This window comes from Lepidochelys olivacea (assembly GCF_965140295.1).
Source record: "Lepidochelys olivacea isolate rLepOli2 genome assembly, chromosome: 6".
Lineage (NCBI taxonomy): Eukaryota > Metazoa > Chordata > Testudines > Cheloniidae > Lepidochelys > Lepidochelys olivacea.
This window is the reverse complement of record NC_140416.1, coordinates 95,288,054-95,432,232: the sequence shown is the minus strand read 5'-3', so window position 1 is coordinate 95,432,232 and position 144,179 is coordinate 95,288,054. Positions and strand designations below refer to the sequence as shown.

Genomic DNA, 144,179 nt, shown 5'->3' with positions numbered 1-144,179 from the left:
TCATGCTATTAAGCTGAAATCTGTAGAACCACAGGAGCCAAGCTTACTCCCTTAGGACACAATAGTTTAACACAGAACTATAAAGTTGATTTTTCAATAGAGGCTGCCTCTGGGTCACACCCTTGAGTGAGGGAGTTCCTACAAGAATGGAGATTTGATACTAGAGCTGCTGTTATACTAAATTCTGAATCTATCTATCACCAGACATTGTCTCAAGTTCCTCTAGAAGAAACCTTGATTGTTTTTTTTTTTTTGAAGACTCTTATACAGAAGAAAAGTTAGTCCCAAAAGAGGATACTGCCGGTGAAAGTTCAACTAAGATGGGCAATCAGTCATTTTACCCATGTATGTGATTTGAAGGAAAGTGTCCACCATTATTTGGCAGATCTTGGCGTGAGAATCTTGAGGTGAACTCAACCAAGATAAGGAGAACAAAAAACACCTCAAAACCCTCAAGAGAAACTGGACAACACTATGAAGTTTTTGAGAAAGAACTTGAAAGTGAGCTTCACTGACATGTTGCTCATTTGTCTAAGTCTGATTGTCAAAATATTACAAGTTCAGAGTTGTGCCTTAGTCTCTGAAATCTGATGGAACCACTTATAGTTTTTCATACAGTGAGTGAGTGGGCTACACCCATAGTACCATTGATCAAGACGGATGGCTCTGTCTGACATTGTGGAGATTTCGAAGTGACACTGAATCCAGTTTTATGTGCAGAACAGTATCCATTGCCTTGTATTGAACATTTTTCTACTCTTAGTGTTTCAGTAAACCTGGATTTGCTCAGTACACACCTACAAATGGAGGTTGATCTGCCATCTTATAAATCTCAAAATCAACACACACCAAGGCTTATTTTGTCAGAACAGGTTGCCTTTTGGTATCGCAACAACATATGCCTTATTCCAGAAAGCCATGGATTCTGAGGGGACTGAACAAAGTTCAGTGATATTTGGGTGACATCCTTGTTACGGGAAAGGATCAAGAGGATCATCTTCAAAATTTGGATACTGTCTTGCAACATTTGGAAGACCATGGACTGAGAGTAAATTGAGACAAATGTGAGTTCTTCAAACATTCAGCTGAATATCTTAGTCATGTAATTGATGCCATGGCATCAATTAATCACCAGAGAAAGAGAAGGCAGTTCAAGTTCCATCACCAGAAAATGTCAGTTACATTCATTTTTAGCACTGCTTAACTACTATGGTAAATTTCTGCCTAATTTGGCAACAGTATATGGCACTCGTACATGAACTGTCACAAGCTATGTCCTGATGTTGCCTCACGTGTAGCAACATCCCAGGCTATGCAAATTGCTTGACATGAGACTTTTTTTTTTTCCAAGTAGGAGACTTACAGTGGACTCACAACTACAGTTGTGGAGTGAAATGGGTACCTGGAGAACTTGTAAAAGGCACAGGACCTGCTTTTCTGTGGTAAAACCATATTCATTTCCATAAAATACCATCAGATGAGCTGCAGCCCAGACAAGTACTAGAGTCCAGAGATATTCCAGTGGGACTTCTACTTTCATGACTTGGAAGAAACTTTGGTACCACATCCAGATGATTCTTTAACACTGACTGTTCCTGTTGTCCAAGACGTGGCTGCACCACCCTCACCATGTTATCCCAAAACAGTGTGAAAACCAGTTGTGCACCTGCACTTATAAGTAAGTTTTAGTTTGTCGGGGCAGAATAATCCCTTGCAATTTTAAGAGTCTGTGGTAGTCCACCTGCAATTTTAATTTAGGTTATATTATGTTTCATGTTAGCCAGGTAAACTGTGTGGTATGTATGTTATATATATTTCGGAAATGTTTTTTAAGGTAGGGTGGAGGAATGTGATGTCCTGTTCCTTTAAGTGTTTCCCTCCGCTCCCTCTGTGTCTGACTATCTCCTCTTCTGGATCCAAATATAACACTATTGCGGACCAACGGAAAGTCTTCACTTCTGTGTTAATGTCTTTAAGTGATGCACTTTGTGGCAAAGGCCAGAATACACAGTGCGACTCTAGACCTGATCACTCCACTATCAACCAGATCTCTTCCTTGTGACAGCTTTTTGGGGAGAACTTATTAAATTCAGCTGTACACAGCATTTTTATAGACTTCCATCAGGCCTTTGATTCTATGCATCAAGCAAGTTTGTGATCTGATGAGGTGACTCGGCATCCCTTGGAAGATAGTGGTATTGATAGAGCTCTATAATGGAACAGAAAGCTGAGTTTGAGGCAATGGTAGATTCACAGCATGATTTCAGATTGCCATGGGAGATCAACAAAATTGTGTCATGTCACCGTTAGTATTCAGTATCAGCATTGATTGGTTAATGGATGAGCATGAGGAAGCAGATGTGAGTGGCATTGAGCTGCATGCTGTTCTGATTCCAGATCTTGAATATGCTAATGACATTTTCCTGTTGGCCTGTCCGGTTAGGCAAGAAGCTGCATGTGTTGGTCCAGTCATTCATCCAGATAAAACTAAGTATCTGGCCATTACTATCAAGCAGCCTCCAACTCCAAATTAGAACCAGCTTAGTATTAACCTGTTCAGATACTTCGGAAGCATCACAGAGTGCTGGAGGATGCTTAAAAGATGCGGACATTCAGATAGCAGCCACCACCATGTTCCAGGCCCTTCAGCAGCCTTTGTGGAGATGTCATGACATCAAGCTTATTACAAAGCTGTGGGTCTATGGAACAACAATTATACCAACTTTATTATATGCAGTGAAACATGGTTGCTGAAGAGCACCAGATTGAGATTTTTGATTCTCCTCTTCATCAGCTGCTACACATTAAGTGGCAGGAGGAGATCAGAAATGAGCATATTCATAGTTGAACCCAGCAACCATCTCAATCAGTACTGATTCAGTTTTGGTGTCTTTCTGGTATGGACATTGGGATGAAAGATGAATAAATTATAAAGTGTATATACCAAGGAATTCTGTTATGATTGGCATCCACACAGTTGTCAAAAGCTTTGGTGGTGCTATAAGATCGTTAATGACAGACATTGATTGATTGAACATGCAGCCAGACTGATTTAATGATCTAGCTTGAGATTGGTAGCTGGCACGGGTTGTAAAAAGAGGTTACATCCCTTTGGGATTTACCCTGCTGCTGCTGCTATTAGCTAAACAACAAACCCATGTGTTGTGCTATCATGGTTTGGCAGTGAGAGCCCAATCCTGTTAGGCTGCTGAGCACCTGGCAGGAGGTGCACAATACCTCAGTTCCCATTAACTCTAACTTTTCTGAGATTTCAAACTCTTCAGGGTGCTTCCATTATTTAAATTAATAATAGGATCCAAAGGGTGTTCAGCATCTCTCAGGATCTGGCCCACTGCCTTCAATAGGAGTTGTAGATGCTGAGGATCAAGCCCTTAATGAAAAACGGAGTTACAGAATAAGATAAATGTGAAACACTTATAGGCAGCCTATTGTTATATTGTTCATCAGAAGCTCTTAAGGCAGGTGGCAGCTGCTATGAAACTGCATGTTTAAGGTAGGTTCATATATTATATTTATATTTTTTAAAGGCTTGTTATAACTAGGGTTCCAATTTGGTACTTTATTCCTTTCCTCCCAAATCAGGAATCTCTCTTCTCCCATACCACAGAGGATGTCTGTCACTGAGCGGCTTTGACTATTTTAGGAAATATAATTATCTACTTATACACAGAAGCAGAAATTGCCCCACTGACTAAGTTAATCAGAGGAAACCTTGTACTCCTGATAAGTTATTGGATGAAAGGAAAACAATATTTTATGTCTTCAGTCAGCTCGATATGGCACTCTCCTGTTGCTTCACAAGGACTATTGATCATTATGGGCATTAGGGTTGTATCAGAGAAAGAATGAGGCTACTTTTTCTTACCAGATGACAATACAATACATGCCTGGTTTTGAACAAGGCTGAGTGTTTTTGCAAATAAATGAATCTTTGCACAGAAAGCACAGCTAGTGTGCCCAGGGGAATTCATTTTTTTTTTTTTTACAGCCAACAGCTGAATGAATTTATTTTATTGGCACATGCTATTTAAAGGTCACCATATAAGACTCATTTCCAACAGTTACTGCTTCTTATATGAATTCCCAAGTGTTCATCAATAGAAAAATGAAAAGCTGGATGGAAGGAATTGGATCCCTTCATTGTATATTCAGATAAAGATTTTGGAATATCTAATTTTTGTGAGTACATCCTTTTGCCACTTTCACGGTTTAGCCATATTAGAAGTTTAATGTATTTTCATAAATGGCTGACAGCAAGGAGGAAATACAATTTACTCATACAGATCTGAATCTAAGCACAAATGAAAACTAAACCTGATTCAGACATTTCATAGAACACTGTAACCACACAGTTGCAAACGCTGAACTTGTTTTACTGGGAAGTATTCTTATTCCTGGAAGCCATCAGCAAAACACGCTGATAGCCTCAGTGACCTTTTATTGATCGATTCTATTTTTGTCACCACTAAGCCTTTTTTTGTATTGTTTACAATTGCAGGTCAATAATGGAGTCAATACTAATTGATCAAAGTGAGCAGACATCCTCCTCAGGTTTAACAGTAGTATAAATTACTGTTCAATGTATTCAATGGAGAGAGGTAAAAGGCATTTTTCAAGGTTTTCTAGAGAGCTGTAAATGTAAGAACACTAAAATAGTGGGTCAAATCCTGTAATCCTTATTCAGCCCACTGAATTCGATGTGGGCTTGCCCTGAGTGCATGCATTTGGGTCAATATGCATGGGTGTGTTTCATTTAAGGGTGAGAAAGCACATAGCATCAAAAGATTAAAAACCAAAGTCTGCATATTATTGCTAAACAGAATAATGGGATTTAAAAACCATCTGCAAATGACAGGTGCAAACAAGGAAGAGAATTATTAGAGGATTCCAATACAGACATCAGGGCACTGGACTGGCACTCAGATCTGGGTTGTGACCCACTTTTCCTTACACTTACCCCATGGGCTAAGGGAAACTATTTAGGTCTAAATTTTCCATTTTCAAATGAGTCCACAACTCTAGTTGAAGTCAGTGGGAGCTGCAGGCGTTTGGCACCTCTGAAAATGAAGCCTTGGGTGTATCAGGCTGGCACCGCAGCACTGTGGTAAACAGAATTATTGGACACTTCTGAAAACTTCTGTGCCTTAGTTTTCCCATCTATAAACTTTGGAAAGGTGCTTTGAGATACTCTGATGGAAATTACTGTGTGTATTAAGGGACTATAATTGGGCTGAAATTTAGCTAAGGGAAATTTAAACTCTAAAAGGAAAACTTTTCTTACAGAAACATCTGTTAGATTATGGAATAGTCTCCCAAGAGAAGTTGTGGGGATGTTATTGTTTGAGTCAGTTAAGCTGCACCAGACAAAGCAATATGTATTTGGAAACAATGTTGCATCAGCAGGAGAATAGACTAGATGGTCTACACTAAAGATCTCTTCCATCTCTACTGTCTTTGATTCTATGATCCTATGAGTACAAAGCTTCTACTGTGGTGTTAGGACCAAAGCTGCGGTGTGACGGAAGTGCAACAGCGAAGTGGCAATTGCCACTGACGTTGTGCCTGTGGATGAGACAGATAGGCAAAAGGCACCCTCAGAAGTGGCAATTACTAACCCCTTTAAAAGGTTATTATGGACTGCCCCAGGAGTGTGCCTTGACCAGTTAGTGGGTATATAGCAATGTCCAGACTTCAACCCCATTCAGCTAACATCCCTTAGTGTGGAGTGCTTTTTGGCTCCTGTACACCTTCCATTGCACACATCTGCCTGGATTAAAAAAAAAACCTTTCAAAGTTATAGTGATGTACCACATGGCTACCACTTTCCCCTGAATTTATCAATGAACTTGCTACAGAAAAGACAATAAGTTTGTCATGCAGTTTAGATGGTAAAGGGGGCATACAAGAACTTGGAGGATAACAGAAGAGCCAGACTGGGTCAGACCAATGGTCCATCTAGCCCAGTATCCTCTCTTCCAACAGTGTCTGGTGCCAGATGCTTCAGAGGGAATGAACAGAACAGGGCAATTGAGTGAGCCATCCCCGGTCATCCAGTCCCAGCTTCTGGTAGACAGAGGCTTAAGGATACCCAGAGCATGGCATTGCATTCCTGACCATCTTGGCTAATAGCCACTGATGGAACTACCCTCCAAGAACAGGTAAAGGAAGAGTTTAAAAAAAAAACCAACCCTATGAATCCACAAGCTGGAAGATCTACTGATTTATCTTGGTGTTTACTGCTCAACAGAACACAGGCTGATTGCACTCACAAGGCTCTATTTTGTGTAGTACAAAGTAGCTACGTTACTGCATTCTCACAATTTTATCACAGAACCAGACAAGAGATTATACAGACAAACAATGGGGACTACAGTGATAGAACAATACAGAAGTGAGGATTTCACATCCCAGCTATTGATAAGTGAGTTCTTGCCAGACAGGATGCATCAAACTAAGTTTTCTTTTACATCTTCTAGGCACTTCCCTTTCTCTGGAGGCGATAGGAATACAATCCTGTCCTGATAATGCCTGACAGCCCAATAGCACCTTATTTCAATGTGACGAGTTTGGAATGTGAGGATGTGACCTCTTGCTTCCCAGCTTATGGCTGCCTCTGCTGCTTAGCCAAAGATCTTAGCCTAAGCACAGGGACTCAGACTGTCACAGTAAGAAAAGGACCTTACACTGGCAGACAGTGATTTTGATTCTTTCTTTTATACCTCTAACTAGCCAAGTGATAAAAATACACCTAAATTCTTAGAGTATAGGCCTTTACAGACAGGCCTGAATATCTATATCCTAACATGTCTTTTGATATTTGATGTTTTTCTAAAAGCCCCAACTTTAAGAACCTAAAGTCAGTCGATTAGGTGAGATGCCCAGCTTTCCTTGAGAAAAGTAAACTCCTAGCCTTCATTGAGAAGAAAAGTTTGAAAAATGTGACCCAAATGCACCCTTAAAATCTCCCAAAACAGAAAGAAAATAACCCCCAAATTTATAATTTAAAAACCCCTCATGATTTCTAAACCATCTCAGGAATTTTGGGGCTTAACTCATGATTTTTAAAAGTTTTTGGTAAAAGTGTAGTAGTTACTGTAGGAAAGATCAGTTCCCTCTAAAGGCAGGGATAGAAAAATGGTCTCTCATTCACCTTTCTGTTGTGACGCATGAGGTTCCTTTGAACTCCTAAATTTATGTTGCTTAGGTGGCAGGAAGTGGCTGTATTTTGGCTGGTGGTGCTCAGCAAAGAATTCCCTGTATGTAGGGGAACTTTCCAATGGTATAAAGGTGGCAGAGGCGGAGTAACCACTTCCTGTGTCAGTTTGAGTTCTCCCACAACAGATGACATAGGGAGCATGCTGGTGAAGGAAGTGGGCATGTGAGGGCTGGGGTGAGTAGGAGGCATGGCTTATCCTCCACTGGCATAGGTCACTTAATTAGAATGCTCCTAAGATGCTCTAACTTATGCTGGGGCCAGGTGACACAGGATCCGCCTCAACCAGTTCCCTGATGACCCTGCTTTTTCCTGCATTGAATGCCCACAGGGGAAAGTCTATACCCTGATCTGTTGCATGGGAAGCAAGGTGAATAACTCCCATTAACAAATCCAGAATAGAGGCAACCCACCAAGTATCATGAGTAAGGCTCAGTGTTTGTCATGGAGGTCAGAAAGTCACAGATTTCATGACTTTCTGTGACTTCTGCAGTGGCTGGTGCACCTGGCCCAGGAGCCACCTGAGCAGCTCAGGCAGCCCCTGGGCGAGGCGCACCGGCCACTGCTGGGGCAGTGTCAGGCCTCCCACCCCTCAGCAGCAGGAGTCTGGGGCAGGGGTGGGGGGCTTAGGGCTGGGAGTTGTAAGTCTCTGCCCCTGCCCCTGTGCTTACCTGGTGGGGGGGGGGGGCTCCCCAGAAGGGTGAGAGGAACTCCCCTCCCTCAGCTCCAAGCTCCACCTGCAGGCACTGCCCCCACAGCTCCCATTGGCCGTGGTTCCCAGCCAATGGGAGCTGCGAAACTGGGGCTTGGGACAGAGCGGAGGCAGCATGTGGAGCTAGGAGCTGGGGTCCCTGCTTCCCAGGAGCTGGATAGGGAGCCTGCCCTAGCCTCAACAATGCCCCTCCCCCTCACCAGCACCCGTGGCCCTCCTGAGCACTCGCTGTGCCCCCCTTGGCTGTGACTTCCTCCCCAACCCCTCCGGCGCCCCCAGGGCCGCCCTCTCGAGCCCCCTCCCCAAGTTTTAGTCATGGGCAGGTCTCCCCGGGCCGTGAATTTTTGTTTACTGCCCATGACCTGTCCATGATTTTTACTAAAAATACCTGTGACTAAAACATAGCCTTACTCATGAGCACCTCCTTGTAATGCCTCGCTATCCATTAGGACAACAAATATGTTTAATTCTCTTGTTATTACTGTCTCAGTGGTTATCGACATCTGAGCATGGGGAAAAACTTCCGAACAGTGAAATCTGACTCTGGAATAGTCTCCAAAGGGGAAATGGTGGAAGCCTCATCACTTGCGACTTTTAAAAGAAAAGTTGGTAAAGCAAGACAGAAAAAACAGTAGGGAACAATCCTGCACTAGCAGCAGAGGATGGAAACATCATTATTATTATTATTTATTTTTTTATATGGTACCATAAGAATGGCCATACTGGGTCAGACCAAAGGTCCATCCAGCCCCATATCCTGTCTACCGACAGTGGCCAATGCCAGATGCCCCAGAGGGAGTGAACCTAACAGGTAATGATCAAGTGATCTCTCTCCTGCCATCCATCTCCACCTTCTGACAAACGGAGGCTAGGGACACCATTCCTTACCCATCCTGGCTAATAGCCATTAATGGACTTAACCTCCATGAATTTATCCAGTTCTTTTAAACCCAGTTATAGTCCTAGGCTTCACAACCTCCTCACGCAAGGAGTTCCACAGGTTGACTGTGCACTGAGTGAAGAAGAACTTCCTTTTATTTGTTTTAAAGCTGCTGCCCATTAATTTCATTTGGTGGCCCCTAGTTCTTATGGGAACAAGTAAATAACTTTTCCTTATTCACTTTCTCCACACCACTCATGATTTTATATCTCTATCATATCCCCCCTTAGTCTCCTCTTTTCCAAGCTGAAAAGTCCGAGCCTCTTTAATCTCCCCTCATATGGGACCCATTCCAAACCCCTAATCATTTTACAGAGTAGCAGCCTTAGTCTGTATTCACAAAAAGAAAAGGAGTACTTGTGGCACCTTGGAGACTAACAAATTTATTTGAGCATAAGCTACAGCTCACAAAAGCTTATGCTCAAATTTTAGTCTCTAAGGTGCCACAAGTACTCCTTTTCTTTTTTCTAATTTTAGTTGCCCTTTTCTGAACCTTTTCTAATGCTAGTATATCCCTTTTGAGATGAGGGGACCACATCTGTACACAATATTTAAGATGTGGGTGTACCATGGATTTATATAAGGGCAATAAGGTCGGCTTACTTTCACCTCTGATACGCCGTACCGGTAAGAGCCGGTGCACTGTACCAGGTCCGGCTTTCAGAGGGTAATTTTAAAGCCCTGGGGTAGTGGCGGTGGGCTGCAGCAGGGATTTAAAGGGCCCCAGAGCTCCAGCCTCTACCCCCCCCCGGGAGCTCCAGCTGCCGCTACTGCCCTGGGGCCCTTTAAATCCCCGCCAGAGCCCCGCCGCTGCTACCCCAGGGCTCGGGCAGCAGGGCTCAGGGGCGATTTAAAGGGCCCAGGGCTCCAGCTGCCGCTACCGCAGCAGAGCCCCAGGCCCTTTAAAGCTCTGCCAGAGCCCTGGGGTAGCATTGGCAGCCAGGAGCCCCCAGAGCTCCTCAGTGATTTAAAGGGCCCTGCAGCTGCAGCCCTGGGCCCTTTAAATTACCCCCGAGCCCCAGGGCTCCCAGCCACCTCTGCAGCTGGTAGCTTGGGTGTGATTTAAAGGGTCCCAGGCTCCCAGCCACCCCTACTGCAGCTGGAGCCCTGGCCCTTTAAATCAAGATTTAAGGGGCCCGGGGATTTAAGGCCCTGCCTCTTCTGGTTGAGGCTACGCCCCCTGCACAGGACTCCGGCATACTGGTAAATCCTCAAACTTACTTTCACCCCTGAATAAGATATTCTCTATCCCTTTTTTAACTATTCCTAACATCCTGTTTACTGTTTTGACTGCTGCTGCACACTGCATGGACGTCTTCAGAGAACTGTCCATGGTGACTCCAAGAGCTTTCTCCTGATTAGTTGTAGCTAAATTAGCCCCATCATATTGTATGTATAATTGGGGTTATTTTTTCCAGTGTGCATTACTTTACATTTATCCACATTAAATTTTGCCATTTTGTTAAGCAATCACTTAGTTTTGTGAGATCTTTTTGAAGTTCTTCAGTCTGCTTTGGTCTTAACTATCTTGAGCCGTTAGTATCATCTGCAAACTTTGCCACCTTGCTGTTTACCCCTTTCTCCAGATCATTTATGAATAAGTTGAATAGGATTGGTCCTAGGACTGACTGGAGAACATCACTAGTTACCCTTCTCCATTCTGAAAAGTTACTATTTATTCCCACTCTGTTCCCTGTCTTTTAACCAGTTCTCAATCCATGAAAGGATCATCCCGATTATCCCATGACCACTTAATTTATATAAGAGCCTTTGGTGAGGGACCTTGTCAAAGGCTTTCTGGAAATCTAAGTAAACTATGTCCACTGGATTCCCCCTTGTCCACATGTTTGACCCCCTCAAAGAACTCTAATAGATTAGTAAGACATGATCTCACTTTACAGAAACCATGTTGACTTTTGTGCAACAATTTGTTCTTCTATGTGTCTGACAATTTTATTCTTTACCATTGTTTCAACTAATTTGCCCAGTACTGACGTTAGACTTAGCGGTCTGTAATTGCCAGGATCACCTCTAGAGCCCTTCTTAAATATTGGTGTTACATTAGCTATCTTCCCGTCATTGGGTACAGAAGCTGATTTAAAGGCCGGGTTACAAACAATAATTAATAGTTCCACAATTTTACATTTGAGTTCTTTCAGAACTCTTGGGTGAATGCCATCTGGTCCTGGTGACTTGTTACTGTTAAGTTTCTCAATTAATTCTAAAACCTCCTCTAGAGACACTTCAATCTGACAATTCCTCAGATTTGTCACCTACAAAAGACAGCTCAGGTTTGGGAATCTCCCTAACATCCTCAGCCATGAAGACTGAAGCAAAGAATTCATTTAGTTTCTCTGTGATGACTTTATCGTCTTTAAGTGCTCCTTTTGTATCTTGATCGTCCATGGGCCTCACTAGTTGTTTAGCAGGCTTCCTGCTTCTGATGTACTTAAACATTTTATTACCTTTTGAGTTTTTGGCTAGCTGTTCTTCAAACTCCTTTTTGGGTTTTTTATTACATTTAATTTGGTAGTATTTAAGCTCCTTTCTATTTACCACATTAGGATTTGACTTCCACTTTTAAAAAGATGCCTTTTTATCTCTCACTGCTTCTTTTACATGGTTGTTAAGCCACAGTGGCTCTTTTTTAGTTCTTCCACTGTGTTTTTTAATTTGGGGTATACATTTAAGTTGAGCCTCTATTATGGCGTCTTTGAAAAGTGTCCATGCAGCTTGCAGGGATTTCACTCTAGTCACTGTACCTTTTAATTCCTGTTTAACTAACCTCCTCATTTTTGCATAGTTCCCCTTTCTGAAATTAAATGCCACAGTGCTGAGCTGTTGAGCTGTTCTTCCCGCCACAGGAATGTTAAATGTTGTTATGTTATGGTCACTATTTCCAAGCGGCCCTGTTATAGTTACTACTTGGACCAGACCCTGCGCTCCCCTCAGGACTAGATCGAGAGTCGCCGCTCCCCTGGTGGGTTCCTGTACCAGCTGCTCCGAGAAGCAGCCATTGAAAGTATTGAGACATTTTGTCTCTGCGTTTTGTCCTGAGGTGACACGTACCCCGTCAATATGGGGATAACTGAAAGCCCCCACTACTGAGTTCTTTATTTTGGTAGCCTCTCTCATCTCCCTTAGCATTTCATCGTCACTATCACTGTCCTGGTCAGGTGGTGGACAATAGATCCCTACTGTTATATTCTTATTAGAGCCTGGAATTACTATCCATAGAGATTCTATGGAACATGTGGATTCATTTAAGATTTTTATTTCATTTGATTCTACATTTTCTTTCACATATAGTGCCACTCCACCCCCCACATGACCTGTTCTGTCCTTCCAATATATATTGTACCCCGGAATGATTGTATCCCATTGATTGTCCTCACTCCTCCAGGTTTCTGTGATGCCTATTATATCAATATCCTCCTATAACACAAGGCACTCTAGTTCACCCATCTTATTTAGACTTCTAGGATTTGTGTACAAGCACTTGTCACTGTTTGTCTGCCCTTTTCTGATGTGTCAGACTCTTTATGTGAATGTTTCTCATCTGATCTGGCCCATACTTTGTCCTCTTTCATCCTCTCCTCCTGACTAAAACCTAGAGAATCTCTATCAATAGACTCTCCTCTAAGAGAAGTCTCTGTCCGATCCACATGCGCTTCTGCAGCAATCGGGAAAGTCAATTGCTGCAGAGTCAGGCATGCATGTCACCTTACAGATAAGGTCCCTGTCCAGAGGAGCTTACAATTTAGATGACTTAATGGGTCATTTAATTATTATTACTACAATTCAAATATCCCTAAAGGGAGCTAGGAACAGATAAGTTTTGATATGTTGCTAGGTATTTTTGTACTAGGATTCAGATCTGGGTCCCATAAACTATTCATTAAAAACCTATTATCGACATAATAAGCTCTTTATGTTTCTGGTGGATTAATGGTGGTGTTGCCAGTGCACTTAGCTTGTACATAACTTATTGACATTGGCATCACCAAAGCCTGGTTCATCTCTGAAGCATAGTTTCATCAATAACCTGCCACTTATTAAATGTTCTTTCGCCTTAGCTGTCATGATTAATTTCCTGAAAACAGCTTTTTACTCTTTAATAAGAAATCAGATGGATCTGGAGTGTGTGGTAATTTAACTCCAGCTAGTAAATGTCATCAGGGTTACTAATGCAGTGGGTACTCCATTAGTTATAGTAGTTTAAGGGGGTAAGGGGAGAGAAATAAGTAAGGTTGTCTAAACCATCAGCCTTTCTTTAGGAGGAAAATTTTAACATGAGAGTAATTATAGAAATGTAAATGTATCTGGTTAAGATTTTTTTCTCTTTGCCACTTTAAAAAATATTTGCTTTCTTCTTGCCATGGCTGAATTTCTACATCCTGTTCCTACAGTGAAGTGAAAGGCCTGTATTTTTGACACCCAGGAAATTTATCCTGGTGCTACAGATATATCATGACTTCTCTACAGGAAACCTTAGCTGGAGGAGATGGCCTGTAAGGGGAGAGAACCCTTGTTTAAATGCAATATAACCTTAGTAATTACCAGAGATGGACTGATGGCACTAAATTTAGATCTAGATCTGGCTCTGAAACCCCACCATATTATGGGGGGTGTTTGAATCCAGTGTTTTGGTTTGGAACCCATCTTTAGTAATTACAACAAACATCAAACGCAGTTGCAAGAACCCCCAGACACAAGTAATAGATGAATGGACTTATTTGCCATTTCTGACATGCATCATCATAAGTGTTGCAAACTGAGGCAGTTTTGAGGGTGCTTTTGTGATCTCGAGATAAAACACAGCTCAGGAATTTTGCCTGGCCTTCCTGCAGTTTTCCTGTTTGGCCATTAGAGGTTGCTAGGCCACAGGCAACCACAGCAGCTACCTGCAGTACTAGGTAGGGGTGCTCCTGTACACAGCTGACCCCTTTTGAACTTGACAGCATTGGTGTTAGCCCCTCACCACAATGCAGTAAAGGAGAGACTGGAGGTAAGAGCCCCAGGGAAAAACCCCTCCCCTGCAGGCTGGAGAGAAGAGAAGCAAATGCAGGAGCCTGCAAGGAGCTGCAGGATCTGTTTGATGCTGCCTGAGCCAGTGGCAGTGAGATGAAGGCAACAGAAGGGACAGCCAGGGAGCAGGGCTCCGGGCAGTTGGTGCCTGCCTCTTGATGTGCACATTTGGTGGGCACTGAAGGTTGAATTTTCAGCCTGGATTTGTTGCACACAGACTGAGGTTGGTTGAGGGAGTTCAAAAACCAAAAGGCTCATCCAGAAACATGATTGATTGTATTTATTTATTTTTTTAAAAAAATCTTATGGGGTGGGGGAAGGGTTCTGATGCAGGATTTTAAGCTCTGTGGGTTTAGGAATACAATACCCCCAAAACATTAACAGTTTAGCAGAACTCTTACATAATCCGTAACTGGGTTCTGCTGCATTACTGAGGACATTGTTTCAGATGCCACTATATAAATGAAAACAAAATAATTCAAAGTGGGCTCCCTGGTCTAGGTAGCTTTGTAAGCAGGAGGAGGCATTGGCATCCCCTTTGTGTATTGCACCCTTAAATGTGGAGGTGTCTCCTCATGCTGCAAGGATAGCTGCCTTTCTGTGTTTCAGATCAGATGCAGTATGTTACACAGAAAGGCCTTGCCTTTGCTAGGAAAAAAGATGTGTTCTTACCTCACATCAGCTAATGTGGTAAAATACTAGTGAAGACCAGGCACCCTGTGGTATTCACATGTTTTAGCAGGTTGGCTTGCCATATAGTTTACCTTGGCCTACTAATGTGTGAAAATCACAAATGGCCACGTCTTCCATAGGCTTTTACCTTAGGTCAGGTTCCAGGTGCTAGCTAAGACCCCACCTTTGTTCCTAATGTGGACGCACTGTCTGTGCTCTCTCCTTCTTGGCGATTGTCGTTTTGTGCTGTCTTTGTTTACTTTGCTTTTTCGTAATCTTAAAAGTAATTGTGACTTAAAATACATGTTTCTTTCTTTGTTTGAGAAATGATAACAGGCGCAAAGTCCCAAACTAAATCCTTGGATTCAAGAAATCCCGAATGCGTGGGAGGTGTAGCATGTGGTGGCTGAGCTCTTCTTGTAAAAGCTGAGTAAGCATTCAGGAGGCTGATTTTCACAACAGAGGGCATGGCACTGCTTATTTACTGTATGTGCCCCCGAGCTGGTCTGACGATGGTGTCTCTTATGCTTCCAGACCTTGGAGCTGTTTAAAATGGGAACATTTTATTAAACTTGTTTGTCAGAAACCTTCAAACAACCCACTACAGCTTGCACAAGCCCAAGTCTTCCATGCACAGGACCCTAAGAAAATTGTGGATTTTCTTTTTAGAAAATTCATGGCAGCATCATTGGTTAAAGTAGAGAATTTCACAGAATATGCATGGAATAAAGTCAGCTGTCCTGGCCCGAGCCCCGCAAGCCTGCCCCCCCACCCAAACCCCGCTGGCTTTGGGGGAGAGGTGGAGTGAGGGTGGGAAGAAGAGCAGTGTGGGCGGGGCCACAGAGGAAGAGCGGGACATGGGAGCGAGGCCCAGGGGCGGAGTGTGAGCAGGGCCATGGCTCTTTCAGCGGTGGCGCTCCAAAGGTACCTAACTCTTCTGACCACAACCAGGTCACTCGTTCTAACCCTTTAAAGGACAGGAAAATTATAGTCCTGGCATTTCCTGTTCTTCTATCAAAAATAGTTCCCTTTACATTAAAATACTCTAACGTACATATTCTAACTTACCAGTGCTACATATGGAGTCTCTTGCCCCATTTGTATTACTCCTAGAGATCATATCTTTGCCATGTCAGAATCTGATACTGGAATCTAAGTAGTACTAATGACATATCCTTATTAAACTCTAAAGTGGTCTTTGATCAGCCAGGCCCTGCCCCTTCCCACCTTCTTTGGAGAGGCTTGGAACCATTCTTGTGCTCAGTGACCACAGGGATTATGAGTGTGCCTAGCCTTTGTGCAGGGGCATGAAGGCTGTGTATGTGGGGTTGGGTTTCTTGTGCTCTTCCCCCTCCCCTGCCTCCCAGCAGGTTCAGGCATATCTGAGCCCCTGTTAATTTGGGGATTTCCCCTATTCCAAGACCCAAATTCAGCATGTGAGTTTCAAGCTCCTTTGTTGTGACTGCTGTGGGGAACAGGGGGTAGATAATGTGCTCATGTAGAACTGATGCATATTTTTGGAAGGCATTAGAGGAACAGTGGATTGTGCTTTCCTATCAAACAGGAGGAAAGAATGGAATAATTTGCCAGGACCATGTTAGGGACCCTGAGTGAGACATCCTGATTCCTTAGAAGGCTCATGTTACCTCTACAGAGCTCTGTTTGCACAAAGCAGCTCAGTTTCCATAACTTGCAGTGCTGGATCATGAGTAGCAAACATCACAGTAGCTCTATGAGATCATAATGAGCTGGGGTTCTCAGGCAGTGACAGGTTTGACTGCAGGAATGTGTTTCACCATGAAAGGCCAAACAGTCCCTGATTTGCCAAAGGGATACAAAATAGTAGGCCTGAAGTGTTCCTATTGATCATACCTGCTACATGTCTCTGGAAGTCCTGCTTTATGCATTCTTCTGCATTCAAACCAGCCTGCCCACATTTGCTTCTTACTGAAGTATGGCTGTGAAATCCTGAGATAGTAAGCATTCTGCTGGCATTGCTTCTCACAAAGAACATTTTTCTTTTTCTTTCCTTTTTTCGTTGCATCAAACAGGGCATGCTGACAAAGCCAGAAACAAAATATATATTGAGGTGGAACCAGTGTAAACCGTGCTTCCTTCATGCTCTTGGGGGCTATGGGAATTATTACTACTGCTCCTTAGGCTATAGGTGAGGGAGTGTTATTGCCTGTAATAATTCAGTGCAGCACAAAACCAGAAACCTGCAACTCAGTGACATAACTGAGCTGGACTCCATTGTTCAAGTGTTTATGCAGAAAATAAAAACATACATACTGCATTGTGATGCCTCCTTTTTTTGCACCTGCTCTGACCATAAGATATTAAATAATGCTTAGGCTTGGAAGGACTGGAGTTTTGCTGGTAAATGTTGATTTCACTGTAGACCACAAAGTGACAAAAATATTTCCATAGTTAATATAAATTTACAGATATGCAAAAATGCTGCTTGAGAACTTAGAGTCAAAATTCAGTGATTTAGACTTTCAACTTAGGCTTGTTACAAACGGACTAGTGAGTGAAGAGAAAAAACAAGTATAATTTGTTGATTGAAGGATACATATATTTTTGATATGTGTTGACAATGTGGGTTTTAATAGTTTGACTTTTTGGATCTCAGTGTCTACTGTCATTAAATAATTGTCTGAGCCCTCCATAATTTCCCACAACTATGAACATTTGAATAGATAAAAAAGCTTAAATGTCGATATTACCCATTGACATTATACAATTAAAAACTGAATTCTGCCCAGACTTAATGCTGCAGTGAACAGGATGTACATGTGGAAAGCAGCCACATATCTTTGAGAGGATGTTGCTGTAAAGGGGAGGGTGGGGTGGGGAAAGGAGAACATGTTAAAAACCTTGTTACCTCTGTAGGTGTCATGATCTGTTTGCCCCGTATCAAGCAGTCTAAGGGAATGTCTACACTACAAAATTAGGTTGAATTTATAGAAATCGGTATTTTAGAAATTGTTTTTATATATTCAAGTGTGTGTGTCCCCACAGAAAATGCTCTAAGTGCATTAACTCGGTGGCGTGCTTCCACAGTACTGAGGCAAGCGTCAACTTCTGGAGAGTTGCACTGTGGGTAGCTATCCCACAGTTCCCACAGTCTCCGCTGCCCATTGGAATTCTGGGTTGAGATCCCAATGCCTGATGGGGCTAAAACATTGTCGCGGGTGGTTCTGGGTACATATCGTCAGGCCCCCGTTCCCTCCCTCTGTGAAAGAAAGGGCAGACAATCATTTTGCACCTTTTTTCTTGAGTTACCTGTGCAGATGCCATATCACAGCAAGCATGGAGCCCGCTCAGGTAACCGTCACCATATGTCTCCTGGGTGCTGGCAGATGTGGTACTGCATTGCTACGCAGCAGCAGCAACCCCTTGCCTTATGGCAGCAGACGGTACAGTAGGACTGGTAGCTGTCATCGTCCTGTCCGAGGTGCTCCTGGTCGTCTCTGTGAGGTCGATCAGGAGTGCCTGGGCAGACATGGGCGCAGGGACTAAATTTGGAGTGACTTGATCAGGTCATTCTCTTTAGTCCTGCAGTCAGTCCTATTGAACCATCTTATGGTGAGCAGGCAGGCGATGAGGCCTGCTAGCAATCCTTTTGTACCATCTTCTGCCGGGCAGGCAAGAGATGAGGATGGCTAGCAGTCCTTCTGCACAGTCTACCAGTCAAAGATGTAAAAGATAAATGGAGTGGATCAAAACAAGAAATAGACCAGATTTGTTTTGTACTCATTTGCAAACCCCCATCCCCTGCCCCCCATCTAGGGGACTCATTCCTCTAGATCACACTGCAGTCACTCACAGAGAAGGTGCAGCGAGGTAAATCTAGCCATGTATCAATCGGAGGCCAGACCAACCTGCTTGTTCCAATAAGAACAATAACTTAAGTGCACCATTTCTTATTGGAACCCTCGGTGAAGTCCTGCCTGAAATAATCCTTGATGTAAAGCCACCCCCTTTGTTGATTTTAACTCCCTGTAAGCCAACCCTGTAAGCCATGTCGTCAGTCGCCCCTCCCCTGCATCAGAGCAACGGCAGACAATCGTGCGTCTTTGAGTGCTGTCCAGAGCAGTCACAATGGAACACTCTGGGATAGCTCCCGGAGGCCAATACTGTCGAATTGTGTCCACCGTACCCCAGATTCGACCCAGCAAGGCCGATTTAAGCGCTAATCCACTTGTCAGGGTGGAGTAAGGAAATCTATTTTAAGAGCCCTTTAATTCGAAATAAAGGGCTTCATCGTGTGGACAGGTGCAGGTTTACATCTACTTAACACTGCTAAATTCAACCTAAAGTCCTAGTGTAGACCAGGGCTAATAATACTATTAGATATTCAACATCTACATATTGTTTTGTGCTTTCAAAGTGCTGTTCCAACTTTGACTAATCTTCACACCACTCATGTGAATTATCATCACCACTGTGTGATAATTAAGTAAATATCTCCGTTTTACTAATGGGGAAACCAAGGCTGTGAATCTAATTTTACCCTCATTTACTCCCAAGCAACCCCCTTGACCTCAGTAGCGATGCACATCTGAAAGCCAGGCCAGAACTTGGCAAAGCCAAATTTAAATGGGGTTCTATTCTGAAAGGGGACTAAAAGTGGAATTTTCTTACTTTGATAGGGTTATTGTATCTATTCATGTTCATATTTGCTGACATCAGTGGGGATTTTTTTTTTTACTCCTGCAAAACTACTACGGCTATTGGTGAAAGAGCTGGAGTTTATTCTGGTTCATGCATCATCAAGACTTGATTACAAACGGAGGAGAATGGGTTTGCACTGGTATAAATGAGCGTAACAAATGCCTCTCAGAATTCTTTTTACTTGTGATGATGCATGAGTCAGACAAAATACATGTTGGCTGCAGATCATAAATTGAAGTATCAGCTATAAGGTCATACAAATAAATGGTGTGGTTAGTAAAAGGCAGTGTAGTCAACAATACTCAAAAGTGCTAGATAATGTGTGTTGAAGAGAATACTCATAGATTCCAAGGCCAGAAGGGATTATTGTGGATCATGTAATGCGACCTCCTACATAACAGAGCATAGACCATCCCCAACATAATTCTTAGATATGTCCTTTTTAAAAAAACACCCAATCTTGATTTTAAAAATTGTAAGTGATGGAGAAGCCACCATGACTGTTGGTGATATTGGACAAAACTTACAGAATGAAAGTTAAATCTTTGAGGCCAAGGAGGAAGGGAAAGGAGTTAGGAAGGAAGGGCAAGGTGCTGTACAGATGCATAATAAACAGTCCCAGTTCTGAAGAGCTCACTACCTAGTATATGATAGGACACAACAGGTGGATGGAGATAGACAAGCTGGTAAGATGAGGTAATAGTAAAGCAAATAGTCTGTCCTGTACCAAGTAGCTCAATACCTTACTTATGGTTAGCTGGTAGTGCTTCATAGGTATTGTGTCCATGGTAAGTTTAAAGGAAGAATGTGAAGGAGCATGAGGTAGTGTTTGCAGATCTGCCCATTAGATCTATGGGGCTGTTCTGTACTTCCCTAGATTCTGTTGCCCTCTTCTGTTTCTCCTTTGCTTACAATACGGATTTTCAGTTAAATCAATTACCCTCTCTGTGGGCCTCAGATACCATGGCAGTGAGCGTGATATAATTTGCCTAGATAGAACATTGTGTGGGTTCAAAGCCTCATACCATAAGTAATGCAGTTTGTAGAGACCCAGACAGGAAATGGGTGTTTGCTGCTTTGTTTTAACAGAGCATTTTGTGCAGAATGCAAATGTCATCTAATGTGCTGCATTAGAACAGTCAGCCTTCAGACAGGGTGAAACATCTCTGCCAGGTGATCATGATTCACTTTGCAATGCACAGATTCCATATGAATCAATCCATGTGATTGAACAACAGGAGGGACAAAAACTCTGAACACAAAGTAGTTCCACCAATCTCCCTAAGTTGTGCAAAACAAAGCCAGTCTTTTTAACAGCTAGTTTTTACCAACAAAAAACCATCTTATTCTCCCTGCCAATTTTCCTTTTTCTCTCCCTTTGCATAGGCTGTTATTCCTGCCTGACACAGCACACCTGCAGTTATTCGTACTGTGTTTTTTTTCCCCCATATAATTAACATGATGTAATGACTCAGCTGGATTCCTCTCATTATCTTCTTTGAATGAAAGCCAAATGAACTGGCAGAGAGTTCCCAGAGAGCCGAAGTGGTGTGCGAGAGACCACAGAGGTGCCACAAGGTTATGGTTCTGTTCTGCTGAACCTCTGAGTAAATATGTGACAGACATGTTCCAGCAAGTTTGCGTCGAGCTGAGTGCTAGGTGACAACTAGCATTTAGAAATGTAAAGCTTTATTGAAATAAAAGTGTGACCATGGGTAGTGAGCTGGTGGAATGGGTAGTAGCAGCACAAAGGGGATTAGTATCCAAAGGCCAGATCCACAGCTGTCAATTTCCATAGGGCCTGTGTCTTCAATAGATCTATGCCACATTGCACGGTTGAGGATGTGGCCCTGAAGCTTTTTTCTCCTGATTCTGAGCTTACTCAACATAAGTTACAAAATGAGCCCTCTCTGTTCCACACCACCATTCATTCAAGTTAAATTTCAACTTTCTAGCCCCTGAATATTGACCTCCGCCTTTTCCAAAGGCCTCTTTCCTGTAGATGCTTCTACATTGTTTCCTCGGTCTCCTCTCAGTGCCTGTCTGGACCTCCAATCCCCATCTCTCCTTTCTCACATATGTTTAGAGCAGAGTAATACTTATGCCAGGAAACCAAGTAGGGCCTGTGTAACCTTTCAGACGTGTGAGAATAGATAGGGTTTCAAATAAATGAAACAGGATGGGGAGCTCTCACCATATCTGCCGAGGAGGAGGGGGAGTGAAGAGAAGAAAAGCAGCTTCCATGGATGGGGAGGGCCATGATTATCTATATGGAGAAACTGACCTACAGCTATTTCAGAATAGCTCCCCTTGGGGACATGCTGTTACTTTTATTCTGTAACTTTATTCTAGAATAATCACTCTGCTCACACAACAGAGTAGCCATTCTGGAATAAACTCACTTTTATTCCATAATGGTGTATCCACATGGGGGAATTATTGCAGAATAGCTAAATTATACCAGAATCACTGTAGCAGAAAAGTTATTCTAGAATAGCTGTGCTGGTCAGTTTCCCCTGTGTAAACAAGGACTTAGCATATATCTTGAATGGACCATCATATAGTCTCTTGTAGATATTTTTTAACATAATGTTATCCTACAGCAGGTAGATCAATGCAAATCTGTGAAAGAGCCTCCTGCCCGTGTTTGCCAATTACTTTGTGGACTAATTAGGCTATAATACAAACACTTGAAATTACACCTCTACCTGGATATAACACAGTCCTCAGGGAGCCAAAAAATCTTACCACATTATAGGTGAAACCATGTTATAGCGGGGTAGAGGGATTAGAGTGGTCTCAGGCCAAGGTGCAGGAGGGAGGTAGGAGCCGAGTGAAGCGGCGGCGGTGGCAGCAAAACCGCCCAGCCCGGCGGAGTGCACAGCACCCCCTGGCCAGGGTGTGGGAGGCGCGGGGCCAGGGCTGCACCACAGACCCATTCCCTCTGGCCACAGGCACGTGGACTGGGGCATGAACTTCCAGCCATGAGCCACCCCCTGGGTCGCTGCAGCCCCGCTGCACTGCCCCTGCACATCTGAATCAACCCCCTCTTCCCCTTCCCCCCAGGGCCCCATTATCCAGCCCCTCGGCCCTGGCCCGGCATCCTTAACGTACCGCTCAGAGCAGCATGTGGGAGCCAGTCACGCTGATGCGCTGATCCGCCGGAGTGTGCAGCCCCGCCCCCCAGAGCGCCGCTTTACCGCGTTCTATCCAAATTCATGTTCTATTTGACCGCGTTATATTGGGGTAGAGGTGTAATACCTTTCGTGGTATTACACAAGTTGCTCCATAGTAAATAAAAGTTTATGTGAATATATTCACTATGATATTAATTGTAATTGTAATCCTATTGCATGGGGAGTGGATCAACACTATTATTTTCTTCCTGGAAGATGTGGCACTGAATATTAAACGGGAGATTGCACTTGTGTCTTGTTGCTTATGTAAATAGACTTTCTTCTGAAACACATGCTTATCCAATCATCTGAGTAACCACAGCCAGAGACCTCTTTAAAATGCAATTTAAAAAAAACCCAACAACCTTCTAGTCTTTTATAGAAAATTATGGATAAGAAAAATCGGGTCATGAAACAGTTTAAAGTTCTGCAGCTAAACAATGACATTAACATGAGAAGGGGAAATGGATGTTTGTAATATGGTCTGAGGGGAAAAAATGATTTTGAGTAGATAAGGAGGAACAAAGGAAAAGAAACTCAGCAAGTTTTGACAAAAGCTATATGAAACTCTTACAGCACAACCAAACCTATACTGGAGAACATGTGGATTCAAAGGGGCAGATCCTCAGCTGGCGTATGCTGGCATTGCTTGATTTGGGGGCTTCCAGAAGTCCCTTGTTAAGATTGAATTGCCAAACTAGAAGGTGGACTGGGATGGTTTCCATGTGGCAGCTTACTTTTGCTAAAACCACCTTTTCTACATTATTCATTGGTTTCTTCAAATCAATCTGCTGGGTGAGAGAGAAAAATAAAACACTGATGCCAGGACACACGAGAAGCATGTTACTAACAGATCAACCCAGCCCAAGTTACAGTGTTGCAGCCTGATCTGATCTGGCACAGTATCAGACCTTGGAGGTGGTTGTTACCCACACAAAATTCTCTTACTCACACACTCTCAGGGCACTCACCTTTACCCAGTTCCTAGGGCTCAAGGCATAACCCGGTTGATTTAGGCACCCACACCCTTTCCCCGTTCCTAGGGCTCAGGGTGTAGTCCTCTGCGGGTTTACGGGGTCTTTTACCCGTGAAAGAGCCTTACACAGTAATATCCTACTTTAATCTCTATTTATTAACAATCACCAGAACAAAATGCGCACACACTACACATACAATGCTCACCACTCCCAATAACACAGAGAAACTTTTCTTGATGGCCAGTCAGGATCAGGTCCACCTGGGGGACTCCAGCTTCTGCATGGTGTCATTGGCAGAGTGAAGGAGTACTTGTGGCACCTTAGAGACTAACCAATTTATTTGAGCATAAGCTTTTGTGAGCTACAGCTCACTTCATTGGATGTTGCATCATTGCATCCGATGAAGTGAGCTGTAGCTCATGAAAGCTTATGCTCAAATAAATTGGTTAGTCTCTAAGGTGCCACAAGTACTCCTTTTTCTTTTTGCGAATACAGACTAACACGGCTGTTACTCTGAAACCTGTCATTGGCAGAGTGGTGAGTTCTGGCAGCTCTGATGAGTCCTGGAGTTGGTTCCCAAAGAACTTCCTTTTGGACCCCAGTTTATATAGTGAAACTTGAGTCCTACTTAGCTATACTTTTTACCAATTATTTTACTAAATTTTGCTATAAATCCTAACATAGTGTAACAAAATTCTCTAACCAATCATACACCACCACCTTAATTTAAACCTAGCAAAATTAATTATGTAACAGACAGAAACAATCAAAGAACCAGACAGAGATCATACAGACAATAGGGAAGTGGGGACCATAAAGATGAAACAATAAAGAAACGAGGATTTCACAACCACAACTATTAAGTGATTTCTTGAACGACAGAATGCTATCAAACTAGGTTTTCTTTAACCGTCTTAAGATCTGTTTCTTTATCTGGTGATAGTGGATGCTATTAGGACAGGGTCTCCTTTTTAACAGCCTGATATTACATTGTTTTAATGTAATTTAGATGGAATGTGAGGATGTGACTTCCCGCTTCTTAGCTCATGGCTGCTGCTCTCTTAATAGGGCTGCAGACAAAGGCCTTATCCTTATAGTTGGGCCTGAGGTTTTGGCCAAGTTAATTTTCGAGCAAAGCCATCTTGAATCTTACCCCTTAATGCCAGCTGTGTAGATGTGTCTAGTCTGACCTTGTGAAGATACTGCTGTAGAGCTGGCCAAGGCATTTATTTACTAAACATGCAGAGTGTGATTCTCCACTGCATTTTCCTCTTCTGCAATCACTTAGATCTGTACTAAGGGGGTGTAATAACACCAGTGTGCCTGGAGAACATTTTACATCTACCTAGCCCAGTTCATTGGACTGAAAGAATGACAGAGGGCAACTGAGAGGGAATTTGAGGAAGAGAGAAGGGGAAAAGGAGGGAGTGAATGCCAAGGAGGAGCAAAAAAGAGGAATAAGAAAACAACCAGTAAGTGAGACTGATGGTTTTCAAAGTGATCTCTTTGATCAGCTTTACTTCTGAAACATTTACAAACATAACAATTCATCTGTGTCATTTTGCTTTCTCTTTTGTGTGAGGTCTATATTGCTATCATGAACATCACTTCATGAACCTAGTCAGTAACTCCAACTGTTGACATTAGAATGGTCACATTCTGGTCTCTTGGCATCATTTCTAGCATACCTGTAGTAAAGACAGCACATGGTGCCTTTTCTGTATTTTACCATCTAGTGGCTGGTCCATGGCAAAGATATGGGGCTGGCTACTGCTACTAGCTAGAGGAGTTTCATATATTCATACATTACAAGGCTAGAAGGGAACACTGTGCTCATGTTATCTGACCTCCTACATAACTCTGGTAGCAGAACTTTCCTGAATTAATGCCTTCGCTTAAGGTGCCGAGGTCTGTGGTGTTGACGCTAGAGGACCAGGGTTCCAGTTCCAGTTTGCAGTATATGTGTGAGGTTCTATAGTAACTCTGTCTGTGCAGCTAGGGTATCTTGTTACAATAAAGTCTGGGGGGAAAACTTTTTGGCAAAGATGAGTGCAGCCAGGCGGGCACCTTGCAGACTGTCCTTTTGTAAGGAGTGGCATGGAAGTTACCCCTGGCTCTGCAGGCAAAATAAAAAAATTCTTTCTACTCCCTGACCCTTCAGGCCACCCTGCACCAGCTCAGGATGGAGCGTCAGGCATCACGATTGAATGATGCTACACATTCCCTCCTTAATATGAGACAAGGTGCACTGCACCCATAGTGTTTCCAAGCTCTCCTGTGGTGCAAGAGACAGGAGTCTGGAATTGCCTTTTCCCTGGTTAAGTTAAAAGTTTTTCTGCTGTTATAGTCACGCCATAGTCTTCAAATGTGTGCTAGATGGAGCAAAATTGCCCCCTACTGATCACAGCGTCTCAGTTCACTCATTTTAATTCCTGGTGTTACTGTAGTGTGTTTGAAAATACAGACGAGTACAGTGTGTGTGTGTGTGTGTGTGTGTGTGTGTGTATATATATATATATACATATATATATTCTGTGACCTCTTTCATAGTCAAAGTATTACATGCATTGCAATAATGAGTTAGGCATGAAATTTATTAAAAGGATAGAAATGCAGGTGTTGTCTCTATTAAACAGAAAATGTGTTATCTCAGACAAGGTGGGTGAGGTCATATCTTATTGGACCAACTTCCATTGGTAAGTGAGACAAGCTTTCAAGCCACATGTAGTTTTTCTTCAGGATCTCGTAGATCTATGCCAGTGTCTTCACCTTCATTCACAATTTTTAAGGGTCTGCAAATGAAAAAAAGGTTGAAAACCACTGATCTATGACAGGTTTCAGAGTAGCAGCCGTGTTAGTCTGTATTCGCAAAAAGAAAAGGAGGACTTGTGGCACCTTAGCGACTAACCCATTTATTTGAGCATGAGCTTTCGTGAGCTACAGCTCACTGCATCGGATGCAGCTATGGTATCTGATATCTCAAGCAGAGCATGAAGCTACACCATCCCATCCCCTTGCAAAATTTTTGGTTCATATTTTTAAAAGGTTAGATGCCTACTTGCATGCGCAAAAATGTTGCACCCGCCCTACAGTGTTGCAAATCCAATCACCAGCAATAATATCGGGCTAGTCCATGAAAATTAGGGAGTGAAAGTGGTAAGCAGTCCAGGAGCTCATTTCACATTGATGGGCGGGGCATAAAACTTTGAAACTGTTACCACCAAGTGGTTGGTGACCTTGGAGGGATCCAAAAGAAACTTCAGACCCAAAGCCTCCACCTCCAAAATGAATAGTTTTAAGCTGCTGCTGTTTTCTAAACTACTGCCCAAATTTACTTGTAACTTTCCACAAAATTTAAGCCTTTCTGCTCAGAGTATGAGTTGTTAGTTTGGTTATGAAATACATCACCAAATTTATTGTTTATACCTAGAGCCCTGTGTGGATACAAGAATTTGGATCTGCATCTGATTCGCATTTACGATAATTAAATTGTATCCAACCCATGATCTGCGCCTTTTTGATATGGATCCGCATCTGCACTAGCACCCTTTAGAGCAGCGGTTCTCAACTGGGCATCTGTGGTCCCCTCGGGGGTGGCGAGCCAGTTTCAAGGGGTCTGTGGCCCCGCAGGACAGAAGCCCCGAGCCTCAGTGCCCCCTGTGGGGCTAAAGCCCTGAGCTCCAGCACTCCTACCCATGGGGCTTTGGGCTTTAGTCCCATGGTGGGCACCAGGGCTTGAGGTTCCAGGCTTCAGCCCTGCGAGGGACGCTGGGTTTTTGTTCGGTGGGGGGAGGATGGGGCTCAGGGCTTCAGCCCTGGGGGGACCACCAGAGGGGGCACCGGGCTCGGGACTCCAGGCTTTATCCCTTTGGCGGACCTCCTGAAACCATGGCCCTCCAGGGGGGTGTGGACCTCTAATTGAGATCCACTGCTTTAGAGCTCTGCGCAGATTAAAAAAAAAAATGTGGATCCACATCCAATTGGTGATCCATAAAGATGGTAAACAAAGAAATGCATTTGCAGATGCAGATATTTCTGGATATAAAGCAGATATCCTTGGATTGGCACAGCTCTATTTATACATGACAAATTCCTCCAGTAGCTGCAGATTTCAATGCAACCTAAACTATGGAGTTAACCAGGAATCCTCCATATATTGCAATATGTTGTTCCCATAGCAACATATGTACTGGATTGAAATAATACTGCTGTGCTCTAAAGATCTGTGAAGATTGGGAGGGAAGATTACAGGAGCATGTCAACATAAATGCTCAGGAAATTGCATATTACATATCTGATGTTTCTGGTGCTACTTCTATAACAAAACTTGTTTGTCTTTGCAAACAGAATGTGTGAAGAAAAATAAAACTGGGAGACAAATACAGGGGTTGCACTCTTGGCTGAAATGCACCTGGTCTAAGGCTTTCCACATCACAGAAGCCACATGTAGGGTCTGCATGCAAGTCTACTGGCTGAGTCGCCATGCAGGGATGGCTTTTCCCCTGTCTGCCAGGGAAAAAGTCTCTATCCCTGGCCATGTGGGGCTGCTGCAGAAGTATCAGTATGGGTCTATGGCTTGGCTTCCCAGGCATTTCCCTGTCTACAGCATGAAGTCCTCCTGGGCTAGATGTAAGGTGACCAGACAGCAAATGTGAAAAATCGGGACGGGGGCAGGTAATAGGAACCTATATAAGAAAAAGACCCCAAAATTGGGACAGTACCTATAAAATCAGGACATCTGGTCACCCTAGCTAGATGGTTCTACATTTCCCCTGGACTCTGCCACCTGGGCTAGCAATAAAGAATCCCTTTGGAGACCTGTTACAGAGGTAGCAGCAGCTGGAGGGGGCTGGGGCTGAAGGTTGCTTATTGCACTCTCTGGCATTGGCAGTGTCCGTGTTGTTTCCAGTGCCATGGCCCGAGGGGGAGGAAGCTGAGGGGGAAGAAGTGGCTGAGCTCCACAGTCGAGAGCATGGCTCCTGGTGTGGGCTCCAGGGAATTTTCCATCTGGCATGTCGCCCTTCTGGCATCATCTCCCTAATGGAGATTAGGCCGGGAGGAGCCACTAGCCCTTGGATTTGGCTCTGTCAACCCTTCCTGCCTCCTTCGTACCATGGTTGGGGGGTGGCTGCCCAGATGATGTCTGCATCTTATCCAGTAGACACCCTCACCAATTGTGACTGGCAACTTCCCTGCCTAGGCGATAGGGGACAAGGGTTATGTCTACACAATTTTAAAACCCGGGGCAGCTAGTCTCAGAGCCTGGTTCTATAGACTCAGGCTCTCAGGGCTTGTGCTACTGTACTAAATACAGCTGCATAGATGTTCAGGCTCGGGCTGGAGCTCTGGCTCTGAAGCCTACCCCCTTCTCCAGGCTTCAGAGCCGGAGCTCCAGCCTGAGCCGCAATGTCTGCGCAGCTGTTTTTAGTGCCATAGGGCAAGCCTGAGGCTGTAGACGCAGGCTCTGAGACTCACTGCCGTGGGTTTTAAAACACAGTGTAGGCATACCCAAGGAGACGTACCCAGATTGGGTTTAGAGAGGGAACTGCACTTTGCCCCCACAGCCAGCTGCGCTCTCCAACAAGGCACTTAATGGTGGGGTAGGGGGTGCGGGTGCAGGAGACACAGACCATTTCCTTGGGGGGCTCTGTCTTTTGCTGGCCTACCTCTCTCTCCCTGTAGCCTCCAAGGGCACCAGCTGCTTGCTGCAAACACCTCAGAAGGGGAAGCAGAGCTGAAGGGGACAATCTCCCCGTTACACAAATGCAGCTTTGGGGTACGGCTGGGAATTGGACAGACAAATTATTGAGCTGAGCTGAAATATTTGAAATCAAAGGTTGAAATTTTCCTCAGAAGGCTCTGCAGCAAGGAGGAGGTCAGCTTAACCAGCTGCCTACTGCCAGCAAAGCAGCAAGAGCAGGCAGGAGCTTTAGGGAGTGGGGCACTCCCTGCTGACAGTGACTGACTGGTCTGGCTCTGGGACCGTACGTGGCCTCTCTGGCCACAGTGATAGCAGCTCAGGTCACATTGGTCCCCTCGAGAGGGTCGGAGGGGCCCGACGCCAGGCGTTCCTCTTTGGAGGGGGTTCTCCCTATTTCCCCGCTGGGAGGTCCCATGGTGACTCTCTCTCTGCATCGGGGGGGTGGGGGGGCTGTTCTTTTGGGACTCCTCCCGGCTACCCCCTGACCGACTGTTCACAAACTCGTCGGCCAGCTGCCCTGCGTGCTGGGGGTTCTCTAGCTTTTTGTCCACCAACCACAGCCTCAGGTTGGAAGGGCACTGTTCATACAGTTGCTCCAGTACGATTAGGTCAAGCAGGTCCTCTTTAGCTTGGGCCCCAGCTGTCCACTTGCGGGCATATCCCTGCATCTGGTTGACCAGTTGTAGGTAGGTGACCTCAGGCGTTTTACGCTGACTCCAGAACCTTCTCCGGTACATCTCGGGGTTCAGCCCAAACTCACGGAGCAGGGCCTGTTTGAACAGTTCATAGTCCCCTGCCTCCGGCCCTGTCATCCGGCTGAACACCTCCACGGCTTTGGGGTCCAGTAAGGGAGGGAGGAACTGGAGCCTGTCTGCAGGGTCAACCCTGTGCATCTCGCAGGCATTCTCAAAGGCCGTCAGGAAGCTATCTATGTCCTCCCCCTCCTTCCGCTGGGCCAGGAAGCACTTATCAAAGTTCCTTGCAGTCTTGGGTCCCCCCGCACTCACCGCAGCCGGGGCCCCACTGCTCCTCAGCCTGGCCAGCTCCAGTTCATGCTGTCTTTGTTTCTCCTTCTCCTGACGTTCCCTCTCCTTCTCCTCCTGCTCATGCTGACGTTGTTTCTCCTTCTCCTCCTGCTCATGTTGTTTCTCCTCATGTTGACGTTGGTTTTTCATGATCCTCCAGCTCCCTCATTTTCATCTTCCTCTCCCATTCCAGCCGCCTCCGCTCCAGGGATGGGGAGCTCCGCTGGGAGGATCCCCTGCTGGCTGCTGGGGTCAGGGTGCCCTCGGTATTCGCTGGGCTTCCCCCAACCCCTCCCCCAGGCATAGGTAGGAAGGGTCTTGGGATGTCCTCGGCAGCAGTCTGACCCCTCCGAGTCCGGTCAGGCCCCAGGGCCCATGCTGCGTCTGCCGGGCGGCTTCCCTCAGGGACAGGGATCGGGTCATCCAAGCGATCCCTCTCCTCCAACTGGGCAATCAGCTGTTCCTTGGTGGACCTCCCAATGCGCAGCCCCCTCTGCCTGCATAGCTCCACCAGGTCGCTCTTCAGGCGTTTAGCGTACATCTCCCTGCTGGCCACTCGCAGGCCGGGCAGCTTTCCACAGTTTCCAGGAAAAGCCCTTAGTGTGCCAGTCCTTCTTGAGGTCACCACCTCTTTGCCAGGGTCGAGCTGCAGACTCCTCCACCCCTGGGACCACTCGCTGCAGTCCCCCGGGGGACCCTGTTACTGCAAAAGTCTTTCTAGAATCATAGAATATCAGGGTTGGAAGGGACCCCAGAAGGTCATCTAGTCCAAACCCCTGCTCAAAGCAGGACCAATTCCCAGTTAAATCATCCCAGCCAGGGCTTTGTCAAGCCTGACCTTAAAAACCTCTAAGGAAGGAGATTCTACCACCTCCCTAGGTAACGCATTCCAGTGTTTCACCACCCTCTTAGTGAAAAAGTTTTTCCTAATATCCAATCTAAACCTCCCCCACTGCAACTTGAGACCATTACTCCTCGTTCTGTCATCTGCTACCATTGAGAACAGTCTAGAGCCATCCTCTTTGGAACCCCCTTTCAAGTAGTTGAAAGCAGCTATCAAATCCCCCCTCATTCTTCTCTTCTGCAGGCTAAACAATCCCAGCTCCCTCAGCCTCTCCTCATAACTCATATGTTCCAGTCCCCTAATCATTTTTGTTGCCCTTCGCTGGACTCTCTCCAATTTATCCACATCCTTCTTGAAGTGTGGGGCCCAAAACTGGACACAGTACTCCAGATGAGGCCTCACCAATGTCGAATAGAGGGGAACGATCACGTCCCTCGATCTGCTCGCTATGCCCCTACTTATACATCCCAAAATGCCATTGGCCTTCTTGGCAACAAGGGCACACTGCTGACTCATATCCAGCTTCTCGTCCACTGTCACCCCTAGGTCCTTTTCCGCAGAACTGCTGCCTAGCCATTCGGTCCCTAGTTTGTAGCTGTGCATTGGGTTCTTCCGTCCTAAGTGCAGGACCCTGCACTTATCCTTATTGAACCTCATCAGATTTCTTTTGGCCCAATCCTCCAATTTGTCTAGGTCTTTCTGTATCCTATCCCTCCCCTCCAGCGTATCTACCACTCCTCCCAGTTTAGTATCATCAGCAAATTTGCTGAGAGTGCAATCCACACCATCCTCCAGATCATTTATGAAGATATTGAACAAAACCGGCCCCAGGACCGACCCTTGGGGTACTCCACTTGATACCGGCTGCCAACTAGAGCCAACGTTGAGCCCGACAATCTAGCCAGCTTTCTACCCACCTTATAGTGCATTCATCCAGCCCATACTTCCTTAACTTGCTGACAAGAATACTGTGGGAGACCGTGTCAAAAGCTTTGCTAAAGTCAAGAAACAATACATCCACTGCTTTCCCTTCATCCACAGAACCAGTAATCTCATCATAAAAGGCGATTAGATTAGTCAGGCATGACCTTCCCTTGGTGAATCCATGCTGGGATCCATGCTTCTCTCTGGTTACACACTCCCAGGGGTTAACCGCCCCCTGAAACCATCTCTCTCTGAATCTTCAGCATGCCTGGTCCCCATCAATTCCCCTTTGTTTTACTGTTCCCCAGTCACTTACTGCAGGAAGCACTGTTCACGGGGTGCAGTAAATCCCACTTCTGCCACCAGTTGTCACGGAGTGTGTGGGAGTCCAGGCCCTGCACCCCTCTTCCTGGGATTCAATGAGACTCTCAGCCAGCCAGTAAAACAGAAGGTTTATTGGACAACAGGAACACAGTCCAAAACAGAGCTTGTGGGTACACCCAGGACCCCTCAGTCAAGTCCTTCTGGGGGAGCAGGGAGCTTAGACCCCAGCCCTGGGGTTCCCTGTGTTCCTCCACCCAGCCCCAAACTGAAACTAAACCCACCAGCAGTTTCCCTGCTGCAGTCTCCGTCCACATTCCTGGCAGAGGTGTCACCTCCCCCCCCCCCCACTCCCCTGGCTCAGGTGACAGGCTCTCAGGTCTCCCATCCCCAGGGCACATTCCCAGGTCAACACTTCCCCCTCCCTGCTGAGTCACATCGTCACAGTGGGTCAGTGGACCTTAACATGATGAAGAATAGCAACATCACAGCGGGTGCTAACTGGCACACTCACTGGCAGTCTCTGTTGTAAGGCTAAGGGGCATGGATGTCGCCCTTTCAACTCTGAGGTGGCAGCACAGGAGAGAGACTCATTTGCAAGGCAGCGTGTCAAAGCTTGTGCTCCCGCTACCTTTTCTGGTGCTAAACTGAGCACTCCTGTTTCGAGTGCTGTTAATTCAGCCCAGTTCAAAATTAATTTAAACATTTAAAGAAAGGAGGAGTGGGGAGTGAATGAGCTTAGCAGTCACTCTAAGCAGTCACTCTACAAACCAAAAGGTGAGGCAATCAACCATCAAGCAGCCACATATTCTTGAGTGGGGGAGAGATGATGTGCCACTTCCTGTCACTAACCATATTTAGGTGGGCTGCAGGAGAGTCATGAAGTCCTGCCTCTTGTTTAAAAAGAAGCTGTTTTCAGCCATTAAAGGATGTGTTGTCATGAGCCTGTCATTGTGTAAAGTGTATTTCTCTGAGAGCTGAAGATGTGCAACTCCTGGTCCCAGACTTCAACTAGCTAAGGGGAGAGAGTGTGCTAGAAGGGGAAAGAGGTTCCTGTGGATGCAAATTGGATTCCAAAAGGCTGAAAGATCTAGCTCCAGCAGGCTGAATGCAATCCCCACCCTCACTCCTGCAACTTTATTTGTATTTGTTCTCCAAGTTTGGGCCCATCTTTTGTTAAGAGGGTTAATGAAATATTTCTTCAGTTTAAATTGCAAGGATGTAGAATGTAGTTGCTCAAAATAGCTTAGCTCCAGTTTCCTTCTCAAATTCTATCTGCTCTTAAAAAGCACTATGGAGTCATTATTCATCACAAATTAACTTGGTTTTATATCTTATCTGTGAATGTCATATATCTATCATACCTATAGGGCACCAATCCTCATCACCAGGCATGCTATATAATCCCCCCACCAACCTCTCTTGGAGTACAAAGCTGCTCAGGTTGCCTTTTCTCTGTGTACTTTAGTTTCCACGTGCAATGAGTGTAGGGCTGAGTGAAGTGCTTATACCCATATTAATATGTGATTAGACACTAAGAAATTGCATGTGCTAATTTTCTGTCATCTCAACTTCCTATTCCAGAAACAGTTCAGACCCTTTAATAAAAAAAAAAAAAAAAAAAAAAGAGGTTTTTGTCATTGGCATTGGATTTTCCAGCAAGTGGTTGCTATAGCAATAATTTCTCTGGAAATGCTGTATTTAAAATGCCAGTTCCTGTGAGCCACCTCACTCCTTGTGATGCACTGATCACCAGCTTCCTTCTGCACCTCACTTACCCCACCTGAGGAATATGGAGGGTCACATCTCCTTTCACTGGCCCGACTCCCATAGCCTCCTCTTAACAAAATAAAATAAAATGGTTTTCCTTTTGAGACTTGTCTTTTTATTGTTACTAAGTGCTTCACACCTCTTACCCTATATGCTTCCCTTTTATTATTAATTACTCTAATTTGGTTATAATAGTGTACGGGAGCATGAGGTTGAGGCTGAGCAGTAGTTCATGGGCCAGGGTTTTAGCCCCCCACGGTATGTGTGTTGGATTTATCTAGGAATTGTGGGTTAGATCCTCAGGTGATAATTTCCATTGAGCTATTTTGATTTACAATGGGAGAAGGTCCAATCTTGTTGTCTCTAGTGCACTGATTTGTTACACTGGCCTAACTGTGCTGTGCTTCTTGTGTAAAATCTGAGATGGGTTATTTGATGGGTCTTTTCTTTGGTTCTTCCAAAGTCTTAGTCAGGAAGAACAGAGATGGAATCTTTCCCGGACATTATAAGGCTCTGCTTGTAAAATAGCATTGTTTTTATTACATTGGTGTTGTGGGTGTGAGCTAGTGCATTTGAGCTGATAAGGTATATTGAAAAGGTCTGGCATCGTATACTCCTACCTTCCCTTCCTCTTCAAGGTCTGCTTGAGAAGGAAGCAGCTGGGTGAGTTGCTGATATCATCTCAGGAGAGGAAACACTAGTCAGAAGAAAATCTATGTAAGCAGGGTCTGAATGAGTTTTCCTCTGCCCTCCGAGGAATTGGGAGGGAAAGACACCAAGAGCAGACTGTATCTGCATAGACACACCTTCAGAGGTGCTAAAACAATTTGTGTAGCAGGGGTGCTGAGAGCCATTGAACGAAACTGTAAATCCTGTTTTTGATGGAAACCACTTCAAGCCAGAGGGTGCAGCAGCACCCCCAGCACTCCTAGTTCTACCCCCTATGAGGACATTTATACGTGAATCCAAGACTGAAGTAAATTTTAACCCAAAACAGACAATTGATCACTTTGGCAAAGCAGGTCTGTCTGCTGATCACCTGGCTGCCTGCCAGCGATGGGGGAGGAGAGAAGGCCTCAGCATTGGCTGCTCCGGGCTGTATGCCCATCCGCTTCAGGATCCCGGGGGCATGCCCTGCCTCTCCCTGCTGCTCTGCAGAAGCAGCGGGCTGGGGAAGTCGGCGGCTCTTCCCCCTGCCCCGCAAGGAAATGCCTCCTCTCCACCGTGGGCACCACCAGTGCCCGGCGGGTAGGGCTGGTGGGACCCTGGGGGATGGGGCCACTGCCACTCTGTGCTCCTGAGCTTCAGCTGTCCTGTCCCCTAGCACTGTGCTGGGGGGTGGGGTGGGGGGGATCCCTGCTTTGTGCTGGGTCAGCAGAGCCAGTAAGTGTGGCTGGGGGGAAGGGCTTGGGGCAGTGGGTATGTGGGGGGTGCTGGGCTGTGAGGGGGCAGGGGGCAGTGGGGGAGGCTTGTGTGTTTTGGGGTGCTAGGCAGTGAGGGGATCTGTTGCGGGGACAGTGGGGGAGGTCTGGGTGTATTAGGGTGCTGGTCAGTGAGGGGGTCAGTGTGGGGTGCTGTGTAGTTGTGGTGATAGGGCTGTGGGGAAGAGTGCTGGGGGAGATCTGTGTGTGTTGGGGTGCTAGTGGGGGACTAGGATGCTGAGTAGTTGAGGGGTACTTGGGAGTTGTGGTGGGGCTATGGGTGGGGGTGTACAGAGCGCTGGGGATCTGTGGCAGGGAGCTGGGCATAGTAGGTCTGGGGGGCACTGGGCTTAGGGAATCGGGAGGTGTTAGGGCTGGGGGCTGTGTGGCACGGTGCAGGCCCACCCCTGAGGGGAAGGGGCACGCTGGCAGCAGAGGGCCTGGTGGGTTTGTTAACAGTGCCCTCGCGCTGGGCTGGGCGGGGTGGGGCCATCCCTGCCATGCCATGCCCTGCCCTGCCCTGCCCCATTGCCCCTGGCCTGCCCCTTGCTCCAGGGACCGAACTTCCCATGCCATGCTTCATTGCCCCCATAGGGGCCCACAAATATGTTTGGCACAAGGGCCCATAAAAGGTTAATCCGGCCCTGTTTCAGAAGTGACAGGTGAACCCACGTGAATGCACCCCTGAATTCTAGGACTTTTCTGACTGCAAACAACCAACTGTGAATAGTGTGCAGCAGAGGGAAAGGAGAGTGGTGTGTTAAAAGTACATTCACCCATTGGACTTCACACCATAGAGTCGGAAACTGAGGCAAAGGACTACTGCCCAACGTACTGTGGGGTAGACGTTTACTTATTGTTTGCATACTTTTCAGTCATTTTTGTGATGTTTTCTCAAACTAATTCTGAGTTCCCTTTCACTTTTAATACATGTCCTTGTGCAGTGGTTCCCAAAGTAGGGGCGCTGCTTGTTCAGGGAAAGTCCCTGGTGGGCTGGGCCGGTTTGTTTACCTGCCCCATCCACAGGTTCGGCCGATCGCAGCTCCCACTGGCCGCGGGTCGCCGTTCTCAGCCAATGGGGGCCGCAGGAAGCGGCATGGGCCGAGGGATGTGCTGGCCGCCCTTCCCGCGGCCCCCATTCGCCTGGAGCGGCGAACCATGGCCAGTGGGAGCCGCGATCGGCCGAACCTGTGGACGCAGCAGGTAAACAAACCAGCCTGGCCTGCCAGGGACTTTCCCTGAACAAGTGGCGCCCCTACTTTGGGAACCACTGTCCTTGTGAGTGGAGAAGTATTGTCTCTTGGAGGCAACCAGGGATGGTGGTTACTATTTCCCAGATTCTGGGGGGGTAAGGACTCTATCTGGTACTAGTTTGTAATATTAAGAGGAACCCCTAGATATTGGACTTAGCCCTTGTTGCTGCTGACCCCTCCTGGCAGAAGATGTAATTCTATATGTGACTGACAGTGCCTTGATTACAATGGTAAAGGAGTATGGTAAATGGCAAACACCTATACTGTTTACTTATAATCACAACCACTTCTTTTTTTTTTTCATTTTCTTAACACTAACAAATCACAACCAACATATTTATAAGGGTTTTATTCTTGAAGCTGTCATGAAATTACTAGTTTTGCTTCTTCAGTGGAATAAGGAAATAGAATATTCTAACCTTCATACTCAAACCACATTTCCTGTTTCTCAAAAGTTAGATGTGTTTCATGGTGGCTGGGAGTTAAAGGAATGCTAATTTTGGAAATGAAAGCTATTGGCCTGATTGATCTCTCATGCACATTAACATAAATCTAGAGTAACTCAACTGAAGTCAGTGGCGTTACACTGCTGTGAAAGTGACACTAGAGGAGAATCAGGCCTTGTTTTCTGGAGAGTGAGCCAGGTCACTTCTAAAATATTGTAAAGAATGTTCACAAAATATATTAGTAAAATCTGAAATGTAACTGAGTCAGCCTCAAGGTGACCTAATTCCCCGAAAAACTCATTACTTGCATAGAACTTGAGTTATACCTTTAGCTGGGCTTACGGGACAATGATCCTGTCCTCAGTTAATTACTGATGTACAAAAATAACTCTGCTGTTGTGCAAACAGTGCGACTGCTACTTACACTGAGCTTGAAGGTGCTGTGCAAATATTTCTTAATTATTTCTCAGCAGTCACACACCCTGTGAGTATTACCCTTTAACATTCTTATTCTGTAGCTTGGGAAACTGAGATGAAGAAAAGTTCAGTTCGGTGACTTATCTGAGACAATGCATTATCAAGGTCACATGTGCTAAGGCCATATCCAAGTCTCAAAGCCGAGATTAGAACTCATACATTTCTTGTTCCTTGTCCTGTATTCAGCCCACTTCACAGTACTGCCTTATAATTTTATAGGCCTTTTGCCTGTTAGGAGGAATTTCCTTGCTTAGGGCAAAATTCTCCACTTGGATTTGCACTTGTTCTATGAATGCACTGTCCTCAGGAGTCCAATGCAGAATATGCAATAGCAATCTGTAATATGGATAAGTATGGTTAAGATGAATGCTTGGAGTTACAAGCATGGACCATGAATGAATTCAGGGAAGTATGAAGGTGGTAGCAATTACAGAGAGGCTGAGGGAATCCAGGCTTAGATGGTTTGGTCATGTGAAAAGAAGATCTGAAGAATATATAGGAAACAAGTTTTGAACTTAGAAATGAAGGGTAAGAGAGAGGTTGGAAAACCCAAAACTCGAATCTTGGATGGATGCCGTACAACAGGATTTGATAAGCTGCAGAGTTTCTGAGGAACTGCTTTGAGACAGACTGGAAAAGGGAAGGACTTGAAGAGTGGACCCCATATGGATAGTTAGAAGAAGAATCTGTGGTATGGGTAAGAAATCTGCGGGGTGTGTGTATGTCCTGGGAAAGGATTTTCTCTTAGTTGTTTCTCAGTGGTGATCTGGAGCCAGTTCGCTAGAAGCGGTTGTTATATTTAGAAGCCCTTTTAGAACCGGTTGTCCCTCATGGGACAACCGGTTCTAAAAGGGCTTCTAAATTTAACAACCGGCCAAAAGTGGCACCTTAGGAGGTGAGCTGGGGCAGGGAGGGTGCAAGGAGGGCCACCCGCACCGCAACAGGTAACCCCGGAGGGGGGGGAAGCGTGCAGGGGAACCGCTCCCCGCCCCCGCTCACCTCCGCCTCCCTGGGCCTGAGCGTGAAGCCACCGCCTGCGTCTCAGCCCTCCCAGGCTTCCTGTGCAAACAGCTGATTCGCGGGAAGCCGGGGGAGGGGGCGGAGAAGCAGAGTGGGGTGGCGCATTCAGGGGTGGAGGCGGAGTGGAGGTGAGCTGTGGCTGGGCGCGGGGCAGGGGAGGGGGGTGGATGGGGCAGGGGTCGGGGGGCATCAAGAAACGTGGGGGATTGGATGCGGGAGGAGTCCCTGGGAGGTGGGGGTGGGCCACAATCCCCTCGTGGGGTGTGGAGGGAACTGGTTGTTAAGATTTTGGCAGCTCATCACTGTTGTTTCTATATTGCTGTCACTGCAATAACTCCATGTAAATATAAACAAAACACAGGCATTGCCCACTACCTTGCCATGTGAAAGTGCTCCAGGCAAACTTGCCACATCTGAGGTGAACAAACCTGGAGACATTCAATAAAGTAGAAAAAATGTATTTTCTCTCCCCCTACATTTTTTAGCTTTGTAATATTTATTCGACAAATACATCAATGATGTTAAACTTAACACGTTGCATTCCCCACACTCCCAAAGCTCCCTTGAAGCTGGAATTTAGTCTTGGGCAGAGACACTGGGACTATCAAAGCAGCCAAAGGGAATTAGGCACCCAAATCCTATTGAAATTCAATGGCAGTTGGACTCCTAAGTCCTGTGGGCTCCTTTGAAAATTCCAGTCTCTATGCCTATTGTAAGCAAAGCTACATTATTTCTTTATCTCCAAATAGCTCCAAAACCATTTGGGAAATTTAGTCAATTTCAGAGGTGATTCTGCAAAAACATATACGTGTGACTATGCAAGCAGTCCCGGATCAGGCCCTTAGGTAGTACTGTGGGGAAATTAAAGGCCTGTAAAAGCTCAGGGCCAAATTCAGGCCTGTTGTAAGTTGTTTGGCTGCAACTCCAATGAATTCAGTAGAGATGTACCTGCTTACCGTAGATCTAAATTTGGCTAAGTCTAGGCTGATTTGGTTGCATTGGTTTGATTTTTCCCACCCTCTTTTTAATATAACACAAGAATTACATTTATAGCAACAGACATGTTATAATGTACTGTCCATCTTAGCATTGCAAAGTGCTATGGAAAGGGGTGGGACAAGCACTTCCCACACTTTATAGATGAGAAAATAGACATGGAGATCTTACACTGAGATCTGCAGGGGCAGGCACCTGGGCAGCACCACGCTGAAGTCAGTGGGACTCCATGCGGATGCAGAGGTCCACCTGTGCAGAATCAGGACCTTAGTGACTTGCCAAGTGAGAGACTAGAAGGCCAGGAACAGAACCTAAGTCTTCTGAATCCCTCTGCAATACTCTTTCCATGCTGCAACAGAGAGGGCACTGCCTTGCCACCAAGTGAGTATTACAGCTGTGTTTTGGTTTTTTTTTCTTTCCAGTATGTGCTGAAAGATGTTTACATACTAAGGTATTGTAGCAAGGCTGAGGGCAGCTCACAATGTTGGCCAGTTATCAAAGAACAGTACTTTTTAATAGTTATGCTTTCCTGTAGCTAATCTTTTCAGGCGTCAACAGGCTCTGGTATGTGTTCAAAACAATGCTCATCAATGCAAATACAGTGGAGGTGCTTCCTTTTTTCAATTCTTCCAGGGTGATGAAATTTCTTGTTCACTTATGAAATGCATCATGTTCTCAGGCCAGCATTGGAACACTTTGATGAAACAACTAGCTTGCTGTGCTGTGCTGTCCTTTCCCTGTCAACAGTAAAATTCAACCCATAACTTAAAAGGTTAAAAGAAAGTAATTGTGGAACAATCACAGTGAAACGCAAAAAGAATTTGTGGAACAGATACTGTACTCACATGAAGACCCACTCACTCCCTGATGCCGCTTTCAGGGGCCCAAGTCCTTTTGATATACAAATATACAGAGCAAGACTTTTTTTTTTTTTTTAATGGAAAATTGGGATTTTGGCTAAATGAAAAATTTTGCAGCAGAATACTTTCCGTGCACATTTTCTCTCTGTTGTTGTTGTTTGTTGGAAAACCGGATAAATTAACATTTTCGGCTGAAAAGTGAAGTTTTAGGGTGAAACTTTCAATGGAACTCTTCCTGTTTTCTAAGAAGCTCTAAAAATCAGCACCTTCAAGTAGAAGTCACAGGAGACTCTCAGCACCACACAGAACCAAAGCCATAGTTAGTATCTGTTCCACAGATTATTGCTAGATTCAGGTTTTTTAATAGTTTTTTTTTTTTAACCAGATTGACAGCCCTGAAGACTGGAGTGTGGACCAATATCAATTCTCGGTGAACGGGTGTAAATCCAGTTACTCTGGCTTTAGACCATTATAACCAAGAGCAGAATCTGGCCCTGTATTACTTTTTAGCCCCAGGAGAAGAACAGCATGAGGATTAGTAGTTAAAAGTTTTCCTCCTGCTGTGCCTCTTTGTGTCCTGGAGACTCGGGACCACATTTCCACCAGTGTAAACAAGGAATAATTCCAACCAAGTAGTGTGAGGCCTTGTGTGTTTCAACAATAATTAACTTTTAACCATCTGAATCTGGATCTTCCTATTATAATGAAACTATCTCAAAAAGGGAAAGCATATCTATTAACAAAGACAAAAGCAGAGACTTTTTTGGCAAGCCTGTATAAATGTACACAGGTTTAAAACGTTGCTGAAGATATTGGGGGCTCCTAGAAACCTGCTTGTGAAAATTGCACCACCACATTAGAAGGTAGATTAGGATGAGTGCCCCACATAGTCACTCTGTCTGGCTACTGCAGTATAATTCCAGTCACACTTGTAACAGTTATCCCTGGAATTCTTAGTCCCCTTTGCCTTTGGAATATGGTTTGTATCAAAAGACCAGGTATTTTCAAAAAAAACCTTCATATGTATATTAAAATTGGAAAGCAAATAGATTCATAACCTTTCTGCCCTCTTCTTCATGAGCGTGTGCATGCCTGGTTCAAGGTGTATAGAATAAGATAAGGGGGACAGTTTTGTGGGTGCCACTTGTTAAATTATTGGCAGCACAGCAGAAGGTGATTCCTGTTTGATTTCCAGATTTGTTTTTCACTGGTTACAACAATGACACTGGGCCTGCCTCTCCACTCCAGTTATGTACTGGTGCAACTTCACTTGCTTCAGTGACTTGCCCTGGTCACATAATGAATCCCTATTAGATCCTCCAATAATAGAACCCATGAGTCCTGACTCACATTCACCTCCATTAGATCACTAGACCATATACTTGCCCTTGCATGGTATACGTAAAGCAAGAAAATATAATGGCTGAATTTCCCCCTCGGTTACACCCATGCCACTCCACTGATTTCACATTATTTTGAATACAATGCAGCTTCAGTGGTGTTTCTTGGGTGTAAATAAGGAAAGAATTTGGCCTGTCTCATCAATGATATAGTTCTTTGGCAGTTCACTGTATTGGGCATTTTGGACAAAAGTTCATTTTCACTTAAAGGTCTGTAGATGACTTAGGTGTCACTGCTGTAGAATTCTTTTTAATAGTACTAGTCATAGTAACATCTGTTGGCTGCTGTAACTCAGATTTCTGCACACAAAAGCAGCGCTTGAGCATGTTCAGGATATCTGTTCTCCCAGTTTCACTCACAAAGCAGTACAGAATTGGGTCAGCAATACAGTTGAAACTTGTTAAGGCCTGTGTAATTCTATAAGGCTTAAACATATGGACAAAGTTGACATTGTTCGGCTCATTGATGCTGCGAATCAGCAACACAGCATGGTAGGGAGTGAAGCAAAAGAAGAAAGTAATGATGATGCTCAATAGCAGCTTCTTGATTTTCTTTTTTTCTCTGTCTTCTGTGGCTTGATTATGCCTCACAGCCTGGTAGATTTTTTGGTAGCAAAACAGCATGATTGCCAAAGGGATCATGTATCCTGAGCATATCCGGAAGATGTTTAGTATGCCTTGCCATTTTTCCAAAGGATATTTATCATAACATAAGACATGGCTAGTGGAATTGCAAACTTGATTGAATGTTTCATCCTTTACCAGAATCATACAGTTCAGGCTGGTTTCCAAAACCCAAATAAAGATGCTAACAAGCAAGGCAAATCTACTTGTGCGCAGGTGTTGGAACCTGAGAGGGTGAACTAATGCCAGGTATCTATCAACGGAGATGCAGGTGAGGAAGGCAGCACTGGTGTAAAAATTCATGTACATAAGGAAGGCAGAAATCTGGCAAAGCAAAGCAGAGAATCGCCAGCTATCTTGATGCCAAGTGTAATCAATCCACAGAGGCAAGGTCAGAGTGTATAGGAGATCAGCTAGGGATAAACTGAAGAGGTATATTGCTAACTCATTTTTTTTCCTCACTTGTATACAAGATACACAGAGGAATGTGCCATTGGCAGGAATACTGACCACAATCACAATGATGTAAACAAATGGAAACAAGTTCTTATCCAGATTGTAATCTTCAATGCACTCAAGAGTGCTATTCATTGTCCCCTCCTTAGAACAATCATTGAGTTAATTCCAGCTTGGATACAGAAGAGCAAGCTCTGTAGTCTTACTTTCTTCTGCTAATTTCCCAGGGCACAACGACAAGGATCCCATCCACTGCACTGAAATTTCTTTCTGTTGCAAGAAAAAAAAATCATTTGGTTGATCATTCAGTTAACCTGGTGCACAAAAATGCAGTGGTCCTTTGAAAGCTCTAAGCCAATGCAGGAGTAAAGGAACTAGACTCACAGGACTTGATTCTTATAGGGGCCAGTTGCTGCTCCCTGATTCAAAGCTGTCTAGCTTTGGCACAAATAGGGTTGTACGGGGTCTGCCCCCAAATTATGCCAGTGGAGGAACAGGCATAGTGGAGTGGTTCTGTGCTGTGCCCCACCCTTCTAATGTCCCTGACACATCTCTTCCTTCCCTTTACACAGAGGATCAAGAAGGTGGCTGACACAGATAGCAGCAGAGTCTCCTGCACTAGCTTCAAACCAGTGGAGAGTTCTTGTGTGCAGGTGACATTCTTCACTGGCCTTTTCTGGATACTTTAAAGCCACTCTGCGCTGTCTACACAACGACATTAAGAAATAACTAACAGACTTGCCATCAGGTCAGTTTCATGACTCAGTATAATACCTGTAGCTTCAAATAATTAATTCCAAGATCAGAATCTATGCTGTCCTAATGCACGGGACAATCTCCCAGTTCCTATTCATGAAGTCAGCACCTTCTGCTCTTTCAGATCCCTTCAAAGACCTCCCTTCTGTCATGTTGCCTAAATGAAGTAAGTTTATTTTCTTGTTTAAAAAAGAAACGATTCCCATTTACTTCAATGGGCTTTGGATCAGGCCCATAGCGAATGTAACATCAAATCAACATCAAATCAAGCTTGAATAGGTGACATAATTTCAAAGACACATGAGGGGCAGGGGCAGGGCCACATGGAAGGGGTGGAGTTGGGGCGGGTCTGGGAGTCGAGCACTCAGGGGAAAGTGGGGAAGTCGGTGCCTTTGGTGGACACTACCTTTGTCGACCTTAATTGTCCTCCTGCAGTTATCCCACAATGCCTGACACTGATTGCTGTGGACATGCCACTGCCCGGGGTCACAGAGACCATAAGCCCCCCACATTTAAAATCTCTGAGAATTTTTGAAATGCCTTTTCCTGGTTGTCCATCTTGGTGAGCACACCTCTGTCTGCTCTCCAATGTTATGTGCAACTGACCAGCTGACTAAGCTGGCTACATGCTACTACATGCTGAAGTAGACAGGAGATACTGGATCTCTTGGACTGGTGAGGAGGGATAGCTCAGTGGTTTGAGCATTGGCCTGCTAAACTCAGGGTTGTGAGTTCAATCCTTGAGGAGGCCATTTGGGATCTGGGCCAAAAATTGGGGATTGGTCCTGCTTTGAGCAGGGGGTTGGACTAGATGACCTCCTGAGGTCCCTTCCAACCCTGATAGTCTATTATTCTAACAGGCTGTGCAGAGACAGCTCTGAACCAGGTGTAGCAATGTCAGTATCTACGGCATATTGCTTGGAGGATGCAGGAGAAGGGGTACAACTGGGACCAGCAGCAGAGCCACGTGAAAGCCAAGGAGTTGTGGCAGGCATACTAGAAGGCCAGGGAGGCCAACACTGAGCCACAGAGCTGCTGATCTTACAAAGAGCTGTATGCCATACTTGATGGCTACCCCACACACCACGGTAACTACCTCCAAGGAGCTTGAATCACAGGCCTCTGCCATGAACAACAAGGAGAAGGAGGTGGACAAGGAAGAGGTGTATGGGGGACTGACGAGTGGGGGTCTAGCTGTGCTGAAACCAGGCACTGTTCTTGACTCCACTGCAGTCCAGCCAGTCTCTGCAGTCGAACCTTGGGTAAATAAATTTCCCATTACAGTTATGGCTCCCACAACTTAGCAGGACCCAGTGATTGACTTTTCATTCATTTACTTGCACTAGAAGAGGTGGCAGTACAAAACAGAGAGGTAGAGTTGCTGTTTGCTTTTCATTCCCTTCTAGAGTTGGGCTGGGGGTGTGTGTGTGGACCGTGCAAAGTACCATATATGCTCGTTCATAAGCCAAATTTTTTTAGTAAAAAAGGGAAGCATCAGAGAAGGGGGTCGGCCTATGAATGGGTAGAGAGAGGAAGAGGTGGGACACAGCCCCTCCCTCCCCAACAGAGGGGGCAAAGAAAGCCGCACAGCCAGCAGAGCTAGAAGGGAAGAGGCGGGGCCGGAGTCTCTCCCCTTCTGGCCATGCTGCTCTCCCCGCAGCCTCCGAAGCAGCTGCAGCCGTGCCACTTGGCCCCGGCCACCAGAACAGGCTGTGGCCGCAGCCCCCGGCCCAGCCCGCTGGAGCATGCTGCAGCCACGCCGCCCGGTCTGGCCCGCCGGAGCACGCTGCGGCTGCGCTGCCCAGCCTGCCAGAGCAGCTCCAGCCAGGCCAGAGACCTCCTCCCCGGCCCGCCCCAGCTAAGATGGGAAGGGATGGGATGGGGGGAGTGTGGGGGTCCCAGGCTACAGGTGGGGTCAGATGGGAGGTGGTCACAGGGGTTACTCCCCTAACCCCCAGCTTCTCCCACCTCCCAAAATTTCCCAACTAGTTGCTGTCCCGGCCCATGAGGGTAAGCAGCTGGCAGGCCGGGACACTTTGTTTACTTAGGTTTACCTCTGTGCCTGCGGACGCTTGAGGTAAACAAACCATCTTGGCCCGCCAGTGGCTTATCCTGATGGCCCGGGAGCCAAAGTTTGCTGACCCCTGAATTATAGTGTCGGCTTATGAATGGATCATAAAAATTTTCCATTTTTACTTATCCATCTTGAGGGGCTTGGCTTATAAATGAACCAGGTTATGACTGAGTATATACGGTAGTTTGTTTATGTACACAAGGATGTCCCTTTAATTCTCCTGACAGATCTCAATGAAACTTCCATGGGGGTACACTGCAATCCTCTCCCAGAGGTTTCTAGGGATGGTGGCTTTATTTTTGCCTTTGAGGTAGAATACATTCCCATTCCAGTCAGCAATAACTTTGGCAGGCCCTATTGCCTTAAAGAGGCAGCATACGGACTCAGGCAACTTCGGGTACCAGAAGTAGCTGTGCTCTTTTTGCCTTTGTTACTCTCAGGAGTGAGAGATCAGCTAAAATCAACACTACCTGTGGAAAACGGTGCTCGTATTCAGTGCGATTGCCCTATACTCATAGTTTCATGCCACTGAGCAATTCCCTACTTGGTTCTCTCACCCCTGGCGGGTCATACTCCCCATTGCTTGAACTGAGAGTGGCACTGGGCACGAGCACTCCAAAGTAGAAGTGTCAATAAGCATGTCTTGTTTAACACTTTAGGGGAGCAAGGGAAGGAGGGAGTTCTGAATCTTGAGTTTTGCTTTCCATTCCTACTATACTGACAATGGTACCACTGTGTTTTATCAGTAGTTGCAGCTGCTGTGGCTTTGAGAGGGACCCTCCACACCAGTGGAAGGACTGACTCAAATAAGGAAGAGAAAAGAGTACACAGGAGGACATTTTCTGTGAGATCCTGCAACCAAATGCTGCATCAGACCATGAGCTGAAGGTCTGGAGGGTCAATATTGCTAACTGTGTGGAGAAGAAAAAAGTGGACAGCTGAAAGGCCCAGGAGTCCCAGCAGGAAAAGGAGAGGGAGATGCAGCAGGGCATAATGAAGCTTCTCTGGCAGCAAACACAGACGCTGCAGACTCCCATTGTAACAATCCTGGGCTCGACTTCCAATGCAGTTTGTGGAGAATTGCAACATAGCGCTTTCCTACACCCCCGTCAGCATTCCACATGGCCTCAGGACCCACATGCCTACCCCTACCACTCCACCCCGGGGGAAAGCATGGACAGCCACAGCTGCATGTATACATCAACTGTGGCTCTCACAGGTCAGTGTATGTTGCTACAATGGACATCAGTGTTCCTTCCTCTTGTTTGTTTATTAAGGTTCCTCAATTTGTTTAAGTTAAAATGGATTTACTTGTAAATTCTTCAGATTTTTTTTTTTGGAGCTGTCTTTGTAAGTAAATAAAAATCCTTTGTTTTGAAAGCAATTAATCTTTAATAGTTTACAACACCTGATGTGTAAAGCCTGCCGCCAGTGAAAGTAGTGGTCTTGTATTCTCGCAGCCCATAGGATCAGTGCCAAACAGGGTAGTCATCATAAATGTGCACCAAGTACTCCATCATTAATAGATGTACTGTCGGTGATACAGGTGTGCCGAAAGCACCGCACAATTCCTGCAGCCCCAGGTTGAGCACAGTACGCCACAGAATGTTACTGTGGCTCACTGTGCTCTTTCAAAGCTTCCCTAAGCCATGAACTCATTTGATAGCCCTTGTGTCCAGCTGTTCAAACTCAGCAGAAAAGCTGCTCCATGCCAGGGAACAAGTTTTCCCCTTTTGCTTCACAAAATTATGCAGGACCCAATAAGCAGCTATTGCCATTGGGGTATTTTTGAACTGAGAATGACAGTTGAATGTGCTTTTGGTAGATTGAAAGAGCAACTGTCATTCAACTGGTTTCAGAGTAACAGCCGTGTTAGTCTGTAGTCGCAAAAAGAAAAGGAGTACTTGTGGCACCTTAGAGACTAACCAATTTATTTGAGCATAAGCTTTCGTGAGCTACAGCTCACTTCTTAGCTCATGAAAGCTTATGCTCAAATAAATTGGTTAGTCATTCAACTGTCATTCTGTACCTGCTGAATCTTTCCTTGGTGCTGAAGAGATGGGTAGAGTTGTGAAGGGAGATGAACAGAGGACATTTTCTATGGCTGAACTTTAGAAAATGAAGCACTGCACAGTGATTTTCTCCTCCCCCCCCGGCCAACATCTGAGGCTCCCACCTGAGGCACGAAAAGCTCTGGGAGAGTTTTGTTCTAATGTGAAACTTTCCAAAGTTATGACAGGTTTCAGAGTAGCAGCCGTGTTAGTCTGTATTCGCAAAAAGAAAAGGAGTACTTGGTTAGTCTAAGGTGCCACAAGTACTCCTTTTCTTTTTCCAAAGTTATATGCTTCTGCCTGGATCATAGAAATCAACAATGGGAAAGACCTGCTAGATCATATTGGCTCATTCCCAACAAATATGTGAAGGGAAGGTTTTGTGGCTAAATCCCAGAACTAGGTGGTAAAACACTGAGGCTGTATTTTTCCTTCTCAGTTGCAGATTTTCTATGTGACTTTGGGCAGACAAGAATCATAAGACTGGAAGGAACCTTGAGAAGTCATCTCATCTAGTTCCCTGCACTCATAGCAGGACTAAGTATTATCTAGACCACTCCTGTTTGTCTAACCTGCTCTTAAAAATCTCCAGTGATGGAGATTCCACAACCTCCCTAGGCAATTTATTCCAGTGCTTAATCACCCTGATGGTTAGGAAGTTTTTTCTAATGTCCAGCCTAAACCTCCCTTGCTGCAATTTAAGCCCATTGCGTCTTGTCCTATCCACAGACGTTAAGAAGAACTAATTTCCCCCCTCCTCCTTGTAACAACCTTTTATGTACTTGAAAAGTTATGGCCCCTCTGACATCTCTTTTCCAGACTAAACAAACCCAATTGTTTCAGTCTTCCTGCATAGGTCATGTTTTCTAGATCTTTAATAATTTTTGTTGCTCTTTTCTGGACTTTCTCCAATTTGTCCACATCTTTCCTGAAATGTGGCACCCAGAACTGGACACAATACTCCAGTTGCGGCCTAATCAGCGTGGAGTAGAGGGGAAGAATTACTATTTGTCTTACTTACAACGCTCTGGCTAATACATTCCAGAATGATGTTTGCTTTTCTTTTTTTTGGAACAGTTACACTGTTGACTCATATTTAGCTTATGGTCCACTCTGACCCCCAGATCTCTTTCCGCAGTACTCCTTTGTAGGCAGTCATTTCCCATTTTGTAAATGTGCAATTTATTGTTCCTTCCTAAATGGCGTACTTTGCATTTGTTCTTATTGAATTTCATCCTATTTACTTCAGACCATTTCTCCAGTTTGTCCAGATCATTTTGAATTTTAATCCTATCCTCCAAAGCACTTGCAGCCTCTCCCAGCTTGGTATCATCTGCAAACTTTATAAGAGTACTCTCTATACTATTATCTAAATCACTGATGAAGTTATTGAACAGAACCGGACCCAGAACTGATCCCTGCAAGATGCCACTCTTTATGCCCTTACAGCATGACTGAACCACTGATAACTACTCTCTGGGAACTGTTTTCCAACCAGTTTTGCACCCACCTTATAGTAGCTCCATCTAGGTTGCATTTCCCTAGTTTGTTTATAAGAAGGTCATGCAAGACAGTATCAGAAGCTTTATTAAAGTCAAGATATACCACGTCTACTGCTTCCCCCTATCCACAAGGCTTGTTACCCTGTCAGAGAAAGCTATCTTTTTGAGTTTTAGATCTTTGAAGATCTCCTGGGTAAGAAGGCTCCATCTACATTACAAATAACTGCTGTGTTACCCCTCTTGTAGTCAAAGAATAGTTCCATTTTGTAGCGTAAAACGAACCTTTCAACTTCTTGTGCTTCATGTTCACCATTTGTGAAATATTGTGAATGATACCTACCACCTGATAGGGGTGAGTGGTGAGGCTCAGTTAGTAGTTATACTGGGAATGGGCTGCCTCTTATCACCTTTGCCATCCTTTTGGTAAATAATGTAAGTAGGGAACATAAGGCTATAGTTTTAGGGTTAACTCGTAAAAGTATCTAATATCTACTTCTTCCCACCAGCTGGTTGTGAATCCAAATATCTAAATTGTTGCTTAGAATGATGCTATTGGGTTATAGTTTTGGGAGTTATATCTATTTATTGGCTGGACTGTTTAATTTTCTCCAGTATAGAATACATATAAACCTAATTTTGAATTTGCCCTTCAAAAATATCTTTATTATGGGACCAAATTTACTCTTAGTTACGTTAGAGTAAATCCAGATTTTGGAGTTCTTCCAGCCTCATCTTTGTGTAACTGTGAGAGTAGAATTTGGCCCATCATATCTATATTCTGGTTTCCAAATTAGATATATCCCCAACATAAAACTACGTGGGATTAGCTTTCCATTCATTTTCAACTGTCCCCACTGCAACCAATAGTCCTGGTTATTTATCAGTCCATTTCCTTGATCACCATTTTGCTACTCTCTCCACCACTCTAGTATAGGAAACCAGCTGTAGGAGTAGACTGGGAAAGTTAAATATGGAGTAATAGACTGGAAGAATGGACTGGGAAATCATAACCTTTTGGGGAAGTATGTAAAGAAGCTAATAAGGACCCTTTCTAATCATTCCAGGAGGAAAGTCTATCTCATCTATGGTATCTCTACAACTCCCTTCACCATGGCATGTGTGTTCTGAACACTGCAATTTAGCTCCACAGAGTATTCTCCAGAGAGGACTTGAAAGATTCTCTTTGCACATTGCCATTTGAAAGCAATACAGTCTGCACAAAAAATATCCTTTGATTTGATCACGAACATGAAATGAAGATTCTAGTAACCTTCTACAGTCTATTTTCAGAAGAGACCTCCTACTTCAATTCAATGGAAGAAAGTCTTTTTTCTTTTTTTTTTTTTTTCCCAGACTGGAGAATACCTTAGTCTTGGAAATTAGAAAAGCCCAAGCAGAGTCTGACTAATGGTTTTGTGTTATGAACAGTAAGGCATATGCGCTCATTTCAACAAATACTACTTCAGCCACTAACCACCAGCTTAATCTCCTTTGACGCATCTGCAACAAGCACATTTCACCATGATTCCTACATTTCTAATTCAAAAGATCCAACTAATTACTATGAGCAATTTTCAGTATCTGTGCTACGCTGCTGTAAATAAATGGCTCTGCGCAGTGATGAGCTGCCAAAATCTTAACAACCAGTTCCATATAAAAAGTTCTGGTTTAAGGGATGTGCCACAGTATGTATTTTTTGGACTATAGGGTTACCATACGGCTGATTTAAGAACCAAAAAGCCTGACCTGTCCGGGAAAATACAGGTGTGTGTTAACCCTGTCTAAAGTTCTTTTTTTAAAAAGATGGGCCTGAACTAGAAATGAGCTCCATTTCACATGTGTGGGTCCCCGCCACGCCCTGGGGGTGTGCTAGGGTGACCAGATGTCCCGATTTTATAGGGATAGTCCCAATTTTGAGGTCTTTTTCTTATATAGGTTCCTATTACCCCCCACCCCCTGTCCTGATTTTTCACACTTGCTGTCTGGTCACCCTAGGGTGTGCACATGTGTGGGTCCCAGCTGCTCCTTGCCCCCCTCATTGAAGCAGGTGTGCAGGGTTACTGCCCTGGGAACTGCAGGGCACCAGTGGACATGGGGCCAGCTGCAGACAGGGGCGTGGGCCAGGGCTAGCTGGAGGCAGGGGGTGCAGGGCTGGCTGCGGGCAGGGCAGGAGGGTGCGGAGCTGGCTGGAGACAGGAGGGTGCGGGATTGGCTGGCGACAAGAGGGTGTGGGGCTGGCTGGCGGTCGGGGCTGGCTGGAGACAGGGGGTGTGGGGCTGGCTGGCTGGCTTCGGGCAGAGCTGCAGGGGGGTGTGGCAGGGGCTGGCTGGAGTCAGGGGACGGGGTGTGTGCGGCAGGAGTTGACTGGAGACAGGGCTGGGGGTGTGTGCGGCAGGGGTTGGCTGGAGACAGGGCAGGGGATGCGGGGCTGGCTGGAGGCGGGGGCTGGCTGCGGGCAGCAGGTGCATGTGGCAGGGGCTGGCTGGAGGCGGGGGCTGGCCGTGGGCAAGGGGTGCGGGGCAGGGCAGGCCGGAGGCGGGGGCTGGCTGTGGGCGGAGGGTCTGGGGTGGGGCAGGGCGGGCCGGAGGCGGGGGCTGGCTGTGGGCGGAGGGTCTGGGGTGGGGCAGGGCGGGCTGGAGGTGGGGGCTGGCCGCAGGCAAGGGGTGCGGGGCAGGCCGCAGGTGGGGGCTGGCCGCGGGCAAGGGTGCGGGGCGGGGCGGGCCGGAGGCTGTCTGCGGGGCGGGCCGGAGGCGGGGGCTGGCCGCGGGCGGGCCGGAGGCGGGAGCTGGCCGCGGGGCTGGCAGGGTGTGCGAGGCTGGCTGAGGGCAGGGGTGCAGGGCTGGCTGGAGGCAGGGGCTGGCTGCGGGCAGGGGGTGCAGGGCTGGCTGGAGGCGGGGGCTGGCTGCGGGTAGGGGGTGCGGGTGTGGCTGGAGGCAGGGGGTCCGGGGCTGGCAGGGGGTGTGGCTGGAGGCGGGGGCTGGCCGCGGGCAGAGGGTGCGGGGCTGGCTGGAGGCGGGGGGCTGGCTGCGGGGGTGGCAGGGAGTGCGTGCAGGGGGACGGCTGCGGGGGTGGCAGGGAGTGCGTGCAGGGGGACGGCTGGAGGCGGGGGAGGCAGGGGAGGTGGGGGCTGGCTGGAGGCGGGGGAGGCAGGGGAGGTGGGGGCTGGCTGGAGGCGGGGGAGGCAGGGGAGGCGGGGGCTGGCTGGAGGCGGGGGAGGCAGGGGAGGCGGGGGCTGGCTGGAGGCGGGGGTGGCAGGGGGCGCGGGCTGGCTGGAGGCGGGGGTGGCAGGGGGCGCAGGCAGGGGGATGGCTGCGGGGGTGTGGGGCTGGCTTGAGGCGGGGGCTGGCTGCGGGAGTGCGGGGCTGCCTGGAGGCAGGGGTGGCAGGGGGTGCGTGCAGGGGGACGGCTGCGAGGATGGCAGGGGGTGCGGGGCTGGCTGGAGGCGGGGGTGTGGGGCTGGCTGGGTGCAGGGCTGGCTGGAGGCGGGGGGCTGGCTGCGGGGGCGGCAGGGAGTGCGTGCAGGGGGACGGCTGCGGGGGCGGCAGGGGGTGCGGGGCTGGCTGGAGGCGGGGGCGGCAGGGGGTGCGGGGGCTGGCTGGAGGCGGGGGCGGCAGGGAGTGCGTGCAGGGGGACGGCTGCGGGGGCGGCAGGGGGTGCGGGGCTGGCTGGAGGCGGGGGCGGCGGGGGCGGCAGGGGGTGCGGAGCTGGCTGGAGGCGGGGGCTGGCTGGAGGCGTGTGCAGGGGGACGGCTGCAGGGGTGCGGGGCTGGCTTGAGGCGGGGGTTGGCTGTGGGGGTGGCAGGGGGTGCGGGGTTGGCTGTGGGGGTGGCAGGGGGTGCGGGGCTGGCTGGAGGCGGGGGTTGGCTGCGGGGGTGGCAGGGGGTGCGGGGCTGGCTGGAGGCGGGGGCTGGCTGCGGGGGTGGCAGGGGGTGCGGGGCTGGCTGGAGGCGGGGGTTGGCTGCGGGGGTGGCAGGGGGTGCGGGGCTGGCTGGAGGCGGGGGTTGGCTGCGGGGGTGGCAGGGGGTGCGGGGCTGGCTGGAGGCGGGGGTTGGCTGCGGGGGTGGCAGGGGGTGTGGGGCTGGCTGGAGGTGGGGGCTGGCTGCGGGGGTGGCAGGGGGTGCGGGGCTGGCTGGAGGCGGGGGCTGGCTGCGGGGGTGGTAGGGGGTGCGGGGCTGGCTGGAGGCGGGGGGTGCTGGAGGTAGGCCAGGGCAGGGGGTGCGGCAGGGGCTGGCTGCAGGCAGGTGGTGCGGGGGCGGCTGGAGGCAGGGTCTGTCTGCGGGCAGGGGGTACGGGGGTGGCTGGAGGTAGGGCAGGGCAGGGGGTGCGGCAGGGTCTGTCTGCAGGCAGGGGGTCCGGGGGCGGCTGGAGAGAGGAGCTGGCTGCGGGCAGGGTGGTGGGTGCTCACGGGGAGAGCGACTTGGAGCAGCCCGAGCATCAGGATGCAGCCCAGGCCCAGCAGAGCAGCCGGGGACCCTCCAGGCAGCAGCGGGAGCCCCAGGGCCAGGGGTTGGGGGAGCAGCAGCAGCAACAGGGCTCGTGCCCAGGGCCAGGAGACAGCCCACATGGCTCCCGCAGCGCCCCCGGCAGCCAGAGGAGGAATTACATCATTTCCTGGCCAGAGCCCATCAAAGCCTCCTGCAGGGAAGCGGGTTAACAACCGGTTCTAAAACTGCTTCCAAATTTAACAATGCGAACTGGTGCAAACTGGCTCCAGCTCACCACTGGCCCTGCGGGTAAAATAAGCAATTAGAGGACTGTGTTGCAAAAGCTGCAAGATCTATAAGGGCTGTTGCTACATTGGTTCTTTGCAAAATAGTAGTAAAGGAGCCAGAAGTTGTAGGTGCTGCTAGTTGACCTGAAATGCCTGTTTCCTATCAGACCCATGTTGAAAATTATATTGTTTCAGGTGTTTAAAATGAGAGAGAGATTCAAACTGAAACCCTCTCACAATAATACCTCCCAAATCTAGATTTCGATCTGAATTTTGCAAATGGTCCCTATCTTTAGAATGAGCAGATTCAAAAACTCAAGTCTGAACCTTGACAAAATTTTGGATGTTTGAAAACTGGATTTTTATGGGACTTTTTATGCTTGAGCCCATATTTACTGTTTACTTAAAATGCATCCTATACTAGTATGGTATCTCTCATGCCCCATGCTTAAAAAAGCACCTTCTTTCATGAATTGTTAAATTATACTCACAACTGTTACAAATGTAGTCTATCTTTATTAGGGAGCCAGGGACATCTCCAAAGAATTAACTTCCATTAACTCTGAGATATGCTTACAAGACTATTTCATAAAGCAATAAAAAAGATCCCAAATATTATTGTTAAAATAAACTGGCTAATGCATAAGTAACACAGAGGTCATTGGTTTGGTAGGATGTAGTTCACACATTTGTCTATTACTATGATTTCGCAATACCTTATATGAAGCAATTTTTTGATATTGCACATTTAGAGAGAGAAACTATGTGAAATACAATATATATGGTACTAGAAACATTAATAAACCACTTTCCAGAGCACCTTGTCTTCAGTCTCTCTTGTTTAGTTTGTAAACTCTTTGGGGCAGAGACTGTTTGAATTTTTTTGTATGGTAAACGGCTGTGAATATTGTTGGTGCTAAACAAATAATAAAGAATAATAACCAGATGAGCTGCTTTAACTCCTTAGCCATGATGATGCTGGGGAAACATAGTGATGGAAACTCTATACAGTAGAACCTCAGAGTTATGAACTGACCATACATCTCATTTGGAACTGGAAGTACACAATCAGGCAGCAGCAGAGACACAAACACATGAAAAAAAGGAAATACAGCACAGTAATGTGTTAAACGTAAACTATTTAAAAAGGGAAAGCAGCATTTTTATTCTACATAGTAAAGTTTCCAAGCTGTATTAAGTCAATGTTCAGCTGTAAACTTTTGAAAGAACAACCAAACATTTTGTTCAGAGTCATGAACATTTCATAGCTGCGAACAACTGCATTCCTGAGGTGTTCGTAACTCTGAGGTTTTACTGTAGTTTGTAATCTAAAAACCCATCTGAAAATATTTTCATTATTTCCCCTGCTCCTCTACAAACAATAGAGGCTTTTAACTCTGCCAGTTCTTTAAGAGCAATAAACCATGTCCACCAGATTGGAGTAGTGTCTTAAATCACCCTGTCTTTGGAAAGATCCACTCACCTTTCTGCCTTGTGCCTCATGCACGTTGGTACTATAGCATCAGACAATCTCTCTCCACGCCCTTGTATGTCTCAGTGTTTAGCAGTTCTGTCTGATGTTGTCAGCATCACATTCAAGGAGAACCAGCTGGAGAACTCTACTAGAGGATAATATTGCTGATAAAAGTTATGCCCTGCTGGTTTCTTAGATGTTCTGGACTTACCTGGCAAGCCATGTATTCCAGTGTTGCAGTTTTTACTGTGATGCCATAACTACTGTGAACAGGAGCTGGTTTTGAAAGAGGAAACTACCGCAAAGCATGCCCCTAAAGAAACAGGAAACGGCTATGCACATCTTTAATAGAGAATATACCAATGAGAAAGCAGCTCAATAGATAGGATGAATGTATTCAGATTTGAAAAAAAAATTCACCTTACTTTTCAGGCACAAATTTTTGCCTTCCACTTTGTCCTGTTAATCTTGGTTTGGCAGCAAGAACGTGGGCAAAATGATTGAATAAGCCAGGGTGTCCAAACTTTGCCCATCTGAGGTTGCCTTGGCAACTTTACAGGAGCCCAAGGTCAGCACCTGATTTCATAAAGTGGAGTATATTGCGGCCACCCTTATCTATGCTACTGATGTGGAGTCTGCAGAGATGACAGCTCCACAGATACAGTGCTCCATCTTTTTAATTTTAATATGCCAAAAATCAGAGGTTCTTACTTCAACAAGCAGGATTATGTCCTCAGTATCAGACATGCATTTTTTATTCCAGCCTTTCTGTGGCAACTTCCCATTGAATTAGAGCAAAGCCTGAGTATAAACTGGAAAGGATCTAAGGGTTCGGCCCAACAAGAATCGACTCATTTCAAAAGCTGTAAATACGGATTTAAAAATTGTATTTATATTCACCCAGTTACAGGGTCAAGTCATTCAATGGGAGTTTTGCTTCAGTAAGGACTACAAGATTTGACCCACAGCATGAAAGTATAATATATGTAATATACACTAAGTGTAAATTTATATAGAATTATAATTTCCTATCAATTTAAACTAGGACCTGCTCCCACTGAAATTAAAAGCAGGAAGTTCAGGCCCTTTGAATCTTTTAACAAATAATCCTGGCTTAATGTGACTATTGCACAGTTGGCTAACTTGTACAGATCCTCTTTTTTTCCCTCTGTGGGTAAGACAATTTGGTTTTGTATACATTAATTCTCATAACATCTGAGTCTGGGTGGGAGTGATTCACTTCTGCATTTGGGAAACTGGTACAACTTCACACCAGATTTCTACACACTGGGTAACACAAACAGATGGCCTGTTTGCTGAGTCAGATGAAATGTTAGGAGAAATGAAATACAGGTCTTGGTGGCATATTTTAAAACCCTGAACTAGGATAAACAGCAAGTACAGGCTCTGAATCAGAAGACAATGCCAGAGAGCTCTTTTCTGTTTGCTTCAAAGATTTGGATCCTATTTTCCAGCCAGAACGAGACACAACATTTTCATAAAAACAACAAGGAGTCTGGTGGCACCTTAAAGATTAACAGATTTATTTGGGCATAAGGTTTTGTGGGTAAAAAACCACTTCTTCAGATGCATGGAGTGAAAATTACAGATGCAAGCATTATGTAATGACACATGAAGAAAAGGGAGTTGCCTCACAAGTGGAGAACCAGTGTTGACAGGGCCAATTCGATCAGGGTGGATGTAGTCCTTTCCCAATAATAGATGGGAGGTGTCAATTCTAGGAGAGGCAAAGCTGCTTTTGTAATGAGCCAGCCACTCCCAGTCCGTATTCAAGCCCAAATTAATGGTGTTAAATTTGCAAATGAATTTTAGTTCTGCTGTTTCTCTTTGAGGTCTGTTTCTGAAGTTTTTTTGTTCAAGTATAGCTACTTTTAAATCTGTTATAGAATGTCCAGGAAGATTGAAGTGTTCTCCTACTGGCTTTTTGTATGTTACCATTCCTGATGTCTGATTTGTGTCTATTTATTCTTTTACATAGGGACTGTCTGGTTTGGCCAATCTACATGGCAGAGGGGCATTGCTGGCACATGATGGCATATATAACATTAGTAGACGTGCAGGTGAATGAGCCTTTGATGGTGTGGCTGATGTGGTTGAGTCGTCTGATGGTGTCGCTAGAGTAGATATGCGGACAGAGTAGACAATGAGCTTTGCTCCAGGGACTGGTTCCTAGGTTAGTGTTTCTGTGGTGTGGTGTGTAGTTGCTTGTGAGTATTTGCTTCAGTTGGGGGGCTGTCTGTAAGCGAGGACTAGCCTGCCTCCCAAGGTCTGTGAGAGTGAGGGATCATTTTCCAGGATAGGTTGTAGATCGTTGATGAAGTGCTGGAGAGGTTTTAGCTGGGGGCTGTACGTGATGGTCAATAGTGTTCTGTTATTTTCCTTGTTGGGCTTGTCCTGTAGTAGGGGATTTTTGGGTACCCATCTTGCTCTGTCAATCTGTTTCCTCACTTCCCCAGGTGGGTATTGTAGTTTTAAGAATGCTTGATAAAGATCTTGTAGGTGTTTGTCTCTTTCTGAAGGATTGGAGCAAATTCGGTTGTATTTTAGGACTTGGCTGTAGACAGTGGATCATGTGATGTGTCCTGGATGGAAGCTGGAGGCATGTAAGTAAGTATAGCAGTCAGTAGGTTTCCAGTATAGGGAAACACATATATGGTATAACATTTCCATACATGGTGTTTGCAGTGATGGGTTGGATATATTAAACATAAAATCACTGATCAGTTTCAGACTGAAGGATGCCAACAAAATGGGGTACAGACACTGGCCCCCAATATGGCAATTGGGTGGTTTTCTGCAAGCTGGGATGGTGGGCAGATCAGGACATTATTCTGAAGGAAATCTCAGTCAATCTTGCATTCTGCTCACTGACAGAAACATTCTCTAGCTTCAAGAGATTGACTCACCTTTCGCCTGCCCATTGTGGACTCAGGATGAAATTGGTGGTAGCTCAGTTTTTCTGTTAAAGGTTCTTATTGTGCAGTGAGAGAGAAGCAATTTGTTTTTATCGTTGTAAAATGTTCAGATTGCTGTCTGGTTTTTTTTTTCTTGTATGATGTTGTATACTAGCTACTATTATCAGAAAAGGAAGCCGAAAAGGAGATGATGCATCATACGCTGTAAAAGAACACACACTTCTCATTAGTGCCTGCTTGTATCAGGACTGAATTTGTCCAGTGTCTGTGTCCCAAATTACCAACTACCATTCAAAGAGATGCTGTCACTGTTGGATTGGGCATTTGTCATTGAAAAAGAGAAACGGAAAAGAAAAAAACCCTGATTTACTGTCTGTAAAATCCTTTACAAAGGAAATAAATGGCAAGTGTTTTGTTTAAAGTGTAAGCAGAGTCAGGATGAGCTCCACCCTGACTTCTGGTGGTGAGGTGTGGCAAGTTGTGGAAAAGAACTTCAGGGGCCGATCTCATTTGTATAGGCACACCCACGCCGTCTAGAATGAGGCCATAGCTGCCCAAATGGTCACTTTGACTGCTGTGGGATCCCCAGTGTCTCTGTTATTGGGGCAGGAAGAATAAATTGTTATTACCCTGATTATGGGAATCAAGGACAGTGGAACTGCACTTGGCCTTTTGTTATGATGGAGGGACTCGCCATCAACTAAGTAGCACTCGCTAGGCAAGGGACATGGGTTCCAAAACTCTGTGAATAGTGAGAGGCTGGGGATAGGTATTAATGCTTGGTGGTATGGGCCCCCTGGTGAGGGCCTTACATGCTAATTGCACTTCCTCCTCTCTTCACTGTGGAATATCAGAGCTAATTTTGATTTCATTAGGAGTCTAGTTACAGGCTGCTGAGCTGAATTCACTTTGGGCTAATGGTGCACCAGTACTGAGGCTCCCCTACTACAAGCTGAAATCACAAAAGAGCTAAACTTACTAAGAGCTGAAATCACTGAGTGTTGTGTTAAGTAGTGGGGGAGCCTGAAGATATATGGTGGAGCAGTTGGCGGGATGGTGAGCAGAGCGGCTTGTGGAGCAGAGCAGTTGGCGGGACGGCGAGCAGAGCAAAGCGGTTTGTCGGATGCCTAGAGCAGCTCATGGGACAGCCGGCAGAGCGGAGCCCTGTGGAGAGGTGGGGCCATCAGCTTTGGACCACGTAAGGTGCCCCTTAACCCCCCCAATCTCCACCCAGGTTGGGAGGTAAAACTCTGCAGATAAACTTTCGAACTCTGGGGCTGCCCCTGACCAGGGACAGAGACTTTTGGGTCATTGGACTTCTAGGACTTTGGGTGATTTTGGGTTGCTGGACTCAAGAACCAAAGGGAAAGGACACGCCCCAGTGTGCTTGGGGTGGGTTTTTTTGCTCATGGGTTGTGTTAGGAATCCTGTTGGTGGTGTTTCCCCAACATAGCGTCACATTGTTTCTCTCTGTTATTAAAAGGATTTTTGCTACACTCAGACTCTGCGCTTGCGAGAGGGGAAATATTGCCTCTTGGAGGCGCCCAGCGGGGGTGGTATACATTTGTCCCAGGTCACTGAGTGGGGGCTCGAGCCGGTTTTGCATTGTGTTATTGGAATGGAACCCTGAGATACTGAACCCAGCCCTTGTTGCTGCCAACTCTGACAGGCAGAAGGGTTACAAAAGCCTTAATATTTTTATTTAGTTTTGGATTAATAAGTGCCTCCCTCATACATCCCTGGAGTGCATGTACAAAAGCTAAAAGCAAAAAATGTAATTTATTGGCAGCACAGGCGCTGACTTCTGTTTTTCCTGGCGGGTGCTCCACCCCCACTCGGTGGCTCCACTCCCGATCGGTCTCTTCCTCCGAAGCCTCACCTGCCTCTTCCCACCTCCTTCTTCCCCTTCCCCCGAGGCCCCTGCTACCTGCCGCTTGCTCCTCTCTGCCCCCTCCCAGTGCCTCCCACCAGCCGCTCACTGCTCCACTGGCCATCCTGGGGCCCGTTGAACAGCTGCTCTGTGGCCAGCTCCAGGACCATGGAACCACTGTTGCTGCTGGGTGCTGAGCACCCCCTATTTTTTTTCTGTGGGTGCTTGAGCCCCGGAGTACCCATGGAGTTGGTGCCTATGATTGGCAGAAGACAAGACCAAGATTCTCAACCCAGATTAAGGTTCTTCAAATGCTGTCTATAATTGCCTGTCCAGGAAGAAGTGTTTGATGTTCTGATTCTGCAAGTTGCTTGGCACCCTCAACTACTAAGAGGTGAGGGGACTCGGTACCTTGCAGGATTGAGACCTGAGTCGTGTCCTGAAAATCAGTAGATTTGGCCTCTGATTGGCAAATGAGATGTTCATTCCAGAGTTGAGGGTCTTCTACTGAAAATAATATGCTTCCACAGATGTATTCATTTAGGTGCTCAGCAAAAATTACCCAACTGACTTCATCTGTCTCATCATGATGGCAAAATAATATTACTAAGCAGCTCATATAAAAGCATCAGGATGTGACAAGATATATAGTCTAGTGGATTGAATATGGACTAGAGGCCAGGAATTCTAATCCTGGTTCTGCCACTGATTCACTTTGTAGCCTTAAACAGTCCTGATTGTCCTTCTCCCCCTGGTAAAACAGAGCTAATAATACTGGTTTACATATCTCACTGGGGTGTGGGAAGATTCACTAATTAATGTTTGTAATACTTTGAAAAATAAAAAATTGTATGCATGTGTTCAATGTTGTTGTTAAGGATTAGCAAACAAACAGGAAACAGTCATCATTTAGGTTTCAGAGTAACAGCTGTGTTAGTCTGTATTCGCAAAAAGAAAAGGAGTACTTGTGGCACCTTAGAGACTAACCAATTTATTTGAGCATAAGCTTTCGTGAGCTACAGCTCACTTCATCGGATGCATCATTTAGACATCATTTAGTCATCATTTAGACACTACAGTTCTTCAGCTCCATAAGAAGCAGAAGCAGTAGCTAGAGTAAGACCAGCAACATCCCTTATCGGATAAATAGATAAGACTTGGGTTTCTATATCTAGATCTGACACTGACTAGCTATGTGATCATGGGCAAGTCCTTTAACCTCTCTGTGCCTCATTTTTTTCCATCTGCAAAAAGAGTAACTATTCTTGTAAAGTGCTTTGAGATCAATAGATGAAAAGTCCTATTTACAGATAAGTGTTATTATTTCAGTGCATTAACAATTTGATGACCTTCCCTTTATACAGAATGTTTTATTGGAGTAGGATCTGTGTGGAAAACCTGGCTTGCCTTTATGGAATATTGTTTACTATTTCAGTTATTCATATTTTGTAGGTGCATGGCAGTACAATAATTAAATATCCTCCAACGTAGATAATAAAAACAGACCCCATGAAGTGAGAACCTTCTCATCCTGCTAGGTACCCCTATACCATACACCACCTAACCCACCTTGGAAAAGCCTTGGAAAAAAAGTTTGTCGTGTACTCTGAAAAAGACAAAATCCAGGTTCTGGCCAGGGTGGATTTGATTTAAATCACTAGTCAGGAAGACTCTATTTAATCATGGTTTTCTACATAAAATTGGATTCTTGTTGGTTGTTATAACTTTAATACATATTCTACACAACTCAGAGATAGATGTATGTTTCATTTTTAGACGGTACACACTATACATTTTTAAACAGTGATTTATTTTGAAAACTTTTCAGATTAGTTTTACAGCTATATCAGAAAATGAATGATGGTTTGGTTATTTCATTTACCAAAGGTAACTGAAGCAGATATTTATGAAGTCATTGAGAGGTGAACTATCTCCAATTCACCAGGTTAATCATTAATATTTGGAGGATGTTCTTGCCATGCTGTATTAGGAGGAGAACATCACCAGACAGACATTTAAATTGTTTTATTTAACTAAAACAATAACACTAAGTATTCTGGATTTTTTTCTTCAAGAGCAAACATAATATTTTAACAGAACAAGCATATGTCCCTCGCTTCTCATATTTATCTCCAGACTTCTTCTACTTGTCTAGATCTATTCCGCCCCCAACAATCTTCTATTCATTGAACTTTTTGAAACTTTGCACTTTTAGAGGGAGTTAAGGGATTGACTCTTGTGTACATAAATTTGCAGACGGACAATAGGGTTGAGGTCTGTTATTTCTCACCTTTATTTATTTATTTATTTTATTTATATGCTTGTTAACAGCAAAAATGTTTTTATCTCTGGAGACACAAATGCACAGTTTGAGAAGGGCAAAACTAAGTATCTCTGATGCTATCTTCTAGACTGAGCACTGAGTCCCGTTGGGTAGATAGAAAGATTAACCTAAATAATCTATACAGAAGCCCCTGAAACTGCATAAGATTTGGTCCCTAATCCATGAACTATTGGACCTAATTTACAAAACATTTCTTAAACATTACATGAATATATTGTCTCATACTATAGAATTAAAATTCATAATCCCTATTCCATGATGAGATACCTTTGAGCTATATTGTATCTTTAATTAAAACTATCTTTAGGTAGGTTTTTTTCTTCAAAAACCATTTTATAAAAAAAATCAGATTTAAATAAAAATAATCTGATTTTTTTTTAAATTAAATCATTGATTTTTATCCACCTTGGTTCTGGCACAGCAAAATGAGAAGTGTATTCCAGAGCCAAGTATCCCTCACCAATAAAACTCTTCTACCAGCTCACTTCTACTTGCCAGAGGGCTATAATCTTGTAGCCTTAGATCAGGAGTGGGCAAACTATGGCCTGCGGGCCGGATCTGGCCCGTCAGGGCTTTGGATTGTCAGCCCAGTGGCTCAGCAGGGCTACGGCAGGCTCCTTGGCTGCCCTGGCCCTGCGCTGCTCCCTGAAGCAGCTGGCACCACATCCCTGCAGCCCGTGGGGGAGGGGCAGAGGGCTTCATGCGCTGCCCTCGCCTGCAGGCACCACCTCCGGCAGCTCCCATTGGCCGGGAATGGGAACAAGGGCAGCTTCTGGGAGCAGCGTGGGGCCAGGGCAGGCAGGGAGCCTGCCTTAGCCCCGCTGCGCGCTGCTGCCACCCTGGAGCTGCGGGAGGTAAGCCCCTCCTCCTCTACCCCTCCTGCACGCCAACCCCTTGCCCTGAGCCCCTTCCTGCACACTGCACCCCCTCCCACACCCTCCACTGCCTCCTGCACCCCAAACCCTTGCCCCAGCCCTACATTCATGGTCCTGCATGCAATTTCCCCACCCAGATGTGGCCCTCGGACCAAAAAATTTGCCCACCCCTGCCTTAGATGATCACAACATCTATGGCAACAAAGGTAATCTCAAGTAGAAATGACCTAGGGCTTACAGGTCAAAATAATTGCTGGGGATCAATTAGTCATCAGTACAGATTATGCAGCATGGATATAGTAAATGGGCAGCCTCATTCTGCACTGATGCAATTTCCTAATGGTTACAGGGAGTAGTAGATCTGACTCAGTGTTTGAAGGGTGTGTGTGTGTGTGTGTGGACTTTAAACACTGTCTTAACAAAGCTGTTGCCCCCAGATTCCGATAGACCATCCCCCCCTTTTTCAGACTACTTTAAGCACTGAGCCTTGTGTAGCATGGCAATCATCCTGCCTCAATGTAACAAAGGCTTTGCTAACTTTCATGAGCTTCTCATCCACAAGGAGAGAATGTAACATTTCTGAAGCACAATGGAAAATCCTTCTCCATAAAGGGGAGATATTTTTAAAACAGGCTTTAAATTACTGTGGGTTTCCAAGTCCATTTGGCCGAATGAGAAATAGCAGGTCTGAAACTGTAAGAACATAAGAACGGCCATACTGGGTCAGACCAAAAGTCCATCTAGACCAGTATCCTGTCTTCTGACAGTGGCCAATGCCAGGTGCCCTAGAGGGAATGAACAGGTAATCATCAAGTGATCCACTCCCTGTTGCTCATTCCCAGCTTCTGGCAAATAGAGGCTAGGGACACCATCCCTGCCCATCCTGGCTAATATTCATTGATGTACCTATCCTCCATGAATTTATCTAGTTCTTTTTTTTAAGGCCAATGTCTGCACTACAAACTTTGGTCAATGCAAGTTACATGAGAATGGCGATACGGGGTCAGACCAATGGTCCATCTAGCCTAGTATGCTGTCTTCTGACAATGGCCAATGCCAGAAGCTTCTGAGAGAATGAACAGAACAGGGCAATTATTGAGTGATCCATCCCCTGTCATCCAGTCACAGCATCTGGTAGTCAAGAGACTTAGGGAGACCCAGAGCATGGGGTTGCATCTCTGACCAGCGTGGCTAATAACCATCGAGGGACCTATATTCCATTAATTTATCTCACTGTTTACACCTTTTTCCTGATTATTTATGAATATGTTGAACAGTACTAGTCCCAGTACAGATCCCCAGGGGACCTTACTATTTACCTCTCTCCACTGTGAAAACTGACCATTTATTCCTATCCTTTGTTTCCTGTCTTTTAACCAATTACTGATCCATAAGAAGGTATTCCCTCTTATCCCATAACTGCTTACTTTGCTTAAGAGCCTTTGGTGAGAGACCTTGTCAAAGGTTTTACAAAAGCTGTGTTGACTCCTCCCCAACAAATCATGTTCATCTATGGGTCTCATAATCTCTTCTTTACTATTTGCCTGGTACTGAGGTTAGGCTTACTTATCCTGTAATTGCCAGAATCACCTCTGGAGCTTTTTTAAAAAATTGGTGTTACATTAGCTATCTTCTAATCATCTAGTACAGAGACTGATTTAAGGGCTTGTCTACACTGGCAAGTTTCTGCACAGTAAAGCAACTCTTTGCGCTCAAACTGCAGATGTGTACACCCGGCCAAGCCACTTTGTGCGCAGAAACTCCTCAGTTGCAGTGCTGGAAAAAAACCACCTCGACGAGAGTCATAAGACTATTTGCGCAGAGGCTCCAGCGCTCTATTGCCAGCGTAGACACTTGATTGCTTTCTGCGCTGTAATTGGCCTCTGGAGCAGTCCCATAATGCCTCAAGTGACTGCTCTGCTCATTGTTTTGAACTCGGCTGCCCTGGAGACATGCGCCCCTCCCTTTTCAGAGCACCGTTTGTGACAGCCATTGCGTGCTGTGCTGATTTGGAATGCTCGTGCTGTTGAACACGGTGGCAGGTGTGTGTGTGTGTGAGAGAGAGAGTGCTGTGTAGAGAGCCCAGGGAAGGAGGCATGGGTTGATGTTGCAGTTTCCCCCTCCCCCGCCTCAGGACTGGTTTCATCCTGCTGCTGTCTGAACTTATAAGACAGCATGCTGACACACTCTCTGTCCCCTAAAACACACTGTCTCTCCCCCCCTCCATACACACACACACACATTCCCTGTCACACATTCTCCCTCCCCCTCCCCACTTCAGTTGACATGCAGCTGGCAATGTAGTAGGATGCCCATGGAACAATGGTATTGGGAAACCTGCATCATGTGACGCTGTGCCTGCCCCATGAGGCATTGCAAACCCTTCCCAAAGCACCCTGCGGCCAGTTGCACAGGGGCATAGCTACCACAATGCACTGCTGTCTTTGCTGTTGCAAGAGCTGCTAATGTGGATGCACTCCAGCGCCACAAGGAACACAATGTGGACGCACAACAGTGATTTAAATTCCAGTGTTTTAATAAAAATGGTATAACTTGTGGTGCAGAAACTTGACAGTGTAGACATACCCTAAGTGATAAGTTACATACCAGTTAGTAATTCTGCAGTTTCACATTTGAGTTCCTTCAGCACTCTTGGGTGAATACTGGCTGGTCCTGGCAGTTTGACTGTTTAATTTATCAATTTATTCCAAAACCTCTTCTATCAACACCTCAGTTTGGGACAGATTTGTCACCTATAGAGAATGGCTCAGGTGTGGGACTCTCCCTCACATCCTCTGCAGTGAAGACTAATATAAAGAATTCATTTAGCTTCTCAGCAAAGGCATGGTCTTCATGAGTGTTCCGTTAGCACAGTGATCGCTCAGGGGCCCCACTGGTTGTTTAGCAGGCTCTCTGTTCCTGAGAAACTTAAAAATTTTCTTGCTGTTAGTTTTTTTTGTCTTTTGCTATTCAAATTCTTTTTTTGGCCTGCCTTATTAGTAGGGCAGGTCTACACTGTAAATGCCACTGTTGTACTTTGAACAGAAGATACTGTAAAATGATGGGCGAGAGCTCTCCTGGCAGCTTAGTTACTTCACCTCTGCAAGAAGGGACGGCTATTGTGACGTTGCACTCTATATGATTTTATGAAAGTATGCTGATGAGTGTGAATATAATGTAACTAAAATATGCTTCATGCAAAAGGTCTCTTGTAAGGTATCATTACAAAGCTTATAATCTACTGAGTGTGGTCATCCTATTTGTATAAATGTATCACTCTTGTATCTGAAACTAGAAATATGAAATATAACTCTGAGGGCCTATTGTAATTAGGCAAAGTATGGGTCATTTAATGCTGGTTTGGAATCTTGATGGCTTCCATCAACCAGGACAATTGACTATGGATGGCTCTGTTTGCAGGCAGGCCTTCCTGTGAGTCAGGCTGGGAGGAATGAAGGCTTGGGGTCTTACAGTGACATGTGATCATGTCACCTGAACTGGAATCCATCTTTAACCTGGTGTTTTTCCATTGAGAAGGAGGGGTGGGAACCCAGAGGGACAAAGGATTCCTGCCTTATGCAAAGATATATAAGTGGGTGGAACAGAACAAAAGGGGCAGCCATCATGAGAAATCCCCTAGCTACCACCTGAGCTGGAAGAAGGCCTGTACCAGGGGAAAGGCTTGTGCCCAGATTAGGAAGCTGTCCAACTTGTGAAAGAAATTTACTGAAACATCTCTGAGGGTGAGATTTTATCTGTATTCAGTTTTATTACTGTACTAGGCTTAGACTTGCATGTTTTATTTTATGTTGCTTGGTAATTCACTTTGTTCCGTCTGTCACTACTTGGAACCACTTAAATCCTACTTTCCTTATTTAATAAAATCATGTTTTACTTATTAATCCAGAATATGTATTAATACTTGGGGGTGGGGGCAGGGGAGGCGCAAACAGTTGTGCACATTATCTCTCTATCAGTGTTATAGAGGGCGAACAATTTATGAGTTTACCCTGTATAAGGTTTATACAGGGTAAAACAGATTTATTTGGGGTTTGGACCCCATTAGGAGTTGGGCATCTGAAAAGATGGGAACACTTCTTAAATTGCTTTCAGTTAAGTCTGCAGCTTTGGGGCATGTAGTTCAGACCCTAGGTCTGTGTTGGAGCAGACTGGCATGTTTGGCTCAGCAAGCCAGGGTGCTGGAGTCTCAAGCTGGCACGGAAAGCAGGGAGAAGTAGTCGTGGCACATCAGTTGGGAGCCCCAAGGGGGTTTCTGTGATTCAACCGGTCACAGCTATGTCAGCAGCCACAGCTCTCCCGCCATCATAGCATTGTCTACACGGGGGGGTTAAGGTCGGTATAACTACGTTCCTCAGGATGCGGATTTTTCATACCCCTGAGCAATGTAATTATACTGAAGTAAGTGTGTAATGTCACTTGATTGCCAGAGCTTATGCTTCTTTCTATTTTCATGAGTAGAATTTGACTTCCAATTTTTAAAGAATGCCTTTTTGCCTTTAGCTGATGCTTTTACTGTGCTGCTTAGCCATCATGACATTTTTTTAATCTTCTATTTTTTTTATTTGGATTACACATTTCATTTGAGCCTCTACTATGATTTTTTAAAAAAGTTTCCATGCAGCTTATAGGCATTTCACTCTTGTGACTGTTCCTTTTAATTTCTGTTTAACCAGCCTCCTCATTTTTATGTAGTTGCCCTTTTTGAAGTTAACTGCTATTGGGCTGACTTCTCTAGTACTCCCCTACTCCCAGGGATGTTCAATTTAATGACATCATGGTCACTACTACCAAGTAGTTTGGTTATGTTCACCTCTTGGACCAGATCCTAGGCACCACTTAGGACTAAATCAAAAAGCACCGCCATGGGTTTCAGGACTATCTACTCCAAGAAGCAATCATTATGTTACATTGGGGCACAGCTGTTGAAGATAGTCTATTGCTCCGGTGCGTGCATACTTGGCTGCTTGAACCAGTGCTGTCTAGTGTATTGACAATTACATTTTGTGGCAGCACATGGTTTACACCATAGTGTTTTGGGGCTGATATTTCCCCTCCAGTCCCATCCAGCTCTGTGGTGCCATGGTTCACCTCAGACTGCTTCAGCAGGGCTCTGGAGACAGAGTCCTTCGGTATCAGGTGATGCAAATACACACAAAATATCAAAACCCCTACCGAGGTGCCCAAGCCAGCTAGAGTTGCCAGGTGTCCAGTTTTGGACTGGAACACCCAGTTGAAAAGGGACCCTGGCGGCTCGGTCAGCACTGCTGACTGGGCCATTAAAAGTCCAGTTGGCAGTGCAGCAGGACTGGCAAGCACCCTGCCCGTCTCCTGGGAAGCAGTGACATGTCCCTCCAGCTCCTAGGGGGAGGGGCAGCCACGGGGTCTCCATGCACTGCCCCCGCCCCGAGTACCAGATTCACAGCTCCCATGGGCTGGGAACCCCTTGACCCCAACCCGGAGCCCCTTCCTGCACTCCAAACCCTTCATTCCCAGCCCCACCCCAGAGCCCTCACCCTGTCCAACACCCTAACTCCCTGCCTCAGCCTGGCACCCCCCTCGCACCCTGAACCCCTCATTTCTGGCCCCACCCCAGAATCTGCATCCCGAGCCAAGTTGCTACCCCTTCCCACAGCCGTTGCAAGCCCTGCCCCAGCCAGAGCCCCCTCCCACATTCCAAACCCCTCATCCCCTCTTGTACCCCAACCCCATGCCCCAGCCCAGAGCCCCCTCTCGCACCCTGAACCCCTCATTTCTGGCCCAACCCCCTGCCCCAGCCCAGAGCCCCCTCTCGCACCCTGAACCCCTCATTTCTGGCCCAACCCCCTGCCTCAGCCCAGAGCTCCAAACCCTCGACCCCACCCAGCCCAGACCCCTCTCCTGCTAGAGGCCTCCCCCTCCCTTTGCTGCACCCCAACCCCCAGGCCAGAGCCCCCTCCCACACTCTGAACCCTCAATCCCACCGCCCAACCCCCCTCCTGCACGCCACCCCCAGCCTGGTGAAAGTGAGGGAGGGTGGGGTGGAGTGAGTGGGGGGAAGGCCATGGGGCAGGGGGCGGGGCAAGGGTGTTTGGTTTGGGGCAGGTCCCTAAAGCCAGGCCCCTGGCCCGCTCTGTCTCACTGCGCCAGGCTCTGAACCTGCAACGCAATTTAATTCCTGGCACCACCTGTGGCCTGGGTTGCGCCTGAGGCTTGACTCCAAGCACCGCCCCCTCTTCGCACGTGTGCGGGATCCGCCCTTCGCAGCCTCACTCCCGTATCTCCCCCTCGATACAGCCCTGGCGGCGACCCTCAGCGCAAAGCTCCGCCCAAAGACCCCACTTTCAACATGGCGTCGCAGCGGCTCCCCTCCGAAGCCAGCTCCCCGCAGAGTCACATACCCTAGTTAGCACGTTCGTGCCCGTACACAACATGGCAGCCGCTAGCTTCAGCTCACGTTATCACGTGACCGCCGGAGGCCCGCCCTCCCTCCCCTTTGGGAAGATGGGGGCGGTTCGCCGAAAGGCCCGGCCCCTGTCAGGTGACCGCCGGCTGGCGTGGTCTCGTGACAACGGCGGGCGGGTGGCTGGAGTTAGAGTTGATGTAGGAACGGGACGGCTGCTATGGACGCTGCTGGAGGGAGGCGTGGCGGGTGCCCGGGCTCCCCTCGCTGGGCTGGGGCTCTGCTGTGGGGCTGGGCCCTGCTGGGCTGCGCCTGGTGCCCTCGCCCCCCGGGGGCCGCTGCCGCCCCTTTCCCAGCCGGCTACGCGCTGGACGATTCGGTCGGGCTGGGCCGTGAGTTCGACGGCATCGGGGCCGTGAGCGGCGGAGGGGTGAGCGGGCGTGGGCAGCGGTGTGGGTGGGGTGGGGGGAGCGGGAATAGGGGGTCAGGGGTGGGCTGGAGGGGCGAGAGGGATGGGGTAGAGGTGGGTGTAGGGGCTGGCGGGAGGGAACGGGGGCTGGAGAGAGATCAGACCCTTCGGCAAGTTTCTGGGTGGCCACCCCCGCATTGGGTTGTGCTTTTTGTGTGGGCTGAAGAGGACTGCCCTGAAGTGACCGTCTCTTGTGCTGTCTGTGCATGTGGCCTGCCCCTCGGATTTGTAATGCAGAGTGAAGGGCTTCACCTTAAGGAAAACAAGAGAAATAATGGTGCAGGGAAATTCAGAAGAGTGAGAGTGTGTCCATGTGTGATGATGCATTGAGGGGAATGGGGTGGAGGTATTGTTGCCTGTCAAATTCAGGTGCTAAAAAGCATGGCACTAAGTTAGTGTTGGAGGGAGACAGGATGTTCCCTAAATGTAAGTTGGAGGTCCTGGCTGTGAGTAGAATTTGAGGTTGAGGAACGGTGTGGGAGAATGCTGCTTTGTTCTCCTTTCGCCTCCCGCAAAAAAGATGTGCGGTGTGTGTGTGTGTTGTGGTCTTTTTCCAGTTAGGGTGATAGGAGATTCTAAAGGACAAATGAATCTGGTATAACTCCATTGAAATCCTGCGATTAATTTTACCCTTGACCTACATTTTAAAGACTTCTCTCTATTGTTTTTCAAATATTTAAACCACCAAATGACCAGTAAGTTTCCAGGGACCTCTTCCAGTCCAATGATAAGTGTCATGAGCTCCATTCAAGCTCTACTGTGATAAGTAATTAGCACCTCTCTCGAAAGCTCATGCTCAAATAAATTGGTTAGTCTCTAAGGTGCCACAAGTACTCCTTTTCTTTTTTCACCTCTCTGGAGTTAGCTTGGAAATTAAGGGTATGTCTACACTTACCATTTAAAGCACAAAAAGTCCCTTTTTTGCCCTAAAACCGAGGGAGTGTCTACACTTGTTAATGACTTTTTGTGGTGAAACTCAGAAGTTTCGCTGCAAAAAGAAAACCACCTTCATGAGAGGCATACAGCTCTTACTGCTGTTCTTTTTGCACTGCTGTGAAAGTGAAGACTCCTTCTAGCAGTGTAAACACCCTTTGGCCTCTGGAGGATATCCCACAGTTCCAAAAGCGACCACTTCTGGCCAGCATCTCTGCTGTTCTGACACATGGATGTCCACCCCTCCCCTTGTAAGCCCCAGAAAGTTTGAAGCTCCCATTCCCTTAAGCAGCCAGACAGCAGGAGCTTTTTAAAAAAATGCCTGGAAGAAACCAGGAAGTAATGGGGCTCCTGAGACCTGAAGCAGGGCAGCACGGGGCACTGAGCAGGGACCCAGAATGCCTTCTGCTCACTCCCCCACCCTTCCCACAAGACCTATCCAGAGAGCTGCCCTGTGGGGATAGCTGCCCTGCTCTCCTCCTTGATGGAAGTGCTGCTAGTGTAAACACTCTCTGATGCCTGAGGAATTGAGTGAGTACACAGACCAGCACTTTAAGTCTCACTGGTGATAGGGAACCGGTAAAAGTACAGTGCAAAAACTCTGTAAATGTAGACATATCCGTAGTCTGACTTGGGTTTAGGAGGAAGAAAAGCAGGGAAAACTTTTAGTTTTCATTTGTTAATGTCTTTCTCCTATAAGACACTAAATTTTGTGTCTTAAAGGGGTGTTGAATTTTTGTGGGTATCTGGTTGGCTGAGTTCTTGCTGACATGATTCCTTAGTTCTTGGTGGGATTTGACTATGCTATTAATTATATTAGGTTGGCTAGAGCCTTAGATAGGAGGCTCTTAACTATTTAAAATCCAGATAAATAATACAAAATAACTCTGTATATGCTCTTTTCCCTTTGTTCTTTTCTTTTTCAGGCCACCTCTCGACTTCTGGTGAATTACCCAGAGCCTTATCGCTCTCAGATTTTAGATTATCTTTTTATGGTAATATCTGTCTTACTGATACAGAACTATCTCTAACCTCCTGTAGAGTTTTAATGTGTACTCTTATTTTTAATGGCAGTTCTCTAAAATGCATTAGATACTGGTTAAAAAAATACAAAAAATCCTTATTTTCTGAAGTATTATAGCAGGGATCAGCAATGTTTGGCACGTGGTCTTCCAGGGTAAGCCCCCTGGCGGGCCAGGCCTGTTTATTTACCTGCCGCATCCGCAGGTTTGGCTGATCGCAGCTCCCACTGGCTGCGGTTCACTGCTCCAGGCCAGTGGGGGCTGCGGGAAGTGGTACAGGCCGAGGACACGGCAGGTAAACAAACCAGCCCAGCCCGCCAGGGGGCTTACCCTGATGGGCCGCGTGCCAAATGTTGCCGATCCCTGTGTTAGTGGGAGAGCTTAAATAAAGTCATGCTGTTAATAATTATGGTGATACTTAGGGCCAGATTTTTAAAGATACTTACATACCTAGATGCTTTTGAAAATCCTACTGGGCACCTAAATGCCTCTAAAAATCTGGCCTGTAAGCATTATACAAAGATTAACTAGTGCTAATTTATTAATTGACCTATAACTGTGATTGCAAACAATATTTTGTTGTCTTCTAGCTGATAAGTAGGGCTTCTGATGTTTGTTTTTTAATTGATAAACATTCCCGATGTAAAAATATGAAATAAGTGTTCATCCAATCAACTCCAGAAATGGTTATTTGTATCTAAGCACTTGTCTACACAGAGAAATAATGCAGACTGTGGGCCTGTGATTTCTAAAGCATGCTAATGTGCTGCATGTTAATTGGTACATATAGAATCTGCTGGTGTGTACTAAAGGCTTCCTATTTAACTTTACCATAGTGCTGTTTGAAACAGTCTGATGTGAAAGTGCACTTGGGAACATTACAAAAAATTACTCATTACAGTATATACAAAGAGAGAGTCCCTTCTATCCCCCACCCCCGGGATTTTTGGACATCTATGTAGACTGCAAAAATTGCTAAAAGTAACCACCCCTCAAAAATAAAATTAATAAACAGAATTCTTACTGATGATTGATATAGGGAAATCTGTATTCTAATTCTGGCTCTGTCATTGACTGACTTGATTTAACTTTGGGCAAGTCACTTAGGTCCTGACCCAGCAAACATGTGTGCGCTTGTTTCTATGCACGTAAATAGTCTTGTTGACTGCAAAGGAACTACTTGTGTGTAAAGTTAAGCATGTTCATTAGTGTTTGCAGGATTGGGATCTTAACTTCAATTAGACCAACTGTCTCTATGTGTAAAACAGTGAATACTGGCCCAGTTCTGCAGCATGCTTTGCAATCCTGTCTAAATACAAGATATTATGGTTAAGGCTAATATTTTGTCATAGTAAAAGTCAGACAGGTCACGGCTTCTGTGAATTTTTGTTTATCGCCCGTGACCTGTCTGTGACTTTTGTTGCTGCAGCTCCATGGTTCCCCTACCAATGTGGTGGCTGGGAGCTGTGGGGTTCCCCTTTTGCCTACGGCACCTGGGAGCTGCAGGGTGACCATATTTCCCAAAGAGAAAATGGGACACCCCAGCCCGCTCATCCAAGGCATCCCCTTTGTCCCCCCACCCCATGTGAGGCTGTCACCTGTCACTGGAACCCTGAGGAGGTCCCCCCCTGGAGTCTGTCACCTGTGGCTGGAACTTTGCCCAGGCCCCATGTCCCTGCTAGAACCTTGCCAGGGCCTCCCTAGCTGTCAGCTCCAGACTCCTGCAGTCCCTGGGGTTGAAACAGAGAATGTCAAGGAGGTCTCAGGAAGTCACGGATTCCGTGACTTCCATGACCTCTGTGACATAAATGAAGCCTTAATTATGGTTAGTAATACAGTAACTTGAAGGTATGTCCTGTTTGTGTGGTGATAACTGTTTCTGGAACCTAAATTCTGAGGCTGAACAATCAAGTCTTGTTACTCCAAGGTGTAGTAGCTGCCAAGAGTAAACACCCTTGTTAAGTTAAGAGGAAACAACTAATTATACTGAAATGACTAAACAATTTGAGGGTACTTCCTCTTGGTAATAACCCTAATATAGGTTAATCAACATCTTGTTGTTTCTGTTGGGAGTTTATTTAATTTTGGAAATAGCGATTACTGAGATTTCCCCCTTATTGCTATTCTGAAATAGCTAATGATTAAATATTTTGGGATATTGAGCTAGAATTAGAAGGTTTTTTTTTCTAGTTTAAAGGTGGATAAAGTGAAGGGTTGAGGTGATCATATCTATTGTGGGTAGTAAATCCTGAAGGCAATATTGAATCAGAGTGCAAAATACTTCATGACTTCTGAAAATTACTATACATTTTAGTTGGCAATTGCAGAGTATCCTTGCTCTCTAGCTTGCTAAAATTGTTCCATTTTAATAGAGTTAATATCCTAAGGTTTGCCTAGGATTCAAGTCTACTTAGGTAAGGTTCTGAATTCTTTAGATCAACCAGTAAAACACTTTTATACCTCTAAAGTTATCCATTTAGAGACCTGTACCACTTAAACTATATCAATGTCTGCACTGATATAGTTACAGCAGTACCAAAGCTGTACAGACAGGCCCTAAATGCCGTGTAGGAGTAGTTGTTGCTCAATAATAACTTGAGCTGTGTCCTGAGAGGGCAACATACCACTTTCAAATAGCTGTTCCCTTGGCTTCAGCCCTGTAGAGCATAGTTTCTGTGTTAGAGAGAGAGAAGTAGCCATGGAGGTTTTTGATGGGAAGTGGGGAAGAGACATGATGTAGCTGCCTTTGCCTTCTGTGCACTCAGTCATCTGGAAGATGGTCTTTTTGGCCCTTTTTACACTGGTTATGGGAATGTAGCATACGACCTCTTATATGTAGAAGTTACTTTACCCTCTACAGAAGTTAATCAGTTATGGTTCTGAATTGTTGAGATAAGAGCACCTTTATACTCCTAAAACTGTCCATTTAGAAGGCTGTACTGCTTTAACTATATCAGTGTCTAAATCGATGTAATTACATCCGTACCAACCCTCAAACTTGTAAACCTTTTTAGTTTTTAGAAGGAATATGGTCATTTTGAAATCTAGTCAACTTAAAATAGTATTGTCCTACATCAGCCTCTGGACTGCCGTACAAATTTTTTGGCTTTACCTTGACCTCTTCCTATTTTGTTAACTTTGTTGTGCTAAAGATTCATGCAAACAGGGAAACGTACTAATAGCTACAGGAGAGACAGTGAAACTGATGAGAAACCAAGTACTCTTAATTGCACAAAATAAATAAACTGGAAAAAGCGGAATAGCTTTTCCCTCTAATCTTTCAGTTGCATTAACCGTAGGTGATTGTAATAATAATGGGTAAAATATTCAGATAGAAATGTGATGAAGTTGATGGTGATGCACTTTTTATTTGGACATTCTTCTGCTTATATTGTGTATTCATTGATATTTTTTCTCCTTTTTTTAAAGCCAAATTTTGGTGCCTCTTTGCATATTCTCAAAGTAGAGATTGGTGGTGATGGACAGTCAACAGGTATAAATTCTTGGGGGACTGGGCTTACTGTTTTTATGCAGATCATTCTTCACTTCAAATGGTGTGGCGATGCAATAGATGAAATACTACCAGTTTAGCGATAAACATTGTGATGAACATTTCACCTCATTTGAAATAGCAAAACTCTCTGTGATACACTTGGAACTGCACTACCATGTCTAAAAATGTTTTCTGCTAGCAGGGTTCTAGCACCATTTCTCGAATTGGTGTGGGAAGGGTCTTCTTTTACATGAGAACTGTGGTTCAGACTGTTACTTAGTGTGGTGTATTCTAGAAGAAAATAATACCTGTTCCCAATGGACAGGGAAATTGTGCCAGTGAGATGTATCGTAGGGTTCCAGCCATAATATTGAATAGCTTTAGTGTTTCTCAAGTGTCAGCTCTGCTGTGTGAACTAGATATAAACCTTACTTAGAACAAGATAGTTCTTTGTTCTGCTTCCTTATTTGAAGTCACGCTTGCCTATATCGCAGAAAATGATTTTCTTAAAGATGAGCTGTGTGTTAATTGGGTTTGATTGTTATGAGTGTTATCTGTCTTAATGCTCCATTTTCAGACTTTTTGATAGCTCTGGTGAGGTGTGCAAGTGCGACTATTACTGACTAGATTTTGAGCATTAAACATTAATACTCTGGCCCCTACAGTCCTGGAAGTCTAGAAGTCCACTTTTTTGACAGGAAGAATATTATTTTAAATACAGGAATTCATTGGTGTTCAACAGAGATTTAGTCAGTATGTTGCTGGCAGAAAAAGTGGACTCATGGGGTGTCCACAGACATATATAGCTCTTCATCTTGAAAATACTGTACTAATATTATTTAGTCATAATAAGTAGGTAAGTAGTGTCTTGGTTTTCAGATGAGGAAACTGAGGTACAGAGATGAAGGGACCCTTGGCCTTGGTCTGTGTCAGAGCCAGGATTGGAACTCGGGAGTTCTTGGCTCACAGTCCTGTATGTGCTTGCATACTCAGTCTATGTCTAATACACACATCACTGTAGTTTCTGGGCATCCTCTAAAAAATATTTGCCATTATCCCTCTAATGGGGAGAACTATCCTCCCCATCACAGCCACAATTTTAAAGTGTTCAAATCCTAATGGTTTGCTGATTATCTGACTTGCATGTGCAGTGGTGTTCAATGTGTAACTGCACAAAACTTGTGTTTATCTTTTGCTAAAACAATTGAATATTATGTGGTGAATCCCAAAACTACTTCCAGCAGTAGAGAAACCCCACAGTAATACTAGTCCAAATCTTATACGAAAGGGAGCTTTTCATTATTTTATCATCGTGTCGTTTTAACTGAACTCTTGGTTTCATAACAAGTTTCCTCGTTTTCCCTCCCTTTGTGTTTCTCTTGCCGTCAAGAATTAAACATGCAGTAGTCTGTGCCATGCTGTCTGTTTATCAGTTCAGAGTCCTTGCATGATGGTGGAAATATTTCTTTCCCCTCCTGATACTGCTGTGGTGATGTTCATGCAGTGATTCCTTGGCCCAAAATAATATTGAAGGTAGACTTAGCATCACAGTAATTGGGGATGTAAAAGATCTACTAGATAATTAGATCAATCCTTTGGCAAGGATAAGGTATAGTCCCTTTGACAGAAAACATATTTTCATATTAATGTTAAACGGATACTGTACTTGATCATGGTCAAGAGACATAGGCTGTCTACACTTATGGTGGCAAGTAGAATACAGACACTGCACATCCAGCTAGCATGGATATAAATAGCAGTGTAGACAGTGAACTGCAGCTTTGTAGAGTATTGCTTTACACAACTGAACCCACAGGGTATACAGTCTACACGCTCAAGCTCTGCTTCCCAAATCAACACTACTGTTTTCAGCAGTGTAGTGTCTTGCTGCCTCCACGGTGGCTGAGCCTTTCCCTGTCACAGTTAGTCTCTGACAGGGGAAAATTGTGGGGAAAGGATATGGGAGCTCCCCCGTGCTGGAGCATTTTCTCACTTCAGTGAAAGGTTTTGGCAGCAGTTAGCTCCCAGAGTCTTTCCCTGCTGCTGGAGCATTTTGCTGCCATGTGTAGCTACACGCCACAGTGACAAGTGTGGACATAGCCTGCCTTTCACTGTGGCGTGTAGCTACGTGTGTAGTGCTTATATTCTACATGCAACTCTAAGTATAGACAGCCTAACGTCTGCACTGTAATCAGAGGAGTAATTGCAACATGTACAGACGTACTTGATTAGCTTTAACTTAGCTAGCATAAGTACCAATAGCAGTGCAACTGCAGCAGCGTAGGCTGTAGAAGCCAACCCAGGACTCTTGGTACTTACTTAGGCAGCTAGCCCATGCTGCCTGTGGCTTCACTGCTGTCAGTACTTGCACTAAATAGATTAAAGCTAGCGCGGGTATGTCTACATGTGCTGCAATCACACCTCCACTTGCAGAGGTGATGTACTCTTAGAGGGAGGGATGGCTAGTCTTTCATGTTGGCTTCCATTGCTCACTTGGCTTTCAAATTTACTTCAAAGAATGCATGAACTGTGCTTGCGGTATGTGCCTAGATATTATGGTGATGAGCAATATAAAAAAACCCTCTAAGATACATAGGAATTTGTCATGACACAGAAAACAATTTGTGAGATATCTTTGTTATTTCCTCTGTAGATGGTACTGAACCCTCCCACATGCACTATGAAAATGATGAGAATTATTTCCGGGGCTATGAGTGGTGGCTAATGAAAGAAGCTAAAAAGAGAAACCCCAACATTAAATTGATTGGTAAGGACTTGTTCTGTCTTCCTGTTTTCAAACACTATTTCATACCTGACTCATTCTTAATTGGCTCCTTAGCTTTAATGAAGCAAAGTATTCTTTGTCACATTAGCCAGTGTACAGTCAGAGTTTAGCCAATTTGCCTTACCTCTCCTTGTAAAGAATATTATTGTGTAAATTTTTTAAGGTTTTATTGTGACAATGCCTTGTGTTTGGTGGGTTTCCCCCCCACAGTGCTGGGTGATATTTATGTTTGGCCTAAATAACTAAACTAAAACAGTCAGTATAAGAGTGTCATAGTGTGAGATCCAAAGGCTAGAGACAATAAATTCAAGACTAAGAATCTCCTACATTATGCATGCTCATTCTTCCTTTTTCCCAGATACCCTTTTTAGGAGGAGTCTTTTCTAATCCTACACACAATAAACTAACTTTTCATATCTTCCAGGACTCTATTTATTCCCTTCAGACTTCTATCAAATGCTTTCAAAAAGTAGCTCCAGCAAATGTGCTTTGACTTCTGATTTTCACCTCAAATGGGTAGACAAGTTCTGTGAGGCCTTCACTGTTCTGTTCAGTTCAAGTCAGAGCCCTGTATCTACAGCTGTGGAATCTACCTGTTGCCACTGAAATGTGTTCCAAAATAGAAGTTGTCATTTAAACTTTGTATTCTTCTATGGTTTGCAAAGAAAATGTTCCAAACCTGAACTGAACGTTAACCAATGCAGTGATTTGGAGTGGGTGTCTGAGTTACCAAGCTCATGTGCTAATTCCATAATTTCAAACCCACCTCCCATGTGCCAAATGACCCCAGAATTTCTTACCTCATTGTCAAAACCTCCGGCTTCCCCTCTGACACATCTTTAATCCAGTTATAAAATGTTAATTTTTAGTTAGTCTATGGCAACTTGAAAATTAGAGTCTTAGAGGCAGAGTAAATTACATTGAATTTAATATAAAAATAATGAAAAAACCCTATTTGTATATGAAAATTAATAGTATAATTCAGTAAAAAACTTAATTGTCAAATTTACTGGAGGTTGCTGTGGACTTTCTAATCTACTTCATCAAAGCGCCTTAACTACAGAATCTTGCTGGAGAGCTGTTAGGTCCACCTTTCCACTGCGCCACTATTATGCTCACACCAAAGTTGCCCTAAAAAGTACAGGAACAGCTGGAGGAGGAGCCGTTTCCCCGTCACCAAGGCCCCGGGGCTGGAGGAATGCTGTCAGTTCCAGCTGTGGCCCCAGGGTCGGCAAAGCTGTCCCCCATCCCTCGTTGTAACGAATCCCTAGCTATACCAAACAAATGGCTTGGATCCCCAGAGGTTCATTATAGCGAGGGTGTACTGTAATTTATGTCTGCACTATTTATTTATTCAGTTTATACAGTTTGCCTGTTTGATAAACTCAGTATGAACATTCATATTGCAAAATAAGTGTTGCCAAAATAAGATTTCATATCCATACACATAGGAAAATCTCCAAGCACAGGTTTACAGCAAGTCTATAGTCTTTAAGTGTTAACATATTTGCTATTTTAATCTTCTTAATGGCTGAAACATTTGAGTTCTTGCAGACCAGTTTCTGTGCTGTCTCCCTCCTGTTCGATCACTGATTTACTTTCACTCCTGTTTTGTGTAACTGCACAAAACTTGAGTTTATCTTTTGCTAAAACAATTGAATATTATGCAGTGAATCCCAAAACTTCTTCCAGCAGTAGAGAAACCCCTTGCTTCTCTAAATTACCACACTGTCTTCTCTGCATAAATTACCACACTGTCTTCTCTGCCCCCGAACCATCTGCACTGTCTCAGTTCTGACTGGAAAAGTTGCCTACATCATGAATTATGCTGTTTTGTAGTTTAGTGTTGTTTAATAGTTTATAGTCAGGAATATTTGGAGAGAACCATCTTTGTATATTAAGAATGAGTGAATGATGGAGGCCTTCCTCCCATAGGGAAATTTAATGGTGCATCACTGCAAGGGGCATGAACTAGATTACTGTGGGAGGGTCTAGAGGCTCCAAACGAGGATCAGAAATCCATTGTGTTGTATAAACATAGAGTAAAAGACAGTCCCTGTCCTGAAGAGCCCACAGAACCTTTGGAAGCAGATTTTTTTTTTTTTAAATAATCGTTAAAAAGGAAACAGACCAATTATAGTACAAGAATTAAAATAGGACCAAATCCTGCTTGCCTTACTTGAGAGATTAGTCCCATTCACTACAGTGGGCTAAAAGCCCATGGTGAGCAGGATCAGACTCTTGTGTTTAGATATAACAGAATGTATTGCTTGATCCTGCAGTTCGGGGGGGTGGGGACTGGGACACACTATCCTTGATGTAATCCATCATTTGAGCCAGTCAAGGGTGAGATGTTGGGTAGATGATTGTCATTGCCTAAAGATAGTCTTAGGTGGAGAGATTTCACTAAGGATGTACAGCTTATGCTCGATTCTCAGCTAGTGTAAATAAAGCATAATTTCATTGAAGTCAATGGAACTACACTGATTTGCAGTAAGGATCTTTCCTTACATCTTTCAGTTAATATCGGCGGTGGGTTGCTCTTGTTTCTTACTGATGTACGCAGTGCGCCTAATTAACTGTCCTTCTCTTTTGATTTTTCTCTCTTGTAGGGTTACCTTGGGCATTTCCTGGATGGGTAGGGAGGGGTCAGAACTGGCCCTATAATCATCTGGATGTCACTGTTCACTATATTGTTTCCTGGATTCTAGGCGCCAAGCAGTATCACAATTTGGACATTGATTATATTGGGGTCAGTAAAGTACACATCTCAAATTTCTGTTTGTTTGTCTGTCTGTCTGTTTCATAATTGTTCTTTGTTAGCCCCTGATTTTGATTTCCCCCTCCATCTCCCAATCGCTCTGTGGCAGCCAGTTAACAAATCATTCCATATCCAGAGCCTTATGTTTGCCTCTGGTTTCTGGTGGAACAGGCAGAAGTCACATGGGCTGGCACTGTTTTGCAATTATTAATGGGTGCAATGCTGATTTTCAACATTTGCGGGTTCCATACTCTAAACTGTATAAAATGAATGTCTGACTTTGTCTTGTTCAGCTTGACGTACATAGATAGTAACTCAAAATGTATTAAGTGAGGTTTGAAAACTTTCCAAACCTAGGTTATATGACCTTTTTAATACAGTGATGTGCTGACAATATTTTGCAAAGGAGCAACAACATACAAGTTCACCCTTAGCTTGTGATAAACTACATGATCCTGAGGTGCATGTGTCTGTAGGAGAGTAGAGGGACTGTGCTGTTTATTTCTCATTTAAACAGAAACTTTTATAGCTAGAATGAAGGAAAGTGACAATCACCTGAGATCTAGGGACTTTGCCTCCGATTTCAATGGAATTTCACGTTACAGGACTTGGTTTCATTCACTATATTCACTAGAACTACTTCTAAGTGGAAGCTTCATTTCTGTAGACCATATGCTCTTGGTGTTACTGTGATATTTTGTGTGGTAGAACCCTTTGGTTATGGCATCTTAAAAATGGGGAAATAGCGAAGGCTGTTTTGAGCAAGAGAAACTCATTGTCAGTAAGCCGTTTTAATGATTTCATAGCCATCTCTTCTTCCCTTTAGTCTTGCTGCATATGTGGTGCAGGTTAGGTACCATCAATTGTTTTCTTAATATATGATGCATTTCAGAAGCCTTTTCAATGCATGTGTTTTGATGGATCTTCTAAAATGAGTCGTTATGTTAGAACATTCAAGTTCAAACCTGCAGTCATAGGCTTGTGTAAATGTAGAAATCTACTAATAGGCAAGTTATTCCTTTTCAGAAGGAAGTTAGGTAGTTATGTCTAGGGGCCTTTGAACTTTATTTAAAACTGCCTCCTTTAAAGCCAATAACAAAAACAAGTGGAGTTGCTCTCTCCTTACACAAGAATCTGAAGCCACAGAATTCAGTTATAATAGTGGCTGTATAATTTTACAGATTAAAACTTTCCTTTTTTGTATTGATGTGATTCATTTTACTCTTCAGACTAATACATTTATTTTTGAAATTGCTGTTTATGTTCTGTTCCATAGGTATGGAATGAAAGGTCATTTAGTAGCAAATATATCAAGGTATGTAATGATTTTCTCTTTCCCATATTAATTTTATGTACAGTGCTACTTTATGTTATCAGTATGTGTAAATGACTTTTGAAACTTAAAAATAGTGTTTTGGCATTTGTATGTAGGATGATCAACTTTTCTGAAATTGACTGAGTTAGGGTCCAATTCTGCAAGTAGAACCCTGCGCGGGACTATTTTTTAATCCCGCTCCTGCCCTGCCCTGCAATACTCACTCCCATCCTGCTCCTGCATTGTTTCTTGTTTATCCTGTTCCCACTCCCAAAAACCTTAGATCCCACAAATCCTGCAAGAGACAGATTTCCCCATGCTACTAAAAACTACAACCCCCCACCCCGAAAAAAAACAAACCCCAAACCACAGTTGGTTTTATATATAAATGGAATTCAGACACAATTGTTACCACTAAAAGAATAAAACAAATTTTTCTTAAACCATGTAAAAAATACTTTAACTCCTGGTAGAAAGAGATTTGATGTTTATTATATCTCCTGCTTAAATTTAAGTATTAAAATCTTTATTTAAAAAAAATTGCTTTACATTGCTGAAATTATATTTTTGACAAACTGACAGGAGATTTAGTGTTTTTTCCAAAAATTACTGCAGTCTGTTTCTCCTCCCCAGGCCCCCAACCCACCCGCAATAAAGTACATTTTACCTGCTCCCACTATTATGGTAGTGGGTCCTGCAGGACCTGTGGGATCCCAGTCCCACTGCAGGGCTCTGCCTGCAAATACACGGCCCACTGAACTTCTGTTGTCACCCATAGTGGTTCTAGGTGTGAAGTGCTTTCAGGGTCAGATCCCTCTCTTTGAATTTAATTGGCTGAATAAAATTGCTTTGAAGTCAGGACAGTATCACCTTAAATTGTGGATGGTAATGCTCTCATGTGAGGAAGTTTCATATGGATAGGCTGACCAGACAGCAAGTATGAAAAATCGGGACAGAGGGTGGGGGGTAATAGGCGCCTATGTAAGACTCAGCCCCAAATTTCAGGACTATCCCTATAAAATCGGGACATCTGGTCACCCTACATATGGAACTCTCATCCCTAATGGAAACTCCAGTAGACACCATTAGGATCCTTCAGCCTCATCACTATTGATTTCTACTGGCTGCTACTGAAGGGCCTGTAGCCCCGTAGACATGTTGCATTGTTCCAAAACCTAGTTGCCAACTGGAACCAGTTGAAAATCTACAGAACTTCCCCTAGGCATGATAACATCATCCTTTATCTTACTACCACAGAACTCATATAAGGTTCTCATTATGGTACCAATTATAAGTTCTTAATGAAATGCAGAGTATGTTTAATTCTATTTGTCATAGTTGAACTGGAAGTTTTCTCACAAATACCCATGATACCTAATCACGGGAACTACATTACCACTTTCAAAGGTAAATTCTGCAGGAGGCCAAGCTTCTTCAACACCCATTTAAAATAAAGGCAAGTTGAAGTAGCTCAGCACTTCACATGACAAGGCCTTGATGGTGACTCAAAACCAAAAACACTTACTGTTGACAGAAGATGTGCAGTAGGGCATGTAACGTTAAAGTGGAATTTTATTAAGGCAAAGAAACTGTTTCTACCTTAAATTCAGTTCTTTTGTTGCATCTTAATATTTCGGAAATAAGCAAAAAATTAATTTTAAATTTAATACCGAATTGTATTATCTGTGGAGTGACATTGAATTTCCCAGAGAAGTGAACAAGGATTGGATCCCAGATTAGATTACTCTATTAATTATAGAACTGCTCTAGAGCTTTGTTTGCCATAGAGTTTTTGCAGTTTTTTCTACACATGATTATATTAGAACTGAGTCAAGCCAATAGTTCTAATGTATTTATTGGTAAATCTTAATATTGTTGGGTTTCATTCACTATATTGAGCCTAAACAATTGGATAGATAATTTATTATAGAAACTGTGTGGGATTTTTTTAATGTTGTTTTCTGACTTCCATATGTCTTAAGAAATTTGTCTGTGTTCAGAAAGTTAACACTTATTTCTGTGTTCTTCATGTTCACTCTCTTCTGTTATACAGAAAACATTCCATTTTTCAGATTCCACCTTTGCTTGCCATACAATTTTAAATCTTAGCAAAGCTAACCTGGTACTTCAGCAATAAGGGCAGTACAGAATTCAAAAATTCAGCAGTACAGACTTGCAGTCTTTGAGGCAGTTTTCTGGAAAAGCTTTGTGGCTGATTGAATTGTTTGACTTGTAACTTGGCCCAACTATATGAGAGTTCTTCTGAGCTAGATTTGATTATCCAATACTCCTATTATTAGAAAAATGTCAGTTTACTCTGAAACCACAGAGTATTTTGGTTAACTAAGTCTAAACCTGGCCCCACTGATAGGGTAGATCACGTTAGTCTACATCACTCTCCTTAAGGAGAAAACTATCTGCTCTTTGTTCAGGAGTGGGGGTTGGCTTATTTAGAGCACTGCTTGCTCTTGGAAAACAAAGGGCATGATCCTGCAAGGTGCTGAGTGCCATCCATTGCCGTTTAATTTAATAGGAGTTGAGGATACTCAACATCTGTTGGGATTAAGTCTTTAGGTACAGTGTCATCCATTGAGGAGGATTTTTACTGTACCATATACTAGCCTTACATTTGCAGCTCCTCATTGGTTAGTGGATAGGCTCTGATTGGGTAAAGCATTCCTTAAACAAATGTCTTGTCCCTATATGCTGGATTTTGCCTGATCTGCCAGGAGAAGAGAGGATTTTGTCTCTACTTCCAAGTGGGTATTTAATTCTTATGAATAGGCCGTAATCCTACCATGTGCCAGAATAAACTAATGCAGCTGTAGTTTAGTTCTGTCCCTGTTTTAGTAGCTTGGCTTCCTAGACCCTCCAAATTTTGGACCAGATTCTGCCAGCCTTGCTCACCTTGAATGGTACCTTACTCAAAATAGTCCTATTAAAGTCCTAAAAGTAAATAAGTTTGGCAGAATCTGTCCCCATGATATGCATTTGGTATTATCCCTTAAACCAGTGGTCCTCAAACTGTTTATCATTGTGGGCCTCAGGCTGAGAGCCACAGCATCCGCCACCCTAAAACTGCCCACAGTCCCCTATGCCCAGACTGGGGCCAGAAGTGGAGCCCTGAGCGTGGGCTGAACAACCGGACTCTGCTGCTGTGACATGGGGCCAGGACCCGTGGCTGGCCAGCAGCTGGGACCCCCAGCAACAGGCCCAGGAGCGGAGCGCCCGGGGGCCAGCAGCCAAGACCCAAGAAGGAGGGCCAGGAATGGAACCCCACCTAAAACCCAGGGCAAACCCCTACTTCCCAGAGCTGCCACCCAGGGCCGCCCAGAGGATTTAGGGGCCTGGGGTCTTTGGCAGCGGGGGTCCTTCCACTCCGGGTCTTCGGGGCACTTCGCCGAAGACATGGAGCAGAAGGAGCCCCCGCTGCTGAATTGCTGCCGAAGACCCGGAGCAGAAGAGGCAGCGGCGGGTCTTTCACTCCGGCTGTGTTCGGCGGCACTGAAGAACCCGCCGCAGAAGTGCTGCCGAAAACTTTCGTGGGGGCCCCTGAAAATTCTTGTGGGGGGCCCCACAGGGGCCCAGGCTAAATTGCTCCATTTGCCCCCCCATCTATCTACAGACCCACTCTCCCACTCCCTGCCCCACTGCGGCACTTACTAGCCCCCTGATGGCAGGAGTGCTGGTGCAGGCTGCAAGACCCTATCTCCCCCTTAGCCAGCCCTGCCAGACTAGAGCGGCAAATTTCAAATTTTTTTAGTGCAGCATTCCTTCCTTCTAGCTTTGGAAAAAAAAAAAAAGGTGTTGAATTGGGAGTAGATTTTTTTTTTGAGTGATAAGGAAAAAATTAGCTCTAGAAGTTCAGATGCTTATTCAAGAAATCTACTCTCTCTGTTCTGTGTGGTGTTGCACCTGTCTTACAATGGTTCTTTTTGCTTGTCAGCCATTTAAAAAATATTTCATTGTCATCACCGATATATGCCAGCCATAACAGGGAATTTGGAAGTATGTTAGTATAAACTTAAATTCTCTATGATCCTGTAAAGTGTGTTTTGAAGGCAGTCATGTTATTCATCTTCCCTCCTTAGTTCGTTACTGTTTCTTATATCATTAAGTAGAAAACAAAAGTAAAGAGGCAGGACAATGTAACTCATATATTAAAAAAAATAAAAAATCAGAGGTTTAACAATCTCTGGGATAAGTAGTTACAAATAACAGGATTATTAACATCTTTTCTGTAAGGAATATATGATACTCACATGGTGATATCATTATATTTGCCATGCTACTCATTTTGCCCACCATTCTGTGTCCCTGGTACTTATTCTGATGTTTCAAATCAGCATCTTCAACCTTTAAATTCGCACCTGCAGCAGCTACATGGAGAAGTTACTGCATAGGTTGGTGTGCACTGCTGTTCGCACCCTCCTTAGTCCAAACTTCTGGGCATTGTAGACATGTCCTTAAATCAGCTATCATATTTAAAAGTCCAGTTGTCACAGAAATAGTGTTCTTCTGGCTTCACTCCCCTCCTCTTGCTGAAAAAAAATTACACTGCTAAATTGATAATATTCCATCTTTGCTGAGGTAGAGATTTGTGATCTGGTATCTTGCAACAACACTTCAGGGCTTGAAATGGAAGTGCTGTACCAATTATTAGAGAAGATTCCTAGTGCTTACTCTAGCCCATGAAAGACCTGAGATCTGACTTTTAAATGTGCCATGTTGTATGTGTCATTTTCTGTTTCAAATGTGCAGAGCTCAGAAGGAATGCAGTTACTAATGAAGTCTGGCTTTACATTTGGAAGGATTAAAAACATTCAAAATATTTTTTTCTATAACGTGTAGCACATTCAGGGTAGGTGATGGTGTGATATACTGTTAAAGATTTTTATCGACATGAACGTGAAATGACCTCCCTTATGGCTTTTGCTTTTGTGAGTAATGCAGCCTCACCTGATTCATGCAGATAAAACTTCTGTATCACACTATACTCCACATGCTGTATTAGCCAGGAAAAACTGTTATTTTTTTTCTTATCTAAAACTGAGTACACCTTATCAACAACTTCTGTAAGCTGAGGAATGAATAATTCTAATTAGGAGTGTAAGCTTTAGAATCAGGTTTCTGGCATGAAAATTCCTGATTACAAGTTCAAAATATGCTTTTGGGAAATGTTTTCTACCCTTGAAGAAAAGTCCTATTTTCCATTAAATTCTGTAACTTTTCTTGTTTTTTAACCATCTCAGACAATGTTATAAGACTTGCATCCCTGCTAAAGAACTGTATAGTATGGTTTAAACAACCTAGAAAAAGGAATTTATTCTTTGTTAAATTCTAGAAGCTACTCTAAAAACCTATATAGAACCCTATTGGCTTCACCCCTGTTAAATTGCATAGGGCTTTTCCATAGGGGTAATATTAATTGAAAACTCTTTCAAGGCCTGATCCTGCAACCGTTAAAATCAGTAGGAGTTTTGACATTGACTTCAATGAGTGCAGAATTGAGACCGTAGTGAGTATCACAGCAATGTTCAAGAATGATGGACTGGCAAGTTTGAGAATGGTTTTTGGTTTGTCACCTTAGAAATGCCAAACAGACACTGATAGACATAGGTGCTGGAACTAGGGATGTGGGGGGTGCTGCTGCACCCCCTGGCTTGAAGTGGTTTCCATTATATACAGGGTTCAGAGTTTGGTTCAATGGCTCTCAGCACTCCCAGTATAAAAATTGTTCTGGCACCCCTGCTGATAGAAGTTCTTTGGCATCTGGCAGAGCACCCACCTTGCATTCCTGATCACTTGGAAAATACATGACGTGTATGGACTCTCTGTTGTGCACTTGCCTGTTGAAACACTTACTGGATACGTATTATTGCTTTTTGGTCTAATATCATCCTGTGTGTTTGAAACCTTGAGTTAGATACAGTGCAGATCAGTTTGCTTAGAATTGCTTAATGTTTCATTATGCTCCGTTTTTAGCATGTGAAGTTAGATTAGTTACTCTGACTGAATTACTTCCCTATGTTCAGAAAAGGAAAACTCCCCAGAATTTTAGGAAGATTTACTTTGGAATCGCTGGCAGAAAGTTATTCTACAGTTGTGTGAATCTGTTTTATTGAAGGTCACCTGTTCTGTAAACACTGGTCATCCATAATACTGTTCCAAGCTATTGAATGAGTCACGATCTTTCTCACTGATGGTCTAGTTACTGATAAAAAGAAAAGGAGGACTTGTGGCACCTTAGAGACTAACCAATTTATTAGAGCATAAGCTTTCGTGAGCTACAGCTCACTTCCTGTAGCTCACGAAAGCTTATGCTCTAATAAATTGGTTAGTCTCTAAGGTGCCACAAGTCCTCCTTTTCTTTTTGCGAATACAGACTAACACGGCTGCTACTCTGAAACTAGTTACTGATAGTTTTTATATTTTAGGACTGGCTGCTTATCAGCTATTTGTATTTCTAGGCTGGACTTCTGTTGCTGTGTAATCCCAGGAATATTGCAGCTTCTTCTGGGGAAGAAATATTCCCACATACTACTGTTTTTTAGTCCAGTTACTCTCCACTTTATCTGTCCATAAGATTTTGCAAGAAATTCTTTAAAGAGCTTATATAAACTAATCTTCAAGTGAGTGGAAGGAGTCTCCCTTGAACCGTTATATGTGCTCTTTCTATAGTGCAGCGCCATGCTACCTGAGAATGGAGACTTTATAACGAAAGTAGCTTTCCGACATGTTGAGCTTCTGAATGTTAACTATCTGGGATATGGTGCTTTAAAAATGTAATCCTGAGAATATTCAACATAGGAAACTTTTGTCCTTATAACTTGTATAGTGTAAGTAAAACTTCAAAATCTGCAAGTCACAGTGCTTTAAAGGATATTTTTTACTTTTAGATGTGACTTTGTTTATGAAACTTTCTGGATTAATACATTTGAAAACTGAAGTCCTCTGTATATCCACAAGATAAGCAGAGACAACACAAGTTTTAGACTATGACCTACCAATAGGCCTAACTGATTGAGGATAATGGAGGGTAGTTCAGTTTTAGGCTTATTAAATCTTTGGCCTCTGTCTGACACTGTCAACAAGAGTGCCAGTAGCGGTGAGTTTAATGTCCTATAGTCCTCTTAGTGTCTTGTCTTTCAGCTAATCTCTACATCTCTCCCCATGTCCAGTCTCGAGCCAAATTTGCTTCATTCTCTGCATTTCTATATTCTGTCCTTTCCTTTTCTGTCCCCAAAAATTCTTCTTATTCCTTAGCCATCTTTCACCTTGTGTAATCTCCTCTGACCAGTCCTGTTACACAGCCACCTTAGATGTTCTTGTTAGCACTGACCCCCCCCCCCCACTTGGTAAGGCAACTCCCATCTTTTCATGTGCTGTGTATTTATACCTGCCTACTGTATTTTCCACTCCATGCATCTGATGAAGTGGGTTATAGCCCACGAAAGCTTATGCCCAAATAAATTTTAGTTTCTAAGATGCCACAAGGACTCCTTATTTTTACAAAAATCAAATGTACTTACTATTTTTTCAGCAGTCTCCCACAATGTGTGTGTCATGTTTCAGGCTCACATTTTTTGCCATGTTTCCAAAGGGCAAACTCACTCAACAGGGAGCTCCTGCTTCATATGCTAATAAAGCAAATATAAAATGTTGAAGGCATTCTAGGATGTCTCTTCTGATCCTTATTCTATAAGTACATACAGTGAGTATAAGAAACTTAGATAAACTTAATTGTGTATTTTTGTAACTAGGAGTTAATTTTAAATGTTGCCCTTTGGATAGCATGAATATATATCAGGAAGTGAGAGCTATTTCTTGTCATTGAAAAGGTTTTCTTGTCTCCAATCTGATTTTTAAAAAGCATTGGCTCAAATATGATGAGATAACTGGCTCTGTGAATGAGGGGAAAAGCAGTGGACGTGTTATTCCTTGAATTTAGAAAAGCTTTAGATATGGGCTTCTATAGTATTCTTGCCAGCAAGTTAAAGAACTATAGGCTGGATAAATAGACTATAAGGTGGATAGAAAGCTGGCTAGATTGTCGGGCTTAACAGGTATCAATGGCTCCATGTCTAGTTGGCAGCTAGTATCAAGTGGAGTGCCCCAAGGGTCGGTCCTGGGGCCGGTTTTGTTCAATATCTGCATTAATGATCTGGAGGATGGTGTGGATTGCACCCTCAGCAAGTTTGCAGATGGCTCTAAACTGGGAGGAGTGGTAGATACTGGAGGGTAGGGATAGGATACAGAGGGCCCTAGACAAATTAGAAGATTGGGCCAAAAGAAATCTGAGGTTCAACAAGGACAAGTGCAGAGTCCTGAACTTAGGATGGAAGAATCCCATGCACTGCTACAGCCTAGGGACTGAGTGGCTAGGCAGCAGTTCTGCAGAAAAGGACCGAGGGGTTACAGTGGACAAGAAGCTGGATATGAGTCAACAGTGTGCCCTTGTTGCCAAGAAGGCTAACGGCATTTTGGGCTGTTTAAAGTAGGAGCATTGCCAGCGGATCGAGGGACCTGATCATTTCTCTCTATTCGACATTGGTGAAGCCTCATCTGGAGTACTGTGTCCAGTACTGTGTCCAGCCCCACACTACAAGAAGGATGTGGAAAAATTGGAAAGAGTCCAGTGGAGGGCAACAAAAATGATGAGGGGGCTGGAGCACATGGCTTATGAGGAGAGGCTGAGGGAACTGGGATTATTTAGTCTGCAGAAGAGAAGAATGAGGGGGGATTTGATAGCTGCTTTCAACTACCTGAAAGGGAATGGATCTAGGCTGTTCTCAGTGGTACCAGATGACAGAATAAGGAGTAATGGTCTCAAGTTGCAGTGGGGGAGGTCTAGGTTGGTTATTAGGAAAAACTTTTTCACTAGGAGGGGAGGGTGGTGAAGCACTGGAATGGGTTACCTAGAGATGGGGTAGAATTTCCTTCCTTAGAGGTTTTTAAGGTCAGGCTTGACAGAGCCCTGGCTAGGGTGGTTTAGTTCGGGATTGGCCCTGCTTTGAGCAGGGGTTGGACTAGATGACCTACTGAGGTCTAGACTAGACTGGACTAGATGACCAACCCTGATATTTTATGATTCTAAATTATGGTCTGTGATGATCATGCTCTTTAGAAATCCATGCACAATTAAGCCTGTCCCTTAGAAGTCAATGGCAATGCCTCATGACCCTTGGTGTCCTGTAGGGTAGATAATGATGCTTCAGGTTCTGGTCTTCTCTCAGAGGACACAAGTCACCCAATAATCATAGTATGATTTGTCATCAGTGAGAAAAAAGTTGCTGTTGAGGAGGGATTTTAGCTATGATCATAGTAACTTGGTTTGTTGATGACAATAGTCTTTCATTAGATATAGTTTGCAATTTAGTGGGAACCAAGAGTCTTTGAGAATGACCCATAATTGAATGGCCCTCCTGGAAACAAGGGATTTGTTTGGTATCCTGACTGACTCCTGCTTGAATGAGGTGATAGTATATCCAAGATAATAGCTTCTTAATAGTGATCTCAAAGGCCATGTCTAGTCTGAAGATAATGTCTAGCTAATTCCCGCCTTGCTTCCTGTGAGGTAGGCAGCTATTACTATCCCTGCTACAGTTGGAGAAACTCAGACTGAAGTGAAGTGACTTGCCCAAGATCACATGCTGGATCAGTGGCAGAGCTAGGGTAGAACTTTGGAAATTCCTGCTAATGAACTCTTGTTTTCCTTTCTGGACCATGCAACCTTTCCTGTAAATCAGAATTTTCGTGTTTGCATAGCTCAAAAAGAACAGAGGCTAGACAGTTCAATCTGGGTTTATTTACATTTTATGTTGAGACCTAAAATACTCTAAGTTTGAAGGAAGCCAATTCAAGAGATTCTAGTGTTCAACATTCTACTTTGCTAGTTTTGTGATGTGCATGAGAAGCAATATCACATTAAGGCTGAGAAAATAAGAACTGAAAAGTCAGGAAATCTTAATCTGATATTCTCTGCTGTTAGCTCTGTCCTGTGGTATACTGGTTCAGATTCTGATCATTACAAAGATGTAACTAAGCTGTCTTTGGCCCTCTGCATGTAGCATTTTCTGTACCTGTTTTTCTTGTCAAACTTTAGTCCTGTCATGATGATTAATATGTACCACAAAATAAATGCTATGTGAAGTGGATGAATTAGTGTTGCAGGAGAAACATCTGCTCTCAGATTTTCCGTATTTGGACTTTTTGTATTCTGTGATATGATGTTAATGGTACAGTAGTTTTGAAGGCAGCAAGTTATGTGTGCGCATCATGTAAACAGCAGAATGTCCTGGAAAGTGCTTACTCCTTAGTCATCTAAATGACTTTAACAAGTACAGTATTATCTGATAGCAGCTTGCTTTGTTTCTGAAACAAAAACTTCCATAAGAGTAATTCCTTGCATACCCCCAATGTGGACTGTAAACCTTATCTGTGTTCTGTAGCTTCAGTTTTTAAACTGAAAGAGTCCGCTGGTGATGCAGTTGTTCTTCATTGTGTTTTATTATGAAATATTTGCTTTATGTTCAGAAATGTTGTATACCTTTTGGATCAGACTTGTCCATGTTTTTCTGTCTATATTCTTTGTAACTGCACACTCAAACTACTGACATTTTGTAAGTTACTGATCTGCAAATAGATTCTCTGTCATGAAATGTAGTTGCCTTTGCCTTGTCGAACTTTATCTACACTCTGCATGTATGTAAGAAAATGAGAATCAAATGTTTTTCATTTTCCGTACCTCCCTTATGTACTGTGCAATCTTGGACTAACTGAACTTTGGGGCTTGACATGATAGAAGAACATGTTGTCTCTTTTGATCACCAGCTTATGGTTGACATTCTTTTTGCTAAGTATACTCTTGACATAACTGTTCTGTATGGAGGTGTAAAAGGAAGATTTTTTTAAAAAAAATTGTAAAAAGTTCATTTGGTAACCAAGCAAAGCCGCTTTCTGTTGCAAACCTGGATTTGTGCCAGTATGACACAACTTTTTTTTTTCTTTCTCTTTTCTCTTAAAAAAGCTCTTAAGGTACACCTTGGATAAACGAAGTCTGCAGCGGGTGAGGATCATAGCCAGTGATAACCTGTGGGAGCCAATTTCCTTTTTCATGATGATCGACTCTGAGCTCCATCAAGTGGTCGATATCATAGGGTAGGTCACTTTTTTTCTTTTTTATGAAGCTGCTTTCTTGGTAGCCTGCTCTGATCATGTATTTCCACTGGTTTCTCTTATGTAACTTCAGAGAAGTAGAGTTTGCTGGGAGCTTTGGCTTTGCTAAGCTCTCACCAAAGGTTTGATACCTTAACCTTTCCTGCTAAATAATTTACTCTGTCGAGTATAGAGAGGTGATCATTACAGCTGCATGTGCTAGCCTGGCTCCTTTCAAATTCCATCGGAGTTTTCCACCTGAGTGGACTTAGCCTTAAAATCTGCTGACAGTTATATGCCCAGTCGGTTCAGTCATAGAGCCAGGCCCCTTCTCTGGCTAGCCCTGCCTATTTTGGGGGCTGCTTGGAACTCCTACAGTTGGTGCACGGAACATGCTTTGATGCCACCCTCTTGCAAATATTCTGCTATGGCTGGTTTCTTCTAGGGTCTACGCTGGCAAAAACTGTCATAGACCTTAGTGTGAATTGAGCCTTATGACTTCAGCTGTGATTCAACTAGCAAAGTTTGATTCAATTAATCTGCTGAGTCTCATTACTGGTTTAGTTTAGGTAGGCAGGGTTTGTTCATGTGGAGGCTGATGTGACCATCAGATGGGTGGACATGTTTTTCTAGTTGAATTTCATTGGATACCAGTGTGTTGTCTCAGAAGCAGAAAATTAAAATTAACTACATACCTGTATTAATTCTCCAACACTGGCAATTTTAAAATCAAGATTAGATCTTTTTCTGAAAGATATGCTTTAGGATATTTGGGGAACGGGGAAGTTCTATGGCCTAGGCTGTACAGGCTGTTAGACTAGGTTATCACAATGGTCCCTTCTGGCCTTAGTATCTATGAATCATCTAGCAAGTGAAGATGTAAAACTACTGTAAAAAGGGTTAAAATTATCAGCATGTGTTCATCTTACTAGGAACCTCTGGAAGTGCCTTTTCTCTTTAAGCTTGATAGTACTGTTGACTTACCCAAGCTGCCATTGACTGAAGACGCATAATAACTCTGTTTTTCTTCTTCGAGTGATTGCTCATGTGTATTCCACAATATGTGTGCATGCTCACCACGTCCACTGGTGCCAGAAGTTTTCCCCCCAGTAGTACTGATTGCGGGGGAGCGCCCCCTGAAGTGGCGCCTGCCTGGCGCAGTATAAGGGGAGCTGCGCGCTTCCCCCACCCTCAGTTTCTTCTTGCCACCAGTGAGGGTGCGTTGGAACTACTCTGCTCCAGCTTTGCTGTAGCTTGTCCCAAGAATTGTTCATTCGTTCAGTGTTGGTACCTGTAGTTTAGTTAGTCAGTGGGCTGGGGCATGCCCCGCGCCCTGGGGTTTAAGTCTTGCGGCTCTTGTAGGCGTTCTATGCCAAGAAGTGACCCGCATGCAAACTGTTTGCGCTGTTTGGGAGAAACCTATATCAGCGAAAGGTGCAAGATTTGCAAGTCGTTTAAGCCTCAGACCAAAAGAGAAAGGGACATTAGGCTGCGGGCCATCCTGATGGAGTCGGTGCTGACCCCGATCCAGCACGCCGCTCCGAACCGGTACCTGGCACCGTGGCGTTGGCACATGGCAACCCACTGGTGCCATCGACGAGTCGGCACTGATCCCTGTCCACGGGGCACGCCAAGAGGGCCAGAAAGACTCCCTCTTCGCAGCGGCACCATGGGAAGTCTGGGACAGAGGCTAGGCCCATGTCAGGCAGTCCTCGATCCCCACCAGGCCCCAGGCCCCCAACTCACGTTGAGCAGAGTAGCCCGGCCCCTTCGGAACAGGCCTTTCCGGATGTCCAGATGCCGTCCACGCCTGAAGCCCTCCAGGCGGCCTGGGACGTTATGTCCATGCCGGTGCCCGGAGCACCGCTGATGTCAGCCCCATGTTCCAGAGGCAAGTTGCCGCTGGGATCTCCGCAGTCGCCTAAGGCCCGGTATTGGCCTCGGTCGAGGGAACGTTCCTGACACCATTCACCGCCCAGTGACCATTCGGGGCAGAATCCATGTGGATCACCCTTGACGCCAACCAGACTGTCTGGCTGGGTTCCATCTGGCCGGGACTCTCGGCACCGCTCGTCCTCAAGGAGCGAATATCGACGGGACTGCGGCAGGCGTTGCCAGCGGTTCTCGTCTTGGAGGGGGTACTGCAGTCGGTCACGGCACGGTCGTCGATGCCATTCCTGCTCGGACTCCCGCTCCAAGTCTCTGCCAAGACATCGCAGCCCTGGGCATTGATAACCGGCATCTCACCATCGCGGGTCCACCCGTTGAGGCCGTTCGTGGAGCAGCTGTTACCGTTGGTACCGGTCCTCCACGTCGAGATTGCAGTCCCGTGGCTGACATAGATCCTGGCACCGCCGTTCCTCCCGGTCCAGAGACATCAGCAGATCTTACACCAGCCTGGTCTCCATTCGTAGCCGTCCTTCGATGGGCCAGGCCAGCCAACCCGAACAGCCGGCCCCGCTGGTGCCACAGCAGGTGCAGTGGCACCAAGCGTCATGGCCAGCCCAATGGTACCAGTGGGCCCAATGGCCTCCAGCGCAGCCCCCGGTGGGAGCTCGCTCGGTGGCTGGAGCTTCGGAAGCATCATTGGCCTCCCTCTCCAGACACCTGAGAGAGGAGTCAGTGGGATGAATGTCCTCGGCACCGTGCCCGGAGTCCGACCAGGTGGTGGACCCTCCAGTGCCAGCTGATACCCAGAGCACTGCACCGGCCTCCTCGCCCCGCCTGGAGGAGGCGTTTGCGGCCCTGCCCCCCTCGGCCCCTCAGGAGGACTTAAAGAGGGTGGCAGCAAGCCTCCACCTCCAGGCAGAGGAGATGGAGGAGCCCTCAGACTCCCTGTTTAACGTGCTGTCCTCGTAGGCATCAGGAAGGGTGGCTTTGCCCCTCCAGGAAGGGGTGGCTAAGATTTCAAATGCCCTGTGGCAAACACCGGCCTCATTGGTCCCCATCTCTAAGAAGGCGGAATGCAAGTACTTTATACCCACTAAGGGGCATGAGTACTTGTATACCCACCTGGGCCCAACTCCCTGGTGGTCGAGTTTGTCAGCCACAGGGAACGGCAGGGTCAGCCAGCCCCGACCCCAAAGAACAAAGACTCTTGGAGACTGGACTCTTTCGGAAGGAAAATGTATTTGTCTTTGAGCTTCCAGTTACGAGTGGCAAACCATCAGGCTCTCCTGGGCCGGCACAAATTCAATCCGTGGGGCTCCCTGCCCAAGTTTGAGGACTCCCTCCAGGAGCGCGATAGGAAGGAGTTCAAGGCACTAGTGGAGGAAGGGGCAGCGGCTGCTAGGGCGTCCCTGCAGGCAGCCTCGGATGCTGCGGACACGGCTGCACGATCCATGGCTCCTGCTCTCTGGGCTGTCTGGCGAGGCGCAGTCTTCCATGCAGGATCTCTCGTTTGACGGGAAAGCTCTGTTGGCAGCAGAAACAGATACAAGGCTGTATGGCATGAAGGGCTTCCACACGACCCTACAGACTCTGGGCCTCTATATTCCAGCTCTGGCAAAACCTAAGTTCAAGCTGCAGGATGAGATTATGATGAGATTATTGGTTCTGTGGATGAAGGGAAAGCAGTGGATGTATTGTATCTTGACTTTAGCAAAGCTTTTGACACGGTCTCCCACAGTATTCTTGTCAGCAAGTTAAGGAAGTATGGGCTGGATGAATGCACTATAAGGTGGGTAGAAAGCTGGCTAGATTGTCGGGCTCAACGGGTAGTGATCAATGGCTCCGTGTCTAGTTGGCAGCCAGTGTCAAGTGGAGTGCCCCAAGGGTTGGTCCTGGGGCCGGTTTTGTTCAATATCTTCATAAATGATCTGGAGGATGGAGTGGATTGCACTCTCAGCAAATTTGCGGATGATACTAAACTGGGAGGAGTGGTAGATACGCTGGAGGGGAGGGATAGGATACAGAAGGACCTAGACAAATTGGAGGATTGGGCCAAAAGAAATCTGAGGTTCAATAAGGATAAGTGCAGAGTCCTGTAAAATAAGTCCTTAAATCTTACCTATTCTGTTGAAGCATCCCAGCTATATACGGATCATTCCTAACTTTAGCCTGTAAGGCTCAAATTCTCTGCTGCCACCCCGAGATGGGGAGAAGCAGAGAAGGGGGAGAGATATCAGGGAGCCAGTTATGACATTCTAACACTTTAACCTAGTGGTCCCCAAACTGTGAGGTGTGGCACCCCGGGCGGGAGCGGGGACACAGCAGGGCCTGGGCCAGCCTACCCAAGGGTCAGGGAGGAAGCACCACTCAGCTCTGCTCCGCCCCTAGCTCTGCTCTGGCCCCGCTTCCGGCCCCGACCATGGCCTGGCCACGGCTTCCACTCCTGGCCCCTAGAATTGGCCCCCAGCTCCACCCCCGGCTTCACTTCTGGCCCTGGCTATGGCCCCAGCCTCGGCCCCCTTACCCGTCTGCTCCTCCCCTCTCCCCCCACAGGAGTTGTGGCCCCCCTTCTGGCCCTGGCTCGGGGTGTGTGTGCGCGGACACGGGTCAGGGGAGGTGTGACTGTGAAAAGTTTGGAGACCACTGCTTTAACTAGTTTTATACACTCCACAGCACCTAACCCCCCCCACACCCCGGTCCACTAGCTAGGGGTAGCTGCAGAGTAGTATGTTGTGGCCGTGCCGCCTGTGCTGGAGCATGCTCGGGGTGTTTGGAGATGGGAAGAGATGAGGGGTGGCATAGGAACTAGCTGTTCTGGCTCTAAGGCTGTTGGGGAATCTGCAGAATAGATGGGAACAGCTTGCTCTGATGAGGAAGTTGGAAGATGTGAAGAATCTGACCTTTTTTCTCTCTGTGAAAGGAACTTGTTCTTTGGCACAGTGCACCTCTTGCTGTGTGCCATGTACCTTATTTGTCAGGTCAGTGTAGCTGAGGTGCTCGGGTGGAAAGGATAACTTAAAAGAAGATTGTAACCCAGTCTAGTGACCTCATACATTTTAAAGTAGTTATGGATTCAGTAGACTGAAGGCATATTGAAGGGCTATAAGTTCTTCTTTAAAAACTGGTGCTTGGCAGTGTGAGGGAATCCGCTAAAAACTGTAGCTATAAAAAGTCAGACCATGGGGTAATGAGGCTTGAGCTGTGGCCTACTCTATGTGGAGTCTGTTAGATCTTAATAAAAGAAACCAAAGCACCTAGGGTACAGGCAGTGTCTGAGGAGCAGAGTTCGTGATCATTGCTCATTCACTGGCATCTGAGGGGGGAAAAAATGACTCACTTCTCACTCTCGGTGAGACTGTTCTGCTTAAGCACACACTAATGGAACAAACTGGGATGTTGTGTCTAACAGGATGTGGGCTGCAAGTGGAGCAAAGCTGCTCATAAATACGTTCTGAAAATGGTCTTTCTGTCCTTTTTGAATGACCCAGTTTCAGTTTTCTTTTTTAACCTTAACCCTTTGGTCATCCCATCTTCTTGTCCATTTTCTTCCCTTACCTTTAGTGCTCTCCTCTTATTCCCATTATTTGGTTATTCCACCTCTTATGTATATACAGGGACCTTGTTCTTTGTAGTTAAAATACAAGTCTGGGTATTGGTTTTATTACTGTGTACCTGCGTGATCTTGTCATTCACTTTGCATCTTTTCTCTCTTCTGTGAAATGGGGATAGTATCTGCCAGGGGAGTTGAGTAATAATGTTTGTGAAGTGTTTTGAGAGCCTTCAGGGGAGAGGGGCATAGAAGTGCACATTTACTAACTCTGCTTTACATCTGTTTCCGCAAACTACATTTTTCATCTAATCCCTGAAGCATCAAAGTTAATATTTTAGTCACTTACATTTTTGCTTCCAAACCAAAAAGAGTTGAACGTGTATACAATAAGCCTAACAGCATAGGGATGAATATTCAACATATTTATGAGCACTGTATTATGCCTTTTATTAGATTAGTAAAGCTATACGTGAATGAGTACCATATTGGGAGATTGTCCATACTCCTCTTAAAGGAAACAGATCACTTAGTTGAATTCTTTCTTCTTTGTTTTAGAAATATTATTCCCTTCCCTTGCCCACAAATTAGCAAGGTTCCTCCTGCCTCTATATCAGACTAATATTAAGGACCCTTCTCAGACCTCTATCTATAGAGTTTATGGTTTTGTTTTCAGTGTGTAGTTGACGTCCTTCTTAGTTTCCCATCAGATAAGAGTAACCAAAAATGCCCCTTATTGATAGAAGGAAAGCCTTTGAAACTGTTAAGACGAAATTGCGTTAGTGAATCGGTGGTAACCAAACCAGTGTGAGCACAAAAGGTCGTCTTGGATGAGAACAAATATCTCCATTTGGAGTAGGAAAGATCTGTCAAAGAGAAATAAGCAGAGCTCCTGTCATATTCTGTACATAACCTCAGTTTATTGCAGCTGCTCCAAACTTTCAGTGCTTTTTCTCTTGGCTTTAACAACATACTTGCTGAAAGTTCAAAGATTTTATTTCTGAGGAAAGAGTATAAGAGTAGGCATAAATAGCATGGTTAAGTGATGGCTAAGGGGAGATCTCACTGTATGTATAGGGCTTTGAAGATACCCAGTGATGAGAATTATTATTAATCCATAAGTATGTGAAAGTCATAAAAACCCAGAAGAGGATTTATTTAGGGTGGTACAAGGTGGTATAATTAGCAGCAATGAGATAAAAGCGTGGGGGCACTAATGCCGACTATCAGGAAAAAATGTGCACACCAGGATAGGGAATAAAAAGCCGGATTTGCATTTGATATTTAAAACTAGACTTGCTAAAGCATCAGACTATATTATAAGGAAAAATCCTGCATTGGCACAGATGGGGCTAAATTATTAAATATTGTAGCTCTCTTCTGGATTTAACTAGTATGATTCTCTGGTGTGAAATCCACATAGTGATTTATTTTTATTTTTTTGGCACCAGGCATTTTGTTTTTGCTTTGAGCTAATAACTGAATGTGTCCTTGAGTTCTGCTTTTCTTGTGTTAATTGCTGTCCTTTTTTGAAATACTATCCAGGGCTCATTACCCTGGAACAAAAACAGTGGATAATGCCTTAGCAACTCAGAAGAAACTATGGGCTTCAGAAGATTATAGCACTTTCAATGATGAAGTGGGTGCAGGCTGCTGGGCTCGGATCCTGAACCAGAACTATGTGAATGGAAATATGACCTCGTAAGTCTTATATGCAGTCAGTTATTTTCATAACTTCAGCATAGTGTCATAGTTACAAGGCTAGCTGTACTTCTCTGGTCTCTTTGAGTGAACCCCTCAGGTGTCAGGCTTTTTGCCTTTACTACTGTAGGCTGGAATTCCACAGTTTAACCACTTTTAGACCAGGCTGTGTGCCACAGTGTCCTGTGTTTCAACCATGATTACCCAGCAGGTCCAGCTGAGTTTGGACAGCTGTGGTTCTTTTCTTTGGGGGTCTGACAGTGGTATTCTAGTGACAAAACAGCCTCCTTAAGAGAAAAGTGTATGTTTTGGAGTAGGAAAACACATGAGAGAGAGAGAGGAAGATTTTATAGCAACAATCAACACACATCTGTCTGATCTAAAGGCTTACCATCCCCTGACTTGAGACACCCCAGTGTGTACCTGCATCTTCATCTGGTTCTGCTGGACAACTCCCCTTATATCCCTCCCTAACTCCTTTGAGACATTTTTCTGTTTTAAATCTGCCACAGTTCTTTTCTTTTGATTTTCTGGTTCCCAGGCCTTTTCCTGTCCTGGCTAGAGGTGGGTGTGAACTGTTTTTTGTGGGAATGTCTGTTCTGAAAAAGAACACCAAAAATGTTGAAAATTTCCCACAAAATAAACATTTTCCACAAAATGGGGTTTGGGGGGGAGGGGGGAGGAAGGGAGAAGAGGTTAGATTGATCAAAAGGTTTTGTTCAGATTTCAACATTTTAAATTAAAAAATGTTTTCAATATTTATTTTATATTATAATGAGAAGGAAACTCAAAATGAAAAATCTGTTTGGTTCCAAAAATTTCAAAACATTCCATTTTGATGTCAAAATGCTTCATGGTTATTTTTCAAACGGAAATTGGTCAATCTACCTTATCCTTTGAAATGATTCGCTGTTGATGAATTGGCGTGTTCAGACAAGTAAAACAATCCACTGGAAGGTTCCCAACCGACTCTAATCATGGCATTGTCTCTAAAAAGCTCTCAAGTGTTTGTTAAGAAGTCTTACCTTGAGTCATTCTTCTTCCCTTTCTGCTTTTTTCCTTACAGTCCTCTATTAAACTAAATCAACATATTCATACAGTAAACATCCCAATAACCACATCAACACACAGTATTCATCAGGTATTACAAGCTGCTCCATATCTGGCATACCTTGAATAATGAAAATCATGTTGGCCTTTCTACGGAAAACAGGCTAGTATCTAATTATCTGCATGACATGGGGCTGAAATTTGCTGTAGTTCCTGTCAGCCAAGTTGGAGCTCTCGAAAATTTAAATAGAACAAGTTGGCTAGTGTACAAAGGAAAAACTTTTTCTAAGCATCTTTTTTGTCAACTTTTTAGGACCCCCCTTTTAAAAATTCAGGTGCACAGTGGCACACACAGTTATAATGACCACTTATGTGAATTAGGTACTGGCCCATACCAGGGGGTACTAAAAGAATAACTAGTGTTTGCGTGCAGCAGCGACTAGCTATGTATGCCATCACAGTATTTTCATGCACAAATGGTGGCCGTAATTTGATACATGCAAATATGCCAATAGGAGGATAAGACCTAGGATCTTTTTTATTAACAAGCTCTCTTGATTTTGGGTTTCTTCAATTTTTAAAAAAATTTTTTTTTGGTGTACTGAGAACGTTTCCTTGAGTGACTGAGGTTCCTTGAGAGGACAGTGTGGGGTAAAAATTGCACTGCTGCGGTCTGTATTCGCAAAAAGAAAAGGAGGACTTGTGGCACCTTAGAGACTAACCAATTTATTTGAGCAGAAGCTTTCGTGAGCTACAGCTCACTTCATCGGATGCAGAATCTCTTTTGTGTGGGTAAAAAGAGTTCAGTCCACAAGTTACTTCATTTAGCTCTTTTCACTAGCGCTTAAAACCATATTCTTCGTGTATAAACCCCAAGAGCTTGACTTTTCCTTTTTCTAATTTCCCAAAGACCTGGTGTGATGAATTGAGCAAATATCCTAAATTGATAAACGGATGATTTAATTAAGGGCTCCACTGCAGCTGAGGTTAGAATATGCAAATTCCAGATGCTAAGGATCTTGCAATACTTTGCTAGTCAAGTTAGTCTTGCTGGCCTTTCTAAATTTTCTTTAGGTGCATTAGTATAGAAACGCAGATACCTACAGAACATGGTAGCTCTGCAGGTAATTCCCAGCACTGCAAATGTATAATATATCTGCCAAAGGAAGTAGCTCCATTGGAGTGTTTAGTTTATGCAGACACATATGGGCGTTCAGTCTCAGCATGATCAGAAATATTTTGTTCAATTCTCTGCACTCAAAACTACTGTGACTTTAAAAACAAAACTATTTTCCAGTACTATTGCTTGGAATTTGGTGGCTAGTTATTATGAAGATTTGCCCTTTGGTCGGAATGGATTAATGACAGCGCAAGAGCCGTGGAGTGGCTATTATGCAGTGGAAGCTCCTATCTGGATCACAGGTAAATAAAAAGTTCAAACAGACCTACAAAAGTATAGACAATACAATACTCTGGGTTTTTTATGCTAGATTAAAGAGCACAACGTCCTCTATTTTTGGTGTTTAATAATTTTCTTTTATGTTCACTTTTTATTGGATACAGTTTTTTTTATTGAACATATTTACTTTCTTAGCAATACGAAGACTTTCCCTCATTCATTTTAACTAGAATGAGGGCAGGAAGAAATCCTGACAGGAAATGAGATCTGGTTCTCTGATTTGACTTGTGCCACACACATCAATGTAGTTCATGGCTCCCATTATTAAAGATCTCTCCGTTTTCATTGCAAACAACTCTTTTGGGGTTTTTTAGAAACAACTCTGTTTCTAAAAAAAATTAAAAAGGGCTTTGAGCTAAAACCTCTGTAAAGGCTAGGACTCGGTCCCTGATTTTTATTTTCTATTTTATCTCCAAAATATCTCGGTCCAAGAGCTTTCTGAGTTCTGAGAGGGAGGAAGAGAAAACAGAATTGGAGTACTCCGATGTTCTGTTTGAGATGGCTGAGATTGTAAACCATCACTTTACTCTGTGTGTATATAGCATATAAAAAATTTTATGTATTCACAATTTAAATATGTATATATGGATCCAGTGGCCACCCTCTGGTCCACCCATAACCTTTTCTTGTCCCTGCAGAGCTGGTCACCAGATCAGGTGACCTGCCCCTTCCCCTATGTGGCAGGATGGTGTGAAGTTCCCCTGTATTGGATCTTCTGCTATTCATCTGCAGACAGAAAAATGTATCCTGTAGCAAGGGGTTCAGACATAAGAATCTGCTATCCCCACCTTCTTGATTCTTTGGTCTCTTTTCAATTAACTAGCCAGAATTCGTGCCTTGTAATTTCTATGGAGATTTCTCTCAAAGTAAAGCGTATGGTTGTAAAACCAGTGGTATGGAAGCTACAAAATGGTAGCAGGATGAACTTCCTGGAATGAATGCTGACCTTTCTTTTTGGTTTCTTTTCACTATTGCACAGCACACACAACCCAGTTTACCTACCCTGGCTGGCACTACCTGCAGGTGGATGGACATTTAGAAGGCGGTGGCAGCTATGTAGCTCTGACTGACGGCCTAGGCAACCTTACTATCATCGTTGAAACTATGGTAATGTTCTCCAGTACCCAACAAAGCAGTAGAGATTTAGAAGGATTTTTCTGAAAAAATTGTCTTGCAGAAACTCATTATGTACGTGTCACTTGCACCTTTGCCAGTGAGAGCAAATAGAGCTCTTTCTCTTGTCTTCCTGTGCTTGGATGGTACAGCTATTTAGATCTTGGAAATCATGGTGTGTCAGTCTTGTATCACAGGCTTAACTTGTGACACAGTGCAGTAGAAAACTGTTAGATGAATAAAGTATTTACTACAGTTTTAACCTTTAGAGGCACTTTATTCTTTTACTTCTTAAATCACATTAAGAAGTTGATGTGGTAAAAGCTGAAGTACTCAATGCTTTTTTTGCCTCGGTCTTCACAGACAAGGTCAGCTCCCAGACTGCTGCACTGGGCAACACAGTATGGGGGAGGAGGTGAGCAGCCCTCAGTGGTGAAAGAACAGGTTAAGGACTATTTAGAAAAGCTGGATGTGCACAAGTCCATGGGTCCAGATCTAATGCATCCGAGGGTGCTGAGGGGTTTGGCTGATGTGATTACAGAGCCATTAGCCATTATCTTTCAAAATTCATGGCAATCAGGGAAGGTCCCGGACGATTGGAAAAAGGCAAATATAGTGCCCATATTTAAAAAGAAGAAAGAGAACCCGAGGAACTACAGACCAGTCAGCCTCACTTCAGTCCCCAGCAAAATCATGGAGCAGGTCCTCAAGGAATCAATTCTGAAGCACTTAAAAGAGAGGAAAGTGATCAGGAACAGTCAGCAGGGATTCACCAAGGGCAAGTCATGCCTGACTAATCTAATTGCCTTCCATGATGTGATAACTGGCTCTGTGGATGAGGGGAAAGCAGTGGACATGGTGTTCCTTGACTTTAGCAAAGTTTTTGATACGGTCTCCCACAGTATTCTTGCCAGTAAGTTAAAGAAGTATGGGCTGGATGAATGGACTATAAGGTGGATAGAAAGTTGGCTAAATTGTCGGACTCAATGGGTAGTGATCAATGGCTCCATGTCTAGTTGGCAGCCGGTATCAAGTGGAGTGCCCCAAGGGTCGGTCCTGGGGCCGGTTTTGTTCAATATCTTCATAAATGATCTGGAGGATGGTGTGGATTGCACCCTCAGCAAGTTTGCAGATGACACTAAACAGGGAGGAGAGGTAGATATGCTGGAGGGTAGGGATAGGATAGAGAGGGACCTAGACAAATTGGAGGATTGGGCCAAAAGAAATCTGATGAGGTTCAACAAGGACAAGTGCAGAGTCCTCCACTTCGGAGGGAAGAATCCTATGCACCGCTACAGACTAGGGACCGAATGGCTCGGCAGCAGTTCGGCAGAAAAGAACCTAGGGGTTACAGTGGACGAGAAGCGGGATATGATGTGTCAACAGTGTGCCCTCGTTGTCAAGAAGGCCAACGGCATATTGGGCTGTATTAGTTGGAGCATTGCCAGCAGATCGAGGGAAGTGATTATTCCCCTCTATTTGGCACTGGTGAGGCCACACCTGGAGTATTGCATCCAGTTTTGGTCCCCCCACAACAGAAGGGATGTGGACAAATTGGAGAGTCCAGCAGAGGGCAACGAAAATTATTAGGGAGCTGGAGCACATGACTTACGAGGAGAGGCTGAGGAACTTGGCTTATTTAGTCTGCAGAAGAGAAGAGGTGAGGGGGGGATTTGATACCAGCCTACAACTACCTGAAGGGAGGTTCCGAAGAGGATGGAGCTAGGCTGTTCTCAGTGGTGACAAATGACAGAACAAGAAGCAATGGTCTCAAGTTGCAGTGGGGGAGGTCTAGGTTGGATATTAGGAAAAACTTTTTCACTAGGAGGGTGGTGAAGCACTGGAATGGGTTACCTAGGGAGGTGGTGGAATCTCCATCCTCAGAGGGTTTTTAAGGCCTGGCTTGACAAAGCCTTGGCTGTGATGATTTAGTTGGTGTTGGTCCTGCTCTGAGCAGGGGATTGGACTAGATGACCTCCCAAGGTCTCTTCGAACCTTTATATTCTAAGCTCAGTATGTAACAAGAGCTTTCCAGCCTCTTTGCTGTATAGATACAGTAGCATCTTTGAGCTTTGAAATATTTGTTTCTAATATTTACTCTCTATGTTCTATCATATTTTATAATGTGTGTGGGTTTTTTTTAAACAAGTGCTGATGTCCACCAGCCTCTTTCGTGGTGGTTTTGAGGGTCAGCACAGTCTCTGGTGATGGGGTTTTGGAAAAGAGTCTTTATTCTTTCCTGCCCTTTGAAATTTGAGCTGTTGATTAGTTGTGGTTGGTCATGTGGAAGGCCCTTCATTTTCAGTTTACTGCCTTTTTTATACTGAAAAATTCCCAGGTTATTCAAAAGGTATTCTTTGTCTTTTAGTGATTTTTTTCCCCCCCACCCCACCTGAATTTTGGATCATGAAGTACATGAAAATGCTGATTGTTTATCTAATACAATATATTGTATTTTCTTGAGTACCTTATTAACATAAACACATCTATCTACGTTAATGTAGAAGATATATATATATATACATGTGCGTGCATGTGCATGCATATATGTATGTAATGTACAGTTCATTAAATAAACCACATCATTAAACTACTTTTACTTTACTTTGTTGCTTTTCTGTCCTCCTGTCCCCCAATATTCACCCAGCAAACTGTGTGTAAAGTTAATTTTTGCACGAATTTTTCCCCTGTTTTTTTTTAATTTTGTAATAAACACTGATAAATTCCCAGGAAGATTTACATAAATTAAAAACTGAGAATGAAGGGCCTTGGTCATGTGGTATTGTGAGTTCCTTGATTGAGTAGGCATAATATTTTAAAATCAGGCGAAGGGCTTTGAATACCCCAGGAAAAGGTAGAAAGTTTATAGTGAGAGGGAGCAACAGATGAAGCAGGACTAGGGGATTAGAATTTTTTTAAGCTTTTATTTTTTTCTTTCTGGGCCACGTGCAGGTCTTGCAAGAGGTATCTGAGCCAAGATTTTTTTAAATGTGATTTGGGATTTTTGGGTCCAGTTTGAGATACCTTAAAGGGGCCTGATTTCAGAGAGTTTTGAGCAAGCCCTCACCCCTGAAAATCACGCTTGTTTAAGGCATCTCAAATTAGATACTCAAAAAGCATCACTTTAGAAAATCTTGGCCATCATTCCTGCAGAAATCAAACTACAGTAAGATTTATCATCTGGATGCAGAGTTCATTTAACTTGTTCTCATCTTCACACAAATCAATTTTGTGTGCGTTTTAGTCCTAGTGGTGAACGGTGTGATCAGTTCTTTCTCCAGCTCCTTGATTGTCTTAGTTCCAGTAGTCTGGCAAGGAGTCCTGGGAATCCTGTCACATTGCTAATTTAAGTAGCATCCCAAATAAAAATATGAACTGTTGTTCTCTGACTCTAACTTCCATTATCCACAAAATAGCAGTGAACTTGAAACTAAACCAATTTATCTGATCTCTTTTGTTACTGTTTTGTTAATGTTTATGGCTTTTGGCTCATACTTGGGGATTGTGACACCTATCAAAATTGGCCAAAGACCGATTTCAGTGATGTATGTTTCCCATCTGTTCCATTCATTTTCTTTTCAGACTTATTTGCACTCTCAGTGTATCAGGCCTCCACTGTTTCCCTTCATTGTGTCCCCTCAGAAAGCAACTTTCTACCTCAAAGGATCCTTTGTAAGTAAATATTTTTGTGTATGTATCATATCAATGTATTCAGGGACATCAGGCTGCTGCATGTTGTTTAATACGTGTACGAAATAAGATGTCACTGCGTAATGAACTAGCTTTGTGCATGTGAATGATGTTGGCTTCTAAAATTGTAGCCATGTAGTAAGTCCCGTATCCGTTACTGCTGTAAGCTGAAAGTGCTCCTTTAACTTATGTGGTGGAGGCCTATACTTTGGGGGCTAAAAGATGAGCACTGTCGTTCTCATTCTGTAGGGTATATAAGAGACTTACATAGTTATTGTATTCACAGAAGAACAATTTGTCACACTACGATCATCTTCACCAACCAACAACTGATTCCCCCAACGTCAAAAAGAGTTCAGTTACTGGATTTTCCTTAACGTTTTCCTAAAAATACTTTTGGTGGTGTGGAGAGGAACACGTTTTTCCTTATTTGACCTGGAAGTCCACTACTTTCTCCCTCCCTTGTGGGCATGTTTAACACTCACTCAATGTGGACAAATCCTCTTCTTGTGAAACACTGTTTGTTACCACCTCCTGTTGCTATTCTGCTGAAAAGGAGAGGCCTATGTTTCAGTTTAAACATGTCTGCTCCATGAAAAGATATTCTGGATATCTCTTGGTGGGTGGGTAGGAAGACGAGTGTGGCTCAGCTGGGAAAAACATGAGCTGTGCTCCAATAGCCACAGTAACTCGTCTGTGTTAAATGGCAGATTTGGGGAGTTACTTACCAGAAGGTGAAAGTGTTTGAACACACTTAGGTTTTAATTTCGAGTAAGATTGGTTCCTCTCCCTTCACAGCCATACCGGCTGCTGTGTTACTGGGGCAAGTAGTGCCTCATTCACCACTGAAATAATGCAATAAAAGACTTACGAGCAGCCCTAAATCATTACGCTTGGAACACTGCCTCCCCTAGTGCCCCAAGTGGTACTGCTCTTATGCCATATGGCTTGCCATGCAAATTGTATAAGATATCCTGTAAGAATAGTGTTGCACACCACATCTCAAACTCTAGATTTTTCTCTTGCTAACTTCACTGGGACTAAATTCAAACTCTAGAATTGTGTTGAATGATTGTGTTTTTCAGTAACAGAACTATAGTTGCCCTCACATTCTTGTAGCGCTAGGATGCATCAGCGGCGTTATTCAGCAGTCCTAATTAGGCCCAGGCACTAGTGACCAAAACTTGTGATTGGTAAGTTAGCTCTATGAAATGAATGAGGTAATCTAAGCCCAGCTACTGGAGGTGGATGTCTGTATCAGAACCTTCATTACAGTTGGCACTAATTCGCCATCTTGTTGGCATTCTTGACAGAAGCCAAGAATTCAGTGGGCTCTTAACAGTGAATTCCCCTCTTCATAAAAGCTGTTCCTGTGTACTGGGGCAGAGACCCACAGATGTGAGGGAATTGTGAGCTGCCACTGCCCATGCTATACCTGTTCTGTGGATAAGCAAAGAATGGTTGTCTCTTGGGCTGTCCGCCCAACATGTTTCACTAAAACAGCCTTAAATGTTGTTAAATCCTCAATATTTCCAAAGAAGAATCTTATGAAAGTTTTTGTATGTTTCTTCCTAGCATGAAGTGAAAACCTTGAAAATGTGGTATACTAAGCTTGGCTTCAAATCTGCAAATTCCACCTTATTCCATCCTCTTCCTCCTGTAAAGGTGGGTGTGTTACTTACTGATCACTGTTAATTTCCCCTCAAACCCTTGCCATTTTGTTATTCTGGGTGATTGACTGGGAGTGGAAGGAAAACCTGGCTTACAGATAAAAATGGTTTTGATACCTCTGGTTTGTTCAGTCTTCTGGCCCTTCTGTATTTTATGTACGAGGGATTTAATCCTATCCAGCTCAGTTGTGGAACGTTACATGTATAGGTGCAAGGTAAAAAAGTGGAATTACTTCAGCTTTACCCCAGTGTGAGAAGAGAATTTGGCTCTTTGGGTTTGACACCACATGATGGAGGTGTACAGTATTCCTTGAGTAATCATAAAGTGCTGAGCAGGATGGGGAGTACAAGGGACATTGATATTCTTGTTAGTGAGAGCCCTGCTGCATGGCTGCCACATCACTCTTTCATGGTAGCTGGAGTGAATCTTGAGAGAGAAGAATGTAGCTAAGTGATTCATTAGCATAATGATATACTCAAAATAAACTCTGTTCTTTCCCTTGGTCTTGCCCCTTTCTTACCTTGTACAATTGAGCACTGGAGTAGATGCACAGTAGACCTGACCCTTTACTGCTCAGTGCAGCACTTAAACTTGCTTACACACACCTACGTTTCCTTGACACTTGCATTTGTGCTAGACTGCACCAATCTTGCATTCTGTTGCACAGGGATTTGCAGGGTCAAGGCCTTATATTTCTCTGGCCGGGACCCCCCACATCCCATCTTCACAGCCTCAACCCAAAAATGTCCTCTTTGGGATCTGCTGCTTCTCTGTGATGTTGTTCTCTCCACACATTTAGAAGTAATGTGTGGGAAGAGGGACCCCTGTTGCCAGTGAATCTGTTATATCCCAAGTAATGGGAACATGGGAATACAGAGAAGCTTCTGCAGATTGGGTGCTGATTGCCTCGATAAATACTACTTCTTAAAAAAGCGGTTCTTAATATTACGTGACCTTGCTTAAATTCTGTTGTAAATGAGTGTTTCCAGATGGATCCCTGTACTGCCAACTGCTGCCTCCCCTCTTCACAGTAGCTCCCTGGTGTCTTTCATGCTCAGAATGGACATTTAGTGCTGTGCCTCATTAGCTCGTTTATAGACAGTTTGCAGTGTTACAATTAACTGGAGGATGGAGTGAAGTACAGAGTTTAGGGGTAAGATCAGCATACCTATAGAGAAATTAGACCAACTGATGCAAGATCATTGAATCATAGAATATCAGGGTTGGAAGGGACCTCAGGAGGTCATCTAGTCCAACCCCCTGCTCAAAGCAGGACCACTCCCCAATTTTTGCCCCAGATCCCTAAATGGCCCTCAAGGATTGAACTCACAACCCTGGGCTTAGCAGGCCAATATTCAAACCACTGAGCTATCCCTCCCCCCCATGATGGTTTGTGTTAACTCGGACAGTTAAAGGAAACGCTGCAGAACTTTGGCACATGCTGACATGATTGCTTTAGCTGCCTCTTGCATTCCTTTAGCTTGTGCTTTCTTTCATTACAGGTACATGAAGGGATGTTCAGCTTAAATCTGGATGTGGATGAAGTCTACACGTTAACTACCCTCATGACAGGCTGGAAAGGCACTTACCCAGATCCTCCCCAGTCCAAGCCTTTTCCTTCAAATTACAAGGATGATTTCAACATTCGTAAGTCAACTCTTAATTTCTTAAGGTCTGTGCTGCCTGTGAAAGCAGAAGGGCTATGGTGCTTAGAGGAATAATCTGCATTAATACAGCCTAGTCTACACTAAAATGTTAGGTCGACCCAATTACATTGGTCAGGGGTGTGAAAAATCCGCACTGCTGAGTGACGTAGTTAAGATGACCTAACTTCTGGTGTAGATGGCATTCTTCCTCCGACCTGGCTACTGCCTCTTGAGGGAGGTGGATTACCTACACCGATGGGAGAACCCCTCCGATCAGCGTAGGTAGTGTCTACATTGAAGGGCTACAGCAGTTGTGCTGCTGTAGCATTTCAAGCGCGGACAAGCCCTACAGCTGGTCTGCGAGAGAGTGAAATACATCACACATAGTATAGCCTTCTGGCTGCTACTGACTGCCGTGGAGTATAAATACTGAATACTTCAAGTGCTGGTTCCTGTGTGTATTCCACTGTGGATGTGCATGCGCCTGAGACTAGGTTTCTAGCAAGTGGTGTGTGCTGGTCTGCATCTGCGCAGTTGTTCCCCTTATGCTCCATACCAAAGAGTTAGCAATCCCGCCCGATGCCTCTCCAGTTCCTTCTTACGACCACATGGCCTGAGTCAGAATCCTGCAGCATCTGGAACTGAACCTCTTTGACATTCTTTCCTGTAAATATTTCTTTTTTATATTTTTAGTTTGATAAGTAGTTAATTCATTAGAATACCTATTCTGGGAAATCCTCTGATTCCTTGGCGTGGGACTTGGATTATGCCCAGGTTCTCAGGCTTTAAGGATTGTATCTCTTGCTCCTCCCTGCGCCCCCCGCTCTTTTTTGGTCAGCAATGACCACCAGAGTTGCCTCTGCTGCCTTAGAGAAGCTCCTGTCTCCACTAAGTGTGGTATAAGCCACTCCTTTCCAGGCAGAACAGGAGGACTTTGGCTTGGGAAGCACCTGTCCGAACATGTTATGAGGCTTCAGTTGGATCCAGGCCAGTGAGACCCCTTCTCCTGTACATGTACCTGAGACCTTGAGAAGTGTGTTTTCTAGCTCAATGTCTGATTCAGGAGCAGTAACAGCTTGAGTGAAGGACCCTTGATAAGAAACACTTTCATAAACATCAGAGTGGATTCCTTCCTAGATCTAAGAGAAGGGATCCCTCCCTGATTGTGTCCAGGTTGGATGAGTTTTTTTTCACCCAGGACACAAGAACTTTAGATCCTCTTAAGCCTCATGACCATGATCAAAAGGCACTTGAGAGCAAGTAGTCTTCAGCACTGCTCCCCCATCATCTATATTGACCTCTGTACCACTAACACAAAGCCCCAAGAGCCAAAATATTGTGAACCTTTGGTCCTGGCGATAACCATACTGTCAGAAGTTCCAACACCAGCGGCACTGTCACAGCCTTGGAAGGAACCAAGGATTATGAAGATCTCTATTATGCAGACTCCGGTGGTGCAGGGTGACAAGACTTGGCCATCTAAGGCTCCAACATCTAACCCCACGTCATATTGTATCTTTGTCCTCCTGGGTTCGCAGTCCCCTCTGTTGTTGGGACTGACCCTCTCCAGCAAGATTCTAATGCGGGGAGAATCTCCTCTCCCATTCCATTTACTAGCCACGGTTTCCTGACACTGGTACCACCAATGGAACCAGACCCAACCTTATCTTCCAGAGAGTCTAACGTTCCAGTGGAACCATCTTCCTCTCCAATGAGGGAATTCAGTCTGGACAGAGGATTGAGAGCCTCCTACTTCCAGTCTCATCTGGCTAAGTGGGGACACCCCCTTGGACCAATGGTACTCAGTGTCTTGGTAACCATCACAACCTACTTTCAATCCCTCATATTGACCTTTTTGGGGGACCATGAGACCCATATACACAAGACTGAGTCTGTGTGAGCCAGTAGGGAAATCATACCGCCCCTTCCCTCAGGGGATCAGTCGGAGCCTTCTGAACCTATGGAAGAGGAGGAAGATGAACCAGATCCACTGTTACCACCAGTGCCAACACATTTCTTCCTTGCTCAATGAGGCGATTGCTTCAGCCTTGCCTTATCCTCCAGATGACCATAAATACTTCTAAAAGCTACTTCAGAGAGTAGCAGAATAGCTTCAGATCCCATTAGAGGAGGTCCAGGACTCGCAATACAAGCTCTTGGACATTCTACAGTCCATGGGGCCTAGCCTAATAGCACTCTCAGTCAATGAGGCCATATTGGAACCAGCAAGAACTGTATGGTACATGTGAGCCATGCCCCTACCTCTAAGAAGGCAGAAAAGTGGTGCTTTGTCCCAGGTAAGGAAGCAGATTTCTTTTTCTCCCACCTTACCCTATACAATAGATGCTGAACAAACTGGATTGTCTAAACGGAAGGCATGGTATGATGATCATACTCGGAAGCACCTCCCTGTCATAAATTTGCTGGTAATTTTGTCTCTTACTACACAATTTGTGGGTCAAGACAAAGAATTTGGTACTTGTGGTAAATACTGTAAAAATATGTAACATGCATGATTTTAGGGAGAAACTTTGGTACAGGCTAGGAGTGGTAACAAGGAAGTCCCATAAGAATACTACTTCTCAACTAGTACCTGTAAACAAGCTTAGAGCTTTGCACAGCAGAGAAAGCATAACCAATCTAGACTACAGTGTGGAAGGGAAAACTGAGGCACACTGCCTCATGGCATTGGTGGCTAAATGCCCAGACACCTACACTCTAGAAGATATTAATATCTACATTGTGTTAACAATGCTGTACTTTAAAAGGCTTTCAGGCAACTTGAAAAAAGGAACCCAGAACTTTGTAAAACATCTGTAGGTGACACTACAATTTTTGGTAACACTTAAGAAATTAGATAACCAAGAACTAAAAAGAATCTTAAGCACACTTCCTTTGCATTTGTCAGTGACTGACCCTTTGGCAGTGATCTAAGGGGAGAGGTGTGATGTTACACTCCATATTCTTTATAGAAATATTATGATATGAATATGGCATAACTAAGGTATGTTTTATGCAAGATGGGTCACATGAGATCATTGGAAAGGTTATGATTTACTGAATGTGAATATCCAATTTGTATGCATGTATCATTTCTGTATCTAAAGTTAGGAATATTGACTTTGTAACAATTACAACTGTGTGTGTACTTGGGAAACACCAACCATCAGCCTTGATGGGCCATTAGGAAGAAACAATAAAACTTTGAAGATATTAATCTCTCTCCTTCCTAAGAAGCCTCCTGCAAAATTGCTTTGAGACTACAAGGTCATGTGGTCATGTCACTTGGTACTAAACACCATCTTGGACTTTTAGTGATTTTTCCACTAAAAGGAGGGGGAGGTCAAGACTGGGAAATGAAGGGTTCCTGCCTCCTGTAAATTCTGTTTAAGGCTGGGGAGTAAGTTGACTTTGGTTTTCTCTTCACTGAATCTTCACTTAAACTTGTGACATCCATTTCTTTGGGCATAGTTTGGCTCTGAGTTTGTGCCCACTTTTGCACTCACAATTTATTCATGCTTTTCTCTGATTATTCGTTGGGGGGCGCAAAACAGTATTTGCAAAAAGAGGTCTGGCTTGAAAATCAGACCCTAAGTTTGCACTGTTGTTGATTCTCAAGCACAGATGTGCTGATGGAAGAAATTATAAATATGGAGAATGTTTCTGACGAGAACTTTCTGAAAACCTTCAGCATGTGTGGGAGTAAAAGAAATAAACCTAACTCTCATTGTTGGATTTGTTTTTTTCTTTGAATAGGTAATCCACCCTTTAGTGAAGCTCCAAATTTTGCTGATCAGACTGGGGTATTCGAGTACTTCGTCAACACTTCTGATCCAGGGGACCACATTTTCACACTCCGTCAGGTGGTGGTTCAGCGACCCATCACTTGGGCTTCTGATGCAGACCAGGCCATCAGCATTATAGGAGACTTTAAATGGTATGTCAAATCCACTTTAAACAGGCTTTGCAGAATTCAGTTTTTAGGGTTTTTTTTGTAGTTTTGATGGATAATATCAATGTTTATTTTTAAGAACTTTTTTATCTATTTAAATTTTCAAGTTGCAGGAAATTATTGGGAGGGTGTCAGACAATTTATTGATTGATAGTGAGATTGAAAAAGGTAAAGCTTTATAACTTAAAAAGACAAATTGTCAACATCACGTGTCAAAATATACAAAGTAAATATCCTTAAACTCTTAAAAAAAAAAAAAATTCAAGCAGCATATTTTTCTTTGCCTATCTGTTAATTTCCATTATTAATGGAAATATTTTTCACTGCCCTATGTGTGCATGGTGAAATCAATGTTTACTGACCTTTACTTATAAAAAATTTCATCCTTCCAAGACTGATTTTAACCTGGGTATTCCCATGCATGTGGCATCCAATTCCCTCTCACTGGGCAGTTTGTCTTAAATTTTCATTCCAAAGCTAATTTGTATCTAGACTAATCCACACCTGGGATAGATTGAGTGTACACATCTGTCTTTTTGAATGTCAAGTATTGAGTGATTTTGATTTGGAATAGTGAAAAAATTCTAGGCCAAATTAGTGGCAGCTTGTAAACACAAGTCTAATTTTAAGGTAGAGGTCAGATTTTTGTTAATCCAGTGCAAATATCTGTCCACGTGTTTGTAACCATGCTGAATGATTCCGCTTAAGATCTGTTGTACAAATGGGGAAGAGTGTAAGATGACTTTAAGATGCAAAAGCTTTGGTCAAGCTTCACTGTGATCTGTAATGTCAATGCAAATATTTCATGTTACAGAAATTTGAAAGAGTTCATTTGGTTACACTGGTCTTGTGGTGCCATCTTCTGGCCAGTCCCAAAAATTGCACTGACTTGATCTACACAGCACATGGAATACTGCATTCTAGGTAAAGATGGCTGTGGATGCGTCAGTGAGATTAGTCAAAGCACATTAGTAACCTGATAAACTGGGAAACATCAGTGAGACTCTGCACTGGCATTAGAAGTCTGTTGGCTTACATACGATGATTAATTGGAGAAAAGAGGGGGATGCAAAATTAAAGTTGTGCAAAGGTTGGGTGGTGTGGAAAATAGTGGGGATTTTGAGTTCTCTGGTTGAGTTTGTCAGTATCTCTTTATCCCATGGTATTGTCAAAAATGTTCCTACTCCATGTTACTGTTCTGACCTCACAGATTAGTAGGACCCTTCGTTTTCATTTTTTATTTTATTTAATTTTTCCCAGGAATTTATTGGTTTGTTACTACAAGAACAAAAGCAGCTGAAAATTGGGTGCAAAAAACTATTAATTTTTCTGGGCAAATATTGGGGTTCATTTTGGCAGACAGAAGGATGGGGGTGGGGAAGTATTCAGTAGATAATGCTTTGAGTGGAATGCAATGTAGTTTGGTGTTGAACTAAAACAGAACTCAAAGCACAATGCCACCTCTGAGTTTAAGAAAATAATAGATCTCTAGTCCCCAAATAAAACTTTTCATTTCCAGCCTATAAATATTTACATTTAATAATTGGGTCCAATATTTTAAAATATTTATAAATACCCGCTGTCTTATGTGAAAAACAGGGGGTCCAGCGGCACCTTAAAGACTAACAGATTTATTTGGGCATAAGCTTTTGTGGGTAAAAAAACACTTCTTCAGATGCATGGAGTGAAAATTACAGATGCAGGCATTATGTAATGACACATGAAGAAAAGAGAGTTACCTCACAAGTGGAGAACCAGTGTTGACAGGGCCAATTCGATCAGGGTGGATGTAGTCAACTCCCAATAATAGATGAGGAGGTGTCAATTCCAGGAGAGGCAAAGCTGCTTTTGTAATGAGCCAGCCACTCCCAGTCCATATTCAAGCCCAAATTAATGGTGTTAAATTTGCAAGTGAATTTTAGTTCTGCTGTTTCTCTGAGGTCTGTTTCTGAAGTTTTTTTGTTCAAGTATAAAAGTATAGCTACTTTTAAATCTGTTATAGAATGTCCAGGAAAATTGTTTTTGTGGATACAGACTAACACGGCTACCCCCTGATACTTGTCTTATGTGAAGTCCTTCAGTGTACTTCCTAGTGTTCTGAAACATATTCTGTTACAGATTTTCATTGTCTTCCCATTTTAGTGAGTCAAATCTTTACACCGTTATCTGCTAACAGCGTGAAATGTGTAGATGGTGAGCATGAGACTCGTCAGTATGTTCAGATGTGCACGCACTTCAGAGCTTGCGTGTGTGCCTGTTTGTTTGTTGTGTGCATCTTCTAGACTAATACATAAGCTGCCTGTAGAAGTAAGGTTTGCATATACACACAGACTAATGTATTATTGTAATACATGTATCTCATGCTCATTTCTTTATTCTTTATTAAGTGTTAACTTTCTCTTGCAGGGTAAATGTGACAATAACTTGTGATGTGTACATAGAGCGCCCGGTCAGTGGTGGTGTGTTCATTGCAGGAAGAGTAAACAATGGTGGGATATATGTTCGACGTAGCAAAGGACTCTTCTTCTGGGTGTTTGCAGATGGCACCTACCGGGTCACTGGTGATCTCTGTAAGTAACTTATTATTAACACACACACCCTTTTTAAAGAGGTGACACTTGGTTATATCTAAGCCTGAAATAAAGCCAACTGGAGGTTTGATGAAAAAGCTAGCGAAAATGCAGGATGCTTAATTTAATAGGTGACGCTTGCATTATAAGACTCCAGACAGACTCCAACGAGAAACTGCTGAGCTTGAATTAATATGCAAACTAGATACCATTAACTTGGGTTTGAACAGAGACTGGGAATGGCTGGGTCATTACACATATTGAATCTATTTCCTTAAGTTTCAGAGTAGCAGCCGTGTTAGTCTGTATCCGCAAAAAGAAAAGGAGTACAAATAAATTTGTTAGTCTCTAAGGTGCCACAAGTACTCCTTTCCTTAAGTTAAGTATCCTCACACCTTCTTGTCAACTGTCTAAATGGGCCATCTTGATTATCACTACAGAAGTTTTTTTTCTCCTGCTGATAATAGCTCATCTTAACTAATTAGCCTCTCACAGTTTGTATGGTAACTTCCAACTTATCTGTATGTGTATCTCTCTCTCACTCACTCTCACTATATGTTCCATTCTATGCATCCGATGAAGTGAGCTGTAGCCCATGAAAGCTTATGCTCTAATAAATTTGTTAGTCTCTCAGGTGCCACAAGTACTATTGTCCTGTAATGAGTTGTATCCTCCTTGCAGATAATGCCTGCAGGCTCCTGGACAAGTATATGGTTTCTTTTACTGATTATAATCAGCCTGTGCTGTATGCTTAGAATAATTGAAATTAATTGATGTAGGATGCCTTAGTCAAGATGACATCCAGGCAGGTGCTTAGATACCAGGGTGGTGGATGTGGTATGAGAATGTAAGTAGATTGGGCAGTGCTGCTGTACACTATCAGTTTGATAGGATGTTGAGAAGAGTTTATCTAGCTGAAACAAGGAGAATTTTGGTAGACAAAATGTGGTTCAAACTGGAACTTAGCAAGGTCATTAGGTTTAACATCCCTACTCTGGGGGAAATTAATCACTACTTTAATGAATCACAAGTAGACAGGCCATCAGTTTTATTTCTCACCTAGAAGATACTTCCAGCAAGAGAGTATTTTATCACTTAGCCTTCTTTCCTGTGAGTCAGAACTGAACGGATGTGCTATCCATGGAATCACTAACACTGTTTTCTGTAGCACTTGACTGTCTGGTCTCCTATCAAAGTTCTGATCATACCTTTCCTGCTCATCTGGTCAAATCAAAAGCTTAAACCCATACTGGTATGACTGTTTTTGTTTAAGAATGTATTCAACCTGATTTTGGCATATACTTAGTACATAAACAAAGAACTGCACTGAGATTGCTCTTTTACTTCAGTGGAATGACCATATTGCTGACAGAACTTTTTGTTGTTGTTTTTTTAACTTTTTACTATTAACCTGGGTCAAAATCCTACCAATGAAAGGGTCCATATCCTGGGTTAACTCAGCTGACTTAAAGTCAACAGAGGCAACTGCTCTGTCCCCAACACTTGCTATTGTTGTTTTGGATGAAACAATGGAAGGACAAATGGTCTGGCTAACCTAATAAGATGGCTTGGTTTGTTCTGTTAAGGGGCTGACTTTTTTTTCCCAGAGATTTGGAGTCTCTCCTTCCCCCACACTTGAGTAGAAGTTGCAGGTTCTCAACACCTCTGAAAATCAGGTGTTAATTATCAAGCCAAGAAAAGGAAGGTCTCTATTACAATATACCCGTGGAATATGGAATTGTTTGTTCTCCACTAATATCGTGTATGTGTTTCAGCTGGAGAGGAAGTCCTGATGAAAGGAATGTCTGGTGTACGAGCCAGAGCATGGCACACGCTCACTCTGAACCTCAGGGTAAGGATGCAAACTGAAAGCCACAAGAATTAACCAAAATATTCTTTACATAGATCACCTTAAAATACAGTACACAGGCACACTGGGATATTGACTGTCCAGTAGCAATTGGTGATTGCATCAGTTAGCAATAGTTAAAGTAATGATAATACTTCATGTGTTACATCTTCAAAGAGCTTTACAAACATGAATCCTCACAACACCCTAGTGAAGTGTTAATCCTGTTTTGTAGAAAGTTGAGACACAAATGGGTGAAATGATCAGTGCAATACCACAGAGGGAGGTGTTGGAACACTGGGATTAAACTCTGCAGTTTTTAGTTCCCAGGAATGAGCTGTAACACCCTTTAGACCGTGCTTTGTAAAGTCCTAGTGGAGTTAAAGTAACTGTTTTGCTTTTTGGCAATTCCGTTTTCCACTACGTGATCTAGTCTGCCCTGCTGTATACCACAGGCCTTTATATTTCACCCAGTACCCCTGTATCGTACCCAATAACTTCTGTTTGACTAAAGCATATTTTACAGAGAGGCATCTAGGCTTGACTTGAAGACATCAACAGATGCAGAGTCCACCACTTCCCTTGGTAGTTTGTTCCAAAGACTAATCACTCTGTTTTTTGTTGCTTTTAAAAATTCTGCCTAATGTGAATTTGTCTGGCTTCAGCTTTCTGCCAGTGGTTTTTATATGCCTTTCTCCACTCAATTGATGAGCCCTTTAGTAGTTAGTGTATTCATCCGGTGAAGATACTTATCCACTGCAATCAAGTTACCTCGCAGAGCATTCAATATGGTAAATTAGTGTGTGGCAAACTGGGGTGCAAATCTACAGTGCTTCAGTGTGTTGCACACTACCTGTTATGGTGGGCCCTGCTCCTTTTATCCTTGAGGGAATTGTGCATCAAAAAATTCAGTGCAATTATTTTGGTAATTTATTTCAAATTACCTGTCAGCAAGTATGTTGAACAATAAAGACAACAAAAGAGAGTCAGGAAATGTTTTTTGACAAATAGATGCCTTACTAGGCAAGTTAATACAGAACTTTGAGTAGTAATTCATTTAAACTACAATACAGAGATGTATGTCCTGCACCCCTGGAAGCAGTTTGCAGGAGTCAGGAGTAACAGAGGAGCTGAGGAAGAGGGAAGTAATTGCTGGGAAGGAGCCTGGGAGTGAACCTGGAGAGTTAAGTGGGTATGAGAAGAATGGAACAGATTTGGGGGCAAGAGGATGGATGTTAGGGAGTTGGGGAGCCTCCCCCATGCAGACCCTTGCTGACCCATAGTCTCTCCCATGCAGTCAAACATATCTGCTCCTGTCCTGCTGTGTTCTTGTCCCCCCTCTCCTCCCTTTTCTCATGCGTCCCTTCACCCCTGCTCAGACACTCCCCCTCCCCCTGTATCTCTGCACCCCTGCTCAGCCCCAGCTCAATGCTGTCACTCCACTAGCTCCTGTGACCCCTCCAGCAGCCCTGTAGGCCCCTCTCTGTCCACCCCAATGTCCCATGTCTCTTTACCTGGCTCTGTGGGCAGGGTGCTGTGAGGAACGCAGCCACTTCCCCCTCCCTCTTCGCAGCTGGCTGCTCTGGCTCGGAGCCGGCTGCCCCCTCTTCTGGCGCCACAGCAGCCCCTCATGGGCAAAAAGTATAATTGTAGTTCCTCCCCAGCAGAATCTATTTTCTGGGAGTGGGGGAAAGTGGAATCTGTGGGAGACTTGAATTCTGCGCCTGTGCAGTGGCGCAGAATTCCCTCAGGAATATCCTATGCACTAAAAGTTACCTAGTGAACTTTCAGTCAGTGTATGGCAGCAGGTTTCGCACAGACTGGTAGTGCACGGTGAGCTGTAGATTTACACCCCAGCTTACTGATCACTAACTGACCATATAGACAAGTCCTCAGTCTTCTTGATAAGTTAAACAAATGGAGCTCTTTCAATCTCTCATTCTAACACATTTTTCTCCAGCCTTCAAATAACTTTTGTGGCTCTTTTCTGCACCCTCTCCAATTTTTTGGCATCCTTTTTAAAACATGGACAGCTAAACTGGATGCAGTATTCTAGTGTCTGTCTCACCAATGCCATATGCAGAGCTAAAATTGCCTCCCTACACCGGTTTGCTACTCCCCCGTTTATACATCCAAGAATTACCTTAGCTCTTTTAGCCACAGCATCACAGTGGGAGCTCATGTTGAATTGTTTGTCCACTATGACCCCTAGACTCTTTTTAGAGTCACGGCTTTCCAGGATACAGTTCCTAATTCTGTAGGTATGACCTACATTCCTAGTTCCCAGGTACATTTTAATACAGCCACATGCAAAATTATATATTTTGTTTCTATGGGCTCAGCTTACCAAGTGATGACCAAGGTTTGCTGGCTTATAGTTACCCATGTCATCTCACTCGCACTTCTTGAATATTGGCACAACATTAGCACTTTCACAGTTTTGTGGAATTTCCCTGCTTTGCCATGACTTATTAAACAAATTTAACATCAGTGGGTCAGAGATCTCTTAGGACTTTTGGGCTAATTATGCAGGCCGGCTGATTTTAAAAATGTTTATCCTTAGTGGATATTGTCCAACATCCTCCTCGGTTACAAATAGCCTGGAAAGTACATCCTCCTCCTCCTCATCATATAATAAGAGTACATCGTCACATTTTGTTTGGGTATGGAGCAGAAATATTTATTAAATATGTTGTCTTTTTTTGCCTTGCTATTAAGAATGTTACCATTTTACATAGCATACCATCTCTAGCCACAACTTGGCAGCACTTCTTCATCAGGACCGCTGTCAGCAGCTCCTTAAATATTAATATCTAGCCAGCTTTGTGTGGTGTTGACTCATGTAACTAAAAGAGCAGATGTCACATGCTTTTCTGTGGAACTTCTAAAACCAGATTCCTTGCTCTTGTGTAAACTTTGCCATCGCACCTGGTCTGAGACCAGTTAAACACAGGCTTGAATTGAGAGAAACCTTTTTTAAAATTGCACACGAATTCTATGCCCCTAGTTGCCCACATGCCAGCATGTTTGCTGTAAGACTGGCACATTGCTTTGTGGGTGTTCTTGGTTCATCTTAATCTTTTTAGAGTTGGAGAAGGGATTATCTTGGGCTTAAGGCACTGAACCGGAACTGGAGTGATTTGGGTTCAGTTTTCACTCATCCACAGACTGTGTGACCTCAAACAAGATTCTTAATCTTCATGCCCCAGTCCACCTCTGTAAAATGGGGATAATGAAACCTACCTCACAGGAATGTTGAGGGTAAAAATATGCTGTTTGTGAGGTACGCAGATATGGGGGTGATAGAAGGAAGGAATCATTTTGAAACTACTTCTAGGACATGTTACTGTAATTGATAAATAATCCCAGGCAACCCCCTATTTGATGTGATGGTAGAAAAAATGGAGCTCCCTCTAAAGAGTTCTAATAGTGGCCAAAGAGGATAATCCCTGCTGGACCACTCTTTCCTTTTGTTAAATGTTCCCTCTGCAGCTCTTGCCTTCGGTTATAGCAGCCCTTAGAAAGTGTAAACTCTGATAGTTAGTGTGTATTTTTATTTGTTACTGCCATCTAGTGGAAAATAATGGCTGATAATATTGCTACTTAAAATGTTTCCACGCTGAAAGTTACTTTGCATTAATGGCACCATCATACTCAAAAGCAGTAAAAATGAACCTTAGTTACTAGCGTGAGTGCATACAGTTCTAACTACGCTTAAGGAGCAGAGCTTTTGATTTCTGTTAACCTTGGAGAGCTAACATAGCTCTGAGAAAGTGAGCTGGATTCTATTCCTCCTTGCATCTGGCGTTCCAGTTAGTTCCATCCATGCAAATCCACTGAAGACAATAGGGGTTGCTCAGGGGAGTCTAATGGCAGATTTTGCCTAGTGGAACTCTTAGGTCACCAGAAGTAAAAACCAGTTTAACTCTCAAATTCTAGGTTGAGTTCACAAAGTTGGAGCTTAGGGGAAATACATCTCTACATGCAAACTATAAAAGTATTTGATTTGGAGTGAAATGAGCTGATAAACGTAACACTATGATGTAGTATTTTAGCTGCTTTTCAGTAGAGAACTGCACTTGAAGCACTAATGTTTTCACAAGTACCTCCAACATCTTGTTGACTTTCCCAATCTCATTTACCCCTAATGACAGGTCTAGTGTGTTAAACTGATCACTGGATTTGCTAACCTTTCTTCCCTTTGGACAGGGTTCTTCGGCCTCAGGATCGCTCAATGGTTATCCTCTCTGGGAGAATGTCACCATATCTGAGACAAGTCATGGCTGGGCGGCTATTGGAACACGCTCCTTTGAATTCGCGCAGTTTGACAATTTTCACGTTGAGGCCAGCTGAGGTTGCTGGCATACTAGGACAAGCCAGTTATTTTATTACTACTTTGCATCTGAGCCAGTTCAAACTTTGGAGATAACTCGTAAATACTATTTTGAGGTTGATCTGTTGGCCAGGGTTCTAAATTCCTCCCTTATTTATTACGATTTTTTAGAAATTTACTTGAGTAGGTAGGTGTACGCATGCCTGTGACTTAATAAAAAGGATGCTCTGGGATTTTACCCTTTAATTTCTAGAGATAAGTTTTTGTTTAATTTAGAGATGGTAAACAGGAGCCATGGATTGAAACTCTCTTGAATATTTGGAATCAGAACGATGTTTGCCTTTTTTCCCCCTGCCTGTAGTCTGAGGCTAGGGAATACACAACTGCAAGTGCATTTGAATTACTTCTCCCAGTTATAAATGAGAGCTGCAATACCAGCCTTTAGACATATATATTTTGGGGCTTTAATCTGTACATTGGAGTACAAACACGGCTTATGGTTGATCTGGCCATTTAGGAAGTGCCTTATTTTTAATCTCTCTCTCTCTCTCTCTCTCTCATTAATGACAGTGTAGCAAGTGAGGTTTTTGTAATACAATCAGCTGTTGATATCCTCACTCCTTTCTGTGCACCATCTTGGCGGCTTTTCCAGGAGGGAGGGGAAAGATGGGTCTCTTAATTTGGTGAGGTGCTTAGATAAAATGGTCATGGTCTCTTGAAGTACAGATGAGCAGATTTCCTTTTGAGTTGACACCCAAGACAGCTGTGTCACTCAGCTACTGAATGGTCTGATAAGTAAAGACCCCATTCTGAGATGCAGAAATTATCTTTCATTGGATGTTGGTAACTGTAAACTTTTCCATTCATGTCAGGGCAGGACTCCAAAGTAGCTAATATGTGAAAGATGTGCTGCTTTTCCTGAAGGGTTTGTCAAGCATCTTCCACTTATGATACAGGACTCTATCTTAAAACAAAGAATAAATTAAGTATAATTACACATTATAAATCCTCAGGGGGAAAAAACCCTCTCTACTTTGCTGTCATTCCAAGTCACTGCAACAGCTGCAGAGTTAATTTATTATTGAATGTATAAGAGAGTATTGCAGTACAGAGTGAGACTCTCTCATATATTGCTACTCTATGTTCTGGAGAGTCCTGCATTTTTCTTCCTCCTTTTGTTCATGTTCTGCTTGGCTCAACTTGGTAGTTCAGCGAGATGTGTCATCTTGTCATGCTAGGAGGGAAAACTTTCCATACCTCCTAATTGATTAATGCTTACCATATTTCACTGTTTTAATTGAGGAAATCCAGTGAGACAAGAATCTAACTCCAGAGTTGATAACACACTTGAAACCTGGGCAAGGACCTATTTATGAGGCCATCTTCTGTCTTAAGAGACTGCCCCAAAGGATCTCTAAACATACTGAGCACAGTTCTGATCCACTTTTATTAGAAAACTAACTCTATTAAGCAACTGGTTGTTCTGAATGGTCGCTTAAGACAGGTATAATGTAATTACAAGTATTTTGCAGTTTGAAGATGACGAGATAATTTTGCAAATAGTGTTTGGAGAAAGCTATCTCAGAGTTCCATTCTTAATCTCTAGAGTGGGATGTATTTTCCTAAGCAATTACTGACACTTCTTATGACTATAGGAAAAGGCTTTATACATTCAGTTAACCTTGAAAACAATACATTTTTAAAGTGATTTTTAACTATTGTTGTGGGCAGTAAGCAAGTTTAGTTTTTATTTGATAAATGAGAGATGATGTCTAGGCCAATATTCAGACTGGGGCAGCCTAGATTTACGTGCCTAACTTTATATTTAGGTACCTAAATATGTTGTCTGATTTCCAGAGGGGTGTCAGTGGGAGCTGCAGATGTTCAGCACTTCCCAAAGTCAGGCCACTTGAGCGTCCCTAAAGTTGGACACCTATTTGAGGAATGTCTGTAAATGAACAAGTTACAAGAGATTTAAATTTGGCAGAACTAGGTATCTGTTTCTAATGGGATATTTCTGCAGCAATTCTTGTTAACTGTATTAGCTGCAGGGTGTCTATGCGTGGGTGATAGAACAGCACTGATGATGCAATTATTCCAAAGAATACAGTAAAGTTTTTACATTTTTGCACTAATTAATTAACCAGTTTTACTGTTTTTTGCATTATGGACTAAATGTGTTGTACATTTTTGAGAGTATAGTTTTTATGTTAACTTATAAAAGCAATGTTATAACAGATTTAAAATGTTTTAAATTATTGTGAATATTTACTGAAGTTTTGTTGTGTAGTCATCTTATACATCAGTAATCCATTCCCTTTGAATGAACTGTAATGCACTTGGCAATAGCAGATAAGCTGTTAAGTGTTTCAGTAAGGGACAGATTTACATGGTTGATTATAAATACTAATGATTCCAAATGAGCAAATAAAACACTTTTAAAAAACCCTTCATTTGTGCAGAGCCATTCTGTAAATGCATCTTAGTATCCTTCAGAGAGAGGATTGATAATCTTTCATTTGTGAGTCCTGATAAGGATGCTTGTCATTAGGCTAACTGGTCTGGAAGATTTTGCTACTGCAACTTTGAATGACTTTTAACAGTCTTGATTTACAAAGCTCTCAAGAAGATCCCTATAGGTTAGTGCTTACACTCCTGGTGTCAGAGTAGCAGCCATGTTAGTCTGTACTCGCAAAAAGAAAAGGAGTACTTGTGGCACCTTAGAGACTGACAAATTTATTTGAGCATAAGCTTTCGTGAGCTACAGCTCACTTCACCGGATGCCTGGTGTGATATTCTTTAAACAGTATTTTTACTTAACTAGTGCAAGGATACACTTTCTGAGGCCTTTGCACTTAGCTAAGGATATGAAGTTTTTTCAGTGTCCGGTCTTGCAAAGTACAGAGTGTCTTCAAATGTCTTTTGGCTTCACTGGCAGTTGACCACCTTGTAGTATTAGGCCTCAGGTCCATTTATCTACAGAGGAGTGCCGAGTTATTATATAGGGCTCGGGTTTTATAGGGTTAAAAGTGACATTTACCTTCCCTTGAATTCAAATTTAAAAACTAGGTTAAAAACCTCAAACTTCAACTTTAAAGGAGAACAGAAATTCCTGGCATTAACAGCCATGTTATCTGGGCTGTTTCTGCACATGTTACACTACTTGCCATTTAGGCTGGTAGCTTAAATTTTCAATGTTTGCTCTTGCAAATAAAAGGCCCTCAAGTATCTGAACGTCCCCCACCTTCATGGCAAAGGTGCTGCTTGAGCTGCAGCAGAATTTTCTGGCACAGGATATAAATAACTTCAATAATGCAAAGGTTGGCTCAGAATAAATCTATTATAGGTGTATCACCTAGCCTAACAAACCAGTGCCTGGTAGGTTGTAGGATATGTAGGCTGGTGTTGGTTCGGTCACTATGAATCACTGTTCGGATTTTCAAAGTAGTCTAGGAGGTGTGTGCACATCTGCTTTGAAAAACCTCAACCAGTGTTTTTTTCCATTCTTCGGTGGTCTTTCTAGGATTCTTCAAACATTGTTTTGGGCATCCTCATGCCATCAAAACATAGACTTTTAACTACCAAGGTTGCTTTCTGTATTTGATGTTGTGAAGGCCAAGACAATAACAGGGTTAAAAAAAGAACTAGATAAATTCATGGAGGATAGGTCCATCAATGGCTGTTAGCCAAGATGGGCAGGGATGGTGTCCCTAGCCTCTGTTTGCCAGAAGCTGGGAATGGATCACTTGATGATTGCCTGTTCTGTTCCTTCCCTTTGAAGCACCTGGTACTGGTCACTGTCAGAAGACAGGATACTGGGCTAGATGGACCTTTGGTCTGACCCAGTATGGCCATTCTTGTGTTCTTATGTCAAAACCAATTGTAAATGCTTTGGATTAACAGAAGGAGAATGTTTCTTATGAGAACTTAAGCCAGTTATCCTAAATAATTGTGAGTTTCCCCTGATTTCTCCCTGTTGCCATGTAAAGAAAAACATTTGCAATTCCATTTCCCATTTCTTTTAATACCACAAAAATTGGCAGGAGAATAGAGGCAGGTGGAGTATCTGAAACTACCCTGAACTCTTTTTTTGAAGTTTACTAGATCTCTAGCTGACATTTTCCTTTTAAACTATCCGTTGTATTAATCTACAAACAGGAGGAGCCTGGAAGAAAGTCAAGTAAGAAGCTGTGGTCTATCTCAGATTATATCTTTAATTTCTTTTCTGGGTTAGCAGAATACAGCTGTCTCAAACTGGCTGGCTTGCTGGAGCTGATGTTGCTATGTGATGATGATGTTTTGGTGCTATTGTGTATGCATTCACTAAGCCTTATGAGCACTTCACAAGAATTTGCAAAAAGAAAAGGAGTACTTGTGGCACCTTAAAGACTAACCAATTTATTTGAGCATAAGCTTTCGTCAGCTACAGCTCACTTCATCGGATGCATACTGTGGAAAGTGTAGAAGATCTTTTTATACACACAAAGCATGAAAAAATACCTCCTCCCACCCCACTCTCCTGCTGCTAATAGCTTATCTAAAGTGATCACTCTCCTTACAATGTGTATGACAATCAAGTTGGGCCATTTCCAGCACAAATCCAGGGTTTAACAAGAATGTCTGGGGGAGGAGGGGTAGGAAAAAACAAGGGGAAATAGGTTACCTTGCATAATGACTTAGCCACTCCCAGTCTCTATTCAAGCCTAAGTTAATTGTATCCAATTTGCAAATGAATTCCAATTCAACAGTTTCTCGCTGGAGTCTGGATTTGAAGTTTTTTTTGTTGTAATATAGCAACTTTCATGTCTGTAATCACGTGACCAGAGAGATTGAAGTGTTCTCCGACTGGTTTATGAATGTTATAATTCTTGACATCTGATTTATGTCCATTTACTCTTTTACGTAGAGACTGTCCAGTTTGACCAATGTACATGGCAGAGGGGCATTGCTGGCACATGATGGCATATATCACATTGGTGGATGTGCAGGTGAACGAGCCTCTGATAGCGTGGCTGATGCTCAAATAAATTGGTTAGTCTCTAAGGTGCCACAAGTACTCCTTTTCTTTTTGCGAATACAGACTAACACGGCTGTTACTCTGAAACCGTTCACAAGAATTTGTAACCCAACTATGATTTGCAGATTACATCTATTGCAGGTTAGTGAGGAGTGACTTTCTGCCATATGATGGCTTTTCAGTGGCCTATGTGAATGAAACATTTAGTTCCAGTCCAGGTCCTAAAAGGGTGTAAGTACCACAAAAATGGCCTCAACACAGTTATTGCTGCTCTTCAAGGTGGCTAAGGACATAATGCCTAGAAGCCTAATTTATCCTCGTACTTTTAGGTCTAATCCTCCAGGTCAGAGATAAGCTACGCGTGCCTGTGTGTGTGTGCACCTATTCACTTCCATTGCCTGGGTCTATTTGTTCTGTAGTTAAACAGGCTATTAATCTGTAGAGCTGTCAATCCAGCACCTTTCCTGAGCATGAATTAACACAGACACAGGACCTGCTTTGGAAAGAAAACAGTTACCACATTTAAAAAGGCTTGCAAGGGTTGGCAAGGCATAACAAAATAGCCCCTTATTTACCAATGACTGGGATGCAAGCTTTTTTAAAGCTCCATATGATACATTTTGTTCATACTGAAAAGCATGATAGTATTGCATTACAATTAATATCCTGACTTGCTAAGAGGAGAAAAATAAAATGACAAATGCTTATCTGGCACCATAACAAAGATGAGTTATCGCTGGTCAGTTTGAATACACTTTGTGTGTGGAGTTGGAAGCTTCAAAAATCATCTTGTACATATCCGTAATACAGACAAATACATTAATATCTGGCAAATTTTGCTTGCTGCTCAACATGCTCCTTCCATTTCTTAAGCTCTATATTATTCATGCTTTGGTGTCATCCTGATAGTAATGTTCTTGTTTGTAGAATCAATGTGTAAAAGGAGACCAGGAATAATTGCCCAGAGTAAATATTAAGATCCAAACTAAAATTTTTTAAGAGGACCTGAATGACTTTGAAGCCAGTGTATAAAACTTCCCCCTATTTGCCATTGTACACCCAAAAGCCAGGCTAAGCACCACTGTAGAAAGTGGAGGGAAAAACCAGCCCAAATGTTTAAAAATGAGTAGCTCTTATCCCCCCTTCATGCCCTCCCCAACTTTTTTAGTGTCTTAGATTGCATGACTAATTCACAGCTCCTCTGTGTGGATCCCTATTTTACAGGGTATAGGGAGCACACCCCCCCTCCCCCAGAAACCCATATGGTATAGGACTACAGTGAAGAGTTGTACAGTGAGTCATTGGCTTGGATTAGAACTAAGGCATGTGGGTTCTCAGAAGCCTGCTGCAAACACTGGACTGCTGTGACCCCAAGACCATCCCAATGCTAGAGGGAAAGGGGCTCACTGGAAACAGAGCGCTTCAGCTGGCCTGATAAGTAAATTGGGGTACGTTGAACTGATGTAATAATCTGTATCTAATCGGTGTCATGTAAGGTATCACTGGAAGACCAATAATACACTTATCACTAATTCTTGCATGGTGTATGTATGGTAACCACCCAAAGTATTGTACAAATGTGAAGGACATATGAGACTAAAATGTTTGAACCAGGCAAGTCTGGGGAGTAGGTAAACAGTTTTTTCCATACAAAGGAAAGGCCAATGCCTCCACCCAGGTGCAATTGCAGGCAAATGGCCATTCATTGGCATACTGAAGGTTGCAGGGAAGAGATCAACTTGCATTGTAGAAAGCACCACTGGGGAAGAAACCAGCATGGAACCTTGTCCATCAGACTCCAAGGTACCATTCCTCACAGCAGGGGCACTAAACTTTGAGAAGGATGTATTTCAGAAGTTCACTGGACTATAAAGAGAGGGGCAAAGAACCCCAAATGATCTTTCATTTAAGATGACAAAAGAACTGAGCACTTTGGACTCTGTGGCAGAACCTGACCAAGGGGGCAATTAGCCATCTTGCTGGAAAGAGGTCTGGTAAGAATCTTACCTTGAACCAAGACTAATTTTCATAAGTCTTAATCATTAGAAAGCATTTCACGCTTTTATTTCTAACTGTTTCTGAATCCCTTATACTTGAACTGACTTGAAACCTCTATTTGATTAAATAAACTTTTTACTTTTATTCTAAATCAACCCAGTACTGTGTAGGACTTGAAGTGATTATTAACTCCAGTTAAAGCAACTAAGCTGCTTTGCTTTGTCTCTTTAAAGGAGCAATGGACCTTATTACCCTGAATGTTCCAGGAAAGGGCTGGACATTTCAGGACAGATGATTTTGGGGAAATTCAGGATTGAGGGTGTGTTGGGGTCACTTAGCTAGTAGTAAGCAAAGCTGGTGGAGACCAGCTGTGGTGTAAAGAGCAAGCTGCTGGAGCCCTGTAGAACCAGGGCTGTTCAACACACAGCCCCTCAGTGCATGCTTGCATGCAAGTTGGGAGTGTCCAGAAAGGGAGTTACAACAACAATGCATTTTAAGACACTCAGGGTTATAGGACAAGTGGTGACATAACCTCTCTCTGGTCTGGGTTGAACCCCAAAATGTGACCACTTCAATCCTGGAAAGTCTTACTTTAACACGTTAGACTTTAGTGTAGAGCTGGTCAGGAATTTTTTGAAAAACAGTTTTTCCACTGGTAAAGGCAGATAATTCAAAACTGAAACTCCCCGCCCCCCCAAATGTGTCAATTTCAACAAATTGTGCCCCCCCCCCCAATAGGAAGAGTATTGAAATGTCAAAACATCTCATTTTGACTCTCTTGGAATGAAATGTTTTGATTTTTGGTTCAAAACAGTTTTAAATTTAGAACTTTTATTTTTTTAGTTTAGAAAATTAAACTAAAAGTAAAAAATTGAAAGTTTCAAAATGATCAATAAAAAACATTTTGATCGACCAGAACTGATTTATTTTGTTTGTTTGTTCGTTCAGGTTTTCTGTTTGTGGACATGTTTTGAAATTGACTTCCTATCCCAATTGGGTGGGAAAACCATCTCTCACCCAGCTCTCATCCAGCATTTCTATCTTGGCCGGTCTCTTCTATGCTGGGACAGTGGCAGGGCTAGGTGGGGAGGGAAAACACTTTATGTTCAATATCCCTCATATGCTGGAGTTGAGGTTTAAAGTACATCAACAGTTTTAAGATTCTCAAATGAAAGGCTTTGTGGCACACAGAGTCTGACTATAGAGTACATTATTATTATTTGAGTCAGTCTGAAAAGAGCATGCAACAGTGACAGACAGCAAATCCATTCTCTACTCTACTCTAATGTGATTGCTCTCATGGTGGGAGCAATAAATGGTGGGGTTCATAGAGCTGTAAAATAGTGAGATATAATTTGGGTTTTGTGCTGAGTCGAGGTGAATGCTAATACTTCAGTGTGAGATCTATAAAGCTGCACTGGGGCACACAATGGCAGTGGCTCAAACTGCCTATTTCCTATTCGGTCTGATATTGCTGGCTAATATCAACTTGATATTTTCTTTCATTCCTCCACTGATGCTTTGTCCTAAAATGCTTTTTGCCCATGGTCTATGGACTTCACTCCAGGGAAAAACGAATAGTAGAAGATAGATCATCCAATCCACCTCCCAGGCAATGCAGGATTATTCCCTGTAGTCCATTTTCAAGCGCCTTGCTTCATCTAGTTTTAAAAGTGCCATGTTGAGGGGGCTTCCACCTCTTTCCATCAGGGATTATTCTCCAGTTTAGTTTGTCTTGCTACTCGGAATGTTTTGCTAAAGTTCAGCCTACGTTCTCCCTATCTTAATTACTTCTCATTGCTTCTCATTATACACCTCTGTAACATACCAAACTATCTTCCATTTTGGTGTTTAGAACAGTGAGAGGTTAGGCTAGTGGAGAGAGTGCTGGGAGTTGGGGAGAGACCCGGGTTTTAGCTCCACACGGGGTCATAGGTCAGGAAAGGACCTTCTGGGTCATCAAGTCCAGTCCCCTACCATGGCAGGCAATTCCATCATATAATCTCATTCATAAATTTATCAAGCCCCATCTTAAAACTATTTAGGTTGTTTGCCCCATCTATTCTGATTGGGAGGCAGTTCTAGAACCTCACCTCTCTGATGGTTAGAAACCTAATTTACAGCCTAAATTTAGTTATGACTAGTTTATAACCATTTGTTCTTGTGCCCATACTGTCCTTTATCTTAAATAGCTATTCACCCTCCCCTGTATTTACCTCCCCTGATGTATTTATACCCCTGATGTATTTATAGAGAGAAATCAAAGCCCTGCTCAGCCTTCTTTTTGCTAGACTAACCAAGCCAAGCTCTTCCAGTCTTCTCTCATAAAACAGGTGCTCCAGTCTCCTGATCATCCCAGTAGTAGTTCTTTGCACCTGTTCCAGGTTGAATTCATTTTTTCTTGAACATGGGTGACCAAAACTGTACAGTGTTCCAGATGGGGTCTCACCAATGCCTTGTGCAACGGCATGAATACTTCTCTCTCTCTAAATGAAATGCCCTGCCTGATACAACTGAGGATCAACCCACACACCCAGGTCTTTCTCCTCCTCTGTCACTTCCAACTGATGAGTCCCCAGCTTCTAGCAGAAGTTCTTGTTGTTAGTTCCTTAGTGCATGATGTGGCACTTTGTACTATTACATTTAATTCCCATTTCTCCTGTCCTCAAGCAAATCCAGGTCTTCCTGTGTAATACTTGGATCCTCCTCTGCATTGATGATACCTCCCAACTTTGTACTGTCAGCAAATTGCATTAGTATATTCCTACTTCTTGTGCCTAGGTCATTGGGTTCCAAGTTCAATAATTGAGGAACTCCACCAGTAACCTCCCTCCAGCCCAGTAGCTCTCTTTGCAGCACAACCTGTTATCTTCTCCACTGAAGCTTGTTCCTTACCAGCATTACAATTCCTTGCTCTGCCACTGACCTGCTGTGTTACCTTGGTCAAGTCACTTCATTTCACTTCTGAGCCTGTCTTGTCTATTTAGATTGTAAGTGTTGGGGCAATGGCCATTTCTATTCTGCTTTTCTACAGTTCCTATCACACTGTGGCCCTGCTCTCTGTTGGTTTCAGTGTGTGCTACCATAATACAACTAATACTAATTTAAATGTTTGATTCCTTACCTCTTAGCCGAAGTTATGTGACTCTCTTAACCTTTCCTCAGAAATCACTTCTCCTAGGGCCTGATCATCTGTTACCCCACTCTCTTTCCTGATCAAACTAATTTTTACCTCCTACCATGTCATTCCCTCCATCTTGAGTAATGGAACCAAATGTTTTGGGGAATGAGATAGCAAAAAGAGGGAATGACTTTGTGCATCTCCGCAGACAGAGACTCTCCCGTTAGTGTGAAAAACTGTCCACTTATTATCGCCTTGCCAGTGTGTCACATGCAGATCTGGCACGACAATGTTCTTGGGTTACATTATCTAGATGGAAGAGCAGGCTTCAAGCATCATGCTTCCCCATCCAACCCAGGTGAGATGGACTTTGTTGGCACAATGGATCAAATAACCTTTATTAATATGTAGCTGTTTTCTCACACCGAGGTCTAGGACCACAGTGAAGGATCTGTTCTCTCTCTGTCTGCTGGTACTTCAGTCACACTGAAACTTCATCAATTATTTCTGTAGTTCCATGGTATCTATGTTGCCATGAAGATGCAGATGGAATCATCTAATTACTCCCTGTTTATTGAAGAACTAGGATTATATTGGGTTTCTGCAGAAAAAGCACTCAAGAAAGCAGCTTTTAAAAAGAACCCTTCTAAAGAAACCTTTGTGACCACCCTTCTCCAAGAGGAAAATATGACTTCTGCTGGAGCCTCTGTTGAGGAGGGTACTTAACAATGTCCCTAATTAAGTGTGTAAATAGTCCAACTGAAGTGAATGTGCTTAAATTTAGGCACATGTTTAAGTACATTCTTGAAGCAGGGTCCAAATAACTAACACAGAATAATGGCCTAAACATTTTAGAAACTACTGATAGAAAAGACTTAAGTCAGATCCAAATGCATAAGAAACCAAGGATAGCTCATCTAGTGGCCTATCTATCACAAACCATAGGAGATCATGCCTCATCCTCTGTGCTGTTGCACAACTTCTGCTGATCATCCTCTGTTGATTGTATGGCTGATTGCTTGAATCATAGAATATCAGGGTTGGAAGGGACCTCAGGAGGTCATCTAGTCTAGCCCCCTGCTCAAAGCAGGACCAACACCAACTAAATCATCCCAGCCAAGGCTTTGTCAAGCCAGGCCTTAAAAACCTCTGAGGATGGAGATTCCACCACCTTACTAGGTAACCCATTCCAGTACTTCACCACCCTCCTAGTGAAAAAGTTTTTCCTAATATCCAACCTAGACCTCCCCCACTGCAACTTGAGACCATTGCTCCTTGTTCTGTCATCTGTCATCACTGAGAACAGCCTAGCTCCATCCTCTTTGGAACCCCCTTTCAGGTAGTTGAAGGCTGCTATCAAATCCCTTCTCACTCTTCTCTTCTGAAGACTAACTAAGCCCAGTTCCCTCAGCCTCTCCTCATAAGTCATGTACCCCAGCCCCCTAATCATTTTTGTTGCCCTCTGTTGGACTCTCTCCAATTTGTCCACATCCTTTTTGTAATGTGGGGACCAAAACTGGATGAAATACTTCAGATGTGGCCTCGCCAGTGCCGAATAGAGGGGAATAATCACTTCCCTTGATCTGCTGGCAATGCTCCTACTATTGCAGCCCAATATGCCGTTAGCCTTCTTGGCAACAAGGGCACACTGTTGACTCTCATATCCAGCTTCTTGTCCACTAGAATCCTCAGATCCTTTTCTGCAGAACTGCTGCTTAGCCAATTGGTTCCCAGCCTGTAGCAGTGCATGGGATTCTTCCGTCCTAAGTGCAGGACTCTGCACTTGTCTTTGTTGAACCTCATCAGATTTCTTTTGGCCCAATCCTCCAATTTGTCTAGGTCACTCTTGACCCTATCCCTAGCCTCTAGCCTATCTACCTCTTTTCCCCAAGTTTAGTGTCATCCACGAACTTGCTGAGGGTGCTATCCATTCCATTATCCAGATCATTAATGAAGATGTTGAACAAAACCGGCCCCAGGACTGACCCCTGGGGCAATCTGCTTGGTACCGGCTGCCAACTAGACATTGAGCCGTTGATCACTACCTGTTGAGCCCAACGATCTAGCCAGCTTGACCACACTTTGGTTCATTATTTCATTATCACATATACTCAAGAGACCAAATAACCAATGTCTGTCAGGTTTATTAATATGGTATAGGAAAAAGGTTCTCTACAATACCAGTCTCCGAAGACCAATCCTTTGTGGCAACGTTACATTCACCTTAGGCAGAAGGTGTGCTCCCTGAATTTGCATCTCTAAAGCCATCCTTTTATACCCTACTTGTGTAGCAGTAAACGGTACTGTATGTCATTTGAAACTGGATTTAATTAATCCGCTTTCTACTTTGTTTCTGATACCTCTTTATTTTTTGTTCTGAACCCAGGCATTCCAGGTACTAAGGAGCATGAAGGTACCTGCTATATTTCTGTTGATAATTCCTTTCCTGTTGCCATGAAGAAATCATCATCTCTCTTGACAGACAGTTTTCCTAGTAACTCAAGCCAAGGTTTGCTTCAGCTAATGCAAGGTGTTATGGGATACTTAGCATAAGTGTACAGGATTATAACAAAAGTGTAGGCAAATATGGCCTATATAACTACTATAATAATGCTTAATAATATGTACACTTAAATGCTTAAAATATATATTGTGGGTAGTATTATCAGCATAATACATATATATTGCCCATTTACTCCAGCTGGTATGATAGGGACTGGTAAATCCTCTATTAACTGGGTTAGTCCCTTCTGCTCAGCCTAGATCATCCCTGACAGCATGTTGAATGCATGGGGCTGTTTAGTTTAAAATTTTTCCTGATGTCCTTTGGGTGACTGTTGTGACACTTTCAGGGGGTGCCTGGGGCACTATGCTACAACCTGCCCTTAGTATGAAGAAGTCTTGTCTATGCCTGTGTAGGTCAGCTCCACCAGCAATGGGGAACACAAGCACTCCCTTCTAGACTGCTGCAGGCCGCAGGCCCCAGCCCCTCCAGGTTAGTGATAGGCACTAACTCGTGAACTCTCCGAGCACCTTCCTGGAGTACCCAGCCCCTGTGTCACTGGATGCTTGCATTATTCACAGAAGCCATACTTTCCAGCTCACCAAGTACACTTCAGATTGCTGCCCTGCTTAACACACAGCACTTAGATATGTTTATAGTGAAAACAGGTCAATGTTTATTTAACAAAGTCTAGAGATTCAAGTGATAACAGGTAGAAGTATTGGAAACAAATGGTTACATATACAATAAAATCATAATAGGCATTCTAGAACCTAGCCTTAACGAGATACTTTCACTTGTTATAGAATAAGGCTAACCCACTGTCCTTCCAGAGTTTTACAGCCAGTGATCCTCTGTTCATAAGCCACATACTGTTAGCTTGCCTCCTCAGTGAAGGATCCAGGTATACTCTGCACCCCCAGATATGCCCCCCAAATCTACTCATTATACTCAGAAAGGCTCCTCTCCTGCTATTTTGTTCTTTCTGTAAATTTCCTCTCTTGAAGATTTTCCAATCTCTTGATGGCTTTTGGCTCAGTATGTAAACAGGCGTCCATTGTGAGAGAGACAGTACCCAATATATACAACCAGACAGACATAAGTCTATTACCTCTTCCTTGAAAGGAACTTATCCAAGACAAGTCACCCCCTGGTTATCTGCCTTAAGAACACAATTTTCAGTACAGACGCCTAATTCCTTAAATATTATCCGTATATACATTTCACACTGCTTATGATGATCAGAGGGGTGCTGGCTCTTGGTAGACACCTCACATGTCACTCTTCAGTTAATTATTATGTATATATTCAACACAGTGAATCCCTGTAAAATCCTATGCATGCCCTCTGCCAATTGGCACCAAGAATTCCCAGGTTCACAACTGTTCAGCTCAATAGATCTCAACACCAGGAAAATTTTCCTAATATTTATCCTAAATATACTCTTTATAATGCTTGCTACCATTCTAAAGAATTTTTCTCCGTCCATACAGTTTACATCTTCCAAACTACAAATATTTATAGAGGCTATTATATGCCCAAATAATTGTATAGCCAAACTATAAATAGAGACTTTAATGTTTTTTTGTCTGTCTTTTAAAAGTCAATCCCTTAGAGCTAGTTTACCTTCCCTCCACTTGTTAAGTTTAATAGTCACTTTTGGGGTTTTCCCTTACCACTGTACAGGTAGTGGGACTGAAAAGGTTTTCATTGTAATCCAGCTTTTGTAGTATAATTACAATTAAACTAGTGCATTGTGAAGAAGAGTCAGAGATCCCATGCATAAGAAAATGAGGGTAGCTCAGCTAGTGGGTTATTGATCATAAATCATAGGAGAACTCGGCTCATCACACAGACTATATATATATGGTGGCTACAAGAACAAAATCCTGAGTGCTAGTTTTAAGATCATATTACATTTACTGTATGGGATAGAGATCTATTATACATGTCTCTTGCTTTTGTCTGTTCTCCAGAGAACATTGGGAATGACACTTTAAGTGTAAAAATAGATTCTGATCATTTTAATTCCTTTCCTTCATTCTCTTCCTCCACCCATTTAAAAAACAATTTCTGGATTTTGGGTCAGCCTTCCCAATATGATCAGGAGTGGGAGGTGTTAACAGTCTCCAACTTACTTTTTTCTTTCCTTTCAGGTTCCTGTTTATCATCTGTCCCTTTACCACCAAAATCTTTTGCAAGCAAATTGTTTGATGCAGCCTGGTACAGGAAAGGTGCTGCCTGGCTTTTATCATTTCAAAGACTGATTACTGCAATTCTCTGCCTGCCAGCTTCCCTGATGCCTTTGAAGGCTTCTGCTGGGGGTACTTAGCCATACTAGGTCATTTCAAAACAGAAACCACTTTGCAGAAGTTTCTTTGGCTTTCATTTAAGTAACATGTTGATTAAAACATTGGTGGGTTGTGTGTGTGTGTGGGTGTTTTGTCTTTTAGTCTTTAGCAGGTATTGATAGGCTATTTGGGTGTTATTCTTGACAATTTCCTCATTAGAAAATGGGTACAATAATACAGATGCTGTAGAGAGACAAACTTGTCTCGAGTGGCTCTGAAGGATGGCTTTCTCTTTTTCAAGGCACATGGACACAGTGCTCATGAGGGCCCGCTGCGGCCCATAGCTGCTGTAGAGTCACAAAGGGTCTCCCCACAGATGGCCTTGGCCTCTGGTGTGTCCCCCGGGAACCGCACAAATCCGTGAGAATCTGCCAGGATTCTCTAGGTCTGAAAAAAAGTATCTGGCCAGTATGCAAGCCCTAGATGGTCTGAGAGCAAAACCAAAGGCCCAGCCAATTCGCTCACATCTCTGGCCTCCTTTTAAAAATCACGTCACTGGAGTTAAGGAAAAAGGATCATTTATTGCTAAGTTACTGGTGCAAGTTCCACACTGGCATCCTATTCCCCCATGTAAAGCCTCTTAGCCCTAACTGAAAACGGATAAACAGCAATGCTATTCCAGTTCATTGAGTGTGACTGACACAATATTTGAAAAACACCACTCAGCCAGGGCAGTCAAGAGGGCTAGCACATACTTCAGGCTACAAGAAAACCTCATTAAAGCTAGCCTGAGCTGTACTCAGAAAAATCTATAGAGGTATCACAAAGATTGGTTTCCAAATGAAAAATAGAGGGTTGACAGGAACCTTACGACTTTTTATCTTTTGTGACAAGTTCTTGAAGGCAGAAAAACTTCTGTTTCACCCCAGAGCCACTAGATGGCAGTGTTACTATAACGAAGAAATATTTGGTGTTTTCAGTAGATTAAGAGCCAGCCTCTCTCAGCTGTGAAAATGTGGAACAAATACAGTTTTATTTGTGGGAAAAGATGAGGTTGAAACTATGGAAGACTTCATGCACACAAAACCTGTTGCTGCTCACACAAGGAATATTCATTCACCTCTTACTAATTTTGTATCTGCTCTACACAGATTAAGCTAAACAAAGCAAGTGCTTCATAAAGCATCTGTTACCCACATGGGTTTGTCTGGTGCTAAGTAATTTAAAATAAAAAAACCCAAAGCCTCCAACTGTTGACAAAAGCAGGCAGGTGTAAGTTAGTTGTTGCGCAAGTCTTAAAAATCCACCCTCCCTTATTTTCCTATTAAGAAATGTATGATTATTATTTCTAGAGCACCATGCATTTGAATTTTGCTTTAGAGGAAGTTACAAAACATAGTCACTGCCCTGAAGAGATTGGCATTGTAGGGCTCTGATCCTGCAAAGGAATCCACTGGCCAGACCCTTACGGCTGCCGAAAGACCAATTTACTTTGATGTGACTTTGCAGGAGGGAGAGTCTGCACTTGCATATGCAGTTTTGGGATGGAGGCCTAGATTAGACAAAACAATGACCAAGGGCAGCAAGTAAGAGAAGGGCGAGTTTTACACAAAATAGGGTCATGAGTTTGCTAGTTCTCATAGTGTCCGCAGCTGGGTGGTTTTTTTTGTTTTTTTTTTTGAGAGGGAGGTTTCTCTGTGTTTAAATGTTATTTTAACATCTTTGGGACAAGGGCGAGGAGCGAAGTCAGAGACAAAAGGGGTAGGGTTTGATTGCAGAGGAAGAGGTTACATGGTTTAACCTGTTCAAGGCACTTCCATATTCAAAGAGGTGGATCTAGACTAGGGGAGTGGCATCGCAGGAGAAAGCATGTATACAGGTATAGGGCGACAATGTAAAGAGACCCTGAAGAGAAGTGGAACTGGCAGAGTGTAGCATGGGTGAGAGGCAGGAGATGAGAGCTGGGAGGTCAACAGGGAAGATTCCTGAAGGCGAGGATAGGTTTGAAGAGGATGCAGGGCCAGCAAGAGGGCTCAGAAGACAGTCAGAATTACTTAGTCATAGAGGTCAGAGAGGCAGATGAGCTTCCTCTTCAAGTCCTGGGAAAGCAACTCTCTAATTCATGTCAGGCTTCCAAAAGATTCCTTAGGTTACTGTCCAGCTCTTCACTTCTATAGTCATTACGGGTTAGCTTCCTTCGTTGCAAAGAGGACATCCTTCACTGTCCCTGACATGCCACCTGAATCGGGGTGGTTGGGAGGGGAGCTGGAAACTGGCTACGCCAGCTCAATTCTCTTGAGAATGTCTCCCATGTGAGGGGAATCCCCAGCTCAAGGGAGACAGCCAGTCTTTGCTCCCTATGCATTGATTGGCCGGCGCAAAGGGAGCCTAGCACGGCAGAACAGTGCAGGGAACAGGGTGATAGCCAAAGCAAAACACACAGTGGAATTTAGAACAATTATCTAAGAATCTGACATGAAAGGTCATTATTTTGCATTGTCCCCCAGAAGGATGATGTGAGAAACAGTTTTGATTTTTGTTGCGATTACAGCAGTACGTGTAGACAGAATTGGTGCTAGCCCATTAGACGCCCTCAGCAGGAATATTTCAGCCCCCCCCTCCCGCTTCCCTACACAATACTAAAACAGGCAAGTTCTTATAATAAAAAGTGAATGTGGGCCCCCTTGAGCTGCTCAGGGCCCTAAGCAACTGCTTAGTCTCCTGATCCCTAGCACCGGCTCTGCTTGTAGAATCTGACACACTTGGAGGGGAGTCATTCTTTTTCATAGGAGTATGGAGTGTCCTGTAAGCCTGATTTTCTGGAGAGGAAACTCATCCTTTTTAGGGGATCTGAAGGCTTTGGGGATCTGAAGGCTCATGGTTGGCTGTTCATGTGAGCTTTTACAGAGAAGAAGGTGTTGGGGGAAGAGGAGGAAGGTAACCTCTTCCAAGTGTGCCAAATCCCTCTGATGATGATGATGGTGATTTATTTGGATTGCCATGGAGCCTAGGGGATTGATCTGCTTTGAAGAACTACAGACACTTGGTTTATAACCTCAATATTGCTCATTTATGTTTTGATGCATTTCCTTGTTGAAATCCCATTTAATTTTATTGGCCAGCTTTTATAGTTCCTTAGGTATCCTGTACTCTTTGGTCATGATCCTTTCCCCTATTGTTTTCCTTTGATTGAAGGTACGTGCTCTTCTGCCAATGTTTCAAATCTTCATTTGCATTTCTCTGCTCTTGTTCCTGGGACTAACTGGGTTCTACTGCATAAGGGCCAGAAACCAAAGTTTCCATTAAGCAGTGAGGTACTGAAATATGATCATTAAACTTTGATGGCCTTTTCCTTTTGCTTACAGTAATCTGAAGGCCAATTGCTTACCAAAAAAGCTTAGATAAGCGAAGAATACATGGTCCGGTGGAAGAGAGATCCCAAGGCAGCACAGGGCCTGTGGAGGACAGCAGTTATTTACAAGCATCTTTGGAGCCAGGTGAGTTATATAGGTCTGCCTCACTAAGCAAGATAACACCAGGATACTGAGCCTGATTACTGCACTGTTTGTGGAGTCAGCACAAGGAGGCAGCTTGGCAGCATGTTTGTGATGGTTTGAGATGCTCTGTGTGGGATTAATTAGTAAGGGAATTTACTTAAGAAAGAACTTTAGTTCCTGAGCGATAAGAAAGAGCCAGGGTGAGCTGCTGATCTAAATCAGTGGTTACCAGCAGCTGGGAGCTTGTAATTCTGGCTCCCATTCTGTAATGCTGAGTCCCCTTGTCTGGCCCCCCTGAACCACTGCTGGCTAGCACTTGGGCTGCTCCCCTGTACAGTATATAATATAAAGCTAATAGTAAGGAGTTCTAGTAACAGAGCCTTACTACAATCCTGATGCCTAAGAGATCCATACATTATACACACCAGAGAACACTCTTAGGACAAGGAAAATGCTGTACCAGACATATGACTTGAACCATGCTTTAAAACTAGACCGTGACATGCAGTGTTTGAGAATACAGTGTCATGAGCAATCCTGAATTCACAACAAGATGGATTAGATGAGCTTGTTGATTTCCAGAGGTAGCAAGGACCTGCTGCTCCCACTGACTGCAGTAAGCCCTGAACCTGCTTGGGAGGGCAGCTTCAGCACTTCTGGAAATCCCACACTGGGTATCTTCATATGTGCAAGTTTTCTGTTCATGTTCCATTAGTGTTCTGTGCCTGTGCAATACACTTTAGTGAAGGCAATATTGTTACTTGTGTTTGTCACTGAGTTCAATTTAAGGTGGTAAAACATCTGAAGAGCCAGACAATAGAATTGTGCCATCTTAACGTGCCATTCATTGTTAGTCTCCGTTTTATGTGCAGGGCCTATTTGGAGTGTAACCGAGCAACCAGCCTGATACAGCAATGTGAATTGGTGGGCTTACGACAGGGAAAACTATTGCCTTGTTATCGGCAGTAGGACAACTGTGACTTGCTGGGGGAGGCAGGGTTGTCAGTGAACAGGACACCAGACTTGGAGTTAGGCGATGTGCAGTCTTCTGCCACTGACTTTGGTCAGACTTTTCTGTGTCTCAGGTTCTCCATCTGTAAAATGGGGTTAATGACACTACCCCACCTTTGCAAAGTACTTTGAAACCTATAGATAAAAAGTGCTGTGAGGCTGCTGAGTATTAGTACAAGGGTAAACATATGATTGTACCAGAGAATAGAAAATCATCTATCAAAGTGCTTTATATACCCCATGTCCTTGAAAACGTGTTGTCGTCTGAAGGCCTGGAGTTGCTTGTATGAGAGAGAGTCAGTGTTACTCAATGGAATTCACTTTGCAGAACTGGAATGAAATGTCTGGGACTGTTATGGTAGTGCAGCGATTTTGAAGTAAAATGC

General features: G+C 44.0%; 2 protein-coding genes across 3 annotated transcripts; one reads left to right on the top strand and one right to left on the bottom strand.

Annotated features, from left to right (window-relative positions):
- Positions 1–42,081: 42,081 nt before the first annotated feature.
- GPR65 (G protein-coupled receptor 65) lies at positions 42,082–43,092 on the bottom strand (the record flags this gene model as incomplete). Its single annotated transcript, XM_084630542.1, has 1 exon — positions 42,082–43,092. The coding sequence occupies one exon, from the start codon at positions 43,090–43,092 to the stop codon at positions 42,082–42,084; it is 1,011 nt and encodes a 336-aa protein (XP_084486668.1).
- A 27,024-nt stretch (positions 43,093–70,116) lies between these two features.
- GALC (galactosylceramidase) lies at positions 70,117–129,375 on the top strand. Of its 2 annotated transcripts, XM_084631481.1 has the most exons (17): positions 70,117–70,379; positions 72,278–72,346; positions 75,803–75,866; positions 78,520–78,633; positions 81,264–81,403; positions 82,689–82,727; positions 93,757–93,887; positions 100,867–101,022; positions 103,370–103,494; positions 104,511–104,638; positions 108,227–108,316; positions 109,910–109,999; positions 111,508–111,652; positions 115,408–115,588; positions 118,010–118,173; positions 119,949–120,025; positions 124,232–126,803. In XM_084631481.1, the coding sequence occupies exons 1-17, from the start codon at positions 70,170–70,172 to the stop codon at positions 124,373–124,375; spliced, it is 2,067 nt and encodes a 688-aa protein (XP_084487607.1). In that variant the 5' UTR covers positions 70,117–70,169; the 3' UTR covers positions 124,376–126,803. The 2 variants fall into 2 exon arrangements, with proteins under 2 accessions (XP_084487607.1, XP_084487608.1); XM_084631482.1 differs by lacking the exons at positions 119,949–120,025; positions 124,232–126,803 and adding an exon at positions 129,262–129,375.
- Positions 129,376–144,179: the final 14,804 nt, after the last annotated feature.

Excerpts from the sequence above, each read along its gene's own strand:
- GALC (XM_084631481.1), top strand. The coding sequence starts at position 70,170 with ATGGACGCTGCTGGAGGGAGGCGTGGCGGGTGCCCGGGCTCCCCTCGC. Across the intron at positions 72,347-75,802 it reads TTTTAGATTATCTTTTTATG|CCAAATTTTGGTGCCTCTTT; the intron begins GTAATATCTGTC and ends CTTTTTTTAAAG. Across the intron at positions 108,317-109,909 it reads TCTACCTCAAAGGATCCTTT|CATGAAGTGAAAACCTTGAA; the intron begins GTAAGTAAATAT and ends GTTTCTTCCTAG.